Below are 144,179 nucleotides of genomic sequence, written 5' to 3' on the forward strand. Positions count from 1 at the left end.
GTGCCTCGCCTCCTGACACCCAAAAGCCTTTCCACCATATACAAGGTACAAGTCAGAAGTGCGATGGAATACTCTCCACTTGCCTGGATGAGTTGCAGCTCCAACACTCAAGAAGCTCGACACCATCCAGGACAAAGCAGCCTGCTTGGTCGGCACGCTACCCACCACCTTCAACATTCACTCCCTCCACCACCGGTGCACCGTGGCTGCAGTGTGCACCATCTACAAGATGCACTGCAGCAACTCGCCAAGGCTTCTTCAGCAGCACCTCCCAAACACGTGACCTCCACCGCCTAGAAGGACAAGGGCAGCAGGTGCATGGGAACACCATCACCTGCAAGTTCCCCTCCAAGTCACACACACCATCCTGACTTGGAAATATATTGCCATTCCTTCACCTGGGTCAAAATCCTGGAACTCCCTCCCTAACAGCACTGTGGGAGCACCTTCACCACACGGACTGCAGCGGTTCAAGGCGGCGGCTCACCACCACCTTCTCAAGGGGCGATTAGGGACGGGCAATAAATGCCGGCCTTGCCAGCGAGGCCCACATCCCAGGAACTAATAAAACAAAAATAATTTCTTCTATGCCCAGCAGCAAATCATGCAGAATAGCGTTCTGCCTTACACCCTACATTATACGTCAATAATTGGTTGCCGACCTTGGCCATGGTTCCGTGGTCACAGCAACGCTGTTCAATTAACTCGGTTTAGCTGCTTTATCTAAGAATCTATTACACACTCCCATGACTCATCGGGCACAAAGAGAAAAAGGCTGACAGAGAAAATTCGAGGAGGAGTTAAGAAGTAAAGCTAACATGCATTAAAAAGGGTATAAGAAAAACTAGTATTTATATAGTGCTTTGTCTCGTCTCTCAAAATAACCAAAAGGTGATTCTCATCAAAATTCTATGCAACAATTTTATTTATATAGCGCCTTTAATGTGGTAAAGCATCCCAAGGTGCTTCACAGCTGTTTCATAATCCAAAACAGATACATTTGACACCGAGCGCTGTGTTCAGGACTCAGTCTCCTCTGGATGCGTGGGCTCGAATCCTACTTCTGACATTCCTTATTGGGCAAAAATTTGGCAGATGGAGTATAATGTGGGAAAATGTGAGGTTATCCACTCTGGTATGAAACATAAAAAAGCAAATTATTATTTAAATGGGGAGAGATTACAAAGTGCTGCGGTACAGAGGGACCTGGGGGTCGTCGTACATGAAACACAAAAAGTTAGTATGCAGGTACAGCAAGTAATTAGGAAAGGTGCAGCAGTTATAATGGGTGACTTTAATATGCACATAGATTGGGCTAACCAAACTGGAAGCAATACGGTGGAGGAGGATTTCCTGGAGTGCATAAGGGATGGTTTTCTAGACCAATATGTCGAGGAACCAACTAGGGGGGAGGCCATCTTAGACTGGGTGTTGTGTAATGAGAGGGGATTAATTAGCAATCTCGTTGTGGACTCCCTTGGGGAAAAGTGACCATAATATGGTGGAATTCTGCATTAGGATGGAGAATGAAACAGTTAATTCAGAGACCATGGTCCAGAAATTAAAGAAGGGTAACTTTGAAGGTATGAGGCGTGAATTGGCTAGGATAGATTGGCGAATGATACTTAAGGGGTTGACTGTGGATGGGCAATGGCAGACATTTAGAGACCGCATGGATGAAATACAACAATTGTACATTCCTGTCTGTCGTAAAAATAAAAAAGGGAAGGTGGCTCAACCGTGGCTATCAAGGGAAATCAGGGATAGTATTAAAGCCAAGGAAGTGGCATACAAATTGGCCAGAAATAGCAGCGAACCCAGGGACTGGGAGAAATTTAGAACTCAGCAGAGGAGGACAAAGGATTTGATTAGGGCTGGGAAAATGGAGTACGAGAAGAAGCTTGCAGGGAACATTAAGACGGATTGCAAAAGTTTCTATAAATATGTAAAGAGAAAAAGGTCAGTAAAGACAAACATAGGTCCCCTGCAGTCAGAATCAGGGGAAGTCATAACGGGGAACAAAGAAATGGCAGACCAATTGAACAAGTACTTTGGTTCGGTATTCACTAAGGAGGACACAAACAACCTTCCGGATATAAAAGGGTCCAGAGGGTCTAGTAAAGAGGAGGAACTGAGGGAAATCTTTATTAGTCGGGAAATTGTGTTGGGGAAATTGATGGGATTGAAGGCCGATAAATCCCCAGGGCCTGATGGACTGCATCCCAGAATACTTAAGGAGGTGGCCTTGGAAATAGCGGATGCATTGACAGTCATTTTCCAACATTCCATTGACTCTGGATCAGTTCCTATCGAGTGGAGGGTAGCCAATGTAACCCCACTTTTTAAAAAAGGAGGGAGAGAGAAAACAGGGAATTATAGACCGGTCAGCCTGACCTTAGTAGTGGGTAAAATGATGGAATCAATTATTAAGGATGTCATAGCAGCGCATTTGGAAAGAGGTGACATGATAGGTCCAAGTCAGCATGGATTTGTGAAAGGGAAATCATGCTTGACAAATCTTCTGGAATTTTTTGAGGATGTTTCCAGTAGAGTGGACAAGGGAGAACCAGTTAATGTGGTATATTTGGACTTTCAGAATGCTTTCGACAAGGTCCCACACAAGAGATTAATGTGCAAAGTTAAAGCACATGGGATTGGGGGTTGGGTGCTGACATGGATTGAGAACTGGTTGTCAGACAGGAAGCAAAGAGTAGGAGTAAATGGGTACTTTTCAGAATGGCAGGCAGTGACTAGTGGGGTACCGCAAGGTTCTGTGCTGGGACCCCAGCTGTTTGCACTGTACATTAATGATTTAGACGAGGGGATTAAATGTATTATCTCAAATTTGCAGATGACACTAAGTTGGGTGGCAGTGTGAGCTACGAGGAGGATGCTATGAGGCTGCAGAGTGACTTGGATAGGTTAGGTGAGTGGGCAAATGCATGGCAGATGAAGTATAATGTGGATAAATGTGAAGTTATCCACTTTGGTGGTAAAAACAGAGAGACAGACTATTATCTGAATGGTGACAGATTAGGAAAAGGAGGTGCAACGAGACCTGGGTGTCATGGTACATCAGTCATTGAAGGTTGGCATGCAGGTACAGCAGGCGGTTAAGAAAGCAAATGGCATGTTGGCCTTCATAGCGAGGGGATTTGAGTACAGGGGCAGGGAGGTGTTGCTACAGTTGTACAGGGCCTTGGTGAGGCCACACCTGGAGTATCGTGTACAGTTTTGGTCTCCTAACTTGTGGAAGGACATTCTTGCTATTGAGGGAGTGCAGCGAAGGTTCACCAGACTGATTCCCGGGATGGCGGGACTGACCTATCAAGAAAGACTGGATCAACTGGGCTTGTATTCACTGGAGTTCAGAAGAATGAGAGGGGACCTCATAGAAACGTTTAAAATTCTGATGGGTTCAGACAGGTTAGATGCAGGAAGAATGTTCCCAATGTTGAGGAAGTCCAGAACCAGGGGTCACAGTCTAAGGATAAGGGGTAAGCCATTTAGGACCGAGATGAGGAGAAACTTCTTCACCCAGAGAGTGGTGAACCTGTGGAATTCTCTACCACAGAAAGTTGTTGAGGCCAATTCACTAAATATATTCAAGAAGGAGTTCGATGAAGTCCTTACGACTAGGGGGATCAAGGGGTATGGCGAGAAAGCAGGAATGAGGTACTGAAGTTGCATGTTCAGCCATGAACTCATTGAATGGCGGTGCAGGCTAGAAGGGCCGAATGGCCTACTCCTGCACCTATTGTCTATGTTTCTATGTAAAGCCAATGGAATGTTGGCCTTTATTGCAAGGGGGATAGAGTATAAAAGCCGAGAAGTCCTGCTCCAACTGTACAGGGTATTAGTGAGACCAGACCTGGTGTACAGCTTTGGTGTCCTTATTTAAGGAGGGATATACTTGCACTGGAGGCAGTTCAGAGAAGGTTCACTAGGTTGAATCCTGAGGTGAAGGGGTTGTCTTATGAAGAAAGGTTGAGTAGGTTGGTCCTATACTCATTGGAGTTTAGAAGACTTAGAAGTGGTCTTATTGAAACGTATAAGATTCTGAGGGGGCTTGACAGGGTAGATGCAGAGAGGATGTTTCTCCTCGTGGAGGAATCTAGAACTAGGGGGCATAGCTTCAGAATAAGGGGTCGCCCATTTAAAACAGAAATGAGGAGGAATGTTTTCTCTCAGAGGGTCGTGAATCTTTGAAATTCTCTACCTCAGAGAGCTGCGGCGGCTGGGTCATTGAATGTATTTAAGGTAGAGATAGACAGATTTTTGAAAGATAAGGGAGTCAAGGGTTATGGGGAGAAAGCAGGGAAATGGAGTTGAGGCCAGGATCAGACCATGATCTTATTCTTTGGCGGAGCAGGCTTGAGGGGCTCCTATTTCTTATGTTCTTATGCAAGAAGAAATTACGGCAGATGACCAAAAATTTGGTTAAAGAGATAGGCTTTAAGGAACATATTAAAGGAGGAAAAAGAGGTAGAGAGGCAGAGAGGTTTAGGGAGGGAGTTCCAGAGCTTAGGGCCCAGGCAGCTGAAGGCACAGCCACTGATGGTTGAGCAGTTATAATCAGGGGTGCTCAAGAGGGCAGAATTTGAAGAGTGCAGAATCTTGGGGGGTTGGAGGAGATTACAGAGATAGGGAGCGGGTGAGGCCATGGAGGGATTTGTAAACAAGGATGAGAATTTTGAAACCAAGGCGTAGCTTAACCGGTAGCCAATGTAGGTCAGCGAGCTCAGGGGGTGATGGGTGAGCGGGACTCGGTGCAAGTTAGGACACGGGGCAGCGAGCACAAGGAGTGATGGGTGAGCGGGACTGGTTGCGAGTTAGGACACGGGGCAGCGAGCACAGGGGGTGATAGGTGAGCGGGACTCGGTGCGAGTTAGGACACGGGGCAGCGAGCACAAGGGGTGATGGGTGAGCGGGACTGGTTGCGAGTTAGGACACGGGGCAGCGAGCACAGGGGGTGATAGGTGAGCGGGACTCGGTGCGAGTTAGGACATGGGGCGGCGAGCACAGGTTGTGAAAGAAACATAGAAAATAGGTGCAGGAATAGGTGATTGGGCCCTTCGAGCCTGCACCGCCATTCAATAAGATCATGGCTGATCATTCACCTCAGTACCCCTTTCCTGCTTTCTCTCCATACCCCTTGATCCCTTTAGCCATAAGGGCCATATCTAACTCCCTCTTGAATATATCCAATGAACTGGCATCAACAACTCTCTGCGGCAGGGAATTCCACAGGTTAACAACTCTCTGAGTGAAGAAATTTCTCCTCATCTCAGTCCTAAATGGCCTACCCCTTATCCCAAGACTGTATCCCCTGGTTCTGGACTTCCCCCAACATCGGGAACATTCTTCCTGCATCTAACCTGTCCCATCCTGTCAGAATCTTATACGTTTTTAGGAGATCCCCTCTCATCCTTCTAAACTCCAGTGTATAAAGGTCCAGTTGATGCAGTCTCTCCTCATAGGTCAGTCCAGCCATCCCTGGAATCAGTCTGGTGAACCTTCGCTGCACTCCCTCAATAGCAAGAACGTCCTTCCTCAGATTAGGAGACCAAAACTGAACACAATATTCCAGGTGAGGCCTCACCAAGGCCCTGTACAATTGCATAAAGGTCTCCCTGCTCCTATACGTAAATCCCCTAGCTATGAAGGCCAAAATGCCATTTGCCTTCTTCACCGCCTGCATGCCAACTTTCAATGACTGATGAACCATGACACCCAGGTCTCGTTGCACCTCCCCTTTTCCTAATCTGCCACCATTCAGATAATATTCTGCCTTCGTGTTTTTGCCACCAATGTTAGGTGAGTGGACATTTATCCACATTATACTGCATCTGCCATGCATTTGCCCACTCGCCTAACTTGTCCAAATCACTCTACAGCCTCTTAGCATCCTCCTCACAGCTCACACCGCCACCCAGTTTAGTATCATCTGCAAACTTGGAGATATTACACTCAATTCCTTCATCTAAATCATATTATAAAGAGCTGGGGTCCCAGCACTGAGCCCTGCGGCACTCCTCTAGTCACTGCCTCCCATTCCGAAAAGGACCCGTTTATCCCGACTCTCTGCCAACCAGTTCTCTATCCACGCCAGTACATTACACCCAATACCATGTGCTTTGATTTTGCACACCAATCTCTTATGTGGGACTTTGTCAAAGGCCTTTTGAAAGTCCAAATACACCACCATCCACTGGTTCTCCCCTGTCCACTCTACTGGTTACATCCTCAAAAAATTCCAGGAGATTTGTTAAGCATAATTTCCCTTTCATAAATCCATGCTGACTTGGACCGATCCTGTCATTGCTTTCCAAATGCGCTGTTATTTCATCCTTAATAATTGATTCCAACATTTTCCCCACTACTAATGTCTACAATTACCCGTTTTCTCTCTCCCTCCTTTCTTAAAAAGTGGTGTTACATTAGCTATCCTCCAGTCCAAAGGAACTGATCCAGAGTCGATAGACTGTTGGAAAATGATCACCAATGCACCCACTATTTCTAGGGCCACTTCCTTAAGTACTCTGGGATGCAGACAATCAGGCCCCGGGGATTTATCAGCCTTCAATCCCATCAATTTTCCCAATGCAATTTCCCGCCTTATAAGGATATCCTTCAGTTCCTCCTTCTCACCCTCGGTCCCCTAGTACATCCGGAAGGTTATTTGTGCCTTCCTTCGTGAAGACAGAACCAAAGTAGTTGTTCAATTGGCCTGCCATTTCTTTGTTCCCTATTATAAATTCACCTGAGTCCGACTGTAAGGGACCTACGTTTGTCTTCACTAATCTTTTTCTCTTCACATATCTATAGAAGCTTTTGCAGTCAGTGTTTATGTTCCCGGCAAGCTTCCTCTCATACTCTATTTTCCCCCTCCTAATTAAACCCTTTGTCCTCTTATGCTGAATTCCTTGGATCTAACGCTATCCTTAATTTCCCTTGTTAGCCATGGTTGAGCCACCTTCCCCGTTCTACTTTTACTCCAGACAGGGATGTACAATTGTTGAAGTTCATCCATGTGATCTATAAATGTTTGCCATTGCCTATCCACCGTCAACCCTTTAAGTATCATTTGCCAGTCTAGTCTAGCCAATTCACGTCTCATGCCGTCAAAGTTAGCTTTCCTTAAGTTCAGGACCCTAGTCTCTGAATTAACTGTGTTACTCTCCACCTTAATAAAGAATTCTAACATATTATGGTCACTCTTCCCCAAGGGGCCTCGCACAACAAGATTGCTAATTAGTCCCTTCTCATTACACATCACCCAGTCTAGGATGGCCAGCTCTCTAGTTGGTTCCTCGACATATTGGTCAAGAAAACCATCCCTAATACACTCCAGGAAATCCTCCTCCACCGCATTGCTACCAGTTTGGTTAGCCCAATCTATATGTAAATTGAAGTCGCCCATGATAACTGCTGTACCTTTATTGCACACATCCCTTATTTCTTGCTTGATGCTGTCCCCAACCTCACTATTACTGTTTGGTGGTCTGTACACAACTCCCACCAGCATTTTCTGCCCTTTGGTATTCCGTAGCTCCACCCATACAGATTCCACATCATCCAAGCCAATGTCCTTCCTTACTATTGCATTCATTTCCTCTTTAACCAGCAACGCCTCCCCACCTCCTTTTGCTTTCTGTCTATCCTTCCTAAATGTTGAATACCCCTGGATGTTGAGTTCCCAACCTTCGTCACCCTGGAACCATGTCTCTGTGATGCCAATTACATCATATCCATTAACTGCTATCTGCGCAGTTAATTCGCCCACCTTATTCCGAATACTCCTCACATTGAGGCACAGAGCCTTCAGGCTTGTCTTTTTAACACATTTTGCCCCTTTAGAATTTTGCTGTAATGTGGCCCTTGTTGTTTTTTGCCTTGGGTTTCTCTGTCCTCCACTTTTACTATTCTCCTTTCTATCTTTTGCCTCTGTCTCCCTTTTATTTCCCTCTGCCTCCCTGCATAGGTTCCCATCCCCCTGCCGCAAACACTTCCCCTAGGACATTGGTTCCGGTCCTGTCCAGGTGCAGACCGTCCGGTTTGTACTGGTTCCACCTCCCCCAGAACTGGTTCCAATGCCCCAGGAATTTGAATCCCTCCCTTCTGCACCATTCCTCAAGCCACGCATTCATCTGAGCTATCCTGCGATTCCTACTCTGACTAGCACGTGGCACTGGTGGCAATCCAGAGATTACTGCTTTTGAGGTCCTACTTTTTAATTTAACTCCTAGCTCCCTAAATTCGTCTCGTAGGACCTCATCCCTTTTTTTACCTATATTGTTGGTACCTATATGCACCACGACAACTGGCTGTTCACCCTCCCTTTTCAGAATGTCCTGCACCCGCTCCGAGACATCCTTGACCCTAGCACCTGGGAGGCAACATACCATCCTGGAGTCTCGGTTGCTGCCGCAGAAACGCCTATCTATTCCCCTTATAATTGAATCCCCCATCACTATCGCTCTCACTCTTTTTCCTGCCCTCCTGTGCACAGAGCCACCCACGATGCCATGAACTTGGCTGCTGCTGCCTTCCCCTGATGAGTCATCCCCCTCAACAGTACCCAAAGCGGTGTATCTGTTTTGCAGGGGACCCCTGCACTACTTTCCTTGCACTGCTCTTCCTGTTGGTCACCCGTTCCCTATCTGGTTATGTACCCTTTACCTGTGGTGTGACCAACTCGCTAAACGTGCTATTCACATCATTCTCAGCATCGTGCATGCTCCAGAGTTCATCCACCCGCAGCTCCAGTGTCGCAATGCGGTCTGTCAGGATCTGCAGGCGGATGCACTTCCCGCACACGTAGTCGTCAGGGACACCGGAAGCGTCCCCGAGTTCCCACATATTACAGGAGGAGCATAACACGTGTCCAAGCTCCCCTGCCATGACTTAACCCTTGGATTAACTTAATTGGGCAACAACAATGTTAAAAGGTTACTTAATGATAAAGAAAAAGAAAAACTACTTACCAATCACCAGCCAATTACTTACCCCCTTGGCTGTGACGTCACCTTTTGATTTCTTTCTACTTCTTTTTTGCCTTCTCCCTGTAGCTGCACAAGCATGCCTCTCCGACGCATCTCCCGAGCTTCTCCGACTCACCACGAACTCCCGAGCCTCAGCGACGCATTGGGCCTTTTTATAGGCCTCTCCGACTCACCTCCCGAGCCTCTCCGACTCACCATGAACTCCCGAACCTCAGCGATGGGTGAGCTGGACTTGGTGCGAGTTAGGACAAGGGGCAGCGAGCACAGGGGGTGATGGGTGAGTGGGACTCGGTGCGAGTTAGGACACGGGGCAGCGAGCACAGGGGGTGATGGGTGAGCAGGACACGGTGCGAGTTAGGACACGGGGCAGCGAGCACAGGGGGTGATGGGTGAGCGGGACTTAGTGCGAGTTAGGACATGGAGCAGCCGAATTTTGGATGACCTCAAATTTACAATAGAGTCTGCACAGTTATGTTTCCGCTGCACAGCCTTGGAATTCATGTTCCTGGAAAATGTAACCATCCATCTGCTAACAAACAAACTGTTTTTTTCCTTTGCCCTAAAATTATCGTGCGCCAAACCCCAAATTAAAACGCTGCTCCGGCCCGGAAACCAAACGGCGGTAAATTGAGAAATTGAACACATCCTCCAAACCAAATCCACACAACTCCACCCCTGCAATTAAATGGCAGGGCCAGCCTGCTGTGGAGATGTTAGGCGTTGGGTTCTGTTCAGGACATTCACATGCAAGGCAGATTTGACCAAAATAGCATTCCAAATTTCATTCTATTTTTGGATATTGTTCCAGGGTTTTCCAACAATGTCAGGATAGCAATGCATAATTGTAAACACGGCGTACACTCAGAAAATTAAAAGGGAATGAAGGAAGCAAAGAAGGAAGGAAAGACTTGCATTTATATAGCGCCTTTCATGACCACCGGACGTCTCAAAGCGCTTTACAGCCACTGAAGTACTTTTGAAGTGTGATCACTGTTGCAATGTAGGAAACGCGGCAGCCAATTTGTGCACAGCAAGCTCCCTCAAATAGCAATGTGATAATGTGTTTCAGATAATCTGTTTTTGCCATGTTGGTTAAGGGATAAATATTGGGCTAGGACACCAGGGAGAAGTAGTGCCACGAGATCTTTCACATCCACCTGACAGAGCAGACAGGGCCTCGGTTTAACATCTCATCCAAAAGACGGCACCTCCGACAGTGCAGCACTGCACTGGGAGCGTCGGTCTGGATTAATGTGCTCAAGTCCCTGGAGTGGGACTTGAACCCACAACCTTCTGACTCAGAAGCGAGTGTGCTATCCACTGAGCCATGGCTGACATTAAGGCAAGGATAGAGCGAGTTCTTTGTCAACGCGAGTGCACCAAAAATAAAACCGGGATTTTCGGTCTTGTTGCCTCCGGGCCTTAAAATAAGAAAGACTTGCATTTATATTGCGACTTTCGCGAAGCTATATAAAGTCACTGTTGTAATGTTGGGAATGCAGTTGCGCATAGCAAGCTTGCACAGACATCAACGTGATAATGACCAGATAATCTGTTTGTGGGATGTTAAATAATGGATCATTCCCCTGCTCTTCTATGAAATAGTGCCGTGGGATCATTTGCGTGAACCCGAGGGAGCAGACGGGACGTCGGTATTACGTCCCCTCCGAAAGGCGGCACCTCTGACAGTGCAGCACTCCCTCAGTATTATAGTGGTGCGTCAGCCTAGATTTTGTGCGCACGTCTACAAAAATGCACATCTTTTATTTTCTATCTTGAGAGTCATTTATGTTAAAAGAGCGGAACTAAGATTGCCAAGACAATTCTGAAAACCAGTATTAAGAGATGGCCCTGGAATAGATGCAGCATGGAGCTGATACATTATGTCGATATAGCATGAACTGTGGTGTCTTCCGTTCCGATTACACACGGCATTTTGCTGGCTGTAAAATCTGTCACATCCTATGTTAGTACACCCTGTTTACCAGGACAGCTTTTGGGTAGGATTTATGCATTCAGAGTTATTTTCCTCGACAACACCGTCGTCAAGGGAATGTGTGAGATTTATCAGAAACAGTGAGAGAAATTGCAAGCCCATGTAAGCAGGAACTGCAGTCTTCTGAATTGCGATGCAGTACTTAATGAGAGATCTGGTGCCAAGCTACGGGATACTGCTAACCGTAGTTCTGAAGGGGTACACACCCAAAAACGTTATAACCCATCTTTTCTCTTTAGAGATGTTGGTTGACCTGCTGCGTGTTTCCAATTGGTTTTACGTTAGGAATGCTCTGTCCGTGGCTTGGCAGCTTAACCCAGTGAGTAGCTGGGCCCTATTAGATTAATAGGTTCCAGGTTCCAGAACTGAATCAGAGAATGATACAACACAGTAGAGCTTTTGTGCCAGCTCTTTGAAAGAGTGAACCAATTCGTTTCCATGCTCTTTCCCCGTAGCCCTGCATATCTTTCCTTTTCAAGTATATACTCAAGTATTTTGAGTGTTACTAATGAATCTGCTTCCACCGCCTTTTCAGGCAGCGAGTTCCAGATCACAACAGCTCACCGTGTAAATAAAAAAAACTCTCCTCCTCTCCCCTCTGGTTTTCCTGCCAATGACCTTCAATCTGTGTCCTCTGGTTATCGACCCTTATAGGAACGTAAGAAATAGCAGGAGTAGGCCATACGGCCCCTCGAGCCTGCTCCGCCATTTAATACGATCATGGCTGATCCGATCATGGACTCAGCTCCACTTCTCTGCCACCTCCCCTTATTCCCTTATCGGTTAAGAAACTGTCTATTTCTGTCTTAAATTTATTCAATGTCCCAGCCTCCACAGCTCTTTGAGGCAGAGAATTCCACAGATTTACAACCCTGAGAGAAGAAATTCCTCCTCGTCTCAGTTTTAAATGGGCGGCCCCTTATTCTAAAATTATGCCCCCTAGTTCTAGTCTCCCCCATCAGTGGAAACATCCTCTCTGCATCCACCTCGTCAAGACCCCTCATGATCTTATATGTTTCAATAAGATCGCCTCTCATTCTTCTGAATTCCAATGAGTAGAGGCCCAACCTGCTCAACCTTTCCTCATAAGTCAACCCCCTCATCCCCGGAATCAACCGAGTGAACCTTCTCTGAATTGCCTCCAATGCAAGTATATCCATGGAATCATTCGTGTAAATCTTTTCTGCACTCTCTCCAAGGTCTTCACATCCTTCCTAAGGTGCGTTGCCCAGAATTGGACACAATACTCCAGTTGAGGTGTGATTTTGGTAGAAGTGATTGTAGAACAGGTAGCTGCGTGAGAACACCAGCGGCAGGTCAGGGCCATAAAAGGAGCAGTGAGCGGCGGCCATGGGAGCAGCGTGGAGGCATACCATTTCAGGGAGCAGCACAAGCTGCGAAGGCAGCGAAGAGTGATGTTGTTAATTCCTGGATTCTTTTACTTCAATCTGGTTCAGTAAAATTACTGAGTCGAATACCTCTTGTGCTTTGAACAAAGCAGTCTTTATTACCGGCCAGTAAGACCTATCAGACAGAAGATATACTCTCTGGATAGAGCGTACACATTCCCTATGGATAGGTGAAGTTACATCGTAAAGCGTTAACAGTTATACAGTTTTGAAATCAGATAACAAAATACAAATGGATTGACAGTCTAACTCAGTCACTCATTAGTCAATCTATATGAGATGTTCTTCTTGAAAGCTCAAGTATTGCCTCCAAATGTTTCAATCTAATGGTGTGACTATTTACTGAGACCTTGCAATTCTGCAGATGTATTTCATGTTACAATTATATATTATTGGCAGGATTAGTGACTTGAAACCTTGAGACAGACTGTTAGCTATGCTGATGTTGCACTATTTGCAATCTGACATTCTCCCAGCTATTCTTCCATGGCTTATACATTTTCATATATCCCGTTTACTTTACTGTCCTTAATTCCATATATTCCGTTCAGATATCCACATCCCCCCTTTTATCATTCTATGATAACATTTAGGATCATTCTATGAGTATTGCATTGTTGAGTAGTTCTCTAGTTTGTTGGATCATAACCCGGGAACCCTTGACCACAAGAGGGTCTGCTAACCTTGTCATTGCTTTACAGCAGAGGTTAAGGCAACCAACAATCAAACAGCAGGTAATTACGATGAGAACAATTGCCCCATGTATTAGATAGGATCTCCAAGATCCACCCAGAAACCAATCAAACCTGCTAAGTTCTTTTGCTGGTGTGGATAACTTTTTCACCTCCCTCCTTATGTGATCGGCAAGGTGGGTTATATTTTCTGAACTATCAGGAATGTAAGTGCAACATTCAGATCCTATCAGGGCACACGTTCCCCCTTTCTCAGCTAACAGGTAATCGAGGGCCATTCGGTTTTGTAATGCTACGGTCCTTATCGCTACCATTTCAGCTGTGATGCCCTCCAGAGCCTCAGCAGTGCGGTTAGCTACCTGTTCCAATATCGTTTCTTTGAATCCATCTAACAGTCTCAGTTAGGGTCAGGGGAACGGTGCGCAAAGGAATTCCCCCTTTGGAATGTATAGGGATATGTGAACACACCCAGCATCTAGTGAAGTGCCCTTTTTCCGCATAAACGTAAGACATATACAAAAAGGTGTTTACATGGAGCTCTCGCCTTTGTCTTCCTTCCCGTGCACCAAAACTGTCATATATCAACACTATTATGCAGACAGTAGCATACAGACACAGTCTCATCTTATAAATAGTCCAATTATTTAGCTGATAAAAAGAGTTCTGTTTTCACGTTTCCCTTCAGGTCTCCGTCAGTGTATTTGGCTGTCTGACAGGTAAGAGTTCAAACTGATCCTCCTTCAACTGCCTTGTTCAGCTATAGGGAGGAGGAGATCTGGAACAGAAACAGGAATTAGACTAACCAGCAAAATTTGTTTAAATGGTGATGAGCTTGCAGTGGTGCAGGTGAACCCAGGCACTTTTCCCCTCAACCTTGGCTGCAGTGAGGGTAGTGAGTGACACCTAAAAAGACCCCTCCTATTGTGGCTCTAATCCCTTCCGAATCCATACTTCCCTGGTGCCACGAGGGACAATTCGGGTAAAACTGGGAGGTCGAGGTGAGCATCTTGAACCTGGTTGTGAACTAGTCGCAGAGCCTGAGTCAGAGAAAGAACATAGGTGGTCATCAGTCTAGCTGAGATCTCATATCTAGGAACAATTTCCCTCATTAACACCTTAACAACAGTCTGAGTCTTATTGTCCAGGTTAGGGTAGGCTTCAATCCATCTGCTAAACACATCTACTATTACTAACACATATCTGTAACACTGAACTTTTTGCAACTCAATGTAGTCCAACTGAAATGTCTCAAAGGGACCTTCGGGTAGGGGCGTTTTACCCCAATCACAGGGCACTCCCTTCCCTGGATTATGTTGCTGGCCAACCAGGCAACGACTACTGATGTTCTGGGTGAGCGCCTGGAGTTTAGGGTGCCACCAAGTAGCCAAAAGTGTGTCACTCGTAGTCCTTGCTCCACAATGAGTAGCAAAATGCAGACATTCTATAACCCATGAGGCCAACTCGTCAGACATGCAAGTCTGTTCCGCGGGAGTGGTCCAGAGTTTAGAAACATTGTCATAAGTACATGCATAATATTTCCACAACAGTTTATCTTTTTCAGGAGCGTCCCCCTGTGCTTTTATAACATCTTCGATGGTTGGCATTGGTTTTTCCGAGGCTAACTTATCCTTCGCAGGATTTTTAGTCTGACTCATAATTTTGGGCACTACCATCTGTTGGTCACAAGAGGCCTGTTTGGCCTCTTGGTCAGGACAACGATTCCCTATATCAACCAGAGAATTTCCGGTAGGTTGGGCGGTACATTTGACAATGGCAATGCGTTTGGGGAACATGAGGGCTTGCAACAAATCAGATACTAGCTGTTTGAGATATCTCATTCCCCTGTGAGGTTAGGAATCCCCTATTTTTCCATAATTGTCCGAAATCATGCGCCACCCCAAAGGCATACCTAGAGTCGGTATAGATATTGACTTTGAGATCTTTGGCCAAGATACAGGCTTGGGTGAGGGCGAATTGTTGAGCAGAATTCCAAGACCTGATTCTCCTGGTTTACTATGGCGTATCCTGAGATTCGTGTATCTTCTGGATTAATAGAAGTACTTCCGTCAACATACATAACAATCATGACTGGGTTCTTCCTCATCTTGGGGTGGCTCAGTAAGAATACAGTCTGGATCTTCCATCAACTAAATCTTCCCTGACTGATGTGGCCTCTTAAATTAAAGATAAGCAATCATGACTGGGTTCTTCCTCATCTTGGGGTGGCTCAGTAAGAAAACAGGCCGGATTAATTGCAGTACAGTGCCGAAAAGTCAGTTTAGGATTGCCTGTGATTTCAGTGGGTTCTGTCGGATAGAGGGCCAGTCCACATTGCCCTGCACTGGGATCTCAATTAATGGGAGTATAACCCACTTGGAAGGGATCCTCTGCCCACACATGAGGATCCACATAATCAGGTATGTCCGAGCCAGTATGATGCCGTAGAGTTGTTAATACTTTCTTGGGGTCCCCATTAAATTGGACTGTTCGGCCATGTTTTACGATTTGCACATCCCGGCTGGTAGGGTCAGCCTCATCTATGGCCTTGTGTACCATAACTTCCAAATCTTTAGCATGGTGAGGGGCTAATACTTCATGAGCAATATGCGGTGCCATTGTTAGGGGCTGTTTCCACAGATTCTTATCCACTTCCACAAAATCTGCCTCTCTTTCCAGTCCAGTCACTCTAGCCCTTAATAGAATTCCCTTCACTTCCCCTTCGTGATCCTGATAAAAGTTCTGCAGGTCCTGATTCTTTCCACTGGGATCGTATGCTAGGGTCACGTGATAGGGTGCCTGCGGCAGGTCCAGAGACCACCACTGAGGGGTTCTAGTGGTATAATACTGCCGCTTAAGGGTTTCCTGTTTTACAATAATCTCATTGTCTCCACACTCCAAATGCAACTGGAATTTGCAAAGGAGGTCTCTAGCCATCAAGTTACAGTCCAGATTGGTTGTGATAACAACTCGATGTTCCACCGATTCTTCTTGGTAACCCATTTTAACCGGTTCTGACACTGGGAATGTCGAGATTTGTCCCAGGAATCCTGAAAGTTCCTGTGTTTCAGTAGAAGCAGGGAGTTTAAGCTTTGATTGTACAGAAGACATGAAGGCTCCCGTATCTATCAAAAAGGGTTGCCACTCATTCAGAATGGGTTCGTCGTCCGGGGAGGATCCCTGCACAATCAAGCTGCGTAGTCAATCGGGGGACAATTGACCAAAGGGGTTGTTCTGGGAGAAGTTAGTGTAAGATCCTCCTCTCCCCCCTTGCCCCCCTCCTCTTCCTCCTCTTCCTTTTCCATGCTGACGGTAGGGGCTATTTTTATTCCAATGTCCTTCCTGCCCACAATTAAAACAGTCAATTCCTCTTACCCAGTCCTGACCTCTTCCCATACCATGCCGGGGACAATAGGGAGGTTTATTAGCAGGGCTCGGGCCGTTTGGTTGTTTAGTATAACCGTATCCTTGCTTATCCATCCAATCCTGTATGCCACACTACGGTTCTATTGATCCTTCCTCCCGAGATGGCTCTTCCTTTCTAGTCACGTATTTAGTCTTGACCCGGGTTGGGGGCGCACCTCCCCCCTCCCCTTTCTTTTTCTGCCAATAATATCTAACTGCCCTTTCCATCTGTCCGGATAGCGTGAGCAATCAAATAGTTGTTTGAAGATCACAGACATCTATAGAGAGGTGGTCTGCAGCTTGTTGTGCATCAGGGTTTGGCATTGGTCTGACAGGGAATTGGTGTCGGGACTTTGGGATCTTGGAAATCATTTCTAGGCCGGAGGATGTTTCAGAGCTGTCTGACTGCTTGACAGTTCTGCGTCTCGATCGGCGGGGGTGTTTGCTATGTCTTTCACAACTTGGACTGGTAGGTTGACTAGAAGATTTACGGGACTGTTTGTGATGTTGAGATATAGTTCTGCCCTTTCGAGTGTGAGATCTGGTCCTTTCGGCTATATTGCCTGTGAACTAGGGATCCGAATCGCTATCAGAGGATGAGGAGTCAGTTTGGGTTTGTTGCTTTGGTGATATGTGGTTGTTCCTAACTCTTTTTACCGGAGTGTTAGGTGGAGGGTGTTGGGAAGAGGACTGGAGCAAGAGGCCAGGGGGTGCGGGAGGCGCCGTTGGGCGCTGAGTCAGTGGCCACTCATCAATTTCATCATCAGCCTCGGTTAACACAAAGCCAGCCATTTTAACTTGTAGTTGATCAATACCTTTCTCAGAGGTCCCAGAGGATCTCTTAGCAAGTTTCTCGTGCGCACATTCATTCTTTTTTTTTTAAAGACGTCTACAGTTTTAACATGTGTTCCCTCTGTCAATGCAAGTCCTAATTTAATAGCATTTGTTTGCCAACTCGATAGAAGTGATGCATCTTTTAATTTCTGACAATAATGTCGCCAGGTTGCAATTAAATTTTTTTATCCCCTTTTCCTCGTCCCCTTCTCCAAATTAATCCCTGTGCTTTTTTTTTTACCTCTACGCTTCTAGTGTCACTTAGAGGCCACTGGTCATCCCCTAATAATTTGTTCAGGGCTCCTGATAATTTTCTAAAGTCTTCAGCTCTTTCAGGGAATTCCTCACATAGCTTTTGTAGCGGATTATCCGCATCCGTGGTTTTATCTAACTGATTACCCATTTTCACACTGCCCCTCGTATTACTGTGTCGCTACGCGTTCGTGTCGTCATGCAATTTAAACAAACTTAAAAATAGACACAGACTTTACAGAACTAACACGGACTTTAACTAACTCCAAATAACCAAACTTTACTAATGCTAACACTTACCCGCGGCGACGCGCGGTTCGTGTCGCCGCGCGATTTCAATACTAAACTACCACGTCGCCTCGCAGTTCACGTCGCCGCGCAATCCGCGTTGCCTCGCAGTTCACGTCGTCGCGCAATCCGCGTCGACCCGTGGCTCGCGTCGCCGCGCGAGTTAAGATACTTTAAACTTTAAAAGATAAACAAGGACTTCTAACACTTACCCGCGTCGCCGCGCGATTTACAAAATAGACAAAGACTTCTAACACTTACCCGCGTCGCCGCGCGGTTCGCGTCGCTGCGCGATTTCAATACTTAAAACTTTACTTAAAACTCTAAACACTTTAAGACTTACAGACTTACTGCCATTAGCACTGACTTTCGCGATTCGCGTTGCTGCGCCTCTGCGTCACTACGCGTCGGCGTCACTGCGCGTTTACGTCACCGCGCGTCTACGTCACTGCGCGTTGACGTCACTGCGCGTTCGCTTCACTGCGTTTACGTCACTGCGCGTTCGCTTCGGCCCTTCTCTCGGCCGCGCGTTCGCGTCGGCCCTACCTTCCGAGTTGCTGCGGGGTTTTTTTTTTTTAATTCAATCAGAGCCTAGACGGGCCAAGTGATATACAAGGTCGACGTCGTACCTGAGTTGAACACCTATCTTCTCTTTAAATCCCCATTTTATTCCCTGTGAGCCTAATTTTCTAATTTTGATTTCTTATGAGCCTCAATTAATTTCTTTCAGTCTCCAAATTTCCCTATCCTTTCGCGTTACTGCGCAGTTTAAATTCAATCAGTCAATGAAAGCCCTAATTTAATGGAGTTTTTCTGCCAATTGGACAGGAGTGATTTTATATTTTTCATAATTTAAAATCTCAGAACATTTTTTTTCTTTCAGCACCTATTTAGTACGTTACTTTTTTTTATAACTAGAGAGAAGTCTGGCACGTAGGCTGTGGACTGCTTTTCGTTATCTCAATTGTTCCAGCCTCAAGGTCGTGTTATTTAATATAATTTTTTTTTAAATCCTTTTGAATCCATCTCAGTTGTTTTGCTGTGCCTTCTCTGAATGTTTGCTTTCAACAAGTTTTTCTTTTTTTTTAACCATGTAATTTTTTCTTTTTTAACAAATCTATCCTTTGGGCATTTCCTGGCTCCGCAACTTATCATCCGAATATACGTAATTCAATAAGGTTCACACTCTTAAACTTCCCACATACAGGACAACACTACGAAGGGTTAAAACAAACTTTCATTCTGTTTGAGATAAAACAAACCACAACTCCCCGGCTTTTTTTTTTTACAGTAAAAGTCACAGAAGCATTTCTCATTTAAACAGACATTCACAAGAGTCTCTTTTCTTTCCTATTAATTTTTTTTTTTTGGATTCATGATTGATCATCTATCCCTATCTAGCTCTAACTATCTTTCCCTTTCCAAATCGCCGCTTGGTTTGCGTCATCGCGCAATTTCCCTATCTCTATCCCTATTCTAAGTTTGAAAGGTATTCACCAGATTGTCCTGGATCTCGTTCAGACACTACCTGAGAACCAGCGAGTGGCTAAACTTTCCTCAGACTTTTGAAACCAGGGGAAACTGGAGCAGTATTGAAATCATACTCACTCCAGTGGCCATTTTCCCCTCGTCTCGTCCAAGGCTAGTCTGGCTCTTAATTCGCAAGTTTTCGGCAGTCGTCCGTTGAGATCCCACTTCTGACACCAAATGTTAATTCCTGGATTCTTTTACTTCAATCTGGTTCAGTAAAATTACTGAGTCGAATACCTCTTGTGCTTTGAACAAAGCAGTCTTTATTACCGGCCAGTAAGACCTATCAGACAGAAGATATACTCTCTGGATAGAGCGTACACACTCCCTACGGATAGGTGAAGTTACATCGTAAAGCGTTAACAGTTATACAGTTTTGAAATCAGATAACAAAATACAAATGGATTGACAGTCTAACTCAGTCACTCATTAGTCAATCTATATGAGATGTTCTTCTTGAAAGCTCAAGTATTGCCTCCAAATGTTTCAATCTAATGGTGTGACTATTTACTGAGACCTTGCAATTCTGCAGATGTATTTCATGTTACAATTATATATTATTGGCAGGATTAGTGACTTGAAACCTTGAGACAGACTGTTAGCTATGCTGATGCTGCACTATTTGCAATCTGACATTCTCCCAGCTATTCTTCCATGGCTTATACATTTTCATATATTCCGTTTACTTTACTGTCCTTAATTCCATATATTCCGTTCAGATATCCACATTGTCATCAAGGTCCAGGTCAGTGATTGGAGCGTGGGCAGATACAGCACGAGCGGCGATGTCGGGGCGAAGGAGTGGCGAGAGACTGTAGAGGGACGTGATCGGGGACCAGGAGAGGCGTGAGTTCGGGGCCAGGAGTGCAGGGGCAGCACGGGCCAGCCCACACTGCCATATGTGTGCGCACTAGGTCCGTGCAGCAGAGCAGGTCTTCAGTCATCCTGGTTAACCTTTGCCACTGGACCAAGACATAGAAACATAGAAAATAGGTGCAGGAGTCGGCCATTTGGCCTTGCGAGCCTGCACCACCATTCAATAAGATCATGGCTGATCATTCACTCAGTATACCCCTTTCCTGCTTTCTCTCCATACCCCTTGATCCCTTTAGCCGTAAGGGCCATATCTAACTCCCTCTTGAATATATCCAATGAACCGTCCTCAACAACTTTCTGCAGTAGAGAATTCCACAGGTGACTGCAGCCTCTCCGATGCGCTGGGCCTTTATAGGCCTCCCGACGCTCCCCGGACTACCCGAATTCTTCCGACTGCTGCCTCACCGACGCGCTGGGCCTTTATACGTCTCTTGGCGCTCCCCGGACTGCCCGAGCTCCTCCGACTCAAGCTCTGACAGACCTAGCTCTGTCAAGCCCTTATGGTGGCTGGTGTGCAACGGCCACCCAACATAAAAAAATCCACGCACAGGCATCTTCCACCCTTCAGAATGTAGTTCAGGACCTGGAATTTTAGGTCCTTCATTGGAACAACCTGTGAACTTATCCTTTTTTGGCGTGGAAGCAAGTCATCCTCGTTTTGAGGGACTGCCTATGATGATCCTTTCTTAAATATGGAAATCAAAACTGCACGCAGTATTCCAGGTGTGGCCTCACCAATACCCTGTATAACTGTAGCAAGACATCCCTGCTTTTATACTCCATCCCCCTTCGCAATAAAGGCCAAGATTCCATTGGCCTTCCTGATCACTTGCTGTATCTGCATACTAACCTTTTGTGTTTCACGCACCAGGACCCCCAGGTCCCGCTGCAGTGCAGCACTTTGCAATCTTTCTCCATTTAAATAATAACTTGCTCTTCAATTTTTTTTCTGTCAAAGTGCATAACCTCACACTTTCCAACATTATACTCCATCTGCCAAATGTTTGCCCACTCACTTAGCCTTCTATGGCCTTTTGCAGGTTTTTTGTGACCTCCTGCCAGCGGAAACTGTTCCTCCCTATTTACTCGATCAAAACCCCTCTGGTCTGAGCAGATCTCAGGCACGGAAGCGGCCAGGGCTGTAAAGTTGGCCTCGGTACAATTGGGGCTCGCGAGATGGAAATGTGGGAGTCAAAGTTCGCTTGGATGATTGTTATCCAGTGACGCAGGCTCTGCTATTTTCCTCCACCCTTATTGGGCGGGTCTCTGGACCCAGGCATCGGTCGGGAGGCCGGGTCCAGCAGCAAGGTTAGAGGTCGGTTCCAGCAGCGAGGTCGGGAGGTCGGGTCCAGCAGCGAGGTCGGGAGGTCGGGTCCAGCAGCGAGGTCGGGAGGTCGGGTCCAGCAGCGAGGTCGGGAGGTCGGGTCCAGCAGCGAGGTCGGGAGGTCGGGTCCAGCAGCGAGGTCGGGAGGTCGGGTCCAGCAGCGAGGTCGGAGGTCGGGTCCAGCAATGTGAACGGCTGCAGAGCAGCGTGCTGAAGCTGGAGCCGGGACGATGCGGACAAACTCACAAGCTGCTCCAAGCTCAAGGTGCTCACCCACACTGCGATCACTAAAAATCTGTGTGTGTGTGTGTAATTATCTTGGGTCCCCTTGCCATTGGACCGAGTGCAACAGCCACCCCACATTAAAAGAATTCACCCACAAGCATCTTCCACCTTCTAAAATGAAATTCAGGACCTGGAACATCAGGCGCCTTAGAACTCATTAGTGTGGAAACAAAGTCATCCTTGACTCTGGGGGCTGCCTAAGAGAGAGATACACATTGGAACATCATCATCATCATAGGCGGTCCCTCGAAATCGAGGAAGACTTGCTTCCACTTTAAAAGTGAGTTCTCAGGTGACTGAACAGTCCAATAGGGGAATTACAGTCTCTGACACAGGTGGGACAGACAGTGGTTGAGGGAAAGGGTGGGTGGGGGAGTCTGGTTTGCCGCACGCTCCTTCCGCTGCCTGCGCTTGATTTCTGCATGTTCTCGGCGATGAGACTCAAGGTGCTCGGCGCCCTCCTGGATGCTCTTCCTCCACCTCGGGCAGTCTTTGGCCAGGGACTCCCAGGTGTCAGTGGGGATGTTGCATTTTATCAGGGAGGCTTTGAGGGTGTCCTTGAAATGTTTCCTCTGCTCACCTTGCCGCTCGCTTGCCGTGTAGGAGTTCCGAGTAGAGCGCTTGCTTTGGGTGTCTCGTGTCGGACATGCGGACAATGTGGCCCGCCCAACGGAGCTGATCGAGTGTGGTCAGTGCTTCCAGGCTAGGGATGTTGGCCTGATCGAGGACACTGCTGTTGGTGCGTCTGTCCTCCCAGGGGATTTGCAGGAACAGAAGTAGGTCATTCAGCCTCTCAAGCCTGCTCCACCATTCAGTTAGACCATGGCTGATCTGTATTTCAACTCCACCTACCCGCCTCGGTTCCGTTACCCTTAATACCCACACCGAACAAAAATCAAACACTCTCACTTTTAAGGTTTTCATTGACCCCAGCCTCAACAGTTTTTTAGGGGAAGAGAGTTCCAAATTTACACTACCCTTCATGTGAAGTGCTTCCTGACATCATCCCTGAATGGCCCAGCTCTCATTTTAAGGTTCTGCCCTCTTTTCCTAAACGCCCCCACCAGAGGAAATAGTTTTCCTCTATCTACCGTATCAAATGGACTCCAGGATGGTATGTTGCCTCCCTGGTGCAAGGGTCAAGGATGTCTCGGAGCGGGTGCAGGACATTCTGAAATGGGAGGGAGAACAGCCAGTTGTCGTGGTGCATATTGGTACCAACGACATAGGTAAAAAAAGGGATGAGGTCCTACGAAAAGAATTTAAGGAGCTAGGAGCTAAATTAAAAAGTAGGACCTCAAAAGTAGTAATCTCGGGATTGCTACCAGTGCCACGTGCTAGTCAGAGTAGGAATCGCAGGATAGCGCAGATGAATACATGGCTTGAGCAGTGGTGCAGCAGGGAGGGATTCAAATTCTTGGGGCATTGGAACCGGTTCTGGGGGAGGTGGGACCAGTACAAACCGGACGGTCTGCACCTGGGCAGGACCGGAACCAATGTCCTAGGGGGAGTGTTTGCTAGTGCTGTTGGGGAGGAGTTAAACTAATATTGCAGGGGGATGGGAACCTATGCAGGGAGACAGAGGGAGACAAAAATGAGGCAAAAGCAAAAGACAGAAAGGAGATGAGGAAAAGTGGAGGGCAGGGAAACCCAAGGCAAAGAACAAAAAGGGCCACTGTACAGCAAAATTCTAAAAGGACAAAGGGTGTTAAAAAAGCAAGCCTGAAGGCTTTGTGTCTTAATGCAAGGAGTATCCGCAATAAGGTGGATGAATTAACTGTGCAAATAGATGTTAACAAATATGATGTGATTGGGATTACGGAGACGTGGCTCCAGGATGATCAGGGCTGGGAACTCAACATCCAGGGGTATTCAACATTCAGGAAGGATAGAATAAAAGGAAAAGGAGGTGGGGTAGCATTGCTGGTTAAAGAGGAGATTAATGCAATAGTTAGGAAAGACATTAGCTTGGATGATGTGGAATCTATATGGGTAGAGCTGCAGAACACTAAAGGGCAAAAATTGTTAGTGGGAATTGTGTACAGACCTCCAAACAGTAGTAGTGATGTTGGGGAGGGCATCAAACAGGAAATTAGGAGTGCATGCAATAAAGGTGCAGCAGTTATAATGGGTGACTTTAATATGCACATAGATTGGGCCAGCCAAACTGGAAGCAATACGATGGAGGAGGATTTCCTGGAATGCATAAGGGATGATTTTCTAGACCAATATGTCGAGGAACCAACTAGGGGGGAGGCCATCTTAGACTGGGTGTTGTGTAATGAGAGAGGATTAATTAGCAATCTCATTGTGCGAGGCCCCTTGGGGAAGAGTGACCATAATATAGTGGAATTCTGCATTAGGATGGAGAATTAAACAGTTAATTCAGAGACCATGGTCCAGAACTTAAAGAAGGGTAACTTTGAAGGTATGAGGCATGAATTGGCTAAGATAGATTGGCTAATGATACTTAAGGGGTTGACTGTGGATGGGCAATGGCAGACATTTAGAGACCGCATGGATGAATTACAACAATTGTACATTCCTGTCTGGCGTAAAAATAAAAAAGGGAAGGTGGCTCAACCGTGGCTATCAAGGGAAATCAGGGATAGTATTAAAGCCAAGGAAATGGCATACAAATTGGCCAGAAATAGCAGCGAACCTGGGGACTGGGAGAAATTTAGAACTCAGCAGAGGAGGACAAAGGGTTTGATTAGGGCATGGAAAATGGAGGACGAGAAGAAGCTTGCAGGGAACATTAAAGCGGATTGCAAAAGTTTCTATAGGTATGTAAAGAGAAAAAGATTAGTAAAGACAAACGTAGGTCCCCTGCAGTCAGTATCAGGGGAAGTCATAACGGGGAACAAAGAAATGGCAGACCAATTGAACAAGTACTTTGGTTCAGTATTCACTAAGGAGGACACAAACAACCTTCCGGATATAAAAGTGGTCAGAGGGTCTAGTAAGGAGGAGGAACTGAGGGAAATCTTTATTAGTCGGGAAATTGTGTTGGGGAAATTGATGGGATTGAAGGCCGATAAATCCCCAGGGCCTGATGGACTGCATCCCAGAGTACTTAAGGAGGTGGCCTTGGAAATAGCGGATGCATTGACAGTCATTTTCCAACATTCCATTGACTCTGGATCAGTTCCTATCGAGTGGAGGGTAGCCAATGTAACCCCACTTTTTAAAAAAGGAGGGAGAGAGAAAGCAGGGAATTATAGACCGGTCAGCCTGACCTCAGTAGTGGGTAAAATGATGGAATCAATTATTAAGGATGTCATAGCAGCGCATTTGGAAAATGGTGACATGATAGGTCCAAGTCAGCATGGATTTGTGAAAGGGAGATCATGCTTGACAAATCTTCTGGAATTTTTTGAGGATGCTTCCAATAAAGTGGACAAAGGAGTACCAGTTGATGTGGTATATTTGGACTTTCAGAAGGCTTTCGACAAGGTCCCACACAGGAGATTAATGTGCAAAGTTAGAGCACATGGGATTGGGGGTAGTGTGCTGACGTGGATTGAGAACTGGTTGTCAGACAGGAAGCAAAGAGTAGGAGTAAATGGGTACTTTTCGGAATGGCAGGCAGTGACTAGTGGGGTACCGCAGGGTTCTGTGCTGGGGCCCCAGTTGTTTACATTGTACATTAATGATTTAGACGAGGGGATTAAATGTAGTATCTCAAATTTGCGGATGACACTAAGTTGGGTGGCAGTGTGAGCTGCGAGGAGGATGCTATGAGGCTGCAGAGTGACTTGGATAGGTTAGGTGAGTGGGCAAATGCGTGGCAGATGAAGTATAATGTAGGTAAATGTGAGGTTATCCACTTTGGTGGTAAAAACAGAGAGACAGATTATTATCTGAATGGTGACAGATTAGGAAAAGGGAAGGTGCAACGAGACCTGGGTGTCATGGTACATCAGTCATTGAAGGTTGGCATGCAGGTACAGCAGGCGGTTAAGAAAGCAAATGGCATGTTGGCCTTCATAGCGAGGGGATTTGAGTACAGGGGCAGGGAGGTGTTGCTACAGTTGTACAGGGCCTTGGTGAGGCCACACCTGGAGTATTGTGTACAGTTTTGGTCTCCTAACTTGAGGAAGGACATTCTTGCTATTGAGGGAGTGCAGCGAAGATTCACCAGACTGATTCCCGGGATGGTGGGACTGACCTATCAAGAAAGACTGGATCAACTGGGCTTGTATTCACTGGAGTTCAGAAGAGTGAGAGGGGACCTCATAGAAACGTTTAAAATTCTGACGGGTTTGGACAGGTTGGATGCAGGAAGAATGTTCCCAATGTTGGGGAAGTCCAGAACCAGAGGTCACAGTCTAAGGATAAGGGGTAAGCCATTTAGGACCGAGAAAAGGAGAAACTTCTTCACCCAGAGAGTGGTGAACCTGTGGAATTCTCTACCACAGAAAGTAGTTGAGGCCAATTCACTAAATATATTCAAAAGGGAGTTCGATGAAGTCCTTACAACTCGGGGGATCAAGGGGTATGGCGTGAAAGCAGGAAGGGGGTACTGAAGTTGCATGTTCAGCCATGAACTCATTGAATGGCGGTGCAGGCTAGAAGGGCTGAATGGCCTGCTCCTGCACCTATTTTCTATGTTTCTATGTAAATGCTTTAACCATCTTAACCACCTCAATTAGATCAACATGTAAGAGTCATACCAGGTGAACCATGGCCCAGAGTCATTGCCAGGGGAACCCGTACCCAGTGAGAGTCAGTGCCAGGGCAACCCGTACCCCAGTGAGAGTCAATGCCTGTAGGAGCCATTCCCCAGTGAGAGTCAGTGCGTGTGGGACCCGTACCCCAGTGAGAGTCAGTGTGTGTGGGAGCCATACCCCAGTGAGAGTCAGTGTGTGTGGGACCCATACCCCAGTGAGAGTCAGTGTGTGTGGGACCCATACCCCAGTGAGAGTCAGTGTGTGTGGGACCTGTACCCCAGTGAGAGGCCTGAATAGAAATGACCTGTTTCCCTTGGCAGAGGGGTCAACAACCAGGGGGTATAGATTTAAAGTAATTGCGGGGAGGTTTAGAGGGGAAATTTCTTCACCCAGAGGATGGTGGGGGTCTGGAACTCACTGCCTGAAAGGGTGGTAGAGGCAGAAACAAAGAAAATAGGTGCAGGAGTAGGCCATTTGGCCCTTCGAGCCTGCACCGCCATTCAATGAGTTCATGGCAGAAACCCTCACCACATTTAAAAAAGTACCTGGATGTGCACTTGAAGTGCTGTTTCTGTGCTGTAAACTTCTAACTCCATCTCAGGCCTGCTCACCTGCGTTGCCAGGGCAACCGAGGCACAGGAGCCACCTGGGCGCGCTCTCTCGGCTCGCGGTTGAGTTGGTCGGAAAGAGCCGAGCGCGGCCGGAAAGACACGAAGCCGTGTGGGGCGAGGTGTGTGGCGTGTGTGTGTGTGTGTGTGTGACGTAAGCTCGGCTCGCACCTCCCGAGGCGGCCGCCGGCTCGGAAAGTGCCGAGCGCGGCCGGAAAGAGCCGAGCGTGGCCGGAAAGAGCCGAAGCCCACCCCCCCCCCCCCCCCTCCCTCCCTCGAGGGATATGACGCGTGCGCAGATCACCCACTGTGAGCGAGAGAGAGAGAGAGAGAGACGGACGATGGCGGAGTGACGGCAAGTTTGGCGGACACCAGCGCTGGAGGAAGGGATAGAAACAGACCCGCAGCTAGCAAACCACCGACATGGTAAGGCGATTCCACACTTTAAACCTGGTAGCGTGGGGGAAGAGAAAGGATAGGCGAGCCGCTGATGAATAATGTCGGCGAGAAGAGCCGCCGCGCGGCTTTCCGCCTTTTGCCGCTCACCTGAGCCCCAGGTAAAGGCGCGCGACCTCACCCGCCCGCTCTCTCTTTCTTTCTTTCTGTCACTCGCCTCAAATGCATTCCCTTCCCCCGGAAATTATTGCACTTTCCCTCTTGCAGCCGGTGCCTTTTTATGCATTAGTCACATCTTTGCAATCTAGTTTGTGGGGAGGGGGGGGGCAGTCAGTGAGTGCCTCCCTTTTCAGTGCTGCCGGTTTTGATTGCCAGGCGGCTCCACCAATTGGAAGCGGGCATTCGGTGCAGCCAGCGACCAATCCCCGGTGGCTGTGGGCGGCACACGCCTCATCAGGACATTGGGCCCAATCTGGCTGCCAAATCTTGGCATTGCTATAGCGCCTGTCACGCTCACCCAAACGCCCCAAAGCGCTTCTACAGCCAATGAAGTACTTTTTGGAGTGTAGTCACTGTTAGTAATGTAGAAAGAAAGACTTGGCATTTATAGGCTGGACCTCTGGTCCGGCACCCTCGGGACCTGACTGGCCGGTGCCAGTTTTACGAACCACGGGAGGTCACGCCGAGCCGAGGCGTAGCGGTACCTGCAGACAGCGCCCGGGGCTCCTGAACGCCTCCGGCACCAAAGCTCGGGCCTTGCACGCTCTCTCCGCAGAAGTTCACACCGAGAGCGGGTAAGCGGCGGAAAAACCGGGACGCTACCCACGCAAAGCGGCGGTTGCGCACTGATCACTGAGAGCCAGGAAGCGCGGTGAACCGGTGCCGAAGCCGAACCACGGATGTTTCCGGACCAGGGAATCTCTGACCAGAGAGGTCCGGTCTGTATATAGCGAGGTGCAGAGGGACCTGGGATGTCCTTGTGCATGAACTCTTGTCAAGGCTGGGATTAGTTGCAGTGGAGATGTTGGCCACACCCACATTAAAGATTGCAGTTAGCAGAGGATGGTTCCCAAAAAGTTAGTTTGCAGGTGCAGCAGGTAATCAGGAAGGCGAATGGAATGTTGGCCTTCATTGTGAGAGGGATGGAGTACAAAAGCAGGGAGGTCCTGCTGTAACTGTACAGGGTATTGGTGAGGCCGCACCTGGAGTACTGCGTGCAGTTTTGGTCCCCTTACTTAAGGAAGGATATACTAGCTTTGGAGTGGGTACAGAGACGATTCACTCGGCTGATTCCGGAGATGAGGGGGTTACCTTATGATGATAGATTGAGTAGACTGGGTCTTTACTTGTTGGAGTTCAGAAGGATGAGGGGTGAGCTTATAGAAACATTTAAAATAATGAAAGGGATAGACAAGATAGAGGCAGAGAGGTTGTTTCCACTGGTCGGAGAGACTAGAACTAGGGGGCACAGCCTCAAAATACGGGGGAGCCAATTTAAAACCGAGTTGAGAAGGAATTTCTTCTCCCAGAGGGTTGTGAATCTGTGGAATTCTCTGCCCAAGGAAGCAGTTGAGGCTAGCTCATTGAATGTATTCAAGTCACAGATAGATAGATTTTTAACCAATAAGGGAATTAAGGGTTACGGGGAGCGGGCGGGTAAGTGGAGCTGAGTCCACGGCCAGATCAGCCATGATCTTGTTGAATGGCGGAGCAGGCTCGAGGGGCTAGATGGCCTATTCCTGTTCCTAATTCTTATGTTCTTATGTCTACCACGCCCACTGGACATCCCAATGAAGTAGTTTTGGAGTGTAGTCGCCGTTGTAATGTGGGAAACGCGGCAGCCAACCTGCGCACAGCAAGCTTCCACAAACAGCAATATGATGATCTATTTTTTGTTGTTGTGTTGATTGAGGGATAAATATTGGCCCCAGGACAGCGGGATCACTCTCTTGCTCTTCGAAATAGTGGCCATGAGATCTTTTACATCCACCTGAGAGAGCAGAAGGAGGCCTCGGTTTAACATCTCATCCGAAAGACGGCACCTCCGACAGTATGGCACTCCCTCACCACTGCACTGGGAGTGTCAGCCTAGATTTATGTGCTCAAGTCCCTGGAGCGGGGCTTGAACCCACAACCTTCTGACTTGGTGAGTGCGCTGCCCACTGAGCCACAGCTGCCACCCCTCTTCATCATCGAAGGGGTTTGTCTTTACCCTCTAAACTATTGTAATGATACAGGACGTAGCATCATAGAAATTTACGCCACAGAAGGAGGCCATTCGCATCATTGTGTCCGTGCCATTCGAAATAAAGAGCCATCCAGCCTAATCCCACTTTCCGGCACTTGGTCCTTAGCCCTGTTTCTGCCTCTACCACCCTTTCAGTGAGTTCCAGACCTCCCACCGCCCTCTGGGTGAACAAAAATTCTCTTTAACTCCCCTCAGATCCTTCTACCAATTAGAATCACAGAACGGTTACAGCACAGAAAGAGGCCATTCGGCCCGTCGAGCCCGTGTCGGCTTTCTGGAAGAGCACCTCAGCCAGTCCCACTCACCCCTTGCCCTTTCCCCGTAGCCTTGCAATTTTTTTTCCTTCCGGTACTTATCCAACTCCCTTTTGAAAGGAGTGATTGAGTCTGCCTCCACCACCCTCTCGGGCAGTGCATTCCAGATCCTAACCACTCGCTGCGTAAAAAAGCCTTTCCTCATGTTGCCTTTGGTTCTTCTGCCAATCACCTTAAATCTGTGTCCTCTGGTTCTCCACCCTTCCGCCAATGGGAACAGTCTCTTCTATCCACTCTATCCCGACCCCTCATGATTTTGAACACCTCGATCAAATCTCCTGTCAACCTTCTCTGCTCCAAGGAGAACAACCCCAGCTTCTCCAATCTATCCACGTAACCGAAGTCCCTCATCCCTGGAACCATTCTCGTAAATCTCCTCCGCACCCTCTCTAAGGTCTTCACATCCTTCCTAAAGTGCGGTGCCCAGAATTGGACACAATACTCCAGCTGGGGCCGAACCAGTGTTTTATACAGTTTCGTCATAACACAAGCCTTTTCCCACCCCATCATCTAAAGGGTTTGTCTTAAAAAAAAAAGGTGTGGTTTTTCCCAATAAACTATTGTAATTATACATGACATAGAATCATAGAAATGTACGGCGCAGAAGAAAGCCATTTTGGCCCATCGTGTCCGTGCCGGCTGAAAAAGAACCATCTTTCCAGCTCTTGGTCGGCTACGGCACTTCAAGTGCATATTAAGTCAGGTGATGTTGCGGAGATGGTCTTAGTAATGGTGTAAATATATGGTCAGAAGCACATCTCCGGGTCAAATATGACACCAAGGTTGCGAAACAGTCTGGTTCCATCTCACAGTTGCAAGGGAGTGGGATGGAGTCGTGGTTAGGAGCGGAGTTTGTGGTGGGGATTGACGACAGTGGCTTAGGTCTGTCCAATATTTAGTTGGAGGAAATTATCGGCTCAATGGTATCACTCTCGTCTCTGAGCCAGAAGGTCGAGGGTTTGAGTCCCAATCCAGACAGACACGTGAGCACAAAAATCTGGGCTGACTCTCTCAGTGCAGTTACTGAGGGTGCGCTGCAGTGTTGGAGATTACATTTTTCAGATGAGGCGTTAAATCGAGGCACCGTCTTCCCCCTCGGGTGGACGTGAACGATCCCATGGCCACTATTCGAAGAAGAGCAGGTGGAGTTCTCCTGGGCAATATTTATCCCTCAGCAATGGGTAAAAACAATTGATCTGCTCATTATCACATTGCTGTTTCTGGGAGCTTGCTGTGTGCAAATTAACTCCTGCGTTTCCTACATTACATCAGTGACTGCACTTTTTTTAAAAAAGTACTTCATTGGCTGAAAAACGCTTTTCGACGTCCTGAGGTTGTGAAAGGAGAATGTCCTTTCTATTATACTGACTTCTGTACCGACCTAGTGAGTAACCGCACTGTCTGTGGCACCAGGCCGTGTACATTTGATCCTTAGCTCGTGTTTTAAAAAATTATTTTCGGGATCTGGACGTCGTTGGCAAGGCCAGCATTTATTGCCCATCCCTAATTGGCCCTTGAGAAGATGGTGGTGAGCCGCCTTCTTGAACTGCTGCAGTCCGTGTGGTGAGGGAGGGAGTTCCAGGATTGTGACCCAGCGACCACGCAGGAACGGCCGATATATTTCCAAGTCGGGATGGTGTGTGACTGGGAGGGGAACGTGGAGGTGGTGGTGTTCCCATGCGCCTGCTGCCCTTGTCCTTCTAGGCGGTAGAGGTCGCGGGTTTTGGAGGTGCTGCCGAAGAAGCCTTGGCGAGTTGCTGCAGTGCAATTTGTAGATGGTACACACTGCATCCAGGGGGCGCCGATGGTGGAGGGAGTGAATGTTGAAGGTGTTGGGTAGCGTGCCGATCAATCGGGCTGCTTTGTCCTGGATAGTGTTGAGCTTCACGAGTGTTGTTGGAGCTGCACCCATCCAGGCAAGTGGAGAGTATTCCATCACACTCCTGACTTGTGCCTTGTATATGGTGGAAAGGCTTTGGGGAGTCGGGAGGTGAGACACTCATGTTGAGTCAGTTGATGTTGGCCTCATTATCTCCGAGAGACAGTGACTAGATGTTCCTTCACTTCATCTTTTTCCCTTCAATTTAATAGAATCAATGAATTTATTTTTGTAATACAATTAATTTGACTGTGAAACTATTTTCCATAACCTTTATTTTTAGTTCAGATCGAAGATTCTTCTGTTTCAGTTGCTTAGTTAGCTTGTCCATCCTCTTAGAAAGAAAGGGAACCTGATAATGAAAGTATTCTCATTTCATGCTGTGCCTCAGTTGGTAGCACCCTCATCTCTGAGTCAGAAGGTCCTTGGCTCAGGTTCCACTCCAGAAACTAGAGCACAAAAATTTAGGCCGACACTCCCAGTGCAGTGCCGCGGGAGTGCTGCTGTGTCAGAGGTGCTCTCAGGTGGACGTAAAAGATCCCATGGCACTAGTTCGAAGAAGAGCAGAGAGGATTTCCCCAGTGTCCTGGACAATATTTATCCCTCAACCAACATCACTAAAACTGATTATGAGATCATTATCACATTGCGGTTTGTGGGAGATTGCCGTACACAAATTAGCTGCCGCGTTTCCTACATTACTACATTTCCAAAAGTACTTAATTGGCTGCAAAGCGTTTTGGGACATCCAGTGGTCGTGAAAGGCGCTATATAAATGCAAGTCTTTTTTATTTCAGTCGCGCTTTTCACAACCTCAGGATGTGCCAAAGCGCTTTACAGCCAATGAAATATTCTTGAAGTGCAGTCACTGCTGTAATGTGGGAAACGCGGCAGCCAATTTGCACACAGCAAGCCCCCACAAACAACAACGTGATGATGACCAGATCTTCTGTTTTTAGCCTTGCTGCAGTCCCCTGATCTTGTTGCTGCAGTTTTGTTTTTCTTCTGTCACGTGGAAATCTTTTCCCAGAGTTAGGCCCTTGTCTGTATCCAGTCCGCAATATAAATGTTCAACTTGTCATCATAATCATCATCATAGGCGGTCCCGCGAACGAGGATGACTTGCTCCCACACCAAAAGAGATGAGTTCGCAGATGTTTCAATGGAGGACCCGATACTCCAGGGGTGGAACTGGAGACCGGCTCTGCTGCACGGACCTAGTGCGCTCACATGTGGCAGTGTGGGCCGGCCCGTGTGCCCCCGGGCCCTCGGCTCTTCTCGGCCCCGTACCCTCATTTGCCGCACCTCCGCCACGATCTCTCGCTGCTCCTCCACCACAAACATTCGCCGCACCTCCGCCACGGCTAGGGATTCTCTGCTCGTTGCTTCATTTCGAGCTTTCGAGCTCTTTTATTGGGATGAGGGGCTTTTCAGTTAGGTGGAGAGACTAGAGAATGAGAGATTGTTGTTCTTAGAGCATGGAAGGTGCAGGGTAAATTTATTGGAGATGTTCAGAATTATGAGGGGTTTTGATAGCGTAAATAGGAAACAGAAACATAGAAAATAGGTGCACCACCTTTGAACCTGCACCACCATTCAATATGCTCATGGCTGATCATGCAACTTCAGTACCCCATTCCTGCTTTCTCTCCATACCCCTTGATCCCTTTCGCCATAACGGCCACATCTAACTCCATTTTGAATATATCTAACGGACTGGCCTCAACAACTTTCTGTGGTAGAGAATTCCACAGGTTCACAATTCTCTGAGTGAAGAAATTTCTCCTCATCTCGGTCCTAAATGGCTTACCCCTTATCCTTAGGAAGAAACTGTTTCCACTGGCAGGAGGGTTGGGAACCAGATGACACAGATTGAAGATCATTACCGGTGGGGAGATGAGAATTTTTTTAACGCAGCGAGGTTCTACGATCTGGAACGCACTGACTGAATGGGTGGTGGAAGCAGATACAGTAGTAACTTTGAAAAGGGAATTGGATATGTAAGATCTGTAAGGTTTTATCTTACAGATATACACATGAAAAGGAAAAGTTAGGTCGATGGGGAAAGGTGGGGTTAGTGGGACTAATACACAAATCGCAAACATTTGCTAAAAGTTACGAGGCAGGTTACTAAGGCCTTAAAAATAAAAGCAAACCAAGCATTAGGGTTTATTTCTCGAGGTATCGAATTGAAAAGTAGGGAAGTTATGCTAAACCTGTATCGAACCTTGGTTAGACCACACTTGGAGCACTGCGTACAGTTCTGGTTGCCATATTATAAAAAGGATATAGAGCCCCTGGAGAGGGTGCAGAAAAGATTTACAAGGATGATACCAGAAATGCGATGGTATACATATCAGGAAAGGATGAACAGGCTGGGTCTCTTTTCTCTTGAAAAAAGACTGAGGGGGGACCTAATAGAGGTCTTTAAAATGATGAAAGGTTTTGATAAAGTGCATTCAGAGAGAGTGTTTCCACTTGTGGGGAAGAGCATAACTATAGGCCATCAATATAAGATAGTCACCGAGAAATCCAATGGGGAATTCAGAAGAAACTTCTTTACCCAGAGAGTAGTGAGAATGTGGAACTCGCAGCCACAGGGAGGGGTTGAAGCGAATAGTATCGATTCATTTAAGGGGAGGCTGGACAAGCATATGGGGGAAAAGGGAATAGAGGGTTATGCTGATAGATTTAGATGAGGAAAGACGGGAGGAGGCTCGAGTGGAGCATAAACGCCGGCATGGACTGGTTGGGCCGAATGGCCTGTTTCTGTGCCGTATATCCGATGTAATGTAATTAGATAGCTCTTTCAAAGAGCTGGCACAGGTGCGATGTGCCTAATGGCCTCCTTGCCGTAAGATTGAATGACTCCCTTGTTGTGAAGGGTTCATTGTGTCGCAAACAATTGCTGGGGCACTTCCAATTCCGCAACAGTTTCTTCTGAATTCTTGTGCGATTGCTCATCACTCTGGGGCATTAGGAAATGGCAGTTCTGGTCTTTCATCAGATCTCCTTTTCATCGGTTGCGCCAGAATCGAATTCCGCTGTCCCCCCCCCCACCCTCCCCCGGGTGAAATATCTTTTCCGCAAACATTTGCCGCCCCTACGGGCGCGTACGAGGTGCGCAAGTTCCGGGTTCAGGCATGAATTGGGCATGCGCCAAAACCCGGGACTTGCGATCTGTCAAGAATCCTCTTGACCGAACGTATGAATCTTAAGTAAAGGGGCCTCTGTGGGCGGAGAGTTGGGCTATTTGCCCAACTTCTGCCCAGCGAATGCTAGTGAAATTCTTACACGTGATAAAAGGCCTGCTTGTATCAGCGTAAGACTTTTAAAGGACAGAAAAATAATTTTTTTTCCAATAATTTGGGCTATTTGCCCAACTTCTGCGAATGTCCGTGAAATTCTCACAGCTGATCAAAGAAGGCGTAAGGCCTGCTTGTATTAGCGTAAGACTTTTAAAGGACAGTAAAATAACTTTTTTTCCCCAATGATTTAAACATTTAAAAACCTCTGAAAGTAGAATTGAGTAGAAGATCAGCCATGATCTTAATGAATGGCAGAGCAGCCCATTTAAAACATGTAAATTTATTTTTCAAAAAATGAAAATTTTGTTTAAAATAATTAATTAAATTCCATTTTGATTCATTTTAAATATGTGATGCTTTAAAATTTATTTTAAGTGTACGTGTATATTTGGGGGTATTCCCATTCATACTTATGGTGATTCCGTACTTACCACGAGTATGAACAGGAATACCCCTACTTTGATTGGTTGGGCTGGCCCACGTGATCTCAGGGATGCTTGCGAAATGCCTGCGTCCCTGGGATACGCGGGCCTCTCCGCAGGCCTTCGAGTTGAGGCCCAGGACCGCAAGTCACCGAATCTCCCGGACCACCAGATAAGCACGTAGATTTTTTTTAGGTCGGAGGCATCCGCCCGCGGGAAGCCTCCAACCGCAATTTCTGCACCAGTTTCTTTTTGCTCGAAGCTCAACTTCTGATTATCGGGTGACAGCCGTCCACTTCGATTGGAACATTTAACCACCAAGCAATATTGATAAGATAAGAATTAGGAGTCGGCCATTTGGCCCCTCGAGCCTGCTCCGCCATTCAATAAGATCATGGCTGATCTTCTACCTCAACTCTACCTTCCTGCCTTGATTCCCCTCGGGTCCAAAAAGCTATTGATCTCAGCCTTGAATATACTCCACGACTTAGCATCCACAACACTTTGGGGTAGAGAATTCCAAAGATTCACCACCCTCTGAGTGAAGAAATTCTTCCTCATCTCAGTCCTAAATGGCCGACCCCTTATCCTGAGACTGTGCCCTCTGGTTCTACATTCTCCAGCCAGGGGGAAACAACCTCTCAGCATCTACCCTGTCAATCCCCCTCAAAATCTTACATGTTTCAGTGAGATCACCTCTCATTCTTCTAAACTCTAAAGAGTAGAGGCCCAATCTATTCAATCTCTCCTCATAGAGCAACCCTCTTCTCCCAGGGATCAATCCAGATCCCGAGCGAGTCCTCCTAGAAAGTGTGTGCAGATGTTAGGCAAGGACAAGATCCGGGTCAGCTGTGATTGATTACTTCTGTCTTCCCTTCCTCCACTCCATAGTCGAATAGCTAGCCAACACACCTTGCTTATGTTATGTGTCGAGTTGGGGCACTATGATTGGTCTCTGCACTCTTGGGGCTAGGCTGAGGGATAAAAATGTTAGCCCTTAAAGGCAGCATGCAAGTGTTGATGTCAGGTGAGAAGGTGATTTGGCTTTATTATAAAGCCTTTTATGGTAGAATTTTCATCGAAATTAGAGCACTGCAACAGGTGGGTCGGCCCAGCCAGTCCATGTTGGTGTTTATCCGTGTTTAAGAACATAAGAAATAAGAACATAAGACATAGGAGCAGGAGTAGGTCATTCGGTCCCTCGAACCTGCTCCACCATTCAATAAGATCATGGCTGATCTGATCTTGGCCTCAACTCCGCTTCCCTGCCCGCTCCCCATAACCCTTGACTCCCTTATCATTCAAAAGTCTGTCTAGCTCCACCTTAAATATATTCAATGACCCAGCCTCCACAGCTCTTTGGGGCAGAGAATTCCACAGATTCACGACCCTCTGAGAGAAGCAATTCCTCCTCATTTCAGTTTTAAATGGGCGACCCCTTATTCTGAAACTATGCCCCTAGTTCTAGATTCCCCCACGAGGGGAAACATCCTCTCTGCATCTACCCTGTCCAGCCCCCTCAGAATCTTATACATTTCAATAAGATCACCTCTCATTCTTCTAAACTCCAGCGAGGATAGGCACAACCTACTCAACCTTTCTTCATAAGACAACCTCTTCATCTCAGGAGTCAACCTAGTGAACCTTTTCTGAACTGCCTCCAATGCAAGTATATCCCTCCTTAAATAAGGGTTTATCCTCCACTTAAGCAATATCCTAATCCCATGTGCCGCCCTGTTCCCAAATCCCTTTATGCCCCATTTCTTTCAACCCATCTAACCAGTTCTTAAATGCTGACACGGCCTACTTTAATTACCGGTAGTGCATTCCACAGTCTCTCGACCCTCTCTTGCATACAGGTTTCGCCAGTTATCTCTCGTAGATCTCTTGCATTTAATCTTGTGCCTAAATCCCCTCCTTTTAAGCCACAGTACCTTCAAAGTGCCATCACTGTTGGTAGTGTAGCAACGGTGGCACTATTAGATCCCACATTCCATAACCTCACAACACTCTTGTGTTAGCCGTACCCCAGTGGGTAGCACTCTCTCTCCCCTCTGAGTCAGAAGGTTGTGGGTTCGAGTCCCACTCCAGAGACTTCAGCGCAAGAATCTAGGCTGACGCTCCAGTGCAGTGCTGAGGGAGTGCTGCACTGTCAGAGGGTGTTGCCTTTCGGATGGGACGTTATACCGAGGCGCCCCGTCTGCTCTCTCAAATGGATGTAAAAGATCCCATGGCCACAATTTCGAAGAAGACCAGTGGGAGTTATCCCCGGTGCCCTGGACAATATTTATCCCTCAATCTTAACATACAAACAAACAGATTATCTGGTCATTATCACATTGCTGTTTGTGGGGGCTTGCTGTGCGCAAATTGGCTGCCAAGTTTCCTACATTACAACAGTGACTGCACTCCAAAAGTACTTCACTGGCTGTAAAGTGCTTTGAGACGTCCGGTGGTCGTGAAAAGCGCTATATAAATCCAAGTCTTTTTATGGCCACCATTTTAAGGCCACAATTTCGAAGAAGAGCAGGGGGAGTTATCCCCGGTGTCTTGGGGCCAATATTTATCCCTCAATCAACATCTTTATGGTCATTATCACATTGCTGTTTGTGGGGGCTTGCTGTGTGTAAATTGGCTGCCACGTTTCCTACATTACAACAGTAACTACACTCCAAAAAGTTTTCATTGGTTGTCAAGCGCTTTGGGATGTCCTGAGGTTGTTGGACAAATGCAAGTCTGTCTTTCTTTTTCATTGTCTTTGTAAAAGAAACGAAGAAATCCTTTCCTACTCTGTCATAAATTTCTTGCATTTAATTTATGTCCCCTTGTTCTACACCCCTAGATCATTGGAAACAATCCATCTCTATTGACCTTTCCCTCCACCGTCATAATTTTAAAAGGCCTCTTATTAAATTATCCCTGTAATCTATTCTAATGAAAACAGCCCCAGTATTTCGAGTCTTTCCTCATATCAGGAGTACCCTCTGCCAATAGTCATCCAGGGACCATTGTATTAAACGAGGACAAAGCAGCCCGCTTGATCGGCACACTACCCACCACCTTCAACATTCACTTCCTCCACCACCGGCGCACTGTGGCTGCAGTGTGCACCATCTACAAGATGCACTGCAGCAACTCGCCAAGGCTTCTTCTGCAGCACCTCCCAAGCCCGCGACCTCCACCACCTCCACGTTCCCCTTCAAGTCACACACCATCCCGACTTGGAAATATATCGCCGTTCCTTCATTGTCGCTGGGTCAAAATCCTGGAACTCCCTCCCTAACAGCACTGTGGGAGCACTTTCAACACACGGACTGCAGCGGTTCAAGAAGGCGGCTCACCACCACCTTCTCAAGGGGCAATTAGGGATGGGCAATAAATGCCGGACCTTGCCACCACCCTCTCAAGGGGCAATTAGGGACGGGTAATAAATGCTGACCTTGGCAGCGACGCCCACATCCCGGAAAGAATTTTAAAAAAACGCAATGATCAAACTAACATGGCTTCGGTTACTCACTGGGCCAGGTTAGGAGCCAGAATAATAAAAGGACTGGCTCCTTTCACAACCTCAGGACGTCCCAAAGCGCTTTACAGCCAATGAAGTACTTTTTGGAGTGTAGTCACTGTTGTAATGTAGGAAACGCGGCAGCCAATTTGCACACAGCAAGCTCCAACAAACAGCAATGTGATAATGAAGAGATCATCTGTTTTTAACCTGTTGTTGAGGGATAAATATTGGCCAGGACACCGGGAAGAACTCCTCCTCGTCTTTGAATAGTGACTGTGGGATCTTTTACGTCCACCCGAGGGGGAAGTCGGATCCTCGGTTTTATGCCTCATCTGAAAAACGTCGCCTCCAACATTGTAGCGCTCCCTCAGTAACTGCACTGTGAGTGTCCACCTAGATTTTTATGTCCGCGTGTCTGGATTGGGACTTGAGACCTACTGTCTCAGAGACGAGAGTCATACCACTGCGCCGATACTAGCAGATAATTCACTGGGATTATGGAAATAGGTCACAGTATCGGCCACTTCAGGATCTTCATTATTTCCCTGTATAAACAACAACTTGTATTTATATAGCGCCTTTAATGTAGTGAAACGTCCCAAGGCGCTTCACAGGAGTATTATGAGATAAAACAGTTTGGCACCGAGCTACATAAGTAGAAATTAGTGCATGTGACCAAAAGCTTGGTCAAAGAGGAGTGTCTTGAAGGAGGAAAGAGAGGCAGAGAGGTTTAGACAGGGAGTTCCAGAGCCTGGGGCCCAGGCAACAGAAGGCACAGCCACCGATGGTGGAGCGATTATAATCAGGGATGCTCAAGGGGGCAGAATTAGAGGAGCGCAGACATCTCGGAGGGGGTTGTGGGTCTAAAGCATGCCTAAACGTGCTTGTATTCCTCCCTCCACACAAGTTTCTGCCCCTGCCACTACCAAAATGGCTCTCATCAAATTATCAAATGACGCGCTATGTGACTGTGATTGTGGCAAACTATCCGTTCTTTCATCGTCGCTGGGTCAAAATCCTGGAACTCCCTCCCTAACAGCACTGTGGGAGTACCTTCACCGCACGGGACTACAGCGGTTCAAGAAGGCGGCTCACCACCACCTTCTCAAGGGGCAATTAGGGATGGGCAATAAATGTCGGCCTTGCAGCAATGCCCACATCGCATGAATTAATTAAAATAAAACACATCTCATAAATTACTTTAAAAAAAAACCCTCGTCAAGGGACCAGAGAGTTGGTGATAACTTTGGAATGGTACCCAGTGAGCATCGCAACTCCCGAGGGGAAATTGCGACAAAGCAAGATGTCGGAAGTTCTCACCCATTTTGCAATTTCTGGTCAGATGTTGGCACCTGCCCTAACCCCCAAGTGCAGCGCACACACTCTCATCGATGTGCTTTGTTACTAATGTCTGGCCGTTCATTCTTGTGGGGTTTCTGGCCGAGAAACGAAAGGCAGCAGTTCTGGTCAGGGGTCAGTTTGTAAATCATGGCATCGAAGGCTTGACTAGTTCATAAATGCTCGCAGCACCCAGCTATTGAATTACTGCCATTTGAACCCAAAGACTGGCAACGAGTCCAGGAACATAACCGTCTACCTCGGCTGGCGAACTTAACCCGTTTTCCGTGCACTGTAAGGCGGCAGTTAACGCCGTATCAATAACCCAAACGTCAGGAGTGCCTTTATTACCCTGCAGCAATTACAGTGCAATTGAATTAAATAACTAGTTCCTCTTGCATTTCTTGGAAATAGATTGGGGGGAGAAATTTGGTTAGCACTATCCATTTCCGCCAGAGAGGGGTGCTAAGGGGGTGCTAAACACCTTCCGCCCGAGCGCCGCGCTGTGATAGCCTGCCGCCAACGGGTGGTTTAGCGGCGGCGCTGTCATTTAGCGCTGTGCACTCTGGCGACGCCCACTTGGTGACGTTAAGAGCGCGCGACACCCGCTTTACGACGCATTTCCGAAATTGACAGTTTTCGCCTGCCGTCGCGCCCGTGCCCCTCTCCCCCGACAGGGAGAAGCAGGCGGTGCGCAGAGGATCCCGGGGCGATATCGCGGGCAACGAAGGGGTAAGTGTTGAGAGTCACAATGACTTAACTCTGTTACCTGCGGAAGGTTGTTGGTAGCCTCCCCTCCATTGTTCTGCAGGTTCCCCACGGTCGACCTCGCCTCCTCTTTAGGCGCTCGGAATGCCGGTATCCTCGCGCCTCAACTTGCGAAGCGCTCCCGCATTACCGCCCTGCGATGGGCCGTTAGCGCCCGAAGAGGATTGTGCAACGCTTCGCTTAGTGCTCCACTCTCCTCTTGGGGCGATACAACTGAATATCCCACTTTGAGGCGGTAGACATCGCCCGGCGCTAAAGATAGCGCCCTGGCACTGTCATTGCCTCAAGGCGGGCGGTATCGAATTTCAAGCCCATTGAGTCTACAGCACAGAAACAGGCCATTCAGCCCAACTGCTCTACACTGGTGTTATACTCCACGTGAGCCTCCTCCCACCAATGCGTCTTCTAATTTTTTTTTTCCGTGCATGTGTACCTTTAAGTGGCTGCGTAGCCCATTTAAAGTAGTGGGTAGAGGTATTAGAGAGTGGATGAGGAAGAATTTCTTCACCCAGAGGGTGGTGGCGGTCTGGAACTCACTGCCTGAAAGGGTGGGAGAGGCAGAAACCCTCATCACATTTAAAAAGTACCTGGATGTGCACCTGAAGTGCCGTAACCTACAGGGCTACGGACCCAGAGCTGGAAAGTGGGATTAGGCTGGATAGACTAGCACGGACACGATGGGCCGAATGGCCTCCTTCTGTGTCGTAATGTTTCTATGATTCTATTCCTTTCTCCCTCATGTGTTCATCTATACTCCCCCCGATGTTTCTTCCTTTTTCTTCCAGTCTTTCTTAATTTTATTTTTCCACTTATTACGATCCATCCCATTTTTACTGCAAATGCTGAACCTCTCCCCTCGCCCCATTTTCTGCTGTCTCTTGATCGGTTATTAGAGATGGAAGTAACTTCCATTCCCTCCCCCTGTAAGGTCACTTTGTTTCAGCCAATCACGGGTCTGAATGCTGAGGTTAAAAGTGTCCAAACAAGAGCAGCTAAAATGAGGATATGCCAGAAGATCCGAGGGCCCAGGGGCAGCACGGGCCAGCCCACACTGCGATATGTGTGCGCACTAGGTCCGTGCAGCAGAGCTGGTTTCCAGTTGTCCTGGTTAACCCTTGCCACTGGACCAAGACCCAACTCTGTCAAGCCCGTGTTGTGGCTGGTGTGCAACGGCCACTCCACGTTAAAAAAAATCCACCCACAGGCATCTTTCATCCCCTCAATTGGAGTTCAGGACTGGAACATCGGGTCCTTCATTGAAACATCTGTGAACTCACCCCTTTTGGTGTGGAAACAAGTCATCCTCGTTCGAACGACTGCCTATGATGATGATGATATGGCACAGAAACAGGCTATTTGGCCCAACCAGTTCATACTGGCGTTTATGCTCCACTCGAGCCTCCTCCCATCTTTCCTCATCTAAATCTATCAGCATAACCCTCTATTCCCTTCTCCCTCATAGGCTTGTCTAGCCTCCCCTTAAATGCATCCATCATCATCATCATCATAGACAGTCCCTCATGTCGAGGATGACTTGCTTCCATGCCAAAAAGGGATGAGTTCCCAGGTGTTTCAATGAAGAACCTAATATTCCAGATCCCGAACTACATCCTGAAGGGTGGAAGATGCCTGTGGGTGGATTTTTTTAACGTGTGGTGGCCGTTGCACACCAGCCACCACACGGGCTTGACAGCTAGGTCTTGGTCCAGTGGCAAGGGTTAACCAGGACTAACTGGAGACCTGCTCTGCTGCACAGACCGAGCGCGTGCACATATCGCAGTGTGAGCTGGCCCGTGCTGCCCCTGGGCCCTCGCCTCTCCTGGGCCCCAGGTTCACGCCTCTCCTTGGTCCCAGTCACTTCCCTCTACGGACTCTTGCTGCCCCTTCGCCCCTCTTGCTGTGCCTGCCCGCACTGCAATCAGCGACCTGGCTTCGTAACCGTCGTCCTCCTGCAGCAGCACACGCTGCTCCCTGCAGTGGTATACCGTTGCATGCTGCTCCCTCCAATGGCCCGGCCTGCATCGATACTATTCGCTTTAACCACTCCCTGTGGTAGCGAGTTCCACATTTTCACCACTCACTGGGTAAACAATTTTCTTCTGAATTCTCTACTGGATTTCTTGGTGACTATCTTATATTGATGGATTCTAGTTATCCTCTTCCCCACAAATGAAAACATTCTTTTTCTATGAAAACCTAACTGAAATAATCGCAACTCGATTCATTTACTTCTTTGTGACGCACTCAAGAGTTAAATTAAGAACATTAATACGTTAAAAAAGAAGTCACGGGCATGAAAAGGCCATTCAGCCCATCGAGCTTGAACCTCTGTAGTTTCAACTCACCCAACTAGCCAACTGCATCTTCAAGCCCCACGCCCCTTTGATTCCACCATCTTGCCTGTTGGAGATCTTGCCAAGTTAGCTGGCCGACTTCTGTGCTCCAAGACTCGACGCAAGAACAGGAGGAGGCCATTCAGCCCCTTGAGGCTGTGCCGCCATTCAATTAGATCATGGCTGATCTGTATCTCAACACCATCTACCCGCCTTTGACTCCGTAACCCTTGCCCAACAAAAATTATCAATCTCAGTTTTGAAATGTTCATTTTACCCCTGGCCTCATCAGCCTTTTTGGAGAGAGAAAAAAGAAAGACTTGCATTTATGTAGCGCCCTTCACGACCACCGGATGTCTCAAAGCGCTTTACAGCCAATGAAGTACTTTTGAAGTGTTGCCACTGTAGGAAATGCGGCTGTCCATTTGCGCACAGCAAGCTCCCACTAACAGCAATGTGATAAGGCCCAGATGATCTGTTTTAATGATGTTGATTGAGGGACAAATAATGACCAGGACGCCGGGAATAACTCCCCTGCTCTTCTTCGAAATAGTGCCCTGGGATCTTTTACGTCCACCTAAGAGAGCAGATTCGGTTTAACATCTCATCTGAAAGACAGCACCTCCGACAGTGCACACTCTCTCAGTACTGGCATTAGGAGTGCCAGCCTAGATTTTCGTGCTCAAGTCCTTGGAGTGGGACTTGAACCAACAACCTTCTGACTCATAAGTGAGAGTGCTACCCACTAAGCCACAACTGACAGAGTTCCAGATTTCCGCAATCCTTTGAGGAAAGGCATCTTTTTCTTGTGAGACCGGTTTTGTGTTTATTTTTGACTTGTTTCCTCTTGTTCTACAAGCCAGACTGACAAAAATAATACTTTTGAGTTCACCTTGTGCATGCTAAGTCATGTTGTATAATGCAAGCTGTTGTACTGCCAATGGGAACAAAATTGCCTCTTTTTATAGCCCCATTAGCACCTCTGGGGGGGGGGGGGGGTGGGCCGCTAACTGTGCTCAATGGTGTTTTCACCCAGGGGTGGGGGGCGCTTCCGCCTCCCGGGAAATTGCTCCGGAGGTTTGGGGGGCTGCTGTCCCGGCAGCAGCATGCCCCGGGCAGCCGCGCAACCGTCGATGACGTCATCACTGTGCGCGGCGACCCCTGACGGCCACGAGGCTGGCTTGGGCGGATGTCGAAGCTGGCGGACATCGCCACCGGGGCTTAAAGCCGGTAGCGCCCAGGCTCCGCCATCTTTATTTGGCGGCCGCCTTTCTTGTTGGCCTGACAATGGCGGTCCCTCACGCCGCCATCGTGCAGCCCCGGCACTCAGTCTTGGGTACCGGGGCTGCCGGCCCGGTCAATCGCGTCCCTGGTGGTCCAGAGGCTGCCCACCCAAGGGCCTGCAGTGCGCTCAGCGGCCCAGCCCTCGATTGGTACAAGTTCGACACCATCCAAGACAAAGTGGTCCGCTTGATCGGCAGCCCATCTCGAAACATAGCAACAGCAAGAGGCTATTCAGCCCATCGAGCTTGTTTCACCATTCCATGAGATCATGGCAGATCTGATCCTGACCTCAACTCCACTTTCCCGCCCGCTTCCCATAACCCTTGACTTCCTTATCATTCAAAAATCTGTCTATCGCCACCTTAAATATATTCAATGACCCAGCCTCCACAGCTCTCTGGGGTCGAGAATTCCAAAGATTCACGACCCTCGTGAGATAAGAAGTTCCTCCTAATTTCTGTGTTAAATGGGCGACCCCTTATTCTGAAACTGTGCCCTCTAGTTCTAGATTCCCCCATGAGGGGAAACATCCTCACTGCATCTACCCTGTCAAGCCCCCTCAGAATCTTATATATTTCAATAAGATCACCTCTCATTCTTCTAAACGCCGCGTATAGGCCCAATCTATGGGCCCAAGTTTCCACATGATTTGCGCCTGATTTTTAGGAGCAACTGGTGGAGAACGGACTATCTTAGAAATCGCAATTCTCCACATTTTTTTTTCTGCAGTTCTAGTCAGGTAGAACAGTTCTACTTTGGAACAGAATTTTTTCTTCAAAAGGGGGTGTGTCCGGCCACTGACGCCTGATTTCAAAGTTTTCACAGTGAAAACGTACCCCAAACTAAGTTAGAATGGAGCAAGTGAAGATTTTTGTAGAACTGAAAAAACCTGTTCTACACATTAAAAAATCAGGCGCAGGTTACAAATTAGGCGTCCAGAACGAGGTGGGGGGGGAGGAGGGGAGGGGGGGGAAGGGAAGTCATTAAATTCTACAATAAATCCTTATTTATACTTCTACAAATATTATACAAATAAATCCAACCTGAATAAACATTTATAAGCAAAGAAAAGATAAAATCAACCATCTTCCTACCTGTGTGAAAGTGCTTCAGGCATGGAGAATGCTGCAGTCAGCCTGAGGCACCCGTTCTTTCCCGCGGAGGGGGGGGGGCGGGGAGAGAGGAGGCGCCTGTTCTTTCCCGCGGGGGGAGGAAGAGGCGCCTGTTCTTCCCGCGGAGGGGGGGAGGAGGCGCCCGTTCTTCCCGCGGGGGGGGGGGGAGAGAGGAGGCGCCTGTTCTTCCCGCGGGGGGGGGGAGAAGGCGCCCGTTCTTCCCGCAGGGGGGGGAGGAGGCGCCCGTTCTTCCCGTGGGGGGGGGGGGGGGGAGGTGCCCGTTCTTCCCGCAGGGGAGTGGGGAAGGAGACAGTGAGAAGGCTGCAAGTGCTGATGTGCTGATGGCAATGTGCTTTTATTTAAAAAAAATTTCAAAAATTAAACAGCTACAAAGAACTACAAAAATGGCTGAGTGCCAATGTTTTTTTCACACTGCGTGTGCGCGAACGCTCCAACGCGCACGTGCAGCGTTGCCGGCAGGAAAAAAACTAATTTAAATAGTACCCGCCCCCTCCCACTTACAAAATCGGTGCGAGTGTAGGCTCCGCCCCCCTGGGCGCCGCGCCAGGCAGACAAGGAGCTGTAGGGTGCTCCAGAATCGCGAGTTTTTTTTTAGGCGCGAAAAACGGGTGCCCAGCTCGGAGGGGCGCCCGTTTTTTATCGTGTGGAAACTTGGGCCCACAGTTTCTATCTGCTCAACCTTTCTTCATGACAACCCCTTCATCTCAGGAATCAACCTCATGAACCTTCTCTGAACTGCCTCCAATGCAAGTATATCTTCCTTTAAATAAGGAGACCAAAACTGTATGCAATACTCCAGATGTGGTCTTACCAACGCCCTGTACAATTGGAGCAGGACTTCCCTACTTTTATACTCCACCTCCTTGCAATAAAGACCAGCATTCCATTTGCCTTCCTAATTACTTGCTGTACCTGCATATTTTTGTGTTTCATGCACAAGAACCCCCAGGTCCGTCTGTACTATAGCATTTTGTAATCGCTCCTCATTTAAATAATAATTTGCTTTTTTATTTTTCCTACCAAAGTGGATAACCTCACATTTTCCCACATGATAGTCCCATCTTCCAAATTTTTATCCACTCATTGAGCCTGTCTATATCCCTTTATAGATTCTTTGCATCATCCTCACAACTTGCTTTCCCACCTATCTTTGTATTATCAGCAGATTTGGCTATGTTACACTCGGTCCCTTCATCCAAGTCATTAATATAAATTGTAAATAGTTGAGGCCCCAGCACTGATCCCTGTGGCACCCCACTAGTTACAGTTTGCCAATCTGAAAATGACTCATTTATCCCGACTCTCTGTTTACTGTTAGTTAGCTAATCCTCTATCCATGCTAATATATTACCCCAACCCCGTGAACTCTTACGTTGTGCAGTAACCTTTTATGTGGCACCTTATCGAATGCTTTCTGGAAATTCAAATATACGACATCAACTGGTTCTCCTTTATCCACTCTGCTTGTTACATCCTCAAAGAACTCCAGCACATTTGTCAAACGTGATTTCCCTTTCATAGAACCATGCTGACTCTGCTTGACTGCATTATGATTTTCAAAATGTCCAGCTACTATTTCCTTGATGATGGATTCCAGCATTTTCCCAATGACAGATGTTAGGCTAACTGGTCTATAATTTCCTGCTTTCTTAAATAGAGGTGTTACATTTGCGATTTTCCAGTCCGCTGGGACCTCTCCAGAATCCAGGGAATTTTGGTAGATCACAACCAATGCATCCACTATCTCTGCAGCCACTTCTTTTAAGACCCTAGGATATAAGCCATTAGGTCCAGGGGATTGTCCACCTTTAGTCCCATTAGTTTGCCTAGCACTTTATCCCTAGTGATAGTGATTGTTTAAGTTTCTCCCCCGCAATAGCTCCTTGACTATCAATTCTTGGGATGTTTTTAGTGTCTTCTACCGTGAAGACCGATACCAAATATTTGTTCAAAGTCTCTGCCATTTCTCTGTTTCCCATTATTAATTCTTCAGTCCCATCCTCTAAGGGGCCAACGTTTACTTTAGCTACTTTCTTCCTTTTTATATAGAAGCTCTTGGAGTCTGTTTTTATATTTCTTGCTAGTTTACTTCATTCCAGCGACCTACCTTGGTTTCATATCCTTTTATACCCTTGTCTGGCATCCGGAGAATGAATCGGGCTTATTCTTCATGAACGGCCTCTATAAAGTGAAAGCTTTCTCCAGCAAGCTATAAATGGTGGTAGCAATAAATCACAGTGCGCCACAGCCAGTGACAGGTACCAGAAATAGTCCTCTTGTCCCAGTTACATCCTGCTGGGTCCTTGCGGTATTTACAATGGGGTCAGGCAGTAAAACGTTTAGATCTCGGTGAGTTTAGCATCTGTCAAGGTCAAGGATGTTACTGCTGGGAACCTGGGTCTGTTTTATTTCCAGCCCCCCTTGCATCTGCATCTCCCGGTCCAGCAATGCCTCCATTTTAAAGTTCTCCTTGTTTTCAAATCCCTCCTGGACTCGACTTTTCCAACACTCTCCTGGCAGGCCTCCCATCTTCCACCCTTCATAAACTTGAGCTCATCCAAAGCTTGGCTGCCCCCGTGTCCTAACTTGCACTGAGTCCCGCTCACCCATCACCCCCTGTGCTTGCTGCCCCGTGTCCTAACTCGCACCGAGACCCGCTCACCCATCACCCCTTGTGCTCGCCGACCTACATTGGTTCCTGGTTAAGCAGCGCCTTGATTTTAAAATTCTCATCCTTGTTTTCAAATCCCTCCATGGCCTCGCCCCACCCTATCTCTGTAACCTCCTGCAAGCCTTCGAGATTTCTGTGCTCCTCTAATTCTGGCCTCTTGTGTATCTCTGATTTCCATTGCTCCTCTATTGGTGGCTGTGCCTTCAGCTGCCTGGGTCCTAAGTTCTGGAATTCCCTCCCTAAACCACTCCGTCTCTCTACCGCTCCACCTTTAAGATGCTCCTTAAAACCTACCTCTTTGATCAAGCTTTTGGTCACCTATCCTAATATCTCCTTATGTGGCTCGGTGTCAATTTTTGTTTTGATAATCGCTCCTATGAAGCGCCGTGGGATGTTTTACTACATTAAAGGCGCTATATAATTACAAGTTTCTGTTGTTGCATCAAGCACGGGAACTGCTGTGCAGGTTAGATGCCCGACTTGGTGCGACTACATGTCTACACACAAAGTGTGGTAGAAGTTTGGGATGCTCTTCCACAAACGGCAATTCATGCTCGGCCAGATCTGAGATTGAGAGATTTTTGTTAACCAAAGGTATTCAGGGATATGGGAAAAAGATGGGTGGATGGAGTTAGGTCACAGATCAGCCATTAGCTCATTGAATGACGGAACAGGCTCAAGGGGCTAAATGGCGTCCTCCTGTTCCAATCCCCAGAGCTAGCATCTGCTAAGTTATAAAGAGCATAGAATCATTGAAAAAATTACAGCACAGAAGGAGGCCATTTGGCCCGTCGCCCGTGCCGGCTCTCTGCAAGAGCACCTCAGCCAGTCTCACTCTCCCACCCTTTCCCCGTAGCCCTGCAAATTTTTTTCCTTCAGGTACTTATCCAATTCCCTTTTGAAAGCCACGATTGAGTCTGCCTCCACCGCCCTCTCAGGCAGCGCGTTCCAGATCCTGACCACTCGCTGTATAAATGTTGTTTTTCTTATGTTGCCTTTGGTTCTTCTGCCAATCGCCTTAAATCTGTGTCCTCTGGTTCTCTACCCTTCCACCAATGGGAACAGTTTCTCTCGATCTACTCTGTCCAGACCCCTCCTGATTTTGAACGCCTCTTTTAAAAAAAAATCTTCTCTCAACCTTCTCTGCTCTCAGGAGAATAACCCCAGCTTCTCCAGTTTCTCCATATAACTGAAGTCTCTCATCCCTGGAACCATTCTCGTAAATGTTTTCTGCACCCTCTCTAAGGCCTTCACGTCCTTCTTAAAGTGCGGTGCCCAGAATTGGACACAATACTCCAGTTGGGGCCGAACCAGTGTTTTATAATTTCCAGGTTCATCATAATTTCCACACTTTTGTACTCAATAGTTCTATTCATGAAGCCCAGGATCCCGTAATCTGCCCCGCCAAGGCAAGAATCTCCCTCAAGTAACAGAGAGAAGAGATGGCAAAGCATATGGCCTTTGTGCTTAGGCTGAGGAATGGACTCTCCTGTTAGTGTCAGCCGTGGCTCAGTGGGTCGTACTCTTGGCTCTGAGTCAGAAGGTTGTGGATTCAAGCCCCACTCCAGGGACTTGAGCACATAAATCCAGGTCGACACTCCAGTGCAGTGCTAAGGGAGTGCTGCACTGTCGGAGGTGCCGTCTTTCGGATGAGACATTAAACCGAGGATCCGTCTGCTCTCTCAGGTGAACGTAAAAGATTCCATGGCACTATTTCGAAGAAGAGCAGGGGAGTTCTCACCGGTGTCGTGTCTAGTATTTATCCCTCAATCAACATAACAACAAGAGGTTATCTGGATCATTAATCACATTGCTGTTTGTGGGAGCTTGCTGTGCACAAGTTGGCTGCTACATTTCCCACATTACAACAGTGACTACACTCCAAAAGTACTTCATTGGCTGTAAAACCCTCTGAGACATCCGGTGGACGTGAAAAACGCTATATAAAGGCAAGTCTTTCTTTTAGTCACTGTTGTAATGGAGGAGAGGCGGCAGCCAATTTGCGCACAGCAAGCTTCCACAAACAGCAAGGAGACACATACTCTGCTTTAGTGATATTGGCTGATAAATATTGGCCAGAACACCAGGGCGAACTACAAAGTGAAAATCGCATATGGCAAGATCCCACACAAGGCACTGAGGTAAATGATGTATGAATCTGCTTTCGGACGAGTGTTGGTGCAGGAAGGTGCACCCGCTCTTCTTTGAACAGTGCCATGTCATCCTGGACATCCACCCGAACAGGGAGTTGATTCCGTGCTTCATCCAAAGTGCGGCACTTCCAACAGGGCAGCACTCCCTCAGTACTGCACTAGTGGGTCGGCCTGGATTCAGTGCTCAATCCTGCCTTCTGTCTCTGAGGCCAGAGCAAGCGGAGGCAGCACTGAGGGAGTTCAGTGCAAGTTCGGTTAGCAGTCTTGGCACATGAATAATTGAGAATTGGTAGTGACTGCTCCACCGAAAGAAAGACTCGCATTTATATAGTGCCTTTCACGACCACTGGACGTATCAAAGCGCCAACAAAGTACTTTTGGAGTGTAGTCACTGTTGTAATGTGGGAGACGCAGCAGCCAATTTGGGCACAGCAAGCTCCCACAAACAGCACTGTGATAATGGCCCAAATAATCTGTTTCTTTGTTATGTTGATTGAGGGACAAATATTGGCTCAAGACACTGGGGAGAACTCCCTTACTCTTCTAAATAGTGCCCGTGGTATCTTTTTACATCCACCTGAGAGAACAGACAGGGCCTCGGTTTAATGTCTCATGCAAAAGACGGCCCCTCCGACAGTACGGCGCTCCCTCAGTACTGCCCCTCCGACAGCGCGGCGCTCCCTCAGTACTGCCTCTCCGACAGTGCGGCGCTCTCTCAGTACTGCCCCTCCGACAGCGCGGCGCTCCCTCAGTACTGCCCCTCCAACAGTGCCGTGCGCCCTCAGCACTGCGCTGGGACTTTCAGCCTAGATTTATGTGCTCAAGTCCCTGGAGTGGGACTCGAACCCACAACCTTCTGACTCAGGCGAGGGTGCTGCCCACTGAGACACAGCTGACACTCAAGGGGGAAGGAAATTAATTCCATGTCATGCATTCGGAAATGAGAGAGTGCTAATTAAGGCAGGTTTTAATTACTCTGATTCCCAATAGAATGGGGGGCAAAGTCTCTTTGAAACGGAAGATCGAGGAGAGTTTGTGCAGCCAGTGCATTGTTTCTGAAGGCAGCACATTTCCAACAGGGAACAGAATAGAGCGCAGGCATCCTTCAGGGTTCGTGGGAGATACAATATTGAACTTATGAAGTTACAATAACTAAATGAAGGCCGAAAAGGAAATATTATGGGGGTCCAAAACTAGGGAGTACGGCAGCATAGCGTTTATGTTACTGGACTAGTAATCCAGAGGCCTAGACTAATCCAGGGATGTGAGTATAAATCCCACCACAGCAGCTGGGGAATTTCAATTCAGTTAATTAAATAAATTTGGAGTTTAAAAAGCTAGCATCAGTCATGAAACTCATCATCATAGGCAATCCCTCGAATCGAGGATGACTTGCTTCCATGTCAAAAAGTTCACAGGTGTTTAAATGAAGGACCTAATATTCCAGGTCCCGAACTACATGTTGAAGGGTGGAAGATGCCTGTGCATGGATTTTTTTTACCGTGTGGTGGCTGTTGCACACCAGCCACCACACGGGCTTGACAGAGCTAGGTCTTGGTCCAGTAGCAAGGATTAACCAAGACGGCTGGAGACCTGCTCTGCTGCACGGACCTAGTGCACGCACATATCGCAGTGTGGGCTGGCCCGTGCTGCCCCTGGGCTCTCGCCTCTCCTGGGCCCCGATCACGTCCCTCTACAAACTCTTGCTGCTCCTTCACCCCGACCTCGCCGCTCCTGCTGTACCTGCCCCGCGCTCCAATCACCGACCTGGATCTTGGCGACATCGTTTTCACTGCCGTTGCTCTCCTGCTCCAGCACGTGCTGCTCCCTGGAGTGGTATGCTGCCACGGTGCTCCTTCCACTCCCCGGCCTGCTCCGATGGTGCTCGCAGGCCGGGGGCCGTTCAGCCTGCTACTTGCTGAAACTACAGGATTGTCGTAAACATGTCGCTAATGTCCTTTAGGGAAATCTGCTGTCCTTACACACACAGACCCACACTGCCCTCTGAAATGGACTAGCGAGCCACTCAGTTGTACCTACGCCGCACGGACTGCAGCGGTTCAAGAAAGCAGCTCACCTTCTCAGGGGCAATCAGGAATGGGCAATAAACCCTGGCCTTGCTGGACTAAAGAAGATAGCCACGAAGAAATCCAGTAAGGAAGTCAGGACTTCTTTGCGAACCACTTCTCTGCCCCAGAGAGGGGTTAGAATGTGGAACTTGCTACCACATAGGTGCATTTAAGGGGAAGCTGGATAAATATGAGGGAGAAAGGAACAGAATGGTTTGCTAATCGTGTTTGAGATAAAATAGGTTGGGAGGAGACTGGTGTGGAGCATAAACATTGGCATAGACCAGTTGGGCCAAACTGTGCTGTTAATTTTATGTAGTTCAATTCTATGGTTGGAAGGTGAAGTGGAGCATAGTATTTGTGACGTTACAGTCCACAATAGTACACGTGCTTCTCACTGTTATTTTAGTGGGCAGGTCAAAGCAGTAGCTAAAATAACAGCAAGGGGGGTTTCAGGTAAAATTGTTAAGTTTTCGTACACTGGTGTAATTTGTGTTTGAGAGAATGTGTGAAGGTTTAGAAGGCAAAAGAACTTGCATTTATATAGCATCTTTCATGACGCTTCGCAGCCAATGAAACGCTTCTTTGAAATATAGTCACTGTTGTAATGTGGGAAACGCGGCAGTCAATTTGCGCATAGCAAGCTCCCACAAACAGCAATGTGATAACGAGCAGATAATCTGCTTTTAGTGATGTTGGCTGGGCAATAAAGGTCACAGACTGTAGCATATAGCATGCCCTACCTAAACCTTCTACCTCTTTCCTCCTTTAAAACCCACCTCTTTGACCAAGCTCCCAATATCTCCATCCTTCGACTCGCCATCCATTCTGCCTCTGTGAAGCACCTTGAGATGCTTTTTCTCTGCTAAATATGCTATATAAATTCAAGTTGTTGTAGCAGCAGCCTGAATGGGTAAATGTGAGTAGAATGTCTCTCATTGAGGAATATGGAGCGGGGGGGGAATGGGTGTGATATCCCTTTCCCATTACGGAATATTGGGGGGGATGGATAAGATGACCGTTTCCCATTATGGAATGTTGGAGAGATGGGTGGTGTAATGTATGCAACTATCAGTATGCTCACAGGTTTGGAGTCCTCCCTCTATTTATTGGGGACTTGGCCTGGGGGGTGTTGCATGGGGCAGTCCCGTGCAATAAGTTTTTAAGTCAGTTCACGGGCTCCCGGGCCGCCTGCAATTTCTGCGGTCTGGAGGAGTCTGTGATCCATGTTTTTATGGAATGTGCGAGGTTGCAGCCCCTATTCCATTATTTGAAGGGGCTGCTCCTCAAATTCTGGTTGCACTTCAGTCCCACACTCCTGATCTTTGGGCACCCTGTGCGGAGGGGAGCGGGCAGGTCGGAAGGCCTCCTCGTAGGACTGCTCCTGGGCACGGCCAAGGGGGCCATCAGCCGGTCCAGGCAGCGGGCGGTCGAGGGGGTCGTTCAGCCTGACTGCCTGCCTCTCTTCCATGGTTACATCCGAACCAGGGTGCCCATGGAGATGGAGCAGGCAGTGTCCACCGGTACGCTCACGGCCTTCCGCGAGAATTGGGCGCCGGAGGGACTGGAATGCATCATCACCCCCAGCAACCAAATTTTAATTTGATTTTAAATGTCTAAAGTTTAATTTGTTTATTGTGCCGGTTTTAGTGCCCCTCCTTTTAGCCAGGGGGCACTTGTATAATTTGTGTTTTAGTGCCCTCAGAAGAAAAACAACAAAAAAAACAAGAGGGCACCTGAAAGGTTTTTGGAGTGTGCCCCCCCCCCACCCCCCTTTAATCAGGGGGGCACTTGATTACTGATACAACTCAAAATAGTTGTGAATTGTGCCAGTCACGTGATGTTCACAAGGCTCAATAAAACCCCGGCCAGTTGGCTTCGGGGAGACGAGGCCGGTGGTTGTCAGCCTGCTGGATGAACCGGTAATGTTGTAGTGTGATTGTTAAACCTTTTGCTAATAAACTAACTACAGGCAACTCTCGATTATCCGCACACGGATGCAACGGGAAACCGTTGTAACGGTATTTAAAATTCCGTGTGCGCGCGCTGCTGCTGCAGCCGCTGTCTCTCGTCGCCGCCGCTGACGTCGGAGTCCTATCAGGCCGGTGTGTTCGGAGTCCTTTCAGCCCGGGAAGGCATCGGGCCGGTGCGTTTGGAGTTCTTTCGGCCCGGGAAGACAGCGCGCTTCGGAACCCCGGAGCTAGACAATCTCCTCCTCGAGGCCACCTGCATGCATTCTGGTCATGTCCATGCTTAACTGCCTTGTTACTGTTTGTAGCTGATTGCACAGTATTTATTCATTGAAGTTTTAACTTTATAATATCAACTCGCTCTTAACGGAGAAATCGTTTACCCGGCCGAGCCCAATCCCCGAGGGACCCGGATAATCGAGAGTTGCCTGTAGTTCTTAATAGCAATGTGTTGCTGTGAACTGTTAAGTAAAGAACCCACGAAGCATATACATTACAGGTGGGATGCCCTTTCAGATGTGCGCTGCTCCTCATTCCGAGCTGTGCAGGGACTGGAGGCAGCTGCCGTGTACAGTTGTGTAGAATTCCTGCATGGTGATCGGAATAAATGAAGTTCTGACACACTGGATTGCCAGCCGTTCAGGAGAACCCCCAGTTCTGTTGTTCAAACCCAGTGTCCTTGACTCTAACCCTGGCAACGACCGAAGCTTCCCAGTCTGACCGCAGGGTGGGGGGGGAATGGGGGAATGGGGGGAGGGGGAGGACGGATGTTATTAAACCAAATGTCCCCGGCTGCTTTTCAGTCAACTTCGGGAAAGGGCAGCGGAAGAGAGTGACAAGCCATGATCTTTTAGGCATGATTGCTCTCCGTTGGCTCAGGTCCACATTGCAACAGAAGGTGAAAGAGAGGGCGCTGAATATAAGAACAGAAGAAATAGGAGCAGGAGTAGGCCATTCGGCCCCTCGAGCCTGCTCCACCATTCAATAAGATTATGGCTGATCTAATCATGGACTCAGCTCCACTTCTCCGCCCATATATCCACCACGAATAAATGACTGAATGTTACTCATTAACCACGAGTTTCCAACTCCTCATAAAACACTGACATCATGAGGGTATGTAAATAATCCACAGTGCCCTTGATAATTTAATCTTTTTGTGGATGAAATCTGCCGGTTAACACACAGTAAATACAATAAAGACAGGCTCCGCATTGATACAACTGCTTGCATTAACATCGTCCCAAGGCGCTTCACAGGCATGTAATCAAAGAGAATTTGACGCCACATGAGATACTGGGGCAGATGACCAAAAGCTTGGTCACTGAGGTAGGTTTTAAGGAGCGTCTTAAAGGAGGGGGAGAGAGAGGCGAAGAGGTTTAGGGAGGGAATTCCAGAGCTTGGGGGCCCAGGCAGCTGAAGGCACGGCCACTGATGGTGGAGCGCTTAAAATCGAGGATGCTCAAGAGCAAGAAAAGAAAGGCTTGCATTTATATAGCGCCTTTCACGACCATCGGGCGCCTCAAAGTGCTTTACAGCCAATGAAGTCCTTTTTGGGGTGTGGTCACTGTTGTAATGTGGGAAACGCAGCTGCCAATTTGCGCACAGCAAGCTCCCATATACAGCAATGTGATAATGGCCAGATAATCTGTTTTTTGTTATGTTGGTTGAGGGATAAATATTGGTCCCGGGGATAGCTCCCCTGTTCTTCTTCGAAATAGTAGTCATGGGATCTTGAGAGGGCAGACGGGGCCTCGGTTTAATGACTCATCCGAAAGGTGGCATCTCCGATAGTGCAGAACTCCCTCAGCACTGCACTGGTACGTAAGCCTGGATATTTTTATGCTCTGGAGTGGGACTTGAACCCACTACCTTCTGACTCAGAGGCGAGAATACAACTCACTGAGCCAGGGCTGACTTTGAGGAGCGTGGTGATCTCGGAGGCTTGTAGGGGTGGAGGTGGTAACAGAGATTGGTGGCGGGGGGGGGGAGCACGAGACCATGGAGGGATTTGAAAAGCAGGCCATTTGCTTCCTCGAAGTGCTTTGCAACTGAGGGAGTACTTTTGAAATGTAATCGCAGTTATGTCGGCAAACACAGCAGCTAATTCTCACACAAATCATCTGTTAGGGTGGGGTGGTTAAGGGATAAATGTAGGCTAGAACATCAGAAGATGTCCGCTTCATGCCGTACAATTACATCTTTTATCTTTAGCTGAATGCATGAGGCCTCGGGATTTGTCCTTGGGATATGGCTGACATCGGCAAGACTGTCTCTATTGCCCATTTCATGAGGACATGAATAATCACTCACGTGTGTGTGTGTGCGCAACGCCTCGATTTAAAAATGTTTTCAAATCCCTCCATGGCCTCACCCCCCCGCCCCCCTCCCCATCTCTATAATCTTCAGCTGCCAAGACCCTAAACTCTGGAATTCCCTCCATAAACCTCTCCACCTCCCTTTCCTCCTTTTTAAAAGCACTCCTTAAAACTTACCTCTTTGGCCAAGCTTTTGGTCACCTGCCCGAATATCTCCCTGTGTGGCTGGGTGTCGAGATCTATTTGATAACGCTCCTGTGAAACATCTTGGGACGTTTTACTACGTTAAAGGCGCTATATAAATACATGTTGTTGGGACTATAGGCCAAACAGAGGGTAGGGGTGGGATTGGAGTCATGTGTCGGCCCAGACATGGTTAAGGACAGCAGCTTTCCTTCCTCGAAGGACATCGGTGAACTAGACGACACAGTCCGACCATTTCACTGTCACTTTTTACTGAGACCAGCTTTTTAAAAAAAAAACTGGTCAAATTCTCAAACTGTCAGGGCGGGATTTGAACTCTTGGTCTCTGGATTATTAGTCCAGACCTCTGGAATCATCCCTGGGTCTCTCCGTGGACAGGAACTTCCTGTCTCGTGTCAGATGCAGCCAGTCACCTGGCTTTTAGGCGCTAAGCTCTGCTGAATAGATCTGCCATTTTCAGTTTCAAAACCTATAGATAAGAATCTCTCACCTTCACGTTTGATTAGCGCACAACTTCCTCTTCGGCTGTTCTTGATCCCGGTGAATTTATACATAGAGTTACATCGAATTTACAGCACAGAAATGGGTCGCTCAGCCTAACCGTTCTCGACCATGTGGACCATTTTCCATATCACGGAAGCCTCTTATCAACAAAGGCAGACATTGATGCGGAGATTCAACATCGCCTCCAGTGCAGCCTTCGGTCGTCTGAGGAAAAGAGTGTTTGAAGACCTGGCCCTCAAATCTACCACCAAGCTCTCATGGTCGACAGGGCTGTAGTAATACCCGCCCTCCTGTATGGATCTGAGGCATGGACAATGTATAGAAGGCACTTCAAGTCGCGAGAGATATATCACCAACGATGTCTCCGCAAGATCCTGCAAATCCCCTGGGAGGACAGGCACACCAGCATCAGTGTCCTCATCCAGGCTAACATCCCCAGCATTGAAGCACTGACCACACTCGATCAGCTTCGCTGGGCAGGCCACGTAGTTCGCATGCCGGGTACGAGACTCCCTAAGCAAATGCTTTATGTGGAGCTCCTTCACGGTAAACGAGCCACAAGTGGGCAGCGGAAGCGTTACAAGGACACCCTCAAAGCCTCCCTGGTAAAGTGCGACATCACCACTGACACCTGGGAGTCCCTGGCCGAAGACCGCCCGAGGTGGAGAAAGTGCGTCCGGGAGGGCGTTGAGCTCTTCGAATCTCAACGCCGCGAGCGTGAAGAAGTCAGGCGCAGGCAGCGGAAAGAGCGCGCAGCAAACCTGTCCCACCCACCCCTTCCCTCGACGAATGTCTGTCCCACCTGTGACAGGGTCTGTGGCTCTCGTATTGGACTGTTCAGCCACCAGAGAACTCACTTTGGGAGTGGAAGCAAGTCTTCCTCGATTCCGAGGGACTGCCTATGATGATGATCTATGGACCACACTCACCTCCTCCCACCCTACTTCATCTCGCCCTATCTGCACATTCCTTTCTTCCTCATGTACCTATCTAACTTCTGTGTGTCAGCCGTGGCTCAGTGGGTAGCACACTCGCCTTTGAGTCGGGAGGTTGTGGGTTCAAGTCCATCTTCGGGGACTTGAGCTTAAAAAAATCTCTGCTGACACTCCTAGTGCAGTACTGAGGGAGCGCTGCACTGTTGGATGAGACGTTAAACCGAGGCCCCATCTGCTCTTTCAGATGGACGTAAAAGATCCCACAGCACTATTTTGAAGAAGAACAGGGGTGTTATCCCCGGTGTCTTGGGGCCAATATTTATCTCTCAATCAGCATAACAAAAACACAGATGACCTGGGTCATTATCACTTGCTGTTTGTGGGAGCTTGCTGTGCGCAAATTGGCTGCCGTGTTTCCTACATTACAACAGTGACTACAACTCCAAAAGTACTTAATTGGCTGTAAAGCGCTTTGAGATGTCCGGTGGTTGTGAAAGGCGCTATATAAATACAAATCTTTTTCTCCTTAAATACATTTATGCCTTTCGCTTCAACAGTTCCACACTCTCACCACTCTCTGTGCAAAGAAATTTCACCTGAATTCCTTATTGGATTTATTAGTGACCATCTTACATTTATGGCGTTTAGTTTTGTACCCTCCCACAAGTGGAAACATCTTCTCTACGTCTGCCCGATCAAACACCTACGCAATTTTAACAACCTCCATTGGGGCAGCCCTCATCCCAGCGAAACAGTTGCTGCAAATAGGGGAGAGACAAAACAGAAGCTGGTGGATGGGTGAGAAAATGGGCAGAAATAAATCAATACTTTGAGATGAGATGTTAAACTGAAGCCCTGTTTACCCTCTCGGGTAGACCTAAAAGATTCCACAGCCACTATTCGGAGAAGAACTCCCCAGTCTTCTGGCCAACATTTATCCCTCTGCCATCCTAACTAAAACAGATTATCTGGGTCATTTATCTCATGACTGTTTGTGGGAGCTTGCTGTGCGCAGATTGGCTGCCGCGTTTCCCACATCACAACAGTGGTTACATTTCAAAAGTACTTCATTGGCTGTAAAGCGCTTTGGGCGCATCTTGTAAGATTTAGGAACATAGCTTGTATAGGGAGCTGCTGGGCTAGGCCGCCACGCTGCTCCTTCTGCTCACTGGCCTGCAACTCAGAATGCCCAAACACCGAGCGTCGGGGCTCGCCGTTTGCAGCTGCATGTTTATGTTGTAAGCTGTCACCGTAGCACCATCGGAGTAGGCCGGGGAGCGGAAGGAGCAGCGTGGCGGCCTGGCCCAGCAGGCTGAGCGGCCCCCGGCCTGCGAGCACCATCAGAGCAGACCGGGGAGCGGAAGGAGCAGTGTGGCGACATACCACTCCAGGGAGCAGCACGTGCTGGAGCAGGAGAACAACGGCAGCGAAGAGTGACATCACCAAGATCCAGGTCGGTGATTGGAGCGTGGGCAGACACAGCAGGAGCGGCGAGGTCGGGGCGAAGAAGCGGCGAAAGATTGTGGAGGGACGTGATCGGGGCCAAGGAGAGGCGAGGGCCCAGGGGCAGCACGGGCCAGCCCACACTGCGATATGTGTGCGCACGAGGTCCGTGCAGCAGAGCAGGTCTCCAGTCGTCCTGGTTAATCCTTGCCACTGGATAAAGACCTAGCTCTGTCAAGCCCGTGTGGTGGCTGGTGTGCAACCGTCGCCCCATGTTAAAAAAAATCCACGCACAAGCATCTTCCACCCTTCAATTGGAGTTCAGGACTGGAACATCGGGTCCTTCATTGAAACATCTGTGAGCTCTCGTGGAAGCAAGTCATCCTCGTTCGAGGGACCGCCTATGATGATGAGTAGACATACGACCGTGACAAATAGCTGGTACTAGTCCCGATCGGACAGACGGTTGGTGGCACAAACATATCTTATTTTCACCATCTGCCCTGAAACGCCTTCTGGGTCTTTTATTCTCTCTTTAGGGGTGGGCCTGGTGTAGGATATAGACAGGACCATTTAACCTGTGATATGTCGAGTTCTTTGTCCCGACTCTTGGGTGAGACGCCTCCTCTTCACAACCTTCCAAGGTCGGAGTCAGACAGGCCATTCTTGGCTTTCAGATGTTTGGAGCTGTCCGTTATCAGTTATTTAGGTTCACGCTGTTCAAGTCACTTCAGCTATTGTACCCTGGAATGAATCATTTAATTCTAACACCAGTCTGAATAGACATCTTAGTCTCAAGTTATTTCTTCCAATTCACGATTTCTTAGAGTGTATATAAGAGGCAAATTCTTTCTTTCATGCTTTCCCTGCTCCAAGACTTGAGCCCATAATCTAGGCCGGCACTCCAGTGCAGTATTGAGGGAGCGCCGCACAGTCGGAGACTCCGTCCTTTGAGTGAGGCCTTTCAACCGAGGCCCCCGTCTGCCTGTTCAGGTTGAGCAGGGAATTAATTCTCCCGTGGTGTCCCGTCAACGCCTCGATCGCAAGAGACGCCAACAAATACTGGTTAGCTGGCCGTGTGGCTCATCAGCGTTTGGGCATGTTTCTGGCACGGAATGTTTGCTTCATTTGCCGACGTTAACAGTCTCTGCAAGAAAACAAAGAACAATCTGTTGTGCAGTTGCTGAGTATATTCAAGATGGAGATCGCTAGATTTTTGGGCACTGAGGGAATTAAGGGATATGGGGATCGGGCAGGAATGTGGAGTTGAGGTAGCGTATCAACCATGATCTTATTGAATGGCGGACTGAGGTGATTTGCAACCCGAGAGGAAGCTGACTAAATTTTAAAAATCTTTTTATTAGTAACGCAACAACCTCTGCCATTGTCCAGCGCCATCTAGTAGGCAAACAGGGCATAGATTTAAAGTAATTGGTAGCAAGTTTAAAGGGGATTTGAGGGGAAATTTCTTCACCCAGAGGGTGGTGGGAGTCTGGAACTCACGGCCTGAAAGGGTGGTAGAGGCAGAAACCCTCACCACATTTAAAAAAAAATACTTGAATGTGCACCTGAAGTGCCGTAACCTACAGGGCTATGGACCGAGAGCTGGAAAGTGGGATTAGGCTGGATAGCTCTTGGTCGGCCGGCGCGGACACGATACAGAATCAAGTCTTTGAACTCTATATTCCATACTTTCTATCAATGAACCATGTTACATCAAAAGTACATACAAATACTGATAGAATGACAATGTAAACTCAATGACCAGCCACTCAACCTCCTGAGATTGGTTTATGGCCGCAATGGACTCTTGCCATGAATTTTATTCACACCTGACCAAATTGACACGTTCGAATGGCTTTCCTGTGGAGACCTCCTCTGCTTTGATCGAAACTTCAATTCACAACCCATGCTCCTCAGAAAAGCTGCGTGAACTTTTAACCCAGTGTGTGTCATGTCAGACTGAGCCGAAAGCGAGGTATTCCGGACTTTGTCACGCAGACCTCCGCGGTTAAATATGTACACTGGAGGTTAATCATTCTCCTGTAAACCGCCTTGCTTGTGAAAGTCTCCAGGATAGTGCCTCACTCTTTATACATCAACCAGGCGTGTCCATGTTGGGCTTTGATGTCTGAGCAATCGGCAGGCCTCAAATTGTCCGCCGTACATTGTTATTTTTTCCTCTCGGGAGTCGGGTAATATGAGACCGATCCGGGACTTGTCAACTCCTGTTACATTTATTCCCTCAACCAAAAAAAAAGAAAGAATTTGCATTTCTATAGCGTTTTTCACGACCTCGAGATGTCCCAAAGCGCTTTGCAGCTGCTATCTGAAGTGCAGTCACTTGTTGTGATGTAGGAAGACGCAACAGCCGATGTGCACAATGTCACTAAATGTAAGATTAACTGGTCATTGAAGTCACTGCTGTTTGTTGGACCTTGTAAAATAGTTCCGTTTGCCCTGTTTGTAATGTTTTGTCATTGTAAGAGCATAAGAAACAGGAGCAGGAGTCAGTGTTATGGCCCCTCGAGCCTGCTCTGCCTTTCAATAAGATCATGGCTGATCATCGACCTCAACTCCACTTTCCCGCCCGATTTCCATATCTCTTGATTTCCCTTGTGGTCGGAAATAAACTCTTGCAGTGTGAAGCACGTTGAGATCTTCCTGAATAAAACAGCAAGGTTTTCAATATGTCTGTCTTGTTTAATAATTTTATTTCATTTGTTATTCATTAAGGTCAGTAAAGCTCCCTCTACTCTGTCCCATCAAGCACTCCCAGTGCAGGTACAGCACGGGTTAGTTACAGAGTAAAGCTCCATCTACACTGTCCCATCAAACACTCCCAGGGCAGGTACAGCACGGGGTTAGATACAGAGTAAAGCTCCTTCTACACTGTCCCAGCAAACACTCCCAGTGAAGGTACAGCACGGGTTTAGATACAGAGTAAAGCTCCCTCTACACTGTCCCATCAAACACTCCCAGGGCAGGTACAGCACGGGTTTTGATACAGAGTAAAGCTCCCTCTACACTGTCCCATCAAACACTCCCAGAGCAGGTACAGCACAGGGTTAGATACAGAGTAAAGCTCCCTCTACACTGTCCCATCAAACACTCCCAGGCCAGGTACAGCGCGGGTTAGATACAGAGTAAAGCTCCCTCTACACTGTCCCATCAAACACTCCCAGGGCAGGTACAGCACGGGTTTTGATACAGAGTAAAGCTCCCTCTACACTGTCCCATCAAACACTCCCAGAGCAGGTACAGCACGGGTTAGATACAGAGTAAAGCTCCCTCTACACTGTCCCATCAAACACTCCCAGGGCAGGTACAGCACGGGTTAGATACAGAGCAAAGCTCCCTCTACACTGTCCCATCAAACACTCCCAGGGAAGGTACAGCACGGGTTAGATACAGAGTAAAGCTCCCTCTACACTGTCCCATCAAACATTCCCAGGGCAGGTACAGCACGGGGTTAGAGACAGAGTAAAGCTCCCTCTACACTGTCCTATCAAACACTCCCAGGGCAGGTACAGCACGGGGTTAGAGACAGAGTAAAGCTCCCTATGTCGGCCGTGAATCAGTGGGTAGCATCCTCACCTCTGGGTCAGAAGGTTGTCGGTTCATGTTGCATAAAAATGTAAGCTGATACTCCCAGTGCAGTCCTGAGGGGGCGCTGCACTATCAGATGTGACGTTAAACCGAAGCCCCATCGGCCCTCTCAGTTGGACATAAAAGATCCCTTGGCACTATTTTGAAGAGCAGGGGAGTATTTATATTATATTTTGAGTTGAGGTAGAGTACAGAATTACCATTCATGCCGCTTTGCAAGTCTCTCCATATTTGCAGATGACATACATTGAGGGTGTTGTCCAGCTGCACAGCCAGAAGTCTGAATGAAAAGTACGAAAGAAATTGCATTTCTATAGCGCCTTTTACATCCTTCGAACATCCCCCAGCTATCCACCAGTGAAGTTCTCCTGAAGCGTAGTCCACGTTGTAATGTGGAGAAACACGTCTGCCAATTTTTCACACAGCAAGCTCCCAGAGAAACAGCAACGTGATGAATGACCGGATAATCTTTATTTTAAAAGCGATGTTGGTTGAGGGATAAACATGGGGGGGGGGGCGGCGGCGGGGGAGAGAACTCCTCACTGACGGTTGGGTCGTAATGTCTGTCTCGCTGACTCTCCCTGGTTTTCTCTGGGTCCACAGATGCGCTTCATGCTGCTGTTCAGCCGCCAAGGCAAGCTGAGGCTGCAGAAATGGTACATCGCCATCTCGGAGAAGGAGAAGAAGAAGCTGGGACGGGAGCTGATGCAGATCGTGCTGGGGCGCAAGCCCAAGATGTGCAGCTTCCTGGAGTGGAAGGACCTGAAGATTGTTTACAAGAGGTGTGTACCCTACTTACAAAGCGTTTGCAGCACAGAAAGAGGCCGGTATTTATGCTCCACACCAGCCCCCTCCCACCCCTCTTCATCTCACCCCCATCAGCATATCCTTCTATTCCTTTCTTCTTCATGTGTTTATCCAGCTTCCCCGTTAAATGCATCGATCCTATTCGCCTCAACCACTCCCTGTGGCAGCGAGTTCCACATTCTCACCACTCTCTGGGTGAAGGGGTTTCTCCTGAATTCCCCATTGGATTAATTGGTGACTGTCTTCTATTGATGGCCCTTAGTTCTGGTCTCGCCCACAACTGGAAACATCTTCTCTACGTTAACCCTTTCATAATTTTAAGAACCTCTTATTAGGTCACTCCTCAGCCTTAGAATCACAGAAAATTACAGCACGGAAGGAGGCCATTTCAGCCCATCGTGTCCACGCCGGCCGACCAAGAACCACCCAGCCTAATCCCACTTTCCAGCTCTCGGTCCGTAGCCCTGTAGGTTACGGCACTTGAAGTGCACATCCAAGTACTTTTTAAATGTGGTGAGGGTTTCTGCCTCTACCACCCTTTCAGGCAGCGAGTTCCAGACCCCCTCTTCACCCTCTGGGTGAAGAAATTTCCCCTCTAAACCTCCCCCCAATTACTTTAAATCTACACCCCCTGGTTGTTGACCCCTCTGTTAAGGGAAACAGGTCCTTCCTGTCCACTCTACCCAGGCTGCTCATAATTTTATACACCTCAATAAGGTCTCCCCTCAGCCTCCTCTGTTCCAAAGAAAACAACCCCAGCCCATCCAATCGTTCCTGATGGGTATAACTTCTCAGTTCTGGTATCATTATTGTAAATCTTTTTTGCGCCTTCCCCAGTGTCTCGCAGTACTTTTTGTACTATGGAGACCACCATATGCTTCTTTATTCGAGGGTTAAGGGGTAGCGATTGGAATGGGATTTGGTGGAAATGTGACGATGTGAACCATGTTGGGGAGTCGCTGCTCTGGCCTTCGGTCTGTCATGTGCTCTGACGCAATAGAAATTCCACGGGAGAAGGGGGATAGGGTCCCATGGTTTCACTGCCATAACCTTGGATTGAGACCCGTTGACACCCCACAACTTCAAAGCCCCAGAACGCCTGATGATGCTATTTCACTGGCCATTCTGTCAGGCGACTTGCACGTGCTCTCCCTGACCCCTGTCGCCCGCGCGCCAATCTCTCTTTCCCCCATCCGCCGTGTGTGCGTGGCACTAACTCCTCCCCGTCCGTCTCGCAGACTGGCCTTCTCTCGCCGTCGCATCAATGGGTGCTGTGTCTCCCAGTGCCGTCCATTCTTGCATCGCTCCTTGTCGCCCACTCTCTCGTCACTCCCCCTCTTGCACATGCGCAAGTTCTCACTTGCCCTGCCTCGCGCACTCACTCATTTGTTTTCTCTGCTCGTGTTAGCATTCAGTCGTGCACACTCCCTCGAGTGTGTGCTTTCTCGTGTGAGCGCACTCTCTCCCTTTCTCGTGCGAGCGCTCCCTCTCCCTCTCGTGCGAGCGCTCCCTCTCCCTCTCGTGTGAGCGCTCCCTCTCCCTCTCGTGTGAGCGCTCCCTCTCCCTCTCGTGTGAGCGCTCCCTCTCCCTCTCGTGTGAGCGCTCCCTCTCCCTCTCGTGTGAGCGCTCCCTCTCCCTCTCCCTCTCGTGTGAGCTCTCCCTCTTGTGTGAACACTCCCTCTCCCTCTCCCTCGTGTGAGCTCTCCCTCTCCCTCTCCCTCTCGTGTGAGCTCTCCCTCTCCCTCTCGTGTGAGCGCTCCCTCTCCCTCCCCCTCGTGTGACCGCTCTCTCTCGTGTGAGCGCTCCCTCTCACACTCTCTCGTGTGAGCGCTCCCTCTCCCTCTCCCTCTTGTGTGAGCGCTCCCTCTCCCTCTCCCTCTCGTGTGAGCGCTCCCTCTCCCTCTTGTGTGAGCGCTCCCTCTCCCTCTCCCTCTTGTGTGAGCGCTCCCTCTCCCTCTTGTGTGAGCGCTCCCTCTCCCTCTCCCTCTTGTGTGAGCGCTCCCTCTCCCTCTCCCTCTTGTGTGAGCGCTCCCTCTCCCTCTCCCTCTTGTGTGAGCGCTCCCTCTCTCTCTCGTGTGAGCGCTCCCTCTCTCTCTCGTGTGAGCGCTCCCTCTCTCTCTCGTGTGAGCGCTCCCTCTCTCTCTCGTGTGAGCGCTCCCTCTCTCTCTCGTGTGAGCGCTCCCTCTCTCTCTCGTGTGAGCGCTCCCTCTCTCTCTCTCGTGTGAGCGCTCCCTCTCTCTCTCTCGTGAGCGCTCCCTCTCTCTCTCGTGTGAGCGCTCCCTCTCCCTCTCTCTCGTCTGAGCGCTCCCTCTCCCTCTCTCTCGTCTGAGCGCTCCCTCTCCCTCTCTCTCGTCTGAGCGCTCCCTCTCCCTCTCTCTCGTCTGAGCGCTCCCTCTCCCTCTCTCTCGTCTGAGCGCTCCCTCTCCCTCTCTCTCGTCTGAGCGCTCCCTCTCCCTCTCTCTCGTCTGAGCGCTCCCTCTCCCTCTCTCTCGTCTGAGCGCTCCCTCTCCCTCTCTCTCGTCTGAGCGCTCCCTCTCCCTCTCTCTCGTCTGAGCGCTCCCTCTCCCTCTCTCTCGTCTGAGCGCTCCCTCTCCCTCTCTCTCGTCTGAGCGCTCCCTCTCCCTCTCTCTCGTCTGAGCGCTCCCTCTCCCTCTCTCTCGTCTGAGCGCTCCCTCTCCCTCTCTCTCGTCTGAGCGCTCCCTCTCCCTCTCTCTCGTCTGAGCGCTCCCTCTCCCTCTCTCTCGTCTGAGCGCTCCCTCTCCCTCTCTCTCGTCTGAGCGCTCCCTCTCCCTCTCTCTCGTCTGAGCGCTCCCTCTCCCTCTCTCTCGTCTGAGCGCTCCCTCTCCCTCTCTCTCGTCTGAGCGCTCCCTCTCCCTCTCTCTCGTCTGAGCGCTCCCTCTCCCTCTCTCTCGTCTGAGCGCTCCCTCTCCCCCTCTCTCGTGTGAGCGCTCCCTCTCCCCCTCTCTCGTGTGAGCGCTCCCTCTCCCTCCCTCTCGAGTGAGCGCTCCCTCTCTCTTCCCCCTCTCGCCTCATCCTCCCTCGTGCATCCCTGACCTTCATACCCCTCTTCTTTCTTTTCCTCCTCCCGCCCCTTCTCCACTGACCAGCCCCATCTCTTTTCCTCCTCCTCTTCCCCCACCCCAGCTCTCTGTATGTAGATGGATTTGTCGGAGATGTTTGAGCTGCTGCGGACTGTCACCTCTTGGGAGTCAGCAATGTGACGGGACTCGTCTCCACTGCCGAGCCACTCACACTGAGCACAAGATTAACCTCAGACGGAAAGTTTTCTGTCTTGTAAACTTCTACATTAGCGGGCGGAAGGAAGTCTTGGCCTCCCTTAAATGCAGCTGGTTAATGGATTATGTTGTGTCAGCTTTCCAGTCAGTGATTCCTGCTGATCTTTTCTGTAATACTTAGTGTGCACAATGAGATAAAGTAAGTGATTTGTGATCTCTCGGTCCTGGGTTATTCATTATTGTCGATCATTTATCAGTTAAATTTGGACAATGGTTATTGTATCTGTACAACTTCCTTGAATTTCGACAGCCATCCTTGGAAATGTGTTTGCGGGAGTGATCTCGCAATGGCTGTAACTGCAGGGCCATATCCTCTGGCGTTTAGAAGAATGAGAGGTGATCGCGCGTATGAAATTCTTAGAGGGCTTGACAGGCTAGAGGCTGTTTCCCACCCTCCTGGCTGGAGAGTCGAGAACTAGAAAGACCCGTTACTGCCCGCTTGCAGCGGCCATGTGTTGGAATTCCGTGGCCGCTGCTTTGGGGTCAACTGGCCGCCCCGACCCAAATTCAGGTCGGGGATTTTCCGGCCTGGACCTGATTCCGCTCCGATGCCGATGACCGCCGCCAGTGCGTCATCAGAATGCGCACCACCGCGCTCTCTCGTCTGACAAAGACACCGAGCAAAATTTAGCTAAAAAAAAAATCGTTGCCCTGCCATGCGGTGCCCCCGACAGCTTTTTCTGTCGGTGCACCTTATCTGGAGTGCGGCGGCCCTTCAAGGGGAGGGCCCACTGCCGCGGCCGCCATGTATTTATTGTTGACGGCCGGCTTCCCGATCTGCCGGCCAGGTAATGCCTCCCCGGGTTCGGCCGGGCCGCCAATGGGCAGCCTAGCATCCCGTCTTGGGTGCCAGGCCGCTGGCCCGGCCGAACTTCTCCCTGGTGACCCAGTGGCCGAAGATTTAGAGAATGCCCGATTCTCTCCCCTTTAACGGAGGGGGCGAGAGCATGGTGACGCACACGCGCTGTGACATCACCACCGCTCCACTGCTGATTGACAGCGGCGAGAGTCCCAGTCCCGGCCCAAATTCAGCTCCTCAGCACTGCCTTCCTGTCTATCTCCTGCCCCCACTATGACCGACTTCCGATCCAACGTCAAAAAAAAAACCTAAGTGCTGAAAATCAACGATCCCGGCGGAAAAAACTTTCAAAAAAGAATAGGTGCACCAGCTTTCTTGTGGAAGTGAATTTCGGCCCAACAGTCTCAGGATAAGCGGGCGGCCATTTAGGACTGAGGTGAGGAGGAATTTCTTCACTCAGAGGGTGGTGAATCTTTGAAATTCTCTACCTCAGAGGGCTGTGGAGGCTCAGTCGTTGAGTATATTCAGGACTAAGATTCAAGACTGGAAGGCTGTTTCCAGTCGGATTTTGCAGTGCTCTCTGGTATATGTCAATGAGTTAGACTTCAATGTCGGGGGCATGATTAAGCAGGTAATACTAAACCAAAATACTGCGGATGCTGGAATCTGGAATAAAACCAGAAAATGCTGGAAATCTCAGTGGGTCAGACAGCATAAGAACAAGAAATAGGAGCAGGAGAAGGCCATACGGTCCCTCGAGCCTGCTCAGCCATTCAATAAGATCGTGGCTGATCTGATCATGGACTCAGCTCCACTTCCCTGCCCACTCCCCATAACCCCTTATCCCCTTATCGATTAAGAAACTGTCTACTTCTGTCTTAAATTTATTCAATGTCCCAGCTTCCACAGCTCTCTGAGGCAGCGAATTCCACAGATTCACAACCCTCAGAGAAGAAATTTCTCCTCATCTCTGTTTTAAATGGGCGGCCCCTTATTCTAAGATCGTGCCCTCTCTAGTTCTAGTCTCCCCCATCAGTGGAAACATCCTCTCTGCATTCACCCTGTCAAGCCCCCTCATAATCTTATACGTCTCGATAAGATCACCTCTCATTCTTCTGAATTCCAATGAGTAGAGGCCCAACCTATTCAACCTTTCCTCATAAGTCAACCCCCTCATCCCCGGAATCAACCTGGTGAACCTTCTCTGAACTGCCTCCGAAACAAGTATATCCTTTCGTAAATATGGAAACCAAAACTGCATGCAGTATTCCAGGTGTGGCCTCACCAATACCTTGTATAGCTGTAGCAAGACTTCCCTGCTTTTATACTCCATCCCCTTTGCAATAAAGGCCAAGATTCCATTGGCCTTCCTGATCACTTGCTGTATCTGCATACTATCCTTTTGTGTTTCATGCACAAGTACCCCCAGGTCCCGCTGTACTGCGGCACTTTGCAATCTTTCTCCATTTAAATAATAATTTGCTCTTTGATTTTTTTTCTGCCAACCTGCATGACCTCACACTTTCCAACAGTATACTACATCTGCCAAATTTTTGTCCACTCACTTAGCCTGTCTATGTCCTTTTGCAGATTTTGTGTCCTCCTCACTCATTGGCTAACGAACAGAAAACAGAGAGTGTAGGGATAAATGGTTCATTCTCTGGTTGGCAATCAGTTAGCAATGGGGTGCCGTAGGGATCAGTGCTGGAATCCCAACTATATTAACGACTTGGAGGAAGGGACCGAGTGTAACGTAGCCAAGTTTGCTGACGATACAAAGATTGGAGGAAAAGCAATGAGTGAGGAGGACACAAAAAATCTGCAAAAGAACATACACAGGCTAAGTGAGTGGGCAAAAATTTGGCAGATGGAGTATAATGTTGAAAATGTGAGGTCATGCACTTTGGCATAAAAAATCAAAGAGCAAGTTATTATTTAAATGGAGAAAGATTGCAAAGTGCCGCAGTACAGCGGGACCTGGGGTTACTTGTGCATGAAACACAAAAGGTGAGTATGCAGGTACAGCAAGTGATCAGGAAGGCCAATGGAATCTTGGCCTTTATTGCAAAGAGGTTGGAGTATAAAAGCAGGGAAGTATTGCTAAAGTTATTGGTATTGGTGAGGCCACACCTGGAATACTGTGTGCAGTTTTGGTTTCCATATTTACGAAAGGATATACTTGCTTTGGAGGCAGTTCAGAGAAGGTTCACTAGGTTGATTCTGGAGATGAGGGGGTTAACTTATGAGGTTGGGCCTCTACTCATTGGAATTCAGAAGAATGAGAGGTGATCTGATCGAAACATATAAGATTATGAGGGGGCTTGACAAGGTGGATGCAGAGAGGATGTTTCCACTGGTGGGGGAGACTAGAACTAGGGGGCACGATCTTAAAAAAAGGGGCCGCCCATTTAAAGCTGAGATGAGGAGGAATTTCTTCTCTGAGGGTTGTAAATCTGTGGAATTCGCTGCCCCAGAGAGCTGTGGAAGCTGGGACATTAAATAAATTCAAGACAGAAATAGACAGTTTCTTAAACTATAAGGGGTTATGGGGAGCGGGCAGGGAAGTGGACCTGAATCCATGATCAGATTAACCATGATCGTATTGAATGGCGGAGCAGGCTCGAGGGGCCGTATGGCCTACTCCTGTTCCTATTTCTTATGTTCTTATTGCTTTTCCTCCCATCTTTGTATCGTCAGCAAACTTGTTACACTGTGGGGAGGAAGCAGAGTTAACGTTTCAGGTCGACGACCCTTTGTCAGAACTGGAGAGTGTTCGAAAAGAACAGATTTTTAACAAGTACTGAAAGGGGGAGGGGAAGAAAGAATAAAAGGGAAGGTCTGTGATAGGGTGGAAGACCGGAGCGATTAGAGAGACAAAAGGGGATGATGGGCCGAATTCAAATGGTAATGCCAGGAGTTAGAAAAGCATTAGTCAAGATAGGGTGTGAATGGTGGGATAATGACCAACTGCCATTGGAGACAAAGAGAAAAAAAGAAAGAAATAGGCTCTGAGGGGGGCGGGCGGGGGCGGTGTGGGGGAAGGCAGCCAAAGCTTGGCCGTGTGGTTGATGGTGAGAAGAAAGCTGCGGACTGCGGAAAGATATCAGTGGACTGGTCAGGTGGGCAGAAAGGTGGCAAATGGAATTCAATCTGGAGAAGTGTGAAGTAATGCATTTGGGGAGGGCTAACAAGGCAAGGGAACACACAATAAATGGTAGGACACTGAGAAGTGTAGAGGAACAAAGGGACCTTGGAGTGCATGTCCACAGATCCCTGAAGGTCGCAGGACAGGTAGATAAGGTGGTTAAGAAGGCATACGGAATACTTGCCTTTATTAGCCGAGGCATAGACTATAAGAGCAGAGAGGTTATGCTTGAACTGTATAAAACACTAGTTAGGCCACTAGTTCTTTATACAGTTCTGGTCACCACATTACAGGAAAGATGTGATTACACGAGAGAGGGTACAGAGGAGATTTACGAGGATGTTGCCTGGACTGGAGAATTTTAGCTATGAGGAAAGATTGGATAGGCTGGGGTTGTTTTCTTTGGAACAGAGGAGGCTGAGGGCAGATCTTATTGATGTGCATGAAATTATGAGGGGCTTAGATAGAGTGGACAGGAAGGACTCCTTGCCACTGGACCGAGACCTCACTCTGTCAAGCCCGTGTGGTGGCTGGTGTGTAACGACCATCACTCCTTTAAAAAAAAGTCCATGCACAGGCATCTTCCACCCTTCAGGATGTAGTTTGGGACAGGAATATCCGGTCCCTCATTGAAACACCTGTGAACTCATCCTTTTTTGGCGTAGAAGCAAGTCATCCTTGATACGAGGGACCGCCTATGATGTTGATGATTTCCCTGAGCAGAGAGGTCAATAATCAGAGGGCATAGATTTAAAGTAATTGGGGGGAGGATCAGAGGAAAGTTGAGAACTTTTCTTCACCCAGAGGGTGGTGGCGGTCTGGAACTCGCTGCTTGAAAGGGTGGTAGAGGCAGAAACTCTCACTGCTTAAAGTACTTGGATGTGCACCTGAAGTGCCATAACCTACAAGGCTACGGACCAAGAGTTGGAAAGTGGGATAAGGCTCAATGGCTCTTTATCGGTCGGCGTGGACACGATGGGCCAAATGGCTTCCTTCTGCGCCGTAAACCTTTTGGGCTCTAAGGGGAATCAGGGGATTTGGGGATTGGGTGGGAAAGTGGAGTTGAGGTCGAAGATCAGCCGTGAACTTAGCGAATGGTGGAGCAGGCTCGAGGGGCTATGTGGCCTCCGCCTCCTACATTTATTTCGTATGTTCTAATCACCCAAGTTTATATTCATTCTCGGGATGTCACCGACAAGGCCAGCATTTATTGCCCATCCCTGTGGTACAGTGAAGGAGCTTGCTAGGTCAGTGCGGGACAGGAGTCATGTACAGACCCAGACCAGGTAAGAACGACAGGCCTCCTTCCCTTAAAGGACATTCATGAAGCTGTTGGCTCCAATTGGCAGCCTTATTCCCAAGTTCCACTGTGGCCGCATGTATTAAAGGATTTGAGAGGGTCGATCGAGGGAGAGAGAAAAATACTATTTCCTCTGGCCGGGGGGGGGGGGGGGTGAGTCCAGAACAAGGGGGCGTCACCTCAACATTAGAGCCCGGCCGTTCAGGGGTGATGTCAGTTAGCACGTCTTCACACAAAGGGCAGTGGGAATCTGGAACTCTCTCCCCACCAAAAAAGCTGCTGAGGGCAGGGGTCGATTGAAAATTTCAAGACAGAGATTGATAGAATTTTGTTCGGCAACGATATCAAGGTATACAGATTAAGGAGGGCAAATGGAGTTAAGATGCAAATCAGCCGTGATCTAATTGAATGGTGGAACAGGCTCGAGGGGCTGAATGGCCTCCTCCTGTCCCAATGTTCACATACGGGAACGGTGGCATAGTGGTTACTTTACTGGACTATTAATCCCGAGGCCTGGACCTATGCTAAGAACGTAAGAAATAGGAGCAGGAGTCGGCCATTCAGCCCCTCAAGCCTGCTCCGCCATTTAATAAGATTGTGGCTGATCTGAGCTTGGCCTCAACTCCACTTCCCCGCCTGCTCTCCATAACCCTTCACTCCCTTATCGCTCAAAAATCTGTCTATCTCCACCTTAAATATATTCAATGACCCAGCCTCCACAGCTCTCTGGGGCAGAGAATTCCACAGATTTACAACCCTCTGAGAGAAGAAATTCCTCCTCATCTCCGTTCTAACTTGGCGACCCCTTATTCTGAAACTATGCTCCCAAGTTCTAAATTTCCCCACGAGGGGAAACATCCTCTCTGCATCTACCCTATCAAGCCCCCTCAGTATCTTGTTTGTTTCAATAAGATGACACCTCATCCTTCTAAACTCCAATAATGAGTAGAGGCCCAACCTGCTCAGCCTTTGATCCTGAGACGCAAGTTCAAATCCCACCATGGCAGCTGGGGAATTTATATTCAGTTATTTAAATAAATCTGAAATTAAAAAGCGCGTATACTTATTCGTTCACAGGATGTGGGCGTTGCTGGCAAGGCTGGCATTTATTGCCCATCCCTAACTGCCCCTTGAGAAGGTGCTGGTGAGCCGCCTTCTTGAACCGCTGCAGTCTGTGTGGCGAAGGTACTCCCCCAGTGCTGACTTTGTCGCAGCGGTTTGATGCAACTGAGCGTCTTGCTGGGCCATTTCAGAGAGCAGTTAAAAGTCAACCACACTGCTGTGGGTCTGGAGTCACATATAGGCCAGGCTGGGTAAGGGCGGCAGATTTCCTTCGCTAAAGTAATGGAAAATACCGGATTGTCGTAAAATCCTATCTGGTTCACTAATGCCCTTTAGGGAAGGAAATCAGCCGCCCTTACCCGGTCTGGCCGATATGGGGCTCCAGGCCCAGCAATGTGGTTGACTCTTAACTGCCCCTCTGAAATGGCCTAGCAAGTCACTCGGATGTCAAGAAGGCTGCTCACCACCACCTTCTCGAGGGCAATTAGGGATGGGTAATAAATGCCAGTGATGCCCTCATCCCGTGAATAGAGTCATTACGGCACAGAAGGAGGCCATTCAGCCCATCGAGTCCATGCCGGCTCTCTGTAGAGCAATCCATTCAGCTCCGCTCCCCCGCTCTATCCCCTTAGTCCTGCAAGTCTACTTCTCTGAAGTGCCCATCCCATTTCCTCTTGAAATCATAGATCGTTTCTGCCCTCACCACTCTCCAGGTCATTACCACTCGCTGCGTTAAAAGGTTTTCCTCACATCCCCCCTGTATCTCTTGCCCAAAACCTTAAATCTGTGTCCCCTAGACCTTGTGGGAACAGACTTTCTCTGTCTACCTTATCCAAACCCGATATAGTGGATAGCAAGGGCCTATTTCCATTGGTGGATGGGGTCTATTACGAGGGGGCATAGCTTTAAGGTGGTTGGTGGCAGGTTCAGAGGGGATTTGAGGGGGTGCTCCTTCATGCAGAGGGTTGTGGGGGTCTGGAACTCGCTGCCTGGAAGGATGGTGGTTGCAGAAACCCTCACCACATTTAAAAGGTGCTTGGATGGGCACTTGAAGCGCCATAACCTGCAGGGTTACGGACCTAGAGCTGGTAATTGGGATTAGACTGGATAACCTCTTGTTGGACGGCGCAGATACGATGGTAAGTACTGCAGGGAATCGAATACAGCCAAGGTGATCTCCAGGACTATAGTTTCGATCGCCTGGGTGGGTCGCAGAGAAATTTTCCCAGATTTCTCTCGCCCCCCCCCCCCCCCCCAATTGGCCTGGGTTTTAATCTGGTTTTTGCCTCTCCCGGCGATCACATGGCTCCAGTTGGGGTGGAGTGTAGAAGGTTTCAGTGTAAGGGGTGTCGCAGTTGTGTGGGGTGGACTGGTTGGGCCGGGTGCTCTTTACCTTTCCTCCATTGTTCCATAGGTTCATATGTATCCTTCAGGGCTGCTGACCGAGGGCCGTGCGGCTGTTTGTCGGCCGGTGCGGACACGATGGGCCGAGATGACCTTCTGCTGCGCTGTAAATTTCTATGTTTCTATAATCTTGTACACCTCTGAATGAATAAAAAAAACTGTGTTAGCTTCGTAGTGTGAATGCTGCCTTGGACTGGAACTCAACCGGGAAGGCAGGTGCAAAGAGAGAAGACAAGCCTTGAGTGGTTTTGCCTGCTGTGGAACAATTAGGAAATTCTTACCGCATCTTTCCAGCGATTAACGTTCAGATTGTGATCTATCTCTCTGCGTGCGGCACTTTAATTCCCAGCCGGGGATTTGAAGAGAAGTGGAATTGCTCATCAGAGACAGCAAGAGTCTCCTAATAGCTTCACAGTCATTGATCTGTCCATAAGTTCGTGTGTTCTTTCGATTTCCAGTCATGATGTGGCTGTGTTTGCTCGACTGAGTTGCCGCGATTGGTGGGTTCTATTTATGGTGCAAACAACCCCCCCCCCCCCCTCCCCGGCCCCCCCCCCCCCCCGGTCTCGCTGTGTGTGTGTGGGGGGGGTTTGGTCTTGTTTCGCCTCCTCCGAGTCAGAAGGTCGTGAGTTCAAGTCGCACTCCAGAGACCTGAGCACATAATCCAGCCTCACATGCCTAGTGCAGTGCTGAGGGAGCGCCGCACTATCACAGGTGCCTTCCTTCGGACGAGACGTTAAACCGAGGCCCCACCTGTCCCGTCGGCTGGACGTAAATGATCCCGCGGCACTATTTCGAAGAAGAGCAGGGGAGTTCTCCCCGGTGTCCTGGCCGATATTTATCCGACGTCACAAAAAACAGATGATCGGATCGATAGCTCACTGCTGTTTGTGGGAGCTTGCTGTGCGCAAATTGGCTGTCGCGTTTCCAATACAACCGTGACCACAATTCAAACAAAGTACTTAGTTGACTGTAAAGCGATTTGGGACATCCTGAGGTGATGGAAGATGCTATAAAAAATGCAAATCTTTCTTTCTCCCTCCTTCTCCTGACGCTTCTTCCCTCCTTCCTGGACACCCCGGGCTACTCCGCCCAGGTGGCCAGCTTAACGTGCGAGCCGTGACCGTGAGTGCTATTGGGCTGTGGGAGGCGCCATGGCTCAGCTCCATAGAATCACAGAAATTTACAGCACGGAAGGAGGCTATTCGGCCCCTCGTGTCCGCGCCGGCCGACCAAGAGCCACCCGGCCTAATCCCACTTTCCAGCTCTCGGTCCGTAGCCCTGCAGGTTACGGCACTTCAGGTGCACATCCAAGTACTTTTTAAATGTGGTGAGGGTTTCTGTCTCTACCACCCTTTCAGGCAGTGAGTTCCAGACCCCCACCACCCTCTGGGTGAAAATATTTCCCCTCAGATCCCTCTAAACCTCCCCCAATTACTTTAAATCTATGCCCCCTGGTTGTTGACCCCTCTGCCAAGGGAAATACGTACATCCTATCCACCCTATCTAGGCCCCTCATAATTTTATACACCTCAATGAGGTCTCCTCTCAGCCTCCTCTGTTCCAAAGAAAACAACCCCAGCCTATCCAATCTTTCCTCATAGCTAAAATTCTGCAGTCCAGGCAATGTCCGTGTAAATCTCCTTTGTACCCTCTCTAGTGCAATCACATCCTTCCTGTAATGTGGTGACCGGAACTGCACACAGTACTCTAGCCTCATCGTGATGACCTGGATTTCCAGAAGGTGTTCAATAAGATGCCACATAAAAGGTTACTGCACAAGATAAAAGTTCACGGGGTTGGGGGTAATATATTAGCATGGATAGAGGATCAGCTGACTTAACAGAGAGTCGGAATAAATGGTTCATTTTCCGATTGGCAAACAGTGACTAGTGGGGTGCTGCAGGGATCGATGCTGTTTACATTCTATATATGACTTGGATGAAGGGACCGAGTGTAATGGAGCCAAGTTTGCTGATGATACACAGATGGGTGGGAAAGCAAATTGTGAGGTGGACACAAAATCTGCAATTGGATATAGACAGGCTAAGTGAGTGGGCAAAAATTTGGCAGATAGAGTATAATGTGGGAGAATGTGAGGTTATCTACTTTGGCAGAAAAAAAATAGAAAAGCAATTATAATTTAAATGGAGAAAAATTACAAAGTGCTGCAATACAGCGGGACCTGCGGGTCCTTGTGCATGAAACACAAAAAGTGAGTATGCAGGTACAGCAAGTAATCAGGATGTCAAATGAAATGTTGGCCTTTATTGCAAGGGGGATGGAGTATAAAAGCAGGGAAGTCCTGCCACAACTGTACAGGGTATTGGTGAGGCCACACCTGGAGTACTGCGTGCAGTTTTGGTTTCTTTATTTAAGGAAGGATATACTTGCATTGGAGGCTGTTCAGAGAAGGTTCACTCGGATGATTTTGAAGATGAGGGGGTTGACGTATGAGGAAAGGTTGAGTAAGTTGGGCCTATACTCATTGGAGTTCAGAAGAATGAGAGATGATCTTATCGAAACATATAAGATAATGAGGGGGCTCGACAAGGTGGATGCAGAGAGGATATTTCCACTCGTAGGGGAAACTAAAACTAGGGGGCATAGTCTCAGAATAAGGGGCCGCCCATTTAAAACTATGAGGAGGAATTTCTTCTCAGAGGGTTGTAAATCTGTGGAATTCTCTGCCCCAGAGAGCTGTGGAGGCTGGGCCTTGAATATATTCAAGGCGGAGATAGACGGATTTTTGAGTGATAAGGGAGTGAATGGTTATGGGGAGCGGGCAGGGAAGTGGAGCATGAGTCCATGATCGGATCAGCCATGATCTTATTGAATGGCGGAGCAGGCTCGAGGGGCCAAATGGCCGACTCCTGCTCCTATTTCTTACGACCTCGCATTGGTCCCTCGATTTGGATAACAATGAGGGGCAGGAACTCTGGCTCATTTTTCTTTCTCCCTTGCTAACCCAGGGAGGCTGAGGCCATTTACAGCTGTCCTGCCAGCAGTCAAGTGACAATCCAGCCTGACTCTCAAGTGCAGAAAGAACCAACTTTCACGTTACTGTAAAATGTGTAATTTTGTTGAGCATTTTTATCATGTTTAATCCTTATTTTGGATGCTTTCAAATTTCAGTTACTGAGAAAGAAAAATGGCAGACAAAAGTTTGTTGCGAAATGGTTTTGAATGATTTGATTGGTCTCTGGCTCTTTTCTTACTAGCTGATTCTTCTGATTGGTCGTTCGGGATTGGTTGTTATTTCCCATTGGCTGTTTTCTAGCTGCTTTTCTTGCTTTTGATTTCAAAGTTAAAGATTGTCCAATCTGTATTGAAGAGGTGGGAACTGTGCCAGTCATCAAACTGTGACAGGAAAGGGGTGCGAGAAGTCATGACAACAAGAAGAACATGTGCAAGAAGTGTGCACAACATGCAAACTTTTATGTATGGGTGTGTGTGCACATGTGTATATACACGTGTGTGTGTGTGCATTTTTTGTATTCATTCACGAGATGTGGGCGTCGCTGGCAAGGCTGGCATTTATTGCCGTTGAGAAGGTGATGGTTAGACGCCTTCTTGAACCGCTGCAGTCCACGTGGTGAAGGTACTCCCACACAGTGCTGACTTTGTTGCAACGGTTTGGTACAACTAAGTGGCTCACTGGGCCATTTCAGAGGGGCAGTTAATAGTCAACCACGTTGCTGTGGGTCTGGAGCCACATATAGGCCCAGACCGGGTAAGGGCGGCAGATTTCCTTCCCTGAAGGACATTAGTGAACCAGATGGGTTTTTATGACAATCCGGTAGTTTCACGGTCATCATTATTGACATAAGCTTTTTAATACCAAGCTTATTTAATTAATTGAACTTAAGTTCCCTCAACTGCCGTAGTGGGATTGGAACTTACGTCTCCGGATCAATAGTGTGGGCCTCTGGATTACTAGTCCAGTAACATAGAAACATAGAAATTTACAGCGCAGAAGGAGGCCATTTCAGCCCATCGCGTCCATGCCGGCCGACAAAGAGCCGCACGGCCCTTGGTCAGCAGCCCTGAAGGTTACATATAAACCTATGAACAATGAACAAAGGCAAAGAGCACCCAGCCCAACCAGTCCGCCCCACACAACTGTGACACCCCTTATACCGAAAATATCTACACTACACCCCAACCGGAGCCATGTGATCTCCTGGGAGAGGCAAAAACCCAAGCCAATTTAGGGAGAAAAAATCTGGGGAAATTCCTCTCCGACCCATCCAAGCGATCGAAACTAGTCCAGGAGATCACCCTGGCCGTATTCTATTCCCTGCAGATATACTTACAATTATATCTGCGCCGTCCAACAAGAGGTTATCCAGTCTAATCCCAATTACCAGTTCTAGGTAACCCTGCAGGTTACGGCACTTTAAGTGCTCATCCAACCATCTCTCAAAAGTGGTGAAGGTTTCTGCATCCACCACTCTTCCAGACAGCAAGTTCCAGATTCCCACAACCCTCTGCGTAAAGAAGCCCCCCCCTCAAATCCCCTCTAAACCTTCCACCAACCACCTTAAAACTATGCCCCCTCGTAATAGACCCCTCCACCAATGGAAATAGATCCTTACTATCCGTTATGTCCAGGCCCCTCAATATCTTGTACACCTCAATGAGGTCTCCTCTCAACCTCCTCTGTTCCAATGAGAAGATAAGCACGATGCTACCGTGTGTGTGTGTGTGTGTGTGTGTGTGTGCGCGCGCGCGTGCGTGCGTGTGTGTATACACATATTTGTGTGCGCGTGTAAATATGTGTACATGCATATGTGTGCGCGTGTAAAAAAAAATATATATATTCTTTATGAATTCTTTGCAAATATTGGAAACTAAGCGCTGCTCTTGACTCTCCTGGACAGGTACGCCAGTCTATATTTCTGTTGTGCGATTGAAGATCAAGACAACGAGCTCCTGACTCTGGAGCTCATCCACCGCTACGTGGAGCTGCTGGATAAATACTTCGGGAGCGTAAGTGATCTTGCCTCCACCGTTGGGCCAGTATAGCTGTACAGCCGAGTGGTACATGGCCCTGTCCCATCCCATCCTTCATGTGCGTTACTCTGTCCGTGGAGTGTAAGGGAGGCGATCACAAAGGGGGAGTGGGGATGAGGCCACGGAGAGATGAAACGATGGCAAACATCAACCGAAATTTGCTGGAAACACTCAACGGGTCAGGCAGCGTCTTTGGAGAGAGAAACAAGAGTTGACGTTTCAGCTCGATGTCCCTTCATCAGAACGATGATGGGAGCCCTTTGTCTTTCATCGCCCCATGTAATGAGCCCCATTTCAGTCCAGCCAATGATGAAGAAAAGAAAATCTTGCATTTATATAGCGTCTTTCACGGCCACTGACCGTACCAAAGTGCTTTACAGCCAATGAAATACTTTTGGAGTGTAGTCACTGTTGTAATGTAGGAAACGTGGCAGCCAATTTGTGCACAGCAAGCTCCCACACACAGCAATGTGATAATGACCCAGATAATCTGTTTTTAGTGATGTTGATTGAGGGATAAATATTGGCCTCAGGACACCGGGGAGAACTCCCCTGCTCTTCTTCGAAATAGTGCCTGTGGGATCTTTTACGCCCACCCGAGAGAGCAGAGGGGACCTCTGTTTAATGTTGTAATGTGTGCACCTATGCTCACAGGTTTGTTGAGCTGTTGACTGGAGGAGGCGGAGTGCACTCACGCGGGAGTCCTCCCTCTATTTATTGGGGACTTGGCCTGGAGGGTGTTACACGGAGCAATCCCGTGCAATCAGTTTTCAAGTCGATTCACGGACTCCCAGGCCGCCTGCGATTTCTGCGGTCTGGAAGAGTCCGTGTTCCACGTTTTTAATGAACGTGCGAGGTTGCAGCCCCTCTTCCAATATTTGAGGGACTTCTCCTCAATTTCTGGCTGCACTTCAGTCCCACACTCCTGATCGTTGGGCACCCTGTGCGGAGGGGAGCGGATAAGTCGGAAGGCCTCCTCTTAGGACTGCTCCTGGGCACGGCCAAAGGGGCCATCAGCCGGTCCAGGCTGAGGGGGTCGTTCAGCTCGACTGCCTGCCTCTCTTCCGCGCTTATATCCGAGCCAGGGTGTCCCTGGAGATGGGGCACGCGGTGTCCACCGGTATGCTCGCGGCCTTCCGCGAGAGCTGGGCGCCGGAGGGACTGGAGTGCATCATCGCTCCCGGCAACCAAATTTTAATTTGATTTAAGTTTACTGCCCAAAGTTTAATTTGTTTAATGTGTCGGTTTTAGTGCCCCCCCTTTAATCAGCGGCACGATTTACAGATCAACTAAAAATAGTTGTAGAGCTGTTGAGTTGTGAGTGGCTTAGCCAGTCACGTGATGTTCACAAGACTCAATAAAACCCCAACCAGTTGGGTTCGGGGGGTCCATGATAGGGCAGGTGGTTTTGAGCCTGGTGGATGAACTGGTAATGTGTAGTGTGATTGTTAAACCTTTTGCTAATAAACCAATTAGTTCTTAATATCAATATGTTGCTATGAATTCTTAAGCAAAGAACCCATGAAGCAAATACATAACAAATGTCCCATCCGAAAGACAGCACCTCCGACAGGGCAGCGCTCCCTCAGCACTGCACTGGGATTGATTTTAGTGCTCCAGTCTCTGGAGTGGGACTTGAACCCACGACCTTCTGACTCACAGGTGCCAGGTCCCATTTCAAGGAAAAGTGGATAAAGGGATATGGGATTAGGACTACTGCCCCGTGTGCAGGAGAATCACCAACACAGAGTGGTTGGGCTGATCGGCCTGTTTGTGTTGCAATTTCTGTGTAGTAAGCTAACTAAAACCGGGTTGGGAATGGCCAGAGGGACCTCAAGGTCGACATGGCTCAGTACTACACTGTGAACATAAGAAATAGGAGCAGGAGTAGGCCATACGGCCCCTCGAGCCAGCTCCGCCATTTAATGCGATCATGGCTGATCCGATCATGGACTCAGGTCCACTTCCCTGCCCGCTCCCCATAACCCTTAGTCCCTTATCGGTTAAGAAACTTGTCTATCTCTGTCTTAAATTTATTCAATGTCCCAGCTTCCACAGCACTCTGAGAAGAAATCTCCCCTCATCTCAGTTTTAAATGGGCGGTCCCTTATTCTAAGATCACGCCCTCTAGTTCTAGTCTCCCCCATCAGTGGTAACATCCTCTCGGCATCCACCTTGTCAAGCCCCCTCATAGCCTTTACGTTTCGATAAGATCGTCTCTCATTTTTCTGAATTCCAAGGAGTAGAGGCCCAACCTACTCAACCTTTCCTCATAAATCAACCCTCATCTCCAGAATCAACCTAGTGAACCTTCTCTGAACTGCCTCCAAAACAAGTATATCCTTTTGTAAATATGGAAACCAAAACTACACGCAGTATTCCAAGTGTGGCCTCACCAATACCTTGTATAACTGTAGTAAGACTTCCCTGCTTTTATACTCCATCCCCTTTGCAATCAAGGCCAAGATTCCATCGGCCTTCCTGATCACTTGCTGTACCTGCATACTAACTTTTTTGTGTTTCATGCACATGTACCCCCAGGTCCCGCTGTACTGCAGCACTTTGCAATCTTTCTCCATTTAAATAAAAACTTGCTCTTTGATTTTTTTTCTGCCAAAGTGCATGACCTCACACTTTCCAACATTATACTCCATCTGTGCTTTGAAGCATTGATCCAATTAGGAAGCTATTAGGCATAATGAGAGAACATACTCTAAATTAGTTGGAGAAACCTCGAGGGGGGTGGGTTGCCCCCCCCCCAAAAAAAAAATTTTTGTGCTCCTAATTCCCCTATTTGTTTTCAGGTATGCGAGCTGGACATAATCTTCAACTTTGAGAAGGCATACTTCATCTTGGACGAGTTTATTATGGGGGGTGAGATCCAAGATACTTCGAAGAAGAACGTGCTGAAGGCCATTGAGCAAGCAGATCTCATGCAAGAGGTACGTGCGAAAATGATGGCCGCTGATTGGCACGTGGTGATGGTCTGCTGCGTGCCCATATCTGTGCCCATCCCGTTGAGTGGCGTAATTGGAAATGCAGGGCAGAGGGGTTGACACCAGAGATTGGAAAGTGTAGGAACGGCGCAAGTTCTTCTATGTAACGGAGGTAGGGACTCCTCAACAGCTGGTCTGTGTGAATTGCATACGGAGGTTACAAGCCTGGGAACAATAGAGAGACAGGAAACGACCAACTTGCCCATATACAGTGCCTCCCAAACCCGTGACCTCCACCACCTAGATGGACAAGGGCATCATCATAGGCAGTCCCTCGAATCGAGGATAACTTGCTTCCACGTCAAAAAGTTCACAGGTATTTCAATGAAGGACCTAAAATTCCGGATCCCGAACTACATCCTGAAGGGTGGTAGGTGCCTGTGCGTGGATTTTTTTAACGTGGGGTGGCCGTTGCACACCAGCCACCACACGGGCTTGACAGACCTAGGTCTTGGTCCAGTGGCAAGGGTTAACCAGGACGACTGGAGACCAGCTCTGCTGCAAGGGCAGCAGGCGCATGGGAACACCACCACCTCCACGTTCCCCTCCCAAGTCACACACACATCCCGACTTGGGAATATATCAGCCGTTCCTTCATCGTCACTGGGTCAAAATCCTGGAACTCCCTCCCTCACAGCACTGTGTGGGAGCAATTTCACCGCACGGGACTGCAGCGGTTCAAGAAGGCGGCTCACCACCACCTTCTCACGGGCAACTAGGGATGGACAACAAATAAATAGTCTCCGCACCCCAACCAAAGCCATTCGATCTCCTGGGAGAGGGGAGTGTTTTTTAAAAAAAAAATGTCAATATCATAGAATCATCGAAAATTACAGCACAGAAGGTGGCCATTCAGCCCAACGTGCCTGTGCTGGCTTTGAAAGAGCAGTCGTACGGAGTCCCATCTCCCCGCTTTTCGTCCGTAACCCTGCAAGTCCCTCATCCGCAAGTACCTGTGCCACTCCCGTTATTGATGGACTATATGATTAAGTTCCTCTCCAGCCTCCTAAGCCGATCAAAGCTAGCCCAGGAGATCACTCTGGGTGGGGGGGGGGGGGGCTGACCCTGACAACGCTTTGCAGAACCTGCCTGTTCTACAAGGTGATCTCCGCCACACATCTTGGAGGTCATGTGAAGAAGCCTCCAGCACAATTTGGCTGCCCTAATTGGAAGCTCAAAGGTTTAATGTCCCTACTTTCCCCCTCCCTGTAGAATCGTAATTGTGCTGGCGGGGGAAGGGGGGAATTAATTAACCAACTCGTTGAGACAACCTAATTAGGAGTTAAACTAATATGGCAGGGGGATGGGAACCAATACAGGGAGACAGAGGGAAACAAGAAGGAGACAAAAACAAAAGACAGAAAAGAGATGAGTAAAAGTGGAGGGCAGAGAAATCAAAGGCAAGAAACAAAAAGGGCCACTGAATATAAAAGGGCTGCAGGAGGGGTAAAAACTAAAAATCATGGTTTAAAAACTAGGATGAAAACACTCTACCTAAATGCACGCAGCATTAGAAATAAAGTAAATGAGTTGACGGCACAAATCATTACAAATGGGTATGATTTGGTGGCCATTACAGAAACATGGTTGCAAGGTGGCCAAGATTGGAATTAAACATACAGGGGTATCTGACGATTCAGAAAGATAGGCAAGAAGGGAAAGGAGGTGGGGTAGCTCTGTTAATAAAGGATGATATCAGGGCAGTTGTGAGGGATGATATTGGCTCCAATGAACAAAATGTTGAATCATTGTGGGTGGAGATTAGAGATAGTAAGGGGAAAAAGTCACTGGTCGGCGTAGTTTATAGACCCCCAAATAATAACTTCATGGTGGGGCGGGCAATAATCAAGGGAATAATGGAGGCATGTGAAAAAGGAACGGTAGTAGTTATGGGGGATTTTAACCTACATATCGATTGGTCAAATCAAATCGCAGGGGGTAGACTGGAGGAGGAATTCATAGAATGCATACGGGATTGTTTCTTAGAACAGTATGTAACAGAGCCTACAAGGGAGCAAGCCATTTTGGATCTGGTCCTGTGTAACGAGACAGGAAAAATGAACGATCTCCTCGTAAAAGATCCTCTCGGAATGAGTGATCACAATATGGTTGAATTTGTAATACAGATTGAGGATGAGGAAGTTGTGTCAGAAACGAGCGTGCTATGCTTAAACAAAGGGGACTACAGTGGGATGAGGGCAGAGTTGGCTAAAGTAGACTGGAAACAAGGACTAAACGGTGGCACAATTGAGGAACAATGGAGGACTTTTAAGGAGCTCTTTCATAATGCGCAACAAAAATATATTCCAGTGAAAAAGAATGGCGGCAAGAGAAGAGATAACCAGCCGTGGATAACCAAGGAAATAAAGGAAAGTATCAAATCAAAGACCAATGCGTATAAGGTGGCCAAGGTTAGTGGGAAACTAGAAGATTGGGAAAATTTTAAGCAACAGCAAAGAATGACTAAAAAAGCAATAAAGAAAGGGAAGATAGATTACGAAGATAAACTTGCGCAAAACATAAAAACAGATAGTAAAAGCTTTTACAGATATATAAAAAGGAAAAGAGTGACTAAAGTAAATGTTGGTCCCTTAGAAGATGAAAAGGGGGATTTAATAATGGGAAATGTGAAAATGGCTGAGACCTTAAACAATTATTTTGCTTCGGTCTTCACAGTGGAAGACACAAAAACCATGCCAAAAATTGCTGGTCATAGGAATGTGGGAAGGGAGGACCTTGAGATGATCACTATCACTAGGGAGGTAGTGCTGGACAGACTAATGGGACTGAAGGTAGACAAGTCCCCTGGTCCTGATGAAATGTATCCCAGGGTATTAAAAGAGATGGCGGAAGTTATAGCAGATGCATTTGTTATAATCTACCAAAATTCTCTGGACTCTGGGGAGGTACCAGCGGATTGGAGAGCAGCTAATGTAACGCCTCTGTTTAAAAAAGGGGGCAGGCAAAAGGCAGGTAACTATAGGCCGGTTAGTTTAACATCTGTAGTGGGGAAAATGCTTGAAACTATCATTAAGGAAGAAATAGCGGGACATCTGGATAGGAATAGTGCTATCAAGCAGACGCAGCATGGATTCATGAAAGGGAAATCATGTTTAACTAACTTACTGTAATTCTTTGAGGATATAACGAGCATGGTGGATAGAGGTGTACCGATGGATGTGGTGTATTTAGATTTCCATAAGGCATTCGATAAGGTGCCACACAAAAGGTTACTGCAGAAGATAAAGGTACGCAGAGTCAGAGGAAATGTATTAGCATGGATAGAGAATTGGCTGGCGAACAGAAAGCAGAGAGTCGGGATAAATGGGTTCTTTTCCGGTTGGAAATCAGTGGTTAGTGGTGTGCCACAGGGATCAGTACTGGGACCACAACTGTTTACAATATACATAGATGACCTAGAAGAGGGGACAGAGTATAGTGCAACAAAATTTGCAGATGACACTAAGATTAGTGGGAAAGCGGGTTGTGTAGAGGACTCAGAGAGGCTACAAGGAGATTTGGATAGGTTAAGCGAATGGGCTAAGGTTTGGCAGATGGAATACAATGTCGGAAAGTGTGAGGTCATCCACCTTGGGGAAAAAAAACAGTAAAAGGGAATATTATTTGAATGGGGAGAAATTACAACATGCTGCGGTGCAGAGGGACCTGGGGTCCTTGTGCATGAAACTCTATCCCAAAAGGTTAGTTTGCAGGTGCAGCAGGTAATCAGGAAGGCGAATGGAATGTTGGCCTTCATTGCGAGAGGGATGGAGTACAAAAACAGGGAGATGTTGCTGCAACTATATAAGGTATTGGTAAGGCCGCACCTGGAGTACTGCATGCAGTTTTGGTCACCTTACTTAAGGAAGGATATACTAGCTTTGGAGGGGGTACAGAGACGATTCACTAGGCTGATTCGAGAAATGAGGGGGTTACCTTATGATGATAGATTGAGTAGACTGGGTCTTTACTCCTTGGAGTTCAGAAGGATGAGGGGTGATCTTATAGAAACATTTAAAATCATGAAAGGGATAGACAAGTTAGAGGCAGAGAGGTTGTTTCCATTGGTGGGGGAGACTAGAACTAGGGGGCACAGCCTCAAAATACGGAGGAGCCAATTTAAAACTGAGTTGAGAAAGAATTTCTTCTCCCAGAGGGTTGTGAATCTGTGGAATTCTCTGCCCAAGGAAGCAGTTGAGGCTGGCTCATTGAATGTATTCAAATCACAGATAGATAGATTTTTAAGCAATAAGGGAATTAAGGGTTACGGGGAGAGGGCGGGTAAGTGGAGCTGAGTCCACGACCAGATCAGCCATGATCTTATTGAATGGCGGAGCAGGCTCGAGGGGCTAGATGGCCTACTCCCGTTCCTAATTCTTATGTTCTTATGTTCTTATAACCTTAAAACGGCTCCAAAACCTTGGCTCTGTGGATTGCAGCAATCTCCCACGAGACTGAAGCACCATTCTGTGCATCCCCTCCCGCGAGTCCCATTCAATTCTCTGTCTGTCAGCCGTGGCCCAGTGGGCAGTACCCTCACCTGAGTCAGAAGGTTGTGGGTTCAAGTCTCACTCCAGGGACTTGAGCGCACAAATCTAGGCTGACACTTACAATGCAGTACTGAGGGAGCACCGCACTGTCGGAGGGGCAGTACTGAGGGAGCGCTGCACTGTCGGAGGGGCAGTACTGAGGGAGCGCTGCACTGTCGGAGGGGCAGTACTGAGGAAGCGCCGCACTGTCGGAGGTGCCGTCTTTCGGATGAGGCGTTAAACCGAGGCCCTGTCTGCCCTCTCAGGTGGACGTAAAAGATCCCGTGGCACTATTTCGAAGAAGAGCAGGGGGAGTTCTCCCCAGTGTCCTGGGACCAATATTTATCCCTCAATCAGCATAACAAAAAAACAGATTATCTTGGTCATTATCACATTGCTGTGTGTGGGAGCTTGCTGTGCGCAAATTGCCTGCCGCGTTTCCCACATTACAACAGTGACTACACTCCAAAAATACTTCATTGGTTGTAAAGTGCTTTGAGACATCCGATGGTCATGAAAGGCGCTATATAAATGCGAGTCTTTCACCCCCTCGGTTTACCAGTCTTCAGACTGCAGTAGAATGCCTTTTTAAAAAGAAAGCCGCGTTTTAAAAGTCCTTTTTTCTTTTAAAAAAAAAAAGTTTTCCAAGAGCCATTTCTTCTGCTTTTCTGCCACTGGAGGCAGGAAAACGCACAAGACCGAGCTCCAACGTAACCCAGGAGGCCCTGGAATGGCCGCTCTGAAGCGCGGCGCAGTTGATTCCTGAGATGAGGGGGTTGACTTACGAAGAAAGGTTGACCAGGTTGGACCTCTAATCATTGGAGTTTAGAAGACTGAGCAGTGATCTCATTGAAACGTATAAGATTCTGAGGGGGCTGGACAGGGTAGATGCAGAGAGGATGTTTCCCCTCGTGGGGGAATCTAGAACGAGGGGACATAGTTTCAGAATAAGGGGGTTGCCCATTTAAAACGGAGATGGAGAGGAATTTCTTCTGAGGATCGTAAATCTGAGGAGTTCTCTACCCCAGAGAACTGCGGAGGCTGGGTCATTGAATATATTAAGGTGGAGATAGACAGATTTTTGAACGATAAGGGAGTCAAGGGTTATGGGGAGCGGACGGGGAAGTGGAGTTGAGGCCAAAATCAGATCAGCCATGATCTTATTGAATGTCGGAGCAGGCTCGAGGGGCCAAATGACCGACTCCTGCTCCTATTTCTTATATTCTTATGGAGAGAGAGAGAGAGAGAAGGCAGCTAATGTTCTATGTTCTAACGAAGATCCTTTCGTTGTCACTGTCAGTGGACTGGTCTGTCAGAAGTGCTGGACGAGGAGAGACTAAAGTCCATCGAGACCCGCCTTCTACCATCCTGACAAGTCGCCTGGTATAATGATTCTGGAGTTGTTCATCAATCGTGGCAATTAAACTCTCTCAATTCATCTGCAACAGACCCGGGCCTGAGGCGAGGCAGCTCCCAGCGGTGAAGGGCTTTGGGAACCACAGGTCCAAAGTCACCTGTTCCACCCCCCCCAAACCACCCCACCCCACCAAGCACACTTCACTCACCACAAGTCATGCTCAAATTACTCCAATACTCTCTCACGTAGTGTTATTTTCTGAATGAAATCCATCTAATTTTCATTTGAAGAAGAGAGCCTGTTCCATAGATTGACCAGTCGCTCACTGAAATGTTTCTGCAGATTAGTTTGGAAATTAATCTCTTCCCCTCCCCGCCCCCCCGCCTCCCCTTTAAGCACAGTCCATTTCCTCTGCTTCTACCACTATTTATACAGAGAGTGACCAACACGGCCACGGCTGGGGATTGAACCCTGAACCTTGAACTGAGACCGCCTGTTTCCACCTCCGTAACAACGCCCATCTCCGCCCTTGCCTCAGCTTACCCGCTGCTGAAGCCCTCATCCATGCCTTTGTTACCTCTAGACTTGACTATTCCAACGCACTCCTGGCCGGCCTCCCACATTCTACCCTACGTAAAGGCATCCAAAACTCGGCTGCCCCATGTCCTAACTCGCACCAAGTCCCGTTCACCCATCACCCCCTGTGCTCGCTGTCCGTGTCCTAACTCGCACCAAGTCCCGTTCACCCATCACCCTCTGTGCTCGTTGCTCCGTGTCCTAACTCGCACCGAGTCCTGCTCACCCATCACCCCCTGTGCTCGCTGACCCCGTGTCCTAACTCGCACCGAGTCCCGCTCACCCATCATCCCCTGAGCTCGCTGTCCCGTGTCCTAACTCGCACCAAGTCCCGTTCACCCATCACCCCCTGTGCTCGCTGCCCCGTGTGCTAACTCACACCGACTCCCGCTCGCCCATCACCCCCTGTCCTAACTCACACCAAGTCCCGCTCACCCATCACCCGCTGTGCTCGCTGACTCCGTGTCCTAACTCACACCGAGACCCGCTCACCCATCATCCCCTGAGCTCGCTGTCCCGTGTCCTAACTCGCACCAAGTCCCATTCACCCATCACCCCCTGTGCTCGCTGCCCCATGCCCCAACTCGCACCAAGTCCCACTCACCCATCACCCCCTGTGCTCGTTGACCTACATTGGCTTCTGGTTAAGCAACGCCTCAATTTCAAAATTCTCATCCTTGTCTACAAATCCCTACATGGCCCTCGCCCCTCCCTATCTCTGTAATCTCCTCCAGCCCCATAACCCCCACCCCCCCGAGATATCTGCGCTCCTCTAATTCTGCCCTCCTGAGCATCCCTGATTATAATCACTCCACTATCGGTGGCTATGCCTTCTGTTGCCTGGGCCCTAAGCTCTGGAACTCCCTGCCTAAACCTCTCCGCCTCTCCCCCCTCCTTTAAGATGCTCCTTAAAACCGACCTCTTTGACCTCCGACAGTGCAGCACTCCCTCAGTACTGACCCTCCGACAGTGCGGCGTTCCCTTAGTACTGCCCCTCCGACAGTGCGACGCTTCCTCAGTACTGCCCCTCCGACAGTGCGGCGCTCCCTCAGTACTGCCCCTCCGACAGTGCGGCACTCCCTTAGTACTGCCCCTCCGACAGTGCGACGCTCCCTCAGTACTGCCCCTCCGACAGTGCGGCGCTCCCTCAGTACTGCCCCTCCGACAGTGCGGCACTCCCTCAGTACTGCCCCTCCGACAGTGCGGCTCTCCCTCAGTACTGCCCCTCCGACAGTGCAGCGCTCCCTCAGTACTGCCCCTCCGACAGTGCAGCGCTCCCTCAGTACTGATGTGCTCAAGTCTCTGGATTGGGACTTGAACCCACAACCTTCTGACTCAGAGACGAGAGTGCTGCCCACTGAGCCACTCACCGACGAGAAGTGCTTCCTGACATCACCCCTGAACGGCCTGGCTCTAATTTTAAGACTCTTGTTCTGGACACCCCCCAGCAGAGGAATAGTATCTCTCTACCCTATCCAAATCCTTCAAATCATCTTAAACACCCTAATTAAACACCCTTAATCTTCTATCTGCAAAAAATAATAATTCTTTTAGTGTTTACAGCATAAACAAGCGGAGCTTTTGGAAGAGCTTTATATTCATTGTTTAATCCATAGATTAATGATGTGTGGTACTCCTAACATGCCATATAAGTACTCAAAGTTCTTAGTCAAACCAGTTTGTCAGTCGATTACAAGGAAATGGATACAGCTTCTTCAACTGTAGTAATTACTCAATGGTTTAATATGCATTGTTTGATTGCCATTAATAGAATATTTTAAACGCCAGTAATTTGCTTGCAATGTTCTGCACAGTCGGTTGTTTTTTTTAAATAAACGAGGGCATCGTTAGGAGAGGGACTTCAGAAATCTGTCTCATCGAGCCACCTACTGGCCAATGACTACAACTACATTGTGACTGGTAACTGTTTACATACAGGATTTTCATTCGAGATTAGTTTATCCGTTCACTGGATGTGGGCATCGCCGGCATTTATTGCCCATCCCTAATTGCCCCTTGAGACGGTGGTGGTGAGCCGCCTTCTTGAACCGCTGCAGTCCGTGTGGTGAAGGTGCTCCCACAGTGCTGTTAGGGAGGGAGTTCCGGGATTGTGACCCAGCGACGATGAAGGAACGGCCGATATATTTCCAAGTCGGGACGGTGTGTGACTGGGAGGGGAACGTGGAGGTGGTGGTGTTCCCATGCGCCTGCTGCCCTTGTCCTTCTAGGGGGTAGAGGCCGTGGGTTTGGGAGGTGCTGCCGAAGAAGCCTTGGCGAGTTGCTGCAGTGCGTCTTGTAGATGGTGTACACTGCCGCCACGGTGCAAGACCATTTTTGACCCCCCTCGATGTTTCTGTGCCGTCCTTCAGCTCCATCTATCCCCGTCTCTTGGCTCTGTTTTATAACCTCGCGGCTGATTTGTGCTTTTTAATCATGATTGAGTTAGAAGTGTTTTTTGACGAGCACGCAATTGATACGTGACAATTGTTTCTTAACCGATAAGGGATTGAGTGGTTATGGGGAGCGGGCGGGGAAGTGGAGCTGAGTCCATGATCGGATCAGCCATGATCGTATTAAATAGCGGAGCAGGCTCGAGGGGCCGTATGGCCGACTCCTGCTCCTATTTCTTATGTTCTTAATTGTACGAGTTGCTCTTTTTACGATCTGATGGCGACTGACTCGATGTTTCATTTGATTTGTGTTTCCCTCTCTGTAGGACGACGAGTCCCCACGCAGTGTCCTAGAGGAGATGGGACTGGCTTAGCTCTGCAGACCAGCACACGGCTGCATTTAAAGGGGAGGTATCGCTTGACTGGCGGGGGGGTGGGGAGGGGGGGGGTGTGGGGAGAGGGTAGTGGGTGGAGCAAATAAAAACACTACCTGCGTAATATTGATCGTGTGGCGTCCGTCTGAAATAAAGGATCGAACTTTGCACCCTGAGTTTCTTCTGGCCCAACCTGTGGCTCACGGGTTTGACTACACTCCACGGGGCAGTATGAGTTCAAACCCAAAAGCTTTGCTTGGTGCTGCTGCTGGACAAAGCGGGATCTAATAAATTACGGTTAATTGGGCGCTGATGGGGAGTGGATGTAGTGCCAATCTTTATTGGGAGGGGGTAGTTGGGGGTTGGACATAAAACCAGGACTGGACCGTTTATTGGGAGAGGGTAGTGTGGGATGATGTAAAACCAGGGCTGGAGTCTTTATTAACAGACAGACGCACAAAGACTTTCTACTCTTTGACCCAGTGCTCCCGTTATACACGAAGAGGCTCGTGCTGAGGAACATTCGTTTTGCTGCAGTATGTTCCCGCGGGCATCGAGGAGCCACGGACGCCATTTCGCAGTTGGAGCGTTTTCTTTGGCTTTGCGTGGGGTGGGGCTGGGTCCGTTTCCAGGGTTCGATCGGGAAACGCGGGAATTGCTACCGAGCTGGGTGCAACTCCTCCTTCCCTGGGTGTTTCTCATCCCTCGCTAACATTGGTGACGACAAGTATCGTATCCTCTCTATCCATTTCAGGAGATCTCCCATGGTGTGGCCGTGCGGCGCTTTATTTCAGAGGCAAGATGGGGGTTGGGGTGGGGGATGGGGGGAGCCTGCCACGGGTAGCGCCACCTGGTGGGCAGAGCCAAGCACTACACCGGCACGGTTGACAACAAATTCAGTGGCAAAAGTATGACCCAAATTCGTGCCAACTGCAAGTGTGTATCCTACACAAGATTTTTAAATGATCGAAATCTTTGCAAGGATGCATATCTGATATGGAAAAGGGAAGGTAGGAAGACGCAGTGTTTTCATTCACCTGTTACTCCACAGATATTGGAATCAAAGATTCTTCACTATAGAGGTCCCCCCCCCTCCCTTCCCCCTCCCCTCATTGCAATGATTGGCAAGGTCTTTGCAATGGTGAATTTACACCTGTTTTCTATGGGGTTTGGTCTCACTGCCATGTGACAATGAGGGAGACTAGACCATTTGTGAGTGTGTGTGTGTGTGTGTGTGTGTGTGTCTTCACAGGCAATACTGGGGTTTCATCGTTTGCAAATTGGTAGTGAGTGAGTTCGATGTTTTCTTTTCCCGCTGGGTGGCAGGGATTTTGATCGGCTCGTTGTTGGATCACCGGTGGACGTTTTTTTTTTGTGTGATGATGATGGGCGTTTCGCGTCCGGACGCACGGGCTGGCCGCCATTTTTATACGTAATTGCGGGAGGGGGAGGTGGCACGAGGCCTGTTGGCGTGCTCGCTTGGAACGCAGCGGAGACACACGTCGTGTGTCTCACCGCGCGGTGACACCCGGCTTCAAACCCACCGACTTGAAGGGAAAGGCCCGAACACCCTGCCACAAGTTGCCTGGCGCATTGGCAATCGTAAGCAACGGCGCGATACCGTTCGGCTTCGGGGCAGGACCCGATGACTCCGACGCGCTCCACCCCGTGACACGGGATGCGGTTACGCCTTCCCGCCCGGGGACTATCGGCAACGGTACAACCGATCGCGGGTGAGGGCGCCAAGCTCCGATGCCAGCGAGGCAAACCCTCGGATGTTCTGGGGGCGCGGCAGGGAGAGTCTGTTGTGTCCTGAACCTTCCAATGGTCCGCTTCAGCTCCAGCCCCGGCCTTCACGTCTCGCGAGGGGTAAAATGGCCTCCGCCGTGGTGTAACGTGTGAATCGGGGGGGTGATTATTCTTTTTGTAATCGGCCGATAGTGGCCCTCCCCCAGCCTCCCCCACCCCTGCCCAAGTCACGCACAGATTAACTAATAAAACACTAATTGAGGGGTGGGAGAGGTGCAATAAATCATGTCACACATGCGCGCTGATCTCTGCTGCCTAACCTTCCAAAATGGCGGCATCTGCCTATTTTTCTCTCATTTGTATAAAATCACTTGTTGCTCCTGTTTCTAAAATGTGAACGATGCTTAATTTCCGACTGTTCGTCCATTTAGAGAGGAGAGTTTGACTTTATCTGAAATCCCCGCTTAATGTTGGGAAGGAACGAATCTCTTGTGCCCTTGTCTCGGTTACCCAGTGCTGGCACCAGTCGGTGGCCTCCATTTTCCAACATATCAGGACAACAGGAGATGTCTTCCCTCAAGACATTTATGCTAAATCACTGGTTAACCGCCCCAGCCGGAGTAGTGTGTCCAATTCTGGGCACCGCACTTTAGGAAAAATGTCAAGGCCTTGGAGAGAGGTGCAGAGGAGATTTACCAGAAAAGGCCTCCTGTAATATTCCACCCACAGGAACGCGGGGCGGCTGGAAGCGAGTGTGCTTAACTCTCGCACTCAATCACACCCAGAATGATGTGGGCCTTTCTGGTGAATACAGACCCCGCCCCTACTTTACCAGAATTTTGAATGCTTATTTTTGGATTATTTGTGAAGTGAGTATACCCATGTAAATCTGTGAAATGTGACTTTTTATTTATTAAACATTGAACAGGTACACTCCAAGTGTCTCAGGTTTTATTCATATTTGACCCTTGTCTCTTCCTTCATTTTTAATGAATACTGTGCTCGGCAGGGTGAGGGATCTGGGAGTTGTGAAATTCAGCATTTTCCCTTTCAATCACTCGGTATCCTCATCACTGGGTTAGATACAGAGTAAAGCTCCCTCTACACTGTCCCAGCAAACACTCCCACGGCAGGTACAGCATGGGGTTAGATACACAATAAAGCTCGCTCTACACTGTCCCATCAAACACTCCCAGGGCAGGTACAGCACGGGGTTATATACAGAGTAAAGCTCCCTCTACACTGTCCCATCAAACACTCCCAGGGCAGGTACAGCACGGGGTGAGATACAGAGTAAAGCTCCCTCTACACTGTCCCATCAAACACTCCCAGGGCAGGTACAGCATGGGGTGAGATACAGAGTAAAGCTCCCTCTACACTGTCCCATCAAACACTCCCAGGGCAGGTACAGCACAGGGTTAGATACAGAGTAAAGCTCCCTCTACACTGTCCCATCAAACACTCCCGGGGCAGGTACAGCACGGGGTTAGATACAGAGTAAAGCTCCCTCTACACTGTCCCATCAAACACTCCCGGGGCAGGTACAGCATAGGTTAGATACAGAGTAAAGCTCCCTATATACTGTCCCGTCAAACACGGGTTTGATACAGAGGATGGATCACTGTCGACTGTGGCACAATAGGTAGCAGTCTCATCTCTTGGTCAGAAAGTTGCGGGCTCAAGTCCCACTCCAGAGATTTGAGCACAAAAGTCTAGGCTGACACGTAAGTCCTCATGGAGTGCTGCACTGTCGGAGGTGCCATTTTTTTGATGAGACATTAAACCGAGGCCTCGTCTGCTCCCTCAGGTGGATGTAAAAGATCCCACGGCTACTATTGGAAGAAGAGCAAGGGCGTTCTCCAAAGTGTCCGGGATAATATTGAAACCTCAACCAACATCACTTGAAACAGATTATTTGGTCATTGTCACATTGTTGATTGTGGGACCTTGTTGTGTGCAAATTGGCTGCCATGTTTCCTACATTCCAACAGTGATTGCACTTCAAAAGTACTTTACTGGGCGCACAGTGCTTTGCGACATCCTGAGGCTAAAGGAGCTGTATAAATCCCAGTCTCCACTGGAAGCGTTTGGAGCTGAGTTAGGTAGAGTTGTAGCCCATTACCCGAAGCTTGCCAGCAAGGGGTTAGCTTGCCAGTGTGGCCTCATGCAGAGATGTGGATGGGCCGCCAGACAAAAGATGTTCACAATGCAGGACAGGATGTTGTTTCTCTCAGAAGCCCAACTAATGGACAGGTTATTGGCAACGTCTGGTTATTCAGAAGGACCCTTCACACCTGGCTGATTCCTGCATGGGGGCTGATGGGGCTAATGAAAATTGGAACACAAAATCAGTGGAAGGGAGACACCCACTATCCTGGGTGGTGGCATAGGGTAACATAAGAAATGAGAACAGGAGTAGGCCATATGGCTCCTTGAGCCTGCTCCGCCATTCAAGAAGATCATGGCTGATCTGTTCATGGACTCAGCTCCACTTCCCCGCCCGCTCTTCATATCCCCTTATCAATTAAGAAACCGTCTATTTCTGTTTTAAATGTATTCAATGCCCCAGCTTCCACAGCTCTCTGAGGCAGCAAATTCCACAGATTCACAACCCTCTGAGAGAAGAAATGTCTCATCTGCTTTAAATGGATGGCTCATTATCGTGCACTCTAGTTTGAGTCTCCCGCATCAATGGAAGCATCCTCTCTGCATCCACCTGTCAAGACCCTTCATAATCTTATCCATCTCGATAAGATCACCTCTCATTCTTCTGAATTCCAATAAGTAGAGGCCCAACCTATTCAACCTTTCCTCATAAGTCAACCCCCTCATTCCCGGAATCAACCGAGTGAACCTTCTCCGAACTGCCTCCAAAGCAAGTATGTCCTTTCGTAAATATAGAAACCAAAACTGCATGCAGTATTCCAGGTGAGGCCTCACCAATACCTTGTATAGCTGTAGTAAGACTTCCCTGCTTTTATACTCCATCCCCTTTGCAATAAAGGCCAAGGTACCATTGGCCTTCCTGATCACTTGCTGTACCTGCATACTATCCTTCTGTGTTTCATGCACAAGTACCCCCAGGTCCCGCTGTACTGCGGCACTTTGCAATCTTTCTCCATTTAAATAATAACTTGCTCTTTGATTTTTTTCTGCCAAAGTGCATGACCTCACACTTTCCAACATTATACTCCATCTGCCAAATGTTTGCCCACTCACTTAGCCTGTCTATGTCCTTTTGCAGATTTTTTGTGTCCTCATTGCTTTTCCTCCCATCTTTGTATTGTCAGAAAACTTGGCTATGTTACACTTAGTCCCTTCTTCCACGTCATTAATATAGAGATTGTAAGGAGAGCTTGTGCCTTTTACGTTGAGTTAGATGACCCACCAAAACCAGCAAGTGTACGTGTGTTCTTTTGACTATGTAATAGGACTTGGCAGAAGTTGTCCTGTTTGTACCAAGAGCCTCACAATAGGCTCAGTGATCTACCTACTGTGAACTGACCTCCAGACTTGACTATTCCAACGCTCTCCTGGCCAGCCTCCCGTCTACCACCCTCCATAAACTTGAGATCATCCAAAATGCTGCTGTCCCGTGTCCTAACTGATACCAAGTCCCATTCATTCATCCATCGTTACCCCCCCCCCCCCCCCCCCCGCACTGTGCTCACTGACCTACATCAGCTCCTGGTTCCCTCAACGCCTCAATTTTAAAATTCTCATCCTCATTTTCAAATCGCTCCATGGCCTCGCCACCCTCTCCCTATCTCTGTTGCCTCCTCCAGCCCTACAAGCCACCGATATCTCTGCGCTCTTCCAATTCTGACTTCACATGCATTCCCCATTTTAATCGCTCCACCATCGGTGGCTGTGCCTTCAGCTGCCTAGGCCCTAAGCTCTGGAACTCCCTCCCTGAACCTCCCCAGCTTCGCTACCTCTCTCCTCCTATAATATGCTCCTACCTCTTTGCCCAAACTTTTGGACATCTGCCCTAATATCTCTTCAGGTGGCTCTGTGTCAAATTTTTGTCTGATAAACAGTGAAGCGCCTTGGTACGTTTTGCTACATTAAAGGCGCTATATAAATGCAAGTTGTTGAATGAAGCAGCTCTCGAATTGAGCTGATTGTCGCCCTACCTCGAGTTAGTATGGTCCGCCTTTGGTAACATTGAAGGAGTGCGTGTGCGTAAGACATGGTGATAGGATGCGTAAGATGAGAGAGTTTCACTGTCACACTCCCGCTGATAGATACTAGGGTTAAAATGTTATACTTAAGACCTAATGGACGTTCATCTATGTGGGTTCAAACCCTTTTCTTGATAGGGGCTCGGGTTGAAAATGAGACTTTAAATCTTTTTTGCACCAGAGAGGGTACAGAGGAGGTTTACGAGGATGTTGCCAGGACTGGAACATTTTAGCTATGAGGAAAGATTGGATAGGCTGGAGTCGTTTGTCTTTGGCACAAAGGAGGATGAGGGGAGATTTAATTGAGGTGTATAAAATCATGAGGGTGCATAGGTAGAGTGGATAGGAAGGACCTATTTCCCTTTGCAGAGAGGTCAATACCCAGGGAGTATAGATTTAAAGTAATTGGTAGATGGTTTAGAGGGGATCTGAGGAGAATTTTTTTCACCCAGAGGGTGGTGGGGGTCTGGAACTCACTGCCTGAAAGGGTGGTAGAGGCAGAAACCTTCATCACACTTAAAAAGTACTTGGATGTGCACTTAAAGTGCCGTAATCTACAGGGCTACGGACCAAGAGCTGGAAAGTGGGATTAGGCTGGGTGACTCTTTTTTGACCGGCGCAGACAACGTACTCTGGAACGGGAGGAAGGAAAAAAGGGAGGCAGAAAAACGGGCCTCTGTATCATAGGCAGTCCCTCGGAATCGAGGAAGACTTGCTTCCACTCTTAAAATGAGTCCTTAGGTGGCTGAACAGTCCAATACGAGAGCCACAGTCTCTGTCACAGATGGGACAGATAGTCATTGAGGGAAGGGGTGGGTGGGACTGGTTTGCCGCACGCTCCTTCCGCTGCCTGTGTTTGCTTTCTGCATGCTCTCGGCGACGAGACTCGAGGTGCTCAGCGCCCTCCCGGATGCACTTCCTCCACTTAGGGTAGACTGGCCTTTGGCCAGGGACTCCCAGGTGTCAGTGGGGATGTTGCATTGTATCAGGGAAGCTTTGAGGGTGTCCTGTAACGTTTCCTCTGCCCACTTTTGGCTCGTTTGCCGTGAAGGAGTAGAGCGCTTGCTTTGGGAGTCTCATGTCTGGCATGCGAATAACGTGGCCTGCCCAGCGGAGCTGATTAAGTGTGGTCAGTGCTTCAATGCTGGGGATGTTGGCCTGGTCGAGGATGCTAACGTTGGTGCGTCTGTCCTCCCATGGGATTTGTAGGATCTTGTGGAGACATCGTTGGTGGTATTTCTCCAGCGACTTGAGGTGTCTACTGTACATGGTCTATGTCTCTGAGCCATACAGGAGGGCGGGTATTACTACAGCCCTGTAGACCATGAGCTTGGTGGCAGTTTTGAGGGCCTGGTCTTCAAACATTCTTTTCCTCATCTTTAACCCATCAGGACAACTCTGCCCTCCAAAAAAAAAACTGTCTATATCGGGGAAGTGGAGAGAAATCCCATTGATATAAAATCCAGTCCAGCTTTTCACGGTTGCACTGCTCTCTGAGGGTAAGTAAATATAGTCAAGAAGTGACTGGACCAAATGCCAACTGATTATATCACTCACATCAGCTTTTACTCATTTTCCACCATCCTTTAATACACAAATGGAACTAATCAGATGCTAATGGACCATGACATCACTGCGCTGGAGCACTCAAACCTACAGCTTTTCAGGAGGAGTGTGCTGCTAATTGCGATTTATCAGTGTGATATTAGCAAAGTCTTAGCAACACAGTGTCTGTCTCAGCTCTGGGAGTTATCTCCTTGGCTGGGTTCTCGTTTCAGCCCGCAGCTCAGTGGATAGCAGTCTTTCGCCTCCGAGTCGTAAGGTCATGGTTCAAGTCCCACTCCAGAGACCTGAGCACATAATCCAGGCTGACACTCCCCAGTGCAATACCGAGGGCGCATTGCACTGTTTTTCTGATGAGCCATTAAATCCTGATCCATCTGCCCCCTCATGTGGACGTAAAAGATCCCATGGCACTATTTCGAAGAAGAGCAGGGGAGTTCTCCCCAGTGTCCTATCCAATATATTTCCCGCTCAATCAATATCACTAAAAAAAACAGATGGCCTTGTCTTTATCGCATTGCTGTGTGTGGGAGCTTGCTGTGCGCAAATTGGCTGCTGCGTTTCCCACATTACAACAGTGACTACACTCCAAAAAGTATTTCATTGGCTGAAAAGCGCTTTGGGGCACCCTGAGGTCGTGAAAGGCGGTATATAAATGCCAATGTTCCTCTCTAACAGATTCTATACGGTACATTATCCTGTGTGTGTGACAGATTTATCCTGTACATTATCCTTTGTGGTAACACTTTCTTTAATGTACATTTCCCTTCCCATGTCAGATTCCATAGTGTGCATTCCATAGGATGCGTGAGTGCTATACTGTGCTATTTTCCTTAATATGCCAGATTCTATATTGTGCATATCCCGGTATATGACAGATTCTATACTGTGCATACCTGTATATGTAACAGATTCTATACTGTGCATATCCCGGTATGTGACAGCTTCTATAATGTGCATATACTGGCATGTGACAGATTCTATACTGTGCACATATCTATGTTAGATATACTCTATTGTGCATTTCTCTGTATTAACAGATTCTATACTGTGTATGTCTCTGTATGTAACATAGTCTATATTGTGCATAGCACTGTATGTAACAGATTCTACACTGTGCATATCTCTATATGTAACGGATTCTATACTGTGCATATCCCCGTATGTAACAGATTCTATACTGTACATATCCCTGTACGTAACAGATTCTATACTGTGCATATCCCTGTATGTAACAGATTCTATACTCTGCATATCTCTGTAAGAGATTCTATACTGTGTATATCTATATATGTGACAGATTCTATACTGTACACATCCCTGTATGTAACAGATTATATACTGTGCAAGTTTACTGTAAGCTGCATTCTATACAATACACTTTCCTTGGTATGTCAATATCTATACCGTGCAATCTTCGTGAATGAGCTTGTTTCTATAATATGCATTATCTTGTATGTGACAGAATCTACGATGTGCATTTCCCTGCATGTAACAGATTTCAATCGGTGCAATTTCCTGCAGGTTTCAGATTCCATACTACATGTAACAGAGTTTATAGTGTGTATATTGCTGCATGTAAAAGTCCGTAAAGTACCTATTCCTGTATGTACAGCGAATGGTAGCATCGTGGTTGTGTAGTAATCCAGAGGACCAGACTAATGATCCAGTGACATGAGTTCAAATCCCACCACGGCAGCTGGGGAATTTAGATTCAGTTAATTAAATAATTCTGGAATGAACCTACTGTCAGTAACGGTGACCATGAAACTACCGGATTGTTGTAAAATCCCATCTGGTTCACTAATGTCCTTTAGGGTGGGAAATTTGCCGTCCTCACCCGGTCTGGCCGATATGTATCTCCAGAACCCACAGCAATGTGGTTGACTCTTAACTGCCCTTAAAATGGCCCCAGCAAGACACGCAGTTGTACCAAACCTTTACAAAGAACAGCGGTTCAAGAAGACGACTCACCACCACCTTCTCAAGGAGCAATTAGGGATGGGCAATAAATGCTGGCCTTGCCAGCAATGCCCACATCCCATGAACGAATGAAAGAAAATTTAACAGTGTCTATACTGTGCATATTCCTGTCTGTAGCAGTCTATACTGTACCTTTTCCTTTATTGAGAGACTGTGCATTAGAATCTATGTAACCCACAGGGGTAGTATTCGGTGTGACGACCCAGTGAATTTTATAATGTGTTGCTGTGCTACAGCATAAGCAGGCTGCTGCCATTATCCCAATCGATGAGGAAGAAAAAGACTACTTTTGAATAAAATATTTGCTTTTTATTCATAGCAAAACTAGTACTCACCCACTCACCCCCTCCCCCGCCGTGCTATTTACAACGTTTGACTTTTGTTAAATGCAAAAAGACATCGGATGCTGCTACATCAAAAGACTTTGTATTTTTCTCCAGATAGATAACAAGACTTGCGTACACTCCAAGAAGCAATATTGACAGACTTGAGAATATTACAATGGAACAAAATGTGCAGTTTCCCCCCCACCCTCCCTCCCTCGCCGCTTATTTAAATTCTTTTGATTTCACCTTAATTTTCAGGATGCTGGTAATCTTTCACTACGTACTGGCACAGATTGATGGATGGCGACACCCAGGAGGCGAACCGAATCCTCCCTATACTGCCGTCCATATCTTTTGATTAATAATAGCACATCAATCCAAGAGTTCTCCCCAAAAAAATACCTGTAGTGGGCTCATCGCTTTGCAAAATGAACGATGCATTAAAAAGTATATAATTGTGTTGAAACACAGAAACATAGAAAATAGGTGCAGGAGTAGGCCATTCGGCCCTTCGAGCCTGCACCACCATTCAATATGATCATGGCTGATCATGCATTTCAGTACCCCATTCCTGCTTTCTCTCCATACCCCTTGATCCCTTTAGCCATAAGGGCCACATCTAACTCCCTTTTGAATATATCTAACGAACTGGCCTCAACAACTTTCTGTGGTAGAGAATTCCACAGGTTCACAATTCTCTCAGTGAAGAGGTTTCTCATCTCGGTCCTATATGGCTTGCCCCTTATCCTTAGACTGTGACCCCTGGTTCTGGACTTCCCCAACATCGGGAACATTCTTCCTGCATCTAACCTGTCCAATCCCGTCAGAATTTTATATGTTTCTATGAGATCCTGTTGGCTGTTGGTGTTAGAATATCTCTGGTTGCTGTGCGTAATGTCACCAAGAAATCCAATGGGGAATTCAGAAGAAACATCTTTACCCAGGGAGTGGTGAGAATGTGGAACTCGCTGCCATAGGGAGGGGTTGAGGCGAATAGTATTGATGCATTTAAGGGGAGGCTGGATAAGCATATGCGGGGGAAGGGAATAGAGGGTTATGCTGACAGGGTTAGACAGGAGGAGGCTCCAGTGGAGCATATACGTCAACAAGACCTGTTTCTGTGCTGTATATCCTATGTAATCCTACGACATGGCAAATGCATTCTCCAACTCATATTTTAGAATGGGCATTAAGTTACTGCCCACAGTTGGGTTAATGCCTGTGTTAGAATAATGCCGAAAGGAGATGAAAGAATGAGCAATGGGGGAGGGAACCTCCCTCTGTGATCATGTGTAACAGGATTGTAAATTTGGTTACACAGAAGTAGGGGTGATGATTTCATTACACTGAGGAATCCTCCCCTGCACCCTCCCCCCCCCCCCCACGATGAAATCAAAGCAGGAAACTTGATTCAGAAATGAAATCGTTAAAAAAAAAATAAGGCTGTGTTTATTGGCAACACCAGGTTTCTGATTGGTTCCCTGGGAGTTCTGCAACGGAACTGTCTGCCCCAGGTGGGTCAAATCGACAGACGAGCTATATTTAATGGGAACCGGCTCTCCATTCAGACACCAGAGAGGCTGCAGGGACTGTGGTGGGTGGAACCGTGGACACAGAGTGACATCTCTATTTCTGGTTGACTCGGTGTCCAGTCGCAATGGATGGAAGCAAGGCTCAAAATGTGCTCACCTCGTTCCGTGTTTGCGTTTAGTTCGGAAAACATCCGAGGAGGTTCTATAAGGGGGCTGCCCTGTTCTTTGATGTTGTTTCTGTCCGATAGCACACTCAGGGTGAAATTTTGAGGCAGTTTTTGCAGCATTGAGTGTGTTAGATTTCTGAGCTCGCTCAATGCATTGTAAAAAAATCTCTGATAGTGATTTTTAAGGCTCTTACCTTGTACAAGTGTCTGATGAAACTTCTAGGAGAGCTGGGGGAAGAATTTGGATCCTATCCCGGGTGAGGACGCCCCCCCCCCTCACCCCCAATCCCTCTTTAGAAACATAGAAAATAGGTGCAGGAGTAGGCCATTCGGCCCTTCGAGCATGGCTCATCATTCAATATGATCACGGCTGATCATGCAACTTCAGTACCCCAATCCTGCTTCCTCTCCATACCCCTTGATCCCTTTAGCCGTAAGGGCCACATCTAACTCCCTTTTTAATATATCTAACGAACTGGCCTCAACAACTTTCTGTGGTAGAGAATTCCACAGGTTCACAATTCTCTTGAGTGAAGAAGTTTCTCCTTTAGAAGTGAATGCCTGAGGTTTTAGCATAACCTAGGAGGTGCTAAAGCCTCTGGTGTGCACCATCTCAACCTGTGCCCTCATTTTACCTGAAAACGCCCCATAGGACAATTTTTATTACACTTTTGGGTGGAAACAGTTGACATGACAATAAGTAAAATATATACATATACACACACACAGAAACATCATCATTTCTAACGGGACGTATGGTTCTTGTTTTAAGGTTTGAGGCAGCCCCAGCGTTTGAAACATTTCTATGTCACTAAAAGTCAGCCCATATACAATAATGGTACAAAAATATCAGATTTTCGGCTCCGCCATCGCCTTTCTCTCCCTTCTAGTCGATTGGGCAGGACAATACGTTGGACGGGATGCGTGTGTGTGTGTCTCGGATGGGTCTTCATGCACAAAGTGTCAGGGGAATGTGACACCGCGTTGCCGGACGCATGCACAGACCTCAACAACAGGGACTGCAGACAAAAGAAAGAGGAGGAGGGAATGGGTTATTTGGTCGGGCCACCTCCCCCTTTCCCCCTTTCCTCCTCCCCCCCCCCCCCCTCTCCCGGCGCCGGGCTACTGGAAGACCTCGGGGTGCTTGAGCAAGATCTTCTCGATGTAATTCTCCAGTTCCTCCTCGTTGTCCCGCGTCTGGTCGTCGTAATAGTCGTCGTTCCTGAAGACAGGGGGCGGCGGCTGGTAGTAGTACGGTCGGTGGCGTTGCTGGTAGGTCCGCGGACGGATGTAATTGGGGTAGGCGTTCTGCTGGGGACGGTACCTCCTGGGAATGGAGAGCGCGGGCAGCCCATCGTAGTCCAGGGCATTGTCAGCGCCCAGAAGTTCCTGGAGGCTCATCTCACCGTCGCCACGGTGCCTGGTCTTCTGCGCCCGGTGGTGTGGCAAGAAATTGCTCTCCCGCAAGTCGGGGCGAGATGGTGAGCTCTTGAGTCTGTCCCTCGAAGGCGCCCCGTGCCTATTGCTTTCCACCCTTTCGCTCGAGTCTTTCCTCTTCTTCTCCACGTCATTGATGATGTCAATTACATCGTCGGCCGGCAGATGCAGTTTGCTGGAGATTTCTATCAGCCGGTCGATGGTCTGGGGGTCGATGTCATCGTCTTCCTCTTCCTCGGACCTCTTCTCCTCCGAGGCACTAGCCGTCAGCTCGGCTGGCTCTTTCTTCCTCTGATCCCTGGAGCTGTGCTGCCTGCTCTCCTGCTCCTGGCTGTCTTCCCCTTTCAGCAGATACTGCAGGAGGAGGTCCGATGCTATCTCGCTCATCTTCTCTTCTTCCCTGCTCTTTGGGCCCTCCTCCCCAACCTCTTGGCGGCCCAGGTCCTGGCCTCGGGACTCACCCTGGTATTTCATCCTGCCTTGCCCGTCCTCCTCGCTCTCCTGGTAGTCCGAGTATTTCTGCTTGCGTCTGACCAGCTCTTCGAATGCATCCAGGTCCCTCAACACCTCGCTTTCCTTCAACTCCTGGTCCACGGCGCTATGTTTGGGCAGGGAGCGTTGCGCCGCATTGGACCGCTCCCGTTTGGTGGCAACGCTGTATTTTTCCAGTTCCTGCAGCATCGACTCCAATTTCTCGATGTTCTGAGGGGTCAAGGAGCCTTCGTCCTTCTCGTCCGTCCACTCCGAGTCCTCGCTTTCGGGCATGCGGTCTTCAGGGAGGGGGCTCCTCTGCATCTTGCCCACCACGGTCCTGCTCTTGACGTTTTCCGTCAAGTCCTTGCTTTCTTTCCCGTAGACAGCACTTTCTGGCGAGCCCTGGCCCACTGAGGGGAAGGGGCCCCCACTGAGACGCCTCGCCTCCTCCTGCCCCTCAACCTCGGGCTTGGCTTCGTCCACCTTCAACGCCTGCAGGAGGATTGCCGCCAATGTCTTGGCGTCCATGTCCTTGAAGAGATCGTCCTCGAGGCTGGGTTCGTGAGGGGCGCCGGAGTGGGAGGCGGGCACAGATCTGGTCTGGTGGCTCTTGGTCTTCTCCGTTTGATCCTCGGGAGTCTTCAGGTCTTCTGCGAACGGCACCTCGCCTTGGTCGTGCAGCGAGAGGGCGATCCGAGCGCTATCTTTGGCTTCTGACTGGGGCCAGTGCTCCCCGTGACCCTCCTCTGTGAGAGGCACAGCGCCGACGGAGTTCTGGTACCATAGGCCAATGACGAAGAGTACAAGGGTCGGCAAGCGAGTTGGCCACATCATCGTTGTGTGTGGAAGGGGTGGGGGGGGAGCTCGATGAAAACTATGGAGACAAAACACAGAAAGAAGATGAGGTGGGCTCCTAACACCGATCGCAGCCCTTAAGTCAACAATTTGCAACATGTGTCACCAATAGCTGGGTCACAATCCTGGAACTCCCTCCCTAACACCACTGTGTGGGAGCACCTTCACCACACGGACTGCAGCGGTTCAAGAAGGCGGCTCACCACCACCTTCTCGAGGGGCAATTAGGGATGGGCAATAAATGCCGGCCTCGCCAGCGACGCCCACATCCCAGGAGCATTTTTTTTAAATGAGTGACTTCAATTACCCTTGGACCGAGATATTCAGGCCCAAGTGCAGAAGAAATCTTCACCCTGGTACAAATAGAGCAGGATTTATTATGCATAAATAATACCAAGGGATATGAAGATCCCGAGAAGGTGGAGTTGAGGTAGAAGATCAGCCATGATCTTATTGAATGGCTGTTCCCATTTCTTATGTTCTTAATACATTAGAGGTGTATTTATTAATTTCTTCTATTGACAGAATGATTTACATTAAAAAAATAAGATCTTCCGTGGCGTTGCTCATCATCACAGTTATTCTTAAAAAAACGCAAAAATGTATATTTGTTTTTAAAAACACACACGACACAATCCAACAATGTCGTACTATGTGACACCCAACTGCATTATTGTGCTGCCTAATTGCTGTTAAGTAAACACAGGGTCAGGTCAATAAATATTGATGCATTCTGGAGTGGACACTAATGGCACTATATTCAGGAGTAAAGGTGTTTCTTAAACGTCTTTCCTCCCCCAAGGACACGTTAAGTCGGCTGAAAACCATTCAGACGTTTGCAAACAGAAGCGGAGGTGTGCTGCCCCCTATCGGCGTATCTGACTGGCGAACACAGATTCACAATTGATCAAACCATCTCAGTGATGTTGGCAATATAATTTACAACAAGTAACAAGATAGGATTCAGCTCGGGGCAAATTCCTGACCAAAAGCTTCATCCTGGGCATTCGCCTGCATCAGCTGTGGTTCAGTGGGCAGCACACTGGCCTCTGAGTCAGAAGGTTGTGGGTTCAAGCCCCACTCCAGGGACTTGAGCACAAAAATCCAGGCTAACACTCCAGTGCAGTGCTGAGGGAGCGCCGCACTGTCGGAGGTGCCGTCTTTCGGATGAGAAGTTAAACCGAGACCCCGTCTGCTCTCTCAGGTGGACGTAAAAGATCCCATGGCCACTATTTGGAAGAAGAGCAGGGGAGTTCTCCCCGGTGTCCTGGGGCCAATATTTATCCCTCAATCAACATCACAAAAACAGATTATCTGGGTCATTATCACATTGCTGTTTGTGGGAGCTTGCTTGTGCGCAAGTTGGCTGCTGTGTTTCATACATTACAACAGTGACTACACTTCAAAAAGTACTTCATTGGCTGTAAAGCGCTTTGAGACATCTGGTGGTGGTGAAAGGCGCTATATAAATGCAAGTATTCCTTTGTTCTTGGGGACCAACAAATTTGATGGATGTTTCTTTCATGTGTGACTCATAGAATAATAGAATAGTTCAGCACAGAAGGAGGCCATTTGGCCCATCAAGTCTGCCGCTCTTTCAAAGAACAATCTACTTAGTCCCACTCCCAATCAAAGATGCTCCATGGCATTAAACCACAGCGCTGGTTGCTAGCTCTCAGTAATCATAATAGAGACAAAGAGAAAGAGAAGGAGGCACACACACAGAGAGAAGTAAAGAGACAGGGAGAGACACACACAGCGAGAGAGAGAGACAGAGAAAGAGAAGCCATTAGACACAAAGAAGGAAAGAGAGAGAGAGAGAGAGAGAGAGGCACACACACAGGGAAAGACAGACAGAGATAGAGAAAGAGTGAGAGAAACACAGACAAAGAGATAGAAACACAGAGAGACAGAATAAAAAAGAGGCAGGAAGAATAAGACAGGCAGACAGACAGATAGAGAAAAACAGAGACAGACAGACATAAGTGAGAGAGAGAAACAGAGGCAGAGGGGCAGATGGAGAATTGGAAAGAGAGAAACAGAGACAGGGAGACACAGAGAGATCGAGTGAGAGACAGAAAGAGAGCTAGGCAGAGGCAGAAGCTGAAAGAGGGTTAGAGACAGACAGGCAGAGAGATAGAGACAAAGACAGAGATATAGATACAGAGACAGAGAGACTGGGACAGAGAGAAAAAGATATCGAAAGCAACTGAGAGAAAGACAAAGACTAGGAAATGGAAGGAGAGAAATAAGGACAAGCGGACAGTCAGAAAGAGACAGAGACACCAAGATACACAGAGACAAACAGATAAGAGCTTGAGAGAGAGAGGTTGGACAATGTTAGGGACAGAAATAGAAACTAAAAACACACGGCATTTTCATTAATACACATTCTCACCCCGTTATTCCAAGCTTTTCTCCCCCAGCCCCTTCAGGCACATCTCTCTATCTCTCTCTCTACCCCTCTGTGTCATGGTCTCTGTCCCTCTATGGCTCAGCCTCCTTGACTGACTGTCTATGTGCCTTTGTATCCTTGTTTCTGCCTCTTAGTCTAACTCCTTCTTTCTGAGTTTTTCTCTGTCCCATATATGCCAGATTTTTCTGTCGGTATGTCTGTCTGTCTTTGTATGTGTGTGTGTGTATGTGTATATTTCTGTGTGTGTATGTGTGCATGTATCTCTCAGTCTGTATGTGTATCTATCTATGTATGTGTGTGTATCTCTCTATGTGTGTGTACACAAGAGTATTTCGCATTGTATGTGCGTATCTGTGTATGTGTGTATATGTGTGTTAGTCGCATGTGTGTTTGTGGATGTGCATATGCATGTGTGTATGTGTGTTTGAGTGTGTGTATTTGTGTTTGTGTCTGTGTCTGTGTATGTGTTTCTGTGTGTGTGAGTGAGCGTATGTGTGAATGTGTGTGTTTGTGTGTGTCTGTGTATGTGTGACTGTGTGCGTGACTGTGTGTGTGTGTGTGAGAGACTGTGTGTGTTGTGTGTGTGTGTGTGTGTGTGTGACTGTGTGTGTGTGTATATGTGTGTGTGTCTGTGTATGAGTGACTGTGTGTGTGTGTGCATGTGTGTGTGTGTCTGTGTATGAGTGACTGTGTGTGTGTGTGTGTGTGCGTCAGTCAATCTGTCTCTGATCCACAGTCTAGCTCTAACTGCCCAGCTGTGGGTAGATTCTGACCCTATGGGACTGTCAGAACTCAGTGGGTTTGAATATTGTTACCTTTTTGTTTGGTGCTGGTAAATGTGAGAGTTGAGGGGCAATCTATCTGTGCCACAGCTCTCAGAAGCGCCAACACAGGGTTAAATCTGAAATGCAAATACATTGCAGGGGGGAGGAGTTCCACACAGCGGTGGCCAGAGGTGGACAAGGACGTTGTGAGTGGCTGTTACCGTGACAACCAAGTGATCTGCAGTCCCTGAAGACTGTGCCCACGTCTGCAGCCTTCCCAGTCACCATGGCAACTCCGGGATCCTTGCCACGGATGACAGGAGCCGACAACTCAAGGCACTGCATGGAGCATCTCCTTCGTCTCTCTCTCTCTCTCTGGAGGCTGCTCCCAGTCTCTGCAGCATCGAGTTAGCACACACACACACACACACACACACACACAGAGGGAGGGGGTGCCCACCACCCTAAACCCCCGCGGACCCCCCCCCCACTGCTCCCCCAGACCCTCCACCACTCCCCCAGACTCCCGCGGACCCCCCCCCATTGCTCCCCCAGACCCACACGGACCCTTCACCACTCCCCCAGACCCCCGCAGACCCCCCCCCACTGCTACCCCAGACCCCCGTGGACCCACCCCCCCACTGCTCTCCCAGCCCAACGCGGACCCCCCACTGCTCCCCCAGACCCCCGCAGACCCCCACACCGCTCCCCCAGACTCCCACGGACCCCACACCACTCCCCAAGACCCCCGCAGACCCCCCCACTGCTCCCCCAGACCCCCGCAGACCCCCACACCGCTCCCCCAGACTCCCACGGACCCTCCACCACTCCCCCAGACCCCCGCGGACTCCCCCACTGCTCCCCCAGCCCCCGCAGACCACCCGCCGCTTCCCCAGCACCCCTGGACCCCGCGTCCATCTCCACTCACCCCCAGCTCGCCACAAACACCCGGCGCTGGGGGCAGCACGGTTCCGCCCACTTTGGCAGTGAGGGAAACCCACCCGGGGCCACCCAAGTGAGCCAGGGCTGAATGCAACCCCCACCGCCCTCTGGGTGAATTTTATTTCCTCATCTCCCCTCTAAACCTCCCCCCAATTACTTTAAATCTATGCCCCCTGGTTGTTGACCCCTCTGCTAGGGGAAATAGGTCCTTCCTATCCACTCTATCTATTTGTCTGTCTGTCTGTCTATCTATCTATCTATCTATCTATCTAGCTATCTGTCTATCTGTCTATCTATCTATCTATCTATCTATCTATCTATCTATCTATCTGTCTGTCTGTCTATCTATTTATCTATCTGTCTGTCTATCTATCTATCTATCTATCTATCTATCTATCTATCTATCTATCTATCTATCTATCTATCTATCTATCTATCTATCTATCTATCTATCTATCTATCTCTCTGTCTGTCTATCTATCTATCTATCTATCTATCTATCTATCTATCTATCTATCTATCTATCTATCTATCTATCTATCTATCTATCTATCTATGTATCTAGATGCGGTGGATTTGCAGACACTGCGCGATCAAACGACGAAAGTCGGGCTGTGTGCATCTGATGAGAATATAATGTGAAGGCGAGCCTGACTGGGGAATCCCATCCGTGCTGTGACAGGGACTGGGGCGTCTCTCTGCTGCTCGCTTACTGCCACCCGACCTCGCCCACCGCGTTCCTCGTCCCGGAGCCCATTCAATCCCATATATATATATATAATAGCATCTCGAAATAAACCAACTGTGAGGTTAAACCAAATATCACTGATCCCGAGAGCCTGCATTGAAACACAATTGACGATACGGCCAGCTCGCCATCTGTGAATACAACTACATAAACAGGATAAATATATATACATTATAATATACACTGATATACCGTGAGAATGTACGGAACCATGTGATATTGCTTGCTATATGTCTATCTATAAATACAATATAGGCATTATCTCTATTCATACCTATATAAATAATATATAATTATATACTGATGAGGAAAGATTGGATAGGCTGGGGTTGTTTTCTTTGGAACAGAGGAGGCTGAGGGGAGATTTAACTGAGCTGTATAAAATGATGAGATAGACATAGATAGACAGACAGGCAGACCGATAGATAGACAGATAGATAGATAGATAGATAGATAGCGAGAGAAAGATAGATAGATAGGTAGATAGAGTGGATAGGAAGGACCTATTTCCCTAAGCAGAGGGGTCAACAACCAGGGGGCATAGATTTAAAGTAATTGGGGGAAGGTTTAGAGGGGATTTGAGGGAAATTTCTTCACCCAGAGGGTGGTGGGGGTCTGGGGCGGAACTCACTGCCTGAAAGGGTGGTAGAGGCAGAAACCCTCACCACATTTAAAAAGTACTTGGATGTGCACCTGAAGTGCCGTAACCTGCAGGGCCACGGACCGAGAGCGGGAAAGTGGGATTAGGCTGGGTGGCTCTTTGTTGGCCGGCGCGGACACGATGGGCCGAATATCCTCCCTCCGTGTGGCAATTTTGCTACGATTCTCTGATACATTACACACACAAATTCTTGATTTTGCAACACCCCAATGTAGACGCCATCACACGCGGAGAGTTCGATTAATTACAAGTAGACCATCGCAACCTGCATCAGACCATTCCCCATATCGGGCTTGCAAACAGTGAATACTGACCCCAAATCCTCGAGAATAATATGTTCTCTTTGCTTCGGGTTTGCGTAGGTGGCAAAGGGTATTCTGGAGCTGATTTGCTCGGCAATATTAATGGTAGCTGGGTGAGATTTGCATGTTTTCCCCCCCAACGCTTTAGCAGGGTTGACAATCGGTCTGTTACTCAGCATTTTGTCCGAGAGTTCTTACCTGGGAGCTCAGCCGGTGTCTTGAGCAGGATCAGAAGGCGGTGCTGCTGGGTCTCCGGCTCTGGGCTTCCAGCACTGCGGACAGCGACCGTGGCTTTTATGTCTTCCAGGGAGACATGACATCAGCTGGCATTGACGTCAGCGACTCATTCATTCATAGCCAGCCTATCGCTTGCCACTCAGCCCCAGAAACTCATGAATGAATGCCTTGCTCCATTCACCCAGCCGAGGGGAGGAGGGAGGGGGGGGGGGGGGGGTGGAGTGCGGGGGAGGGATAGGACTGCAGAAGTCTCTCTCTCTCTCTCCAGAAACAGCTTTGTGTGTGTGTGTGTGTTTGTGTGTGTGTGTGTGTTTGTGTGTGTGTGTGTGTGTGTGTGGGGGGGGGGGGGGGGGTGCAAACAAAATACTCACCAGATTGGGGGAAAAAAATCAGGAAAGAAAAAGATTAAAGTATGCAACTGCAGTGAATGAATTCAGTGCACGATATTTGGCAGACATTTCTAACAGGTAGTGGGGGTTGATTTTACTCGAACAATTGTTCCAAACAGGATTTATTGCAAAGTCCAGCCACGCACATAAAATAGACAAGCAAGTATCAAAACCATTGCATGACAATAATAATGACATGCTGCGCTTATGTGTAAATGCATACCGAATTAACCTTTGTAAAATAGAGATGTGCACAAAAATATCATATATAAAGGTTCCCCGTATAGTCTACAAGTTGGCATTATCTATTTATATAAATATGATAAACATCATATATACCCTATATGTGTCAACAACATTTCGACATATATCCATCTGTTTACATGTAATATATAGAAATTAGACATTTTATCAATGAATATCATATGCGAGCATGGTGGCTATAATCGGTAGGAATTATTCTATTGGGATGCAGTTGAAAGTGTTGCTCTGCGCCACAGAGCTGCCACAGACCTCGTTTGATTGACGTCTGTTTCGTTTGCCACACAGTCTTGTTTTGATTGTTTAAAAAAAAATCATTTTTATTTGACAGCAAACGACTGCTTTCCCACTCAGACGAGCACACACAGGCTTATATCACTCTTATTTCTCGAGTCAGTTCATCTTTTTGTGCCACACGGGTGTTAATGTCGATATGGATGATGGATTTCACCGAGAATATATTCCTATCCGCAGGAGAATTTTAGCACACTCGGAATCCCCTGACTTAAGGTTCTGGGTTTAAAGCGTGCTCCAGTCGCTAGCTTTGCTTCTTATCCATATGTGTGATGGGTGAATTGTAGGCGAGGGTAGACACAACGGTAATGAATATGTATTCAGCCCAAGCTTTGCTTAAAATTCATTTCCCTCAATTGTAATAACACAGGACAGATCAAGCTCGAAGCATCTGTCAACCGTGGCCCCGTGGGTGACACACTCGCCACTGAGTCAGCAGGTTGTGGGTTCAAGTCCCACTCCAGAGACTTGAGCACAAAAATCTAGGCTGACACTCCCAGTGCTGAGGGACCACCGCACTGTCGGAGGGGCAGTACTGAGGGAGCGCCACATTGTCGGAGGGGTGGTACTGAGGGGGCACCGCACCATCGGAGGGGCAGTACTGAGGGAGCGCCACACTGTCGGAGGGGCAGTACTGAGGGAGCACCGCACTGTCGGAGGGGCAGTACTGAGGGAGCATTGCACTGTTGGAGGGGCAGTACTGCGGGAGCGCTGCACTGTCAGAGGGGCAGTACTGAGGGAGCGCCGCACTGTCGGAGGGGCAGTACTGAGGGAGCGCCACACTGTAGGAGGGGCAGTACTGAGGGAGCGCCACACTGTCAGAGGGGCAGTACTGAGGGAGCGCCACATTGTCGGAGGGGCAGTACTGAGGGAGTTCCATACTGTAGGAGGGGCAGGACTGAGGGAGCGCCGCACTGTCGGAGGTGTAGTGCTGAGGGAGCGCTGCACTGTCGAAGGGGCAGTACTGAGGAAGTAATTCTACTGTCAGAGGTGTAGTACTGATGGAGTGCCTTCAACCAACATCACTAAAAACAGATTTCCTGGTCACTATCGCATTGCTGTTTATGGGATCTTTCTGTGAGCAAATTGGCGTTTCCTACAAGTGACTTCATTTCAAAAAAGTACTTTATTGGCTGTAAAGTCCTTTAGGTCGCCCTGAGGTGGTGAAGGGCGCCATATAAATGCAAGTCTTGCTTTTTCTTTCACATCAAGCTCTCGTGACCAAGTACCCTTTCAGTTCCATGGAGAACACGTCCTAAACAGCTACGCCACGTTCAGTACCATGGACAGCAAGTTATAGATATCCACTCCACTTTCAGTGCCATGGAAATCAAGTCCGAGATATCGACCACCCTTTCTGTTCCATGGGTGTCAAGGATTATGGGTAGTGGGCAGGAAAGTGGAGTTGGGGCCAAGATCAGATCAGCCATGACCTAATTGAATGGTGGAGCAGGCTCGAGGGGCCAAATGGCCGACTCCTGCTCACATTTCTTATGTTCTTATGTTCTTATAGAGAGAAAGTCCTAGACATCCAATCGCCTTTCAGTAACCCTGGATACCAAGTCCTAGACATCCAATCGCCTTTCAGTACCCTGGACACCAAGTCCTGGACATCCAATCCCCTTTCAGTACCCTGGACACCAAGTAGTAGACATCCAATCCCCTTTCAGTAATACAAAAGCAAAAATACTGCAGATGTTGGAACCTGAAATAAAAACAGAACATTTTGGAAATCTCAGTGGGTCAGGCAGCATCTGTGGAGAGAAAAACAGAGTTAACATTTCAGGTCGACGACCCTTCGTTAGAACTGGCGAATGTTCGAAAGGAACACATTAAGGAGCACCGAAAGGGGTAGGGGAAGAACAAAAGGGAAGGTCTGTGATAGGGTGGCAGGCAGGAGAGATTAGAGAGACAAAAGGGATGATGGGCTTTCAGTAACCCTGGACAGCAAGTCCTAAACATCTACTTCTCTTTCAGTACCATGAACAGGAGGCCCTGGACATCTACCACACGTTCAGTACCATGGACAGCAGATTCCAGCCGTCCACCGCCCTTTCAGTACCATGGAGAGCTCCCTGGTGACAATGGGCACCGGCTCGAACTGACCCGCTCAGTAACTTTGACAATGAAAGGGTGCAGAAAAAGGACACTACGGAACATTTAACTTTTTACAAAGTTGGAAGCAATTGATCATAATGCAATCAGTTTGTTTGTGGGATCCACAAGATGAGATCATTTGAACTGGAACAAAAACAGCAACCGACTGCCTTTAAAGTTTGATCAATTATTTTTGTAGCAATTGTCAACTGAGAGAATGGAATGAAATTCAGGTCCCCCTCTGGAGCTCATGTTTTGCATCGACAATCTACTAATAAATCATATTGTTTCTCCTTTATCAGGTTCGTTCCCACTCTACCTTTCTGCCTCTCTTTTCTTTTCTCTCTTCTTCACATCCAGCCTTTTCTTTCTATCTCTTCAGCCCCTTTTCTCTCCTTCATTCTCTCTCACTGCCCTCCTCTCTTCCCCACTTTCTCTCTCTCTCTCCTTCTATTTCTCTCCTCTCCTCTTTCTCTCTTCACTCTTTCTCCCTCTTTCTTTCTCTCTTCCCCACTCTGTCTCTCTCTCCTCTTTATTGCTTCCCTACTCTTTCTCTCCCATCTCGCCCCTCCTCTTTCTCTCTTCCCCACTCTTTCTCTCTCTCTCCATCCTTCTCTATCTCTCTTCCCCACTCTTTTTCCCTCTCTCGTTCTCTCTTCCCCACTCTGTCTCTCTCTCTCCTCTTTATCTCTTCCCCACTCTTTCTCTCTCACTCTCTTTCCTTCTCTTTCTCTCCTCTCCTCTTTCTCTCTTCCCTACTCTTTCACTCTCTCTCCTTCACTATTTCTTTGCTACTCTTTCTCTTTCTCTCTCTCCTTCTCTTTTCTCCTCCCTACTCTTTCTTTCCCTCTCTCCTGTACTTTCTCTGCTCTCCCTCCTTCTCTCTCTGCCCCCTCTCATCCCTAATCTATCTCTGCCCTCCTACGTTTTCTCTCTGAATTTCCTCTCTGCTTTGTTTCTGAGCTGTGTCAGCTGTGGGTCAGTGGGCAGCACACTCGCCTCTGAGTCAGAAGGTCGTGGGTTCAAGCCCCACTCCAGGGATTTGAGCACAAAAATCTAGGCTGACACTCCCAGTGCAGCGCTGAGGGAGTGCTGCACTGTCCGAGGTGCTATCTTTCAGATAAGACATTAAACTGAGGCCTCGGGTGAACGTAAAAGACCCTGTGGCACTATTTTGAAGAAGAGCAGGGGAGTTATCCCCGGTCTTCCTGGCCAATATTTATCCCTCAACAACACAACAAAAACAGATTATCACATTGCTGTGCGCAAATTGGCTATCGCATTTCTCACATTACAACAGTGACTACACTTCAAAAGTACTTTATTGGCTGTATAAGCGCTTTGAGACGTCCGGTGGTCATGAAAGGCGCCATGTAAATGCAAGCCTCTCGTTCTCACTTCTGGTTGTACTGCCTGTGCAAACACCGAGTAAACAGGACTTTACAAAAATAGATCAGATGGCCCATCTTTTCAATAGTGGGTAAATGTAACACACTTGCACAAAAAACAAATACAGAAACAGTTTAGTCAACTCAAAATCCTGTTGCTTCCTAGTTGTTACCCTGACGCTGACACTGGGCCATGAAGTAGCACTCAGGATAACTTGCACATGCTTATACTGTATTTACAATGCATCCCAGGGTTTGATCCGGTGTCGCAACATGCGGATGTCTCCCTGCACTATCTCTGAAGCTTTCTCTTCCTTCTGGTTGTTTGCTCTGCTATGTCCGCTCTGCATGTTGCAATCAGCAGCTGCCTCTTGTCTCTCTGTTTGCCAGCTAGTTCCTTCAGTGACTGCTCCAAACATTCATTTACAGCAGGTGGCCCAGGGATGTGATGAACTATTAATCACCCTGCTCTTAGAAAAGCTTTGAGATTTCTCTTTCACTTGTTGAGGCCAGTTCGTTCGATATATTCAAAAAGGGAGTTAGATGTGGCCCTTATGGCTAAAGGGATCAAGGGGTATGGAGAGAAAGCAGGAAAGGGGTACTGTGGTGAATGCTCAGCCATGATCTTATTGAGTGGTAGTGCAGGCTCGAAGGGCCGAATGGCCTACTCCTGCACCTATTTTCTATGTGTCTATGTTTCTATGTTCCCCTTCTGTTCTCCTCCTTTCTCTCCCTGTATCTTCAGCTCTCTGTTTTTGTCCCATTCTCTCATCTTACTTTCTTTTAATTTCACCCTCTGTTCTAGTCTTTCTCTTTACTGCATGTATTCCTTCCCTGCCCTCTCCTCTTCTATTCTCTCTCTTTCTCTCTATCTCTTCACTCTTACCTTGAACTTCCAGTCCAGTCTCTTTCTCTTTGTCTTCATCTCTTTCACTTTCACATCCAATTTCTCCCGTTTCCCTTGTATCTACTTCTCTGCATCTCACTTTTTTCCATCTACTTCTCTCTCGCTCTCTCTCTCTTGCATCTCCACTCTAAAGGCAGCACTTTCCTCTTCCATAAACAGAGGCATTGAGTACCAAAGCATGGAAATTATGATGAACCTGTATGAAACACTGGTTCAGCCTCGACTGGAGTATTGCGTCCAATTCTGGGCACCGCACTTTAGGAAGGATGTGAAGGCCTGAGAGAGGGTGCGGAGGAGATTGACGAGGATGGTTCCAGGGATGAGGGACTTCAGTGACGTGGATAGACTGGAGAAGCTGGGGTTGTTCTCCTTGGAGCAGAGAAGGTTGAGAGGAGATTTGATCGAGGTGTTCAAAATCATGAGGGGTCTGGACAGAGGAGAGAGAGAGAAACTGTTCCCATTGGTGGAAGGGTCAGGAACCAGAGGGACACGGATTTAAGGTGATTGGCAGAAGGACCAAAGGCAACATGAGGATAAACCTTTTTCATGCAGCGAGTGGTTAGGATCTGGAATGCGCTGCCTGAGAGGGTGGTGGAGGCAGACTCAATTGCGTCTTTCAAAAGGGAATTGAATAAGTACCTGAAAAGAAATATTGCCAGGGCTACGGGGAAAGGGCAGGGGGAGTGGGACTGGCTGAGGTGCTCTTGCAGAGAGCCGGCATGGGCTCAACGAGCCCAATGGCCTCCTTCTGTGTTGCAACCATTCTCTGATTCCTCCTCATCTCTCATGAAGTCTCCTCTCACACTATCTGCTCTCTCTTGCATCCTCCTCTCTCACGGTTTCCTCCTCTCTCCCCCTCCCTCTCTTGAACTGTCTCCTCTCATAGAATCAAAGAAATTTACAGCACAGAAGGAGGCCATTCGGCCCATCATGTCCGCGCCGGCCGACCAAGAGCCACCCAGCCGAGTCCCACTTTCCAGCTCTGAGTCCGTAGCCCTGTGGGTTACGGCACTTCAAGTGCACATCCAAGTACTTTTTAAATGCGATGAAGGTCTCTGCCTCTACCACCCTTTCAGGCAGTGAGTTACAGACCCCCGCCACTCTCTGGCTGAAAAAAAATCCTCCTCAAATCCCCTCTAAACCTCCTACCAATTATTTTAAATCTCTGCCCCCTGGTTGTTGACCCCTCTGCTAAGGGGGAATAGGTCCGTCCTACTCAATCTAGTCCCCTAATAATTTTATACACCTCAATAAAAGGTCTCCTCTCAGCCTCCTCTGCTCCCAAAGAAAACTCTCTCCCGGTGTGTGTCTCTCTCTCTCTTTCTTTCCTCTCGCATTCCCTCTCTCCTCCCTTCCTCGCTCTTTTGCTCTCTACCCGCCTTTTTAACTCTTTTTAACTGCGTGCAAGTGTCACCGGCCCAGTCAGTCCAGTGCACTGACAGTGGACCAGAGGACATCCGGTGAAAAAGATGCAGTGTTTTTCTGGACTTAACTCAGCCTGTTACGAGGGGCGGGCATGAATCACTTTGTTGCCATTATCAAAAAAAAAAATCCCATTGTCATGTTCGAGGCCAGAGGATGAGATTGCAATGGCGGTGACGTCAGCAACTACGCACATGCAATCGATCACAGCCCCTCTGCTCCATTCAAGAGCGGCTTCAGGCAAATTACAACGGATGCAATTTCAGGACCTGGGACAGCGGTGCTTTTGTGGCGAGCCAGGCAAATCAGACTTGGCATCCTTGGAACAGCTCTCCGAGTTCAGCAGCGACTTGTGTGTGTGTGTGTGTGTGAAGGTGCAAGTCCTTAAACTTCCGCCTCACCCCCTCCCCACAAAATAAAATTGGCTCACGATCGCACGGTCTGCTATATTATAGGATTATCCCAGCACTGTAGCGCCCCAGGGTGCTTTACAGCCAATGAAACTTTTTTTTTGGAAGTGTGGTCACTGTTGCAATTTCGCGCACAGCAAGCTCCCACAAATAGGAGATAATGAGCCATCTCATCTGTTTTTAATGCTGTTGATTGAGGGATAAATATTGGTCCCAGGACACCAAGGAGAACTCTCCTTCAAAAGTACCTCCATGGCTGTAGAGAGCTTTGGGAGATCCTTAAAAGGCGCTATAGGATTGTAAGTCTTCTCCATTCTAAAGATACTTTCTGTTCTTTGAAATAGTGCTACAGGATCAACTTGAGAGAGTAGACAGGCCTCCATTTAACATCTCATCCAAAAGACAGCACCTCTGACAGTGCATTGTTCCCTCAATATTGCCCGTCCAACAGTGCAGCACTCCCTCAGTACTGCCCCTCCAACAGTGCGATGCTCCCTCAGCGCTGACCCGCCGACAATACGACACTCCCTCAGTACTGCCCGTCCAACAGTGCAGCGCTCCCTCAGTACTGCCCCTCCAACAGTGTGGCGCTCCCTCAGTACTGCCCCTCCAACAGTGCAGCGCTCCCTCAGTACTGCCCCTCCAACAGTGCAATGCTCCCTCAGTACTGCCCCTCTGACAGTGCGGTGCTCCTTCAATACTGCCCCTCTGACAGTACCGCACTCCCTCAGTACTGCCCCATCAACAGTGTGGCACTCCCTCAGTACTGCCCCTCCGACAGTGCAATGCTCCCTCAGTACTGCCCCTCTGACAGTGCGGCTGCAGTTGCCCATAGATTTTCTATGGGGTTTTTACATGTCAGGTTACTGGCAGGCAAACATCCAAACAATGCTGCGTCATCTTTGGGGCATCTGGGGTCTGTATGAACAGGGACAGCAACTGTGTACCTCCTTAACCAATCAGATTGAAAAATCATTATTGAGCAGCGCAGAGTCTCAACCAGGAAGTGTCAATTCGAATGATGAATTCAACCTCAAATCAGATACAGAAAGCAAAATAATAAGAGGGAAAGAAAGATTGGATTAAGAGAGAGAAAAGAGACATAAAGAAAATGTTTTAAAAAAGCAAGTTAAATTTGAATTAGGAATGTGACTCCACACTTGTAAAGTTAATTTTCAGTGCCAGAGAGGTTGTTTGGCAGTAATTAATACTTAGCAACATTGTTAAAAAGGTACTTAGACTGGAATGGGCAAGCCCTCACTTTTTTGGCAAGTTTTGTCCGTATCGATGAGATAAGTGGGAAGGAGGATTAATTGGATAGCTCTACCAAAGAGGCGACACAGGTGTGATGGACTGAATAGCCTCCTTCTGGGTTGTATCATTCTATGATTTGAAGTACAGGAACATTAGGGCATTCAATACATTTGGCAAGATGGCAGGAAGCTTATGGAGGAACGTCACATCTCGGACAGCAACTTACATAAGAAATAGAAGTAGGAGTTGGCCATATGGCCCCTCGAGCCTACTCCACCATTCAATAAGCACCAACGATGTGAAAACCACCAACGATATCTCTGCTAGATCCTACAAATCCCCTGGGAAGACAGATGCACCAACATTAGCGTCCTCGACCAGGCCAACATCCCCAGCACTGAAGCACTGGCCACCCTTGATCAGCTCCGCTGGGCGGGCCACACTGTTCGCATGCCAGACACAAGACTCCCAAAGCAAGCGCTCTACTCGGAACTCCTTCATGGCAAATGAGCCAAAGGTGGGCAGAGGAAACATTACAAGGACACCCTCAAAGCCTCCCTGATAAAGTGCAACATCCCCACCGACACCTGGGAGTTGCTGGCCAAAGACCACCCTAAGTGAAGGAAGTGCATCTGGGAGGGTGCTGAGCACCTCGAGTCTCATCACCGAGAGCATGCAGGAATCAAGTGCAGGCAGCGGAAGGAGCATGTGGCAAACCAGTCCCACCCTTTCCCTCAATGACTATCTGTCCCACCATTGACAGGGACTGTGGTTCTTGTATTGGACTGTTCAGCCACCTATTTTTAGAGTGGAAGCAAGTCTTCCTCGCTTCCGAGGGACTGCCTATGATGATGATGATGGTGGCTGATCCTCTATCTCAGCACCATATTCCCGCTTTCTCCCCATACCCCTTGATGTCTTTTGTGTCTAGAAATCTATCTACCTCCCTCTTAAATATATTCAGTGACTTGGTCTCCACAGCCTTCTGTGGTCGAGAATTCCACAGGTTCACCACTCTCTGAGTGAAAAAATTTCTCCTCCTCTCGGTCCTAAATTTCCTACCCCGTATCCTGAGACTGTAACCCCTTGTTCGAGACTTCCCAGCCCCGGGGAAACATCGTCCCCGCATCCAGTCTGTCCAACCCCGTCAGAATTTTATACGTTTCAATGAGATCCCCTCTCAATCTTCTAAACTCTAGTGAATACAAGCCCAGTCGACCCAATCTCTCCTCATACGACAGTCCTGCCATCCCAGGAATCAGTGATACAAGGTGCTTATTTAAGCTTCCTCTGTGCAGCCACCCCCAGAGGAGAAGGGGGAAAGAGCTGGAGGGAGAAAAGGAGCCAGAGGCCGTCCGACCAAAGGTAACAACCAGCTCAGATTGAAGACCGATGCAAATCCGGCGAGCTTTAATGTGAGTGTCACTTTGATATTTGATGCTGTTAATACAAGTAATAGAAAAATAAGAATGAAGAGAAACACAAAGATTAATTTTAGCCTACCGCTGCACCAACTAATGTCACACTTTTAAAAAACATTTGTCACGAAGTTGCTTTGTGTGGGTGTCTCTGACTCCTCGGTATGGCACTGTAAACCTGCGCTTAATATATAATTTCACAGATTGATTCCTCTTCAATGCAGTGAACCCCTTGGCCTCTCACAAGACGTCATTTGTTACAGACTCAACTGCACTGATAATTCAGCAGCTGTCATTTAAAGAGGCCATCCCTTAAGGAGAATAATAAATCGCCTGGCAAATAAAACAAAAGGCTTGCATTTATATAGCGCCTCTCACCACCTCAGGATGTCCCAAAGCGCTTTACAGCCAATGAAGTACTTTTTGAAGTGTAGTTGCTGTTGTATTGCAGGAAACGTGGCAGCCTATTTGTGCACAGCAAGCTCCCACAAACAGCAATGTGATAACGAGCAGATTATCTGCTTTTTTTTAGTGATGTTGATTGAGGGTTAAATACTGATCAGGGCACTGGGGATAACTTACCCTGGTATTCTTTGAAATATTACCCCCGGGATCTTTTAGGCCTCATCCGAAGGGCGGTGTAAGGGTCGAAAATCCACGGCCGCATTTTTTCTTTGAAACACCCTAAGGACAAGAAAACTAACATGGGATCGTTCCGTACACTAAATGAACATTTTTGGCCAAGTAAAAGCAGGCTGGGAAAACGTGTGGGTGGATACAGACATTGTGGAGTCTGGCTCATAAGCGAGACAGAGGCACTGGCCAATGGGGGAAAAGTGCATTCTGGCAGGCCAATCAGGGGTCGAGTCGGGCCTGCAGCGGGGAAATCTTCAACCAATAAGGACTCCCCAGCCCAGTTTGAAAATGACTTCCCCCCCCCGCCCCCCAAATCAAACTATGAATGTGGGGCCATCATCTACCTAATTAATATGGACAATGGACAATGGCCCTGGGATCACTGCAGGAATGGCCCACTGACTCCCAGGACTATAACAAAGGACCTACAGACTTTCAGGCACCAATGTGCCCCGTAACAATACCCTTGTCTTGACACCTGCGTGGACCTGTGACATCTTAGGATTAAATATTCAAAGCTATCTCCCCGCCCAAACTTACACAGTGGACCTCCCACTGGGTTTGAGCGCGAAAAGGCCAGAACGGAATGGAATACAAATATTGGACACAGAACCACCAGAAAGTGGGCGGAGTTCACAGGGGAGGAACGGTGTGGAGAGGAAAACTGGCAGAAAGGGGGAGAAAAACAGTTGTGTGAAAAGGCTTGCAGAAGTGGGTGGAGAAGAACTGGGAGAACAGAGGTTGGGAAAAAGTGTGTGGAGAAAAGGTTGCTGGCTATTGGAGGGGGGAAATGCAGCTGGAGCAGTAGGAAAAACAGTTTGGGGTCAGTTCTTGAAAGGGCTGCTGGCTGCTGGGGGCAAAGGAGCTGAGAGAGTTTTGCAAACTTTGATTTTGGTTGAGACTAAAAACCCACGAGCCAACCTCCTGGTTGGTAAGTGGCAGCAGGTGCTGCTGTTAGCCCTGAACACACTGGACAGGGTGAGAATACATCAGGCTGGGGCACCCAGAGCTGTGCAGACCTGGACACCTGGTTCAATAACCTGGATTCACAGCTGTAGTCTGACGATAATCGAGAGGCAGATAGAGTAAACCGACGCAACATCGAAGAGGAAAACCGAACAACAACGTAAAACCCCACCCCAGAGGGACCCCGGGAACCCCGGAGTTGATAGGATTGTGAGTATAGTCCAAACCCCCCTCACAGACTCAATTTAGGATAGGAATTGGTAGGAAGGGTGGGAGTGGGAGGTGTGGTTGTGTGTGAGTGGGATGTTTTAACCTCTTGTTTTCCCCTTCCCTGTTGCGAGATTTTTCGGGTTGTTGAATGAGAGTATGCCATTACTGCTATTTTATGACCTCTTCCTATGCCCTCTATCTTTGTGTTTGCTATTCTAAATAAACAACATTAGCCATTTTGTACTTTTATCCACTGTGTCTGGTGCCTCGTTACTCACCCATCCTCATAAATCGCAAGGGGAGTGTGGATTCGAACCCACACCCCAAGCTCCCCTTACAGTGGCACCTCCGACAGTGCGGTGCTCCCTCAGTATTGCCCCTCCGACAGTGCGGCACTCCCTCAGTATTGCCCTTCTGACAGCGCAGTGCGGTGCTCTGTCAGTACTGTCTCTCCGACAGTGCGGCACTCCCTTAGTACTGCCCCTCCGACAGTGCGGTGCTCCCTCAGCACTGTCCCTCCGACAGTGCGGCGCTCCCCCTCTGACAGTGCGGCGCTCCCTCAGTACTGCTCCTCTGACAATGCTGTGCTCCCTCATTACTGCCTCTCCGACAGTGCGGCACTCCCTTAGTACTGCCCCTCTGACAGTGCGGCGCTCCCTCAGCACTCCCCCTCCGACAGTGCGGCGCTCCCTCAGTACCGCCCCTCCGACAGTGCAGCACTTTCTCAGTACTGCCCCTCCGACAGTGCAGCACTCCCTCAGCACTGCCCCTCCGACAGTGCGGCGCTCCCTCAGTACTGCCCCTCCGACAGTGCGGCGCTCCCTCAGCACTGTCCCTCCGACAGTGCGGCGCTCCCTCAGTACCGCCCCTCCGACAGTGCAGCACTTTCTCAGTACTGCCCCTCCGACAGTGCAGCACTCCCTCAGTACTGCCCCTCTGACAGTGCAGCACTCCCTCAGTACTGCCCCTCTGACAGTGCAGCGCTACCTCACAACTGCACTGCAGTGTCAGCTTAGATTTTTGTGCTCAAGTCTCTGGACTGGGACTTGAACCCACAACCTTCTGACTCAGAATTAAATAGAATTTACAGCACAGAAATCGGCCATTCTGCCCAACTGGTGCATGCCAGTGTTTATCCTCCACATCAATCTCCTCCCACCCCTTTCCATCTCATCCTATTGCATATCCTTCTATTCCTTTCTCCCTCATGTGTTTATCCAGCCTCCCCTTAAATGCATCGATACTATTCGCCTCAACCACTCCCTGTGGCAACGAGTTCCACATTCTCACCGCTCTCTAGGTAAAGAAATTTCTCCTGAATTCCCCATTGGATTTCTTGGTGACTATCTTATATTTATAGCCCCTAATTTTGCATTCCCCCACAAATGGAAAAATTTTCTCTCTGTCTGCCTTATCAAACTCTTTCATTATCTTAAAGGCCTCTATCCGGTCACCCCTTCTCTTTTCTAGAAAGAAAAACAGCCAATTTGCGCACAGCAAGATCCCACAAACAGCAAAGTGATTATGACCAAATAATCTGTTTTAATAATATTGGTTGAGGGGTAAATATTGGGCCCAGGACACTGGGGATAACTCCCCTGCTCTTCTTCGAAATGGTGCCCACAAAATTGTGGCCATAAAAAGAAAGGCTTGGATTTATATAGCGCCTTTCATGGCCACAATTTTGGTCAATGGAGTAGTTTTGGAGTGTGGGCACTATTGTAATATGGGAAACATGGCAGCCAATTTGTGCACAGCAAGCTCCCACAAACAGCAATGTGATAATGACTGGATGATCCCCAACCTTACCTGATAGGGTGTAACCTCACAGGGTATTGGTGAGGCCGCACCTGGAGTACTGCGTACAGTTTTGGTTTCCATATTTACGAAAGGATATACTTGCTTTGGAGGCAGTTCAGAGAAGGTTCACTCGGTTGATTCCGGGGATGAGGGGGTTGACTTATGAGGAAAGGTTGAGGAGGTTGGACCTCTACTCATTGGAATTCAGAAGAATGAGAGGTGATCGTATCGAAACGCATAAGATTATGAGGGGGCTCGACAAGGTGGATGCAGAGAGGATGTTTCCACTGATGGGGGAGACTAGAACTAGAGGGCATGGTCTTAGAATAAGGGGCCGCCCATTTAAAACTGAGATGAGGAGAAATTTCTTCTCTCAGAGGGTTGTAAATCTGTGGAATTCGCTGCCTCAGAGAGCTGTGGAAGCCGGGACATTGAATAAATTTAAGACAGAAATGGACAGTTTCTTAATCGATAAGGGATTAAGGGGAGCGGGTGGGGAAGTGGAGCTGAGTCCATGATCAGATCAGCCATGATCTTATTGAATGGTGGAGCAGGCTCGAGGGGCCGTAAGGCCTACTCCTGCTCCTATTTTTCTTATGTTCTTATGTTCTGGTAGCGTCTTTGTGAAGCCTCGCTGCGACAATTGAAGAACCCGTGGCACCGGACAGATAAGGTTTGGCACGGCTTGCCAATGCCAAGCGACGCCCCTACCAGCAGAGGGCAAGGGGCAGCACTTGCCTCCTGTACCCTTGGGGGAGTTCCGCTGGGGTCGTTGGTCACATTGGGGGGGGGGGGGGGTGGGTTATCGCTCACCAGTGTGTTACCCACGGGAGCAAAGGCGAACACATCACACGTGGCATTGCTCATGCTTAGTTACTTTTCTGATGCCGGGGACAGGAACGTTGCACCATGTGGGCGGGTCGTGTATTATTCTGCTGCTCAGGTGGACCTGTGGCCTTTTAAGGCTAATGGGGGGGGGGGGGTCAATTAGATGGCCATTGTTAATGGGTAGGTTTGACAGCCAATTGCAAAATCCTGGCTCCTCCGCAAGGTCAGTAAAAACCAGCAGAAAACGATTCGCTTCCCTTGCATCTGTAACAGCGTATAACATCTGGAATATAACGTCCGATGTGCAGTGTCTGTAATGTGGTGTCGAGAATGTGCTGTCTGGATTGTGATGTCTGCAGAGTGACGTCTGTGTTGGATAATAATACCCCATATCCTTTTTAATAACAGGTATGCAAAGCTAGAGACAGTAATATGTCCGACAACAACAACATCAACAAATTATATTTATATCGCTCCTTAAACATAGTAAAATTTCCCAAGGCGCTTTGCAGGAGTGCGATAAGACAAAATTTTGACCCTGAGCCGCACAAGAATAAATTACGGCAGATGACCAAAAGCTGGGTCAAAGAGGTCGGTTTTAAGGAGCGTCTTGAAGGAGGAAAGAGAGGTAGAGAGGCGGAGAGGTTCAGGGAGGGAGTTCCAGAGCTTGGGGCCCAGGCAACAGAAGGCACGGCCACCGATGGTTGAGCGATAATAATCAGGGATGCTCAAGAGGGCAGAATTAGAGGAGCGCAGACATCTCGGGGGGTTGTGGGGCTGGAGGAGATTACAGAGATAGGGAGGGATTTGTAAACAAGGATGAGAATTTTGAAATTGATGGCGTTGCTTAACCGGGAGCCAATGTAGGTTGGTGAGCACAGGGGGTGATGGGCGAGCGGGACTCAGTGCGAGTTAGGACACGGGGCAGCTAAGATTTGGATCACCTCTAGTTTACGTAGGGTAGAATGTGGGAGGCCAGCCAGGAGTGGGTTGGAATAGTCGAGTCTGGAGGTAACAAATGCATACATTGAACTACCTTTATTGTTGTTACAAAACATTCATCTTAAGACTACATTCAAAGCAGTACACACAGCCCTGCATCTGCATCCTTGACCAGGCCGACATCCCCAGCATTGAAGCACTGACCACACTTGATCAGCTCCGCTGGGCGGGCCACATTGTCTGCATGCCAGACACGAGACTCCCAAAGCAAGTACTCTACTCAGAACTCCTTCACGGCAAACGAGCCAAAGGTGGGCAGAGAAAACGTTTCAAGGACACCCTCAAAGCTTCCCTGCTAAAATGCAACATCCCCACTCACACCTGGGAGTCCCTGGCCAAAGACCGCCCTAAGTGGAGGAAGTGCATCTGGGAGGGCGCTGAGCACTTCGAGTCTCAACGCCAAGAACGTACAGAAATCAAGCGCAGGCAGCGGAAGGAGTGTGTGGCAAACCAGTCCCACCCACCCTTTCCCTCAACGACTATCTGTTCCACCTGGGACAGGGACTGTGGCTCTCGTATTGGACTGTTCAGCCACCAAAGAACTCACTTCAGGAGTGGAAGCAAGTCTTCCTCGATTCCGAGGGACTGCCGATGAGGATGAGGATGATGATGATGATCTAGACACTTTCGCGTAAACAACTCCCCGGGAACATCATGTATCCAAAGCCATTCACAGTATCTCAGGTTCTCAGAAACCTTTGCTATATATCCTTGCTCACCACGAACAATAGGTTTTTGTCTTGGAGTGTCATTGTGCTGAAAAGATAAGTTTTGCCAGCACTCAGGTCAAACTAGGTTTGATTTACCCATGTGGTTTAACCATAAATTATTTTCTTCTATTCGTTCCTGGGATGTGGGCGTCGCTGGCAAGACCGGCATTTATTGCCCATCCCTAATTGTCCCTCGAGAAGGTGTAGTGAGCCGCCTTCTTGAACCGCTGCAGTCCGTGTGGTGAAGGTGCTCCCACAGTGCTGTTAGGGAGGGAGTTCCAGGATTGTGACCCAGCGACGATGAAGGAACAGCCGATATATTTCCAAGTCGGGACGGTGTGTGACTGGGAGGGGAACGTGGAGGTGGTGGTGTTCCCATGCGCCTGCTGCCCTTGTCCTTCTAGGGGGTAGAGGTGGCGGGTTTGGGAGGTGCTGCAGAAGAAGCCTTGGCGAGTTGCTGCAGTGCATCTTGTAGACGGTGCACACTGCAGCCAGGGGGCGCCTGTGGTGGAGGGAGTGAATGTTTTAAATGTCAAAATTGCTACATTGACTGCTCTACCTTCATTCTATATTAAAGTAATGGATATTTTTGCATTCTAAACATTTCTATATTAATAAGCGGATGACTTAAAGATGAGAGCTGCAAATATTCTAATGAATATTATGAAATTATGCAACTTTTCAGCTCATGTGCCAGAACATTATGCAAATGTGGGGCTTATAGTATATGCCTAACCTTCTTGCTGTGAATGATTGGGACTTTGTCAAGTCGGAAACACAATGCGGATGTTATGGGCGATTGTCATTTCCGCTTGGAGAGGGAGCAGTAGAACTGCTCAAGGTAGAGAATTTTTAGAGTGTATTCACGACAGTTTTCCAGAACATCATGTTTCAGAACTGACAAGGGAAAAAGCCGTCCTAGATTTCGTGATAAGTAACAAACCAGAATGAGTTAATAATCTGACAGTGAGGGAGCATCTTGCCAATAGTGATCATAAATTAATTCGCATTTGAGAGGGGGTAGGGAGAGTCACAGACCAAGGCGTAATATAGAGCTCCCCCTGGTGGACTACTGCTCCATCTAGTGGACTACTGTGGTAATGCAACTACTGATGTAAATACAATAAAAGGGTCAGACAAGTTATATGATGACAAGTTCCTGTCGAGCCATCTTGTGTGTCATCATCATCATAGGCAGTCCCTCGGAATCGAGGAAGACTTGCTTCCACTCTTAAAATGAGTTCTTAGGTGGCTAAACAGTCAAATACAAGAACCACAGACTCTGTCACAGTTGGGACAGATAGTTGTTGAGGAAAAGGGTGGGTGGGACTTGTTTGCCGCACGCTCCTTCCGCTGCCTGCGCTTGGTTTCTGCATGCTCTCGGCGTTGAGACTTGAGGTGCTCAGCGCCCTCCCAGATGCACTTCCTCCACTTAGAGCAGTCTTTGGCCAGGGACTCCCAGATGTCAGTGGGGCTGTTGCACTTTATCAGGGAGGCTTTGAGGGTGTCCCTTGTAATGTTTCCTCTGCCCACCTTTAACTCGTTTGCCATGATGGAGTTCCGAATAGAGCGCTTGCTTTGGGAGTCTCGTGTCAGGCATGCGAATTATGTGGCCCGCCCAGCGGAGCTGGTCGAGTGTGGTCAGTGCTTCAATGCTGGGGATGTTGGCCTGGTCGAGGACGCTGACATTGGTGTGTCTGTCCTCCCGAGGGATTTGCAGGATCTTGCGGAGACATCGCTGGTGGTATTTCTCCAGCAACTTGAGGTGTCTACTGTGCATGGTCCATGTCTCTGAGCCTTACAGGAGAGCAGGTGTAGTGTGCTTAGTGATGAGGTAAAGAATATATTGCATAAGGTTTTAAATTTGAGTAAGGCAAATTTCGGAGGGATGGAAATTAAATTGATCGGAGTAAACTAGGCTGAACTGTTAAAAGAAGAAAAGAAAGATTTGCATTTATATAGCGCCTTTCACAACCCCAGGACATTCCAAAGTGCTTTACAGCCAATGAAGTACTTTTGCAGTGTAGTCACTGTTGTAATGTAGGAAACATGGCAGCCAATTTGCGCACAGCAAGCTCCCACAGACAGCAATGTGACAATGACCCAGATAATCTGTTTTTTTTATTATCATAGAATCATAGAAATTTACAGCACAGAAGGAGGCCATTTCAGCCCATCATGTCCGCGCCGGCCGACAAAGAGCCACCCGGCCTAACCCCACTTTCCAGCTCTGGGTCCGTAGCCCTGCAGGTTACGGCACTTCAGGTGCACATCCAAGTACTTTTTAAATGTGGTGAGGGTTTCTGCCTCTACCACCCTTTCAGGCAGTGAGTTCCAGACCCCCACCTCCCTCTGGGTGAAGACATTTCCCCTCAAATCCTCTTGGAAGGAAAAAGCAGCCAGCGCTTTCTACAGCATTTGGAGTTGTAGTGTCAGAATCACGGTTGCAAAGGACAGTGGGGAGTGAACGAACGACTTCTCCTTTGCGTTCGGCTTCCTGCGACAGGGGAATCATCAACTGGCTGGGAGGCCAGGATAGACGCACCAACATCAGCGTTCTCCCCCAGGCCAACATCCCCAGCATCGAGGCATTGACCACGCTCGATCAGCTCCGGTGGGCGGGCCACACCGTCCGCATGCCCGCGATACTAGACTCCCGAAACAAGCGCTCTGCTCCGAGCTGCGTCACGGCAAGCGAGCCCCAGGCAGAGAAAACGCTTCAAGGACACCCCTCTAAGCCTCCTTGGCAAAGTGTAACATCCCCCACCGAATCTTGGGAATCCCTGGCCCAAGATCGCTCAAAGTGGGGGAAGAGCATCCGGGAAGGTGCCGGACGCCTCGGGTCTCTTCGTCGGGAGCAGGCGGAAGTCAAGCGTCGATAGCGGAAGGAACGCACGACAAACCCAGGCACCTCCCCACCCACCCCGTCCCTCCAACCACCGTCTGCCCCAGACACCGCCTGTGACAGAGACTGTAGGTCTATCATTTGGTCTCATCAGTCACCTGAGAACGCATCTTAGTGTGGAAGCAAGTCATCCCTGGGGGAACTGCCTGAGCAGATGAATGGAGGCTGCGATCCAGATGTAGAAGGTGGTGTCACAGTTTGACATTTGTGTAATAGTCCTGAGGTTAATGCAATACACTAGCTGTGGCCTAGTTAATGACAAGGAGTCTGCAGGGTTCAGTTCAACACAATTAGTTTGCTTAATGACCCTGCCACAAAGATGCAGATGGGCAGCTGACGTCAATACATTATTCTTTATTTGAGGTGTCTGCTGTATATGGTCCATGTCTGTGAGCCATACAGGAGGGCGGGTATTATACAGCCCTGTAGACCACGAGCTTGGTGGCAGATTTGAGGGCCTGGGTCTTCAAACACTCTTTCCCTCAGTTGGCTGAAGGCTGCACTGGCGCACTGGAGGCGGTGTTGGATCTCGTCGTCAATGTCTGCCCTTGTTGATAAGAGGCTCCCGAGGTATGGGAAATGGTCCATGGTCTACAGGGCTGTAGTGATACCCGCCCTCCTGTATGGCTCAGAGACGTGGACCGTGTACAGTAAACACCTCAAGTCGCTGGAGAAATACCACCAGCGATGTCTCCGCAAGATCCTGCAAATCCCCTGGGAGGACAGACACACCAACGTTAGCGTCCTCGGCCAGGCCAACATCCGCAGCACTGACCACACTCGACCAGCTCCGCTGGGCGGGGCCACATTGTTCACATGCCAGACACGAGTCTCCCAAAGCAAGCGCTCTACTCGGAACTCCTACACGGCAAGCGAGCCCCAGGTGGACAGAGGAAACGTTACAAGGACACCCTCAAAGCCTCCCTGATAAAGTGCAATATCCCCACCAGCACCTGGGAGTCGCTTGCCAAAGACCAGTCCGCCCTAAGTGGAGGAAGTGCATCCGGGAGGGCGCTGAGCACCTCGAGTCTCATCGCCGAGAGCATGCAGAAAGCAAGCGCAGGCAGCGGAAGGAGCGTGCGGCAAACCAGTCCCACCCACCCTTTCCCTCAACCACTGTCTGTCCCACCTGTGACAGAGACTGTAATTCCCGTATTGGACTGTTCAGTCACCTGAGAACTCACTTTTAGAGTGGAAGCAAGTCTTCCTCGATTCCGAGGGACTGCCTGTGATGATGAATCTTTACTCTTCCAAATGAACTTGCATTTATATAGAGCCTTTCATGGCCTGGGGACATTGCAAAGTGCGTTACACCCAATGAGGCACTTTTGGAGTGCAGTCACGGTTGTAATGTAGGGAAATGCAGCAGACAATTTTTGCACAGCAAGCTCCCACGAATAGCAATGTGATATTGACCAGATCATCTGTTTTTAGTGACGTTGCTTGAGAGATAAATATTGGCCCCAGGACACCGGGGGAGAACTCCCCTGCTCTTCTTCCAGTAGTGGGATCTTTTACGTCCACCTCGGCGAGAGCAAACGGGGGCCTCGGTTTAACGTCTCATCCGAAAGACGGCACCTCTGGCAGTGCAGCGCTCCCTCGGTACTGCACTGGGAGTGTCGGTCTGCTCAGGTCTTGGAGTGGGACTTGAACCCACAACTTTCTGACTCAGACGCGAGAGAGCAAACATAGTTTATAAAAATCCAAACTGGCACTCTCTATCTAGAAAGGCTCCAGCACTGAATCTCTTTGGCTTGAGTTAAGGAACAGAAGGGGAGCTGTTACCTTGCTGGGAGTTTTTTTTTAACAGAGCTCCAAATGGTGAAAAGGAGATAGATGAGCAAATGTGTTGGCAAACTTCAATGGCGTGTAACAAAAATAGCGTAGTAAATGAGGAGATTTTAATTACCCGAGTATAGACTGCGATAAACACAGCGCTATAGGTACGGAAGGAGAAGAATTCCTGATATGGGTACAGGAGAACTTTCTCGATCAATATGGAGCTGGTTCCGGGAAATGAATTAGGGCATGTGGAGTGTGTTACGATAGGAGATCGTCGAGCTAACAGTGACCACAACATCATTCGGTTTCGAGTAATTACGGAAAGGGAGCAGAAAACATCGAAGGTAAAAATGCTCAACGGGAGAAGAGCTAACTTCAGTAAACTAGGAAGGGACTTTGCATACTGAGCTCGCAAAAGCAATTGCAGGGTAATAGAGTAAAGGAGCTTTGGAGGGCATTCAGGGAAGAGACAGTTCAGATACAAATTAGGCATATTAGAACATAAGAAATAGGAGCAGGAGTAGGCCATTCGGCCCCTCGAGCCTGCTCCGCCATTCAATAAGATCATGGCTGATCCGATTATGGACACAGCTCCACTTCCCTGCCCACTCCCCATAACCCTTGACTCCCTTATCATTCAAAAATCGGCCTATCTTCACCTTAAATATATTCAATGACCCAGCCTCCACAGCTCTCTGGGGCAGAGAATTCCAAAGATTCGCGGCCCACTGAGAGAAGAAATTTCTCCTCATTTCCATTTTAAATGGGCGGCCCCTTATTCTGAAACTACGCCCCCTAGTTCTAGATTCCCCAACATCCTCTCTGCATCTACCTTGTCAAGGCCCCTCAGAATCTTATACCTTTCAACAAGATCACCTCTCATTCTGCTAAACTCCAATGAGTACAGGCCCAACCTGCTCAACCTTTCCTCATAAGACAACCCCCTCATCTCAGGAATCAAACTCGTGAACCTTCTCTGAACTGCCTCCAATGCAAGTATATCCCTCCTTAAAGGGGGCAGGACAGGTTGATAAGGTGGATATAAAAAGCATATGGGTTACTTGGGTTTATAAATAGAGGAATAGAATATAAAAGCAAAGTGATCGTGCTAGAACTTTATGAATTTACTGGTGAGGCTTCAGCTGGAGTATTGTGGGCAATTCTGTCTGCGCTCCTCAAATTCTGACCTCTTGAGCATCCCTGATTATAATCGCTCAACCATCGGTGGCCGTGTCTTCTGTTGCCTGAGCTCCCCAGCTCTGGAACTCCCTCCCTAAACCTCTCCGCCTCTCTACCTCTCTTTCCTCCTTTAAGACGCCCCGTTAAAACCTACCTCTTTAAATAGGCTTTTGGTCGTCTGCATTAAATTCTTCTTTTGTGGCTCGGTGACAAATTTATCTGTTTTGTCTTCTTACATTGCTGTGAAGCGCCTTGGGACATCAGAACATAAGAACATAAGAAATAGGAACAGCAGTAGGCCAAACGGCCCCTCGAGCCTGCTCCGCCATTTAATAAGACCATGGCTGATCCGATCATGGACTCAGCTCCACTTCCCCGCCCGCTCCCCATAACCCCTTATCCTCGTATCGTTCAAGGTCTTCAATTTATTCAATGTCCCAGCTTCCACAGCTCTCTGAAGCAGTGAATTCCACAGATTTACAACCCTCTGCGAGAAGAAATTTCTCCTCATCTCAGTTTTAAATGGGCGGCCCCATATTCTAAGATCGTGCCCTCTAGTTCTAGTCTCCCCCATCAGTGGAAACATCCTCTCTGCATCCACTTTGTCAAGCCCCCTCATAATCTTATACGTTTTACTGCATTAAAGGCGCTATATAAATTAAAGTTATTATTATTAATAATAATAATTTTGGGCACCGCACTTTAGGAAAGTTGAAAAAGCCTTAGTAAGGGTAAAGTGGAGGTGTACCACGATATCACCAGGGATGAGGCGAGGTTGGGACAGTGAAGGTTAAGATGTGACCGAGGAGAGGTTTTCAAGAGGTTCACAAGTTTTGATAGAGTAAAGAGAGAAAACATATTCGCTCTGGCGAGTGGGTCAACAACCAGAGGTCACAGACTCAAAATCGCTGGGAAAAGATGTAGAGGAGGAGATGGGGATAAATGCCATCACTCAGAGGGTGGTCGGGATCTGGAACGTTCTACCTGAAAAGGTTGTGGGAGCTGGTTCCATCAATAATTGTAAAAGGCAATTGATCGGGTTCTTGAGAATGAGCAATTTACAGGGTTAAATACAGAGTAAAGCTCCCTCTAAACTGTCCCATCAAACACTCACAGGGCAGGAACAGGGGGTTAGATACAGAGGAAAGCTCCCTCTACACTGTCCCATCAAATACTCCCAGGGCAGGTACAGCACGGGGTTAGATACAGAGTAAAGCTCCCTCTACACTGTCCCATCAAACCCTCACAGGGCAGGTACAGCACAGGGTTAGATACAGAGTAAAGCTCCCTCTACACTGTCCCATCAAACACTCCCAGGGCAGGTACAGGGGGTTAGATACAGAGTAAAGCTCCCTCTACACTGTCCCATCAAACACTCCCAGGGCAGGTACAGCACGGGGTTAGATACAGAGTAAAGCTCCCTCTACACTGTCCCATCAAACACTCCCAGGACAGGTACGGCACGGGGTTAAATACAGAGTAAAGCTCCCTCGACACTGTCCCATCAAACCCTCACAGGGCAGGTACAGCACGGGGTTAGATACAGAGTAAAGCTCCCTCTACACTGTCCCATCAAACCCTCACAGGGCAGGTATAGCATGGGGTTAGATACAGAGTAAAGCTCCCTCGACACTGTCCCATCAAACCCTCACAGGGCAGGTACAGCACGGGGTTAGATACACAGTAAAGCTCTCTCTACACTATCCCATCAAACACTCCCAGGGCAGGTACAGCACGGGGTTAGATAATGAGTAAAGCTCCCTCTACACTGTCCCATCAAACACTCACAGGGCAGGTACAGCATGAGGTTTAGATACAGAGTAAAGCTCCCCCTACACTATCCCATCAAACACTCACAGGGCAGGTACAGCACGGGGTTAGATACAGAATTCCTTGAGGACAAATTCATAGAATGCATACGGGATTGTTTCTTAGAACACAATGTTACAGAACCTACAAGGGAGCAAGCAATCTTAGATCTGGTCCTGTGTAATGAGACAGGAATAATAAACGATCTCCTAGTAAAAGATCCTCTCGGAATGAGTGATCACAGTATGGTTGAATTTGTAATACAGATTGAGGGTGAGGAAGTAGTGTCTCAAATGAGCATACTATGCTTAAACAAAGGGGACTACAGTGGGATGAGGGCAGAGTAGACTGGAAACACAACGGTGGCACAATTGAGGAACAGTGGAGGACTTTTAAGGAGCTCTTTCATCGTGCTCAACAAGAATATATTCCAGTGAAAAAGAAGGGCGGTAAGAGAAGGGATAACCAGCCGTGGATAACCATGGAAATAAAGGAGAGTATCAAATTAAAAACCAATGCGTAGAAGGTGGCCAAGGTTAGTGGGAAAATAGAAGATTGGGAAAATTTTAAAAGACAGCAAAGAATGACGAAGAAAACAATAAAGAAAGGAAAGATAGATTACGAAAGTAAACTTGCGCAAAACATAAATAAACAGATAGTAAAAGCTTTTACAGATATGTAAAACGGAAAAGAGTGACTAAAGTAAATGTTGGTCCCTTAGAAGATGAGAAGGGGGATTTAATAATGGGAAATGTGGAAATGGCTGAGACCTTAAAGAATTATTTTGCTACGGTCTTCACAGTGGAAGACACAAAAACCATGCCAAAAATTGCTGGTCACAGGAATGTGGGAAGGGAGGACCTTGAGACAATCACTATCACTAGGGAGGTAGTGCTGGACAGGCTAATGGGACTGAAGGTAGACAAGTCCCCTGGTCCTGATGAAATGCATCCCAGGGGATTAAAAGAGATGGCGGAAGTTATAGCAGATGCATTCGTTATAATCTACCAAAATTCTCTGGACTCTGGGGAGGAACCAGCAGATTGGAAAACAGCTAATGTAACGCCTCTGTTTAAAAAAGGGGGCAGACAAAAGGCAGGTAATTATAGGCCGGTTAGTTTAACATCTGTGGTGGGGAAAATGCTTGAAGCTATCATTAAGGAAGAAATAGCGGGACATCTAGATAGGAATAGTGCAATCAAGCAGACGCAACATGGATTCATGAAGGGGAAATCATGTTTAACTAATTTACTGTAATTCTTTGAGGATATAACGAGCATGGTGGATAGAGGTGTACCGATGGATGTGGTGTATTTAGGTTTCCAAAAGGCATTCGATAAGGTGCCACACAAAAGGTTACTGCAGAAGATAAAGGTACGCGGAGTCAGAGGAAATGTATTAGCATGGATAGAGAATTGGCTGGCTAACAGAAAGCAGAGAGTCGGGATAAATGGGTCCTTTTCGGGTTGGAAATCGGTGGTTAGTGGTGTGCCACAGGGATCGGTGCTGGGACCACAATTGTTTACAATATACATAGATGACCTGGAAGAGGGGACAGAGTGTAGTGTAACAAAATTTGCAGATGACACAAAGATTAATGGGAAAGCGGGTTGTGTAGAGGACACAGAGAGGCTGCAAAGAGATTTGGATAGGTTAAGCGAATGGGCTAAGGTTTGGCAGATGGAATACAATGTCGGAAAGTGTGAGGTCATCCACCTTGGAAAAAAGAACAGTAAAAGGGAATATTATTTGAAATTACAACATGCTGTGGTGCAGAGGGACCTGGGGTCCTTGTGCATGAATCACAAAAAGTTAGTTTGCAGGTGCAACAGGTAATCAGGAAGGCGAATGGAATGTTGGCCTTCATTGCGAGAGGGATGGAGTAAAAAAGCAGGGAGGTGTTGCTGCAACTGTATAGGGTATTGGTGAGGCCGCACCTGGAGTACTGCGTGCAGTTTTGGTCACCTTACTTAAGGAAGGATATACTAGCTTTGGAGGGGGTACAGAGACGATTCACTAGGCTGATTCCGGAGATGAGGGGGTTACCTTATGATGATAGATTGAGTAGACTGGGTCTTTACTCCTTGGAGTTCAGAAGGATGAGGGGTGATCTTATAGAAACATTTAAAATAATGAAAGGGATAGACAAGATAGAGGCAGAGATGTTGTTTCCACTGGTCGGGGAGACTAGAACTAGGGGGCACAGCCTCAAAATACGGGGGAGCCAATTTAAAACTGAGAATGAATTTCTTCACCCAGAGGGTTGTGAATCTGTGGAATTCTCTGCCCAAGGAAGCAGTTGAGGCTAGCTCATTGAATGTATTCAAGTCACAGATAGATAGATTTTTAACCAATAAGGGAATTAAGGGTTACGGGGAGCGGGCGGGTAAGTGGAGCTGAGTCCACGGCCAGATCAGCCATGATCTTGTTGAATGGCGGAGCAGGCTCGAGGGGCTAGATGGTCTACTCCTGTTCCTAATTCTTATGTTCTTATATTATGTAAAGTAAAGCTCCCTCTACACTGTCCCACCAAACACTCCCAGTGCAGGTACAGCATGGGGTTAGATACAGAGTAAACTCCCTCTACACTGTCCCATCAAACACTCCCAGTGTCATGTATCTCACACTACTGTATATAACTGTAAGTTACCATGCTATACATGACTGTAACTAGATATGACCTGTAACCACAAGCATACCTTACCAACAGGGGTGCACTTGCAGGAGACACTGCATACCTGCTCCACACAGCTATATAAAGGCAGGTCTCAGGCAAGTGTGGCACGGGGTTAGATACAGACTAAAGCTCCCTCTACACTGTCCCTTCAAACACTCCCAGGGCAGGTACAGCACAGGGTTAGATACAGAGTAAAGCTCCCTCTACACTGTCCCATCAAACACTCCCAGGGCAGGTACAGCACGGGTTAGATACAGAGTAAAGCTCCCTCTACACTGTCCTATCAAACACTCCCAGGGCAGGTACAGCACGGGGTTAGATACAGAGTAAAGCTCCCTCTACACTGTCCCATCAAACACTCCAAGGGCAGGTACAGCACGGGGTTAGATACAGAGTAAAGCTCCCTCTACATGGACAGAAAGCGGGCGGTGTGAGACTCAGCACGATTGCTCTGTAACAGGGCCAGCACAGGCCCGAGGGGCCGAGTGGTTGTGTAAGTTCCTATGATGCCCATGATTGTAACCTACGTCGCCAAAAGCAGGTGCTCAGGGGATTTGTCCCTTTTGCTTGTGGGATCGTGCTGTGTGATCTGCGCCAACTGGCTGCCACGCTTGTCCAGATAACAACGACGTCCGGCACTGCTCAAGTATTTCTTCAGGCACAGCCTGTCCCTCCAAGGCGAGCACAGTACATGCTTTGGCAGAGGGCTCCCAGCTATCGCTTGACGTTAATTGGAATAAAAAAATCAATGTGGGAATGCTGAGCGTTGGTGGTGTGTGAGCAGCAACTCGAAGATGTCGCTGCTTTGACGTTGATTGCAACCGACACCTGTCCCACTTTAGCACAGAAGCACAGGAGGTCGCCATTCGGCCCATCGTGCTCTTGGAAGGAACGGTGCAATCAGTCCCACTTCCCCTTGCTACACAACCCGAGAAGGATACAGCGCAGAAGGCAGCCATTCAGCCAGAAGGATTCTTGGAGCTAAGTTGAAGCCTCAGGGAAGATCCGGATGTAGATTTCAAGAATTAGCACTGGGAGTGTAGGGGGAGCACACCTTGGAATTTGAGAGTGGAGATTCTGTATCTAACCCCGTGCTGTGCCTGCCCTGGGAGTGTTTGATGGGACAGTGTAGAGGGAGCTTTACTCTGTATCTAACCCCATGCTATACCTGCCTTGGGAGTGTTTTATGGGACAGTGTAGAGGGAGCTTTACTCTGTATATAACCCCGTCCTGTACCTGCCCTGGGAGTGTTTGATGGGACAGTGTAGAGGGAGCTTTACTCTGTATCTAACCCCCTGTACCTGCCCTGGGAGTATATGATGGGACAGTATAGAGGGAGCTTTACTCTGTATCTAACCCCATGCTGTACCTGCCCTGGGAGTGTTTGATGGGACAGTGTAGAGGTAGCTTTTCTCTGTATCTAACCTATGCTGTACCTGCCCTGGGAGTGTTTGATGGGACAGTGTAGAGGGAGCTTTACTCTGTATATAACCTATGCTGTCCCTGCCCTGGACGGCAAAATAAAATCATGAAATTGTTTTCCGATGTGGCCTTGTTTCTGCTGAGTTAATGGGTAGTTGCTGCTGTCTTGTGGGTTTAATCCATCTGCGATCCTCTCACTGATGAAGTCTGACGTTCCTTTATTAGTACTTGAGCCTTGCTGTAATAAAACGATGCCAGTAAGTATATTGCCTCTGAAATCCATTTATAAATAGACAGTGATGTGTTTCGCTTCGAGGAGAGAGTGCTTGGAGCTAATTTGACTGTGTTGCTTTGTTTCCAGCTGTATTTAATAAGTTAGAGCGAGAGCGCTGCTTTGAGATCATCTGTCTGAGGAGGTGACGAGTTTCCACTTAAAGACACAGGAAGAGCCCTCCTGGGTGTATAAGTGTGGTGGGTGGTTGAATAACTGGGTACATGTGTGTCAGTCCGCAATGACCATCTTACACCTGGGCATCAGTTTGGAATCAACCATCCTGCCCATCTAGACGTGAGAAGGTGCGTCCATTCCATCGCTCAGACCGCCTCCTCCCACTGCCGTAACACCGCCCGTCTCCGCCCTTACCTCAGCTCATCTGCTGCTGGAACCCTCATCCGTGCCTTTGCTACCTCCAGACTTGACTATTCCAACGCACTCCTGGCCGGCCAACCACATTCTCCCCGACGTATACTTGTGCTCATCCGAAACTCGGTTGCCCGTGTCCTAACTGGCACCAAGTCCCGCTGACCAGCACCCCTCCCCCCACCATGCTCGCTGACCTACGTTGGTTCCTGGTCTGACAGTTAGAAAATCCTCATCCTCATGCTCAAATCCCCTCCATGGCCCTCGCCCCTCCCTATCTCTGTAATCTCCTCCAGCCCGACCACCCTCCGAGCCATATGTGTGTCTCCAATTCTGCCCTCTTGACCATCCCTGATTATAACCTCTCCACCATCGGTGGCCGTGCCTTCAGTTGCCTGGGCCCCAGGCTCTGGAACTCCCTCCCTAAACCTCTCTGCCTCCCTAAACCTCTCTGCCTCCTCCTCCTTTAAGACGCTCCTTAAAACCGACCTCTTTGACCAAACGTTTGGTCACCTGCTCTAATATCTCCTTCTGTGGCTCGGTGTCAAAAATATTTATTGCTAGCCCTCTTGGGACGTTTTACTACGTTAATCATCATCATCGTCATAGGCAGTCCCTCGGAATCGAGGAAGACTCGCTTCCACTCTTAAAATGAGCCTTAGGTGGCTGAACAGTCCAATACGAGAGCCACAGTCCCTGTCACAGGTGGGACAGACAGTGGTTGAAGGAAAGGGAGGGTGGGACTGGTTTGCCGCACGCTCCTTCCGCTGCCTGCGCTTGGTTTCTGCACGCTCTCGGCGACAAGACTCGAGGTGCTCAGCGCCCTCCCGGATGCTCTTCCTCCACTTAGGGTGGTCTGGTCTTTGGCCCAGGGGACTCCCAGGTGTCGGTGAGGCTATAAGTGCCAGTTGTTGTTGTTGAGTCCGTGAATGTTTAAGTGTGAGTAGATGGGTGTGAGAATAGGCCTCTTCGCACATGTGAGTGTGTCAGTGCACTAGTTGGCGTCAGCTAGAGTTTTGAGAACGAGAGTGTGTACGTGTGAGTTGGTGAGTGTGCCAGTGGTTGTATGCCAGTGTTCTGGGTTGGTGTAAGTCGATCTGTGGGTGCTTGTGTGAGAGAGTGGCGGTGTTAGTCGGCAGGGGAGTGGGTGTGACGGTCAGTGCTGGTGTTTAGAACATAAGAACATAAGAACAGAATAATTAGAAACAGGAGTAGGCCATCTAGCCCCTCGAGCCTGCTCCGCCATTCAACAAGATCATGGCTGATCTGGCTGTGGACTCAGCTCCACTTACCCGCCCTCTCCCCGTAACCCTTAATTCCCTTATTGGTTAAAAATCTATCTATCTGTGACTTGAATACATTCAATGAGCTAGCCTCAACTGCTTCCCTGGGCAGAGAATTCCACAGGTTCACAACCCTCTGGGAGAAGAAATTCCTTCTCAACTCGGTTTTAAATTGGCTCTCCCGTATTTTGAGGCTGTGCCCCCTAGTTCTAGTCTCCCCGACCAGTGGAAACAACCTCTCTGTCTCTATCTTGTCTATCCCTTTCATGATTTTAAATGTTTCTATAAGATCACCCCTCATCCTTCTGAACTCCAAGGAGTAAAGATCCAGTCTACTCAATCTATCAACATAAGGTAACCCCCTCATCTCCGGAATCAGCCTAGTGAATCGTCTCTGTACCCCCTCCAAAGCTAGTATATCCTTCCTTAAATAAGGTGACCAAAACTGCACGCAGTACTCCAGGTGCGGCCTCACCAATACCCTATACAGTTGCAGCAGGACCTCCCTGCTTTTGTACTCCATCCCTCTCACAATGAAGGCCAACATTCCATTTGCCTTCCTGATTACCTGCTGCACCTGAAAACTAACTTTTTGGGATTCATGCACAAGGACCCCCAGGTCCCTCTGCACCACAGCATGTTGTAATTTCTCCCCATTCAAATAATATTCCCTTTTACTGTTTTTTTCCCCCAAGGTGGATGACCTCACACTTGCCGACATTGTATTCCATCTGCCAAACATTAGCCCATTCGCTTAACCTATCTAAATTTCTTTGCAGCCTCTCTGTGTCCTCTACACAACCCCACTAATCTTTGTGTCATCTGCAAATTTTGTTACACTACACTCTGTCCCCTCTTCCAGGTCATCTATGTATATTGTAAACAGTTGTGGTCCCAGCACTGATCCCTGTGGCACACCACTAACCACCGATTTCCAACCCGAAAAGGACCCATTTATCCCGACTCTCTGCTTTCTGTTAGCCAGCCAATTCTCTATCCATGCTAATACATTTCCTCTGACTCCGCGTACCTTTATCTTCTGCAGTAACCTTTTGTGTGGCACCTTATCGAATGCCTTTTGGAAATCTAAATATACCACATCCATCGGTACACCTCTA

General features: G+C 48.4%; 2 protein-coding genes across 2 annotated transcripts; one reads left to right on the forward strand and one right to left on the reverse strand.

The window, feature by feature from the left end:
- The first annotated feature begins 27,478 nt into the window (after nucleotides 1–27,478).
- ap1s1 (adaptor related protein complex 1 subunit sigma 1) lies at nucleotides 27,479–95,720 on the forward strand. Its single transcript, XM_070863142.1, has 5 exons — nucleotides 27,479–27,600; nucleotides 64,585–64,763; nucleotides 80,678–80,786; nucleotides 83,615–83,752; nucleotides 92,985–95,720. The coding sequence occupies exons 1-5, from the start codon at nucleotides 27,598–27,600 to the stop codon at nucleotides 93,030–93,032; spliced, it is 477 nt and encodes a 158-aa protein (XP_070719243.1). The 5' UTR covers nucleotides 27,479–27,597; the 3' UTR covers nucleotides 93,033–95,720.
- A 9,938-nt stretch (nucleotides 95,721–105,658) lies between these two features.
- On the reverse strand, nucleotides 105,659–107,278 carry LOC139232829 (neurosecretory protein VGF-like). The gene is made up of 2 exons (XM_070863322.1): nucleotides 106,435–107,278; nucleotides 105,659–106,401 (listed from the first exon to the last, which is right to left on the reverse strand). The coding sequence occupies exons 1-2, from the start codon at nucleotides 107,276–107,278 to the stop codon at nucleotides 105,659–105,661; spliced, it is 1,587 nt and encodes a 528-aa protein (XP_070719423.1).
- Nucleotides 107,279–144,179: the final 36,901 nt, after the last annotated feature.

The sequence above is a fragment of the Pristiophorus japonicus genome, chromosome 20 (assembly GCF_044704955.1).
Source record: "Pristiophorus japonicus isolate sPriJap1 chromosome 20, sPriJap1.hap1, whole genome shotgun sequence".
NCBI classification, from domain to species: Eukaryota; Metazoa; Chordata; class Chondrichthyes; family Pristiophoridae; genus Pristiophorus; species Pristiophorus japonicus.

Excerpts from the sequence above, each read along its gene's own strand:
- ap1s1 (XM_070863142.1), top strand. Across the intron at positions 64,764-80,677 it reads CTGAAGATTGTTTACAAGAG|GTACGCCAGTCTATATTTCT; the intron begins GTGTGTACCCTA and ends TCTCCTGGACAG. Across the intron at positions 83,753-92,984 it reads AAGCAGATCTCATGCAAGAG|GACGACGAGTCCCCACGCAG; the intron begins GTACGTGCGAAA and ends CCCTCTCTGTAG.
- LOC139232829 (XM_070863322.1), bottom strand. The coding sequence starts at position 107,278 with ATGTGGCCAACTCGCTTGCCGACCCTTGTACTCTTCGTCATTGGCCTA. Across the intron at positions 106,402-106,434 it reads AGGCAGGATGAAATACCAGG|AGGTTGGGGAGGAGGGCCCA; the intron begins GTGAGTCCCGAG and ends TGGGCCGCCAAG.